Source organism: Diadema antillarum, unplaced genomic scaffold (genome assembly GCF_040938485.1).
Source record: "Diadema antillarum isolate AM-2024a unplaced genomic scaffold, OU_Dant_1.0 scf00000014, whole genome shotgun sequence".
Lineage (NCBI taxonomy): Eukaryota > Metazoa > Echinodermata > Echinoidea > Diadematoida > Diadematidae > Diadema > Diadema antillarum.
The window spans coordinates 2,045,186-2,167,802 of NW_027270903.1; the positions used below are offsets into that span (position 1 = coordinate 2,045,186).

General features: G+C 39.3%; 1 protein-coding gene across 1 annotated transcript; it reads right to left on the bottom strand.

Moving 5' to 3' along the window:
* Positions 1-10,505: 10,505 nt before the first annotated feature.
* LOC139723309 (uncharacterized) lies at positions 10,506-121,381 on the bottom strand. Its single transcript, XM_071634573.1, has 16 exons — positions 121,232-121,381; positions 116,236-116,337; positions 80,526-80,664; positions 51,142-51,210; positions 46,760-46,935; positions 43,392-43,554; positions 40,921-42,277; positions 39,306-39,604; positions 25,706-25,903; positions 20,942-21,014; positions 20,197-20,347; positions 18,595-18,724; positions 17,290-17,442; positions 15,712-15,869; positions 14,585-14,843; positions 10,506-11,899 (listed from the first exon to the last, which is right to left on the bottom strand). Exons 1-16 carry the CDS (start codon positions 121,240-121,242, stop codon positions 11,705-11,707), a joined length of 3,633 nt encoding a protein of 1,210 aa, XP_071490674.1. The 5' UTR covers positions 121,243-121,381; the 3' UTR covers positions 10,506-11,704.
* Positions 121,382-122,617: the final 1,236 nt, after the last annotated feature.

Here is a 122,617-nt window from a genome sequence, read left to right on the forward strand (position 1 = left end):
GTTATTGCACAATTTGCATCTGCAGTTCCTACACAACCACTTTAAAGCATACAATTATGTCAAATTGTTCCGTCTCGTAAATTTCTATTTCAGATTTTTTTTTTTTTTTTTTTGGAAAAACCTCTCCCGTTTTGCTCGTGTGATTTTACCGAAAAGGTATGTTTGAATAAAAGTGAACATGCAAAACATTTTGTAAAACATGTTGTATGACGTATTGTATAACCTTTGCAGGTAGAACACGTTTTATAATACTGCTGTAGAGCTTATGTAGAACGTCTTGTAGAACGTGTTGTAGGATGTAATGTAGAACTTCTCGACGGGAAGAAGAAAAAACACCACACAGACACATATGATATTTCATCTGTACAATATCTTGATGTAATTACTCTAAACATTGTCAGTCATGTCATCATTCATAACACTCTTTGAACATTTATTTCCATGTCACTTTTCAGTCGCTTTTTTCATCTTCATAAGTTTCAATATACAAAGCAGGTAAGTATTGTACAGCAGTAATACTAAAAAATAATATATATAGTTTACTCCACATAAAAAGTACATGCATGACTTTATCATTGTTCATATTTAGAAATATTCTACACGTTGCTTTTACTATGAAACAAAATTACATCAATTGGATGACAATATCCTATAACATGTAGCAGGGAAATGGCACTGGGTTTACAATCTACTATGATAAGCTTCAATTTAATACACACTGTATATGGCATCCTTAACGAGTCACACGTTCCATAATTATTACTTCACTAACTCCACCAGTCAAGCGGATATGATATCAAAACCAATATACACGAGGTTCCAATGACGTCACTAAACCGCGGTTCAACTTCCTGAGGCGCAATAAATGCGTATGAGGGGCGCGCACAAGCGTTATATCCCGCGTCCCATTATCGCGTGGGATTTTATAAGGCCAGTCAGGCAGACTGGTATGCGGTACGCGTATTGCGCGCCAGAGCTACGCGCTTTAATGGCGCGTGATTTCTTTTTGTCCCTCAGGCAACGCGTTTTTGACGTCACGGAACCACGTCTATTAGACAAAGTCTGTATAAATAAATTACATTTTTACTTGTTCAAACAAGCGAAAATAGCTTGAAAGATATACGAGAGAGTAGACAACATATTTGTCGGTTATTTCATTTTCCTGACAAGGGAAAGAAAATCAAGTCAAAAAAAAAATCTTCAAAATATTAATTTTAAACTGTGAGAGTCCAATACAGAAAATGTTGTCATGGTTTTCAATCAACGAATCCAAGCACAGCGTTCAAGAAGCAATCCACATCGAGCAGTACCAATAAGTGCGGAATTCCTCGCAGATTTTGGTGTTCTCTTTTTTAATCTGTTTTTGTGTGAGTGTGTGCCTGTTAAGATGTTTATTTTTCTTTTCCTCGCTGAGTTTCATGATTGCCCTTTCTTTAATCCCAAAGGCAGTAGAGTGTGACCATAACATAACATAACGTAACACAACATAACATCACATATTTTTCTTTTCTTTTCCACATTCATTTTTCATTTCCCTTTTCTGCTGCATGATAATCCAACGACATTTTTTTTCGGTCACATGATAAGAATCACTATATCAACTTTATCTGATAGGATTTACTTTAAGCTGGCACCTCTCGCAATTCAGATACAATATTTGCATTTTCAGTCTTGATTGTTCGTACTTCAGCCCATATTTTGTTAACCGACTCAATTCATTCCACTGTGTCACAGGGATTTACACACATACAAAGCTCGCATATTAGTAATCTCTGTGATCTTTAAAGATTCAAGTAGCGTAGTTTTATACTCCCAAGTAATCGAGAGAATATGGCATTTTTCAGAGAATATTTCTATACTTGAGTACAGAAAAGTGTCAGGCTATATCCTAAGTTGCAAAGATAAAAGTAATGATGATGTTTACAGGAGCAACCATTGTCAATACGGAATACACAGGCATGTCGTAAGTAGATGTTTAGCAAATAAGCGATTTGGAAAACAAAAGTTTTCACAAAGCGTAATAAGTAACAAAATAGTAAACATATGTGAAAGAAATACTTTTTTTTGGTCACACAAAGCATTATATGGTTGAAGTTTCACACAAATACTAAAATGCCTTTATATTTTCCTTAAAGATGATCTGGCCATGAACACTTTACACTTTACACCTTTCAAGAGAAACGGTGTAAATAATAGCTACACGGTGAATACAATCAGACCATATTGTAAGGGACACAGTGTCGATACACACAAAGACATTACAATGTGTTCTACAAAACAGATGATAGAATTCCTTTAGGGTTTATGATATACAATTTCATTCTTTTTCATCTAAATGCAAGGATTCATTATTTTTGCATGAGCGAAGATAATCAAAACGGGTGTAAGCCTTAAATTTCTGAATTACTTTGTGCCCTTTTTCTATCAAAGTACATTGATCTTGTGAACAAAGCAGAGTAGTAACAGGTAACAAATGCTGGGTCACTGATGAATCTCTACAAAATGTTGAGGATTTGTCACCATATTACTGAGGGGGGGGGGGTATGCTCATTAGACTTTGACTACATATGGGCAAACTTTAAGTAAGCATAAGAAGTAGCAACTCCTCACAGAACATAAACTGTGACCTTTGATCCTCAGTATGTGGTACAACACGTATAAGTGTTCTCATACACAGTGGACTGCCATTATAATTATGAAGTCCTCAGGACCGACAGTTTTCTTGCATTTTACCAAAGGTTTGTTACAACCAAAATTGAAAATTGAAATAAGGAGAGGACAATGTTGCGGTTTGAATTTTGACTTCTTTGTAAGTAGAATTTCTTTACTTTACCGCGTTCGTTATAATGGTAGTGCACTGTATAGAGGTAATCAAGGCAGACACTCAAAACACAAAGAGATAGTATGGCAGAATTAGAACATTCTGGTATTGAGTTGTCTGGAAATATTCACTGGACATTAAAACCTGTTACTAGTTCATAGACTGTGTATGTTTTGTCTTTAATATGACAGAGGCCATTTACTATTTGCCTGCTGTTATAGCATATCATTTGATAATTTTCTATCAATTCCATCCCCACCCCCACCCCATCCTATTTGCCTGCTGTTATAGCATATCATTTAATAATTTTCTATCAATTCCATCCCCACCCCATCCCCAACCCTCCACACACAAAAGACATTTCCAAGACAATCTCAAATATTTTAACCACGTCTTCCTCGAGATTTGTCTGTTGCCAGCACTACTGATACATCCAAACTGTACTCTACTAACACAACAAACATGACATTTCTTCTAAAAGCAATGACTCCAGCCAGGAGTAACGATGGCAATCACAGACTCCCCACCCCCCCCCCCCACAAGCTGTGTCCATGGCAACCTAAGAGCAATTAACGATTTTCCTCCCATTTGTCTTTTGCAATAACTACCAATACACTTCATCCCTACTCAAACTACATGACAATTACATGATTCCTTTTAAAAAAATATATATATCTTCTGGTTATGCCTGACAATAGCAGATGGAGACAAAATAATCAATCAAGTGAGTGTACTGACCTCAGGGGGACCTTGCACATACCATAAGAGCAGGCAGCACAAACTGTGGTAAGTTGTTGCACTGAATTCATCCATAATTCAATACCATAGAATCAGTGCTTCTACGCATATTGTTCTTCTAGCAAACTGGAATACCGTTATCATGGGACACGCATGAGTGGAATGGTTTCATGCCAAATAAAATGAAAAGTCCATGACTGAATGTGTTTTTGTCTCTGCAATGCAAGGTCCAAATGTGCATCTGAATAATTCAGAAAGGTTTTGTGTTGTGCGGCGTGTGTGTGTTCTTCTTTTTTCTTCACACTCTGCCACACATGACAGACATATCCTTGAAAGCAAGTGGCTCCCAAGAGTGAGCTTAGCAGAAAGTGCATAATGACATCATTGGTTAAGAAAATAACATTTATGAATATTCAAGAATAATGCTTGTCGCACACAACTTGCTAGATATAGTTTTCACTTCGAATGAATTTCCTAAAAGCTGGTTAGAATCGTGCTCATAATCATATGCTCATGCAAAATTTTGATTGTAGAGAAACAAGAGACACAGCATATACACCAACCAACATTAATGTGTAATCATGCAGGCTATTGGGTACATTTTGAAAGCACCCCTATATATTTCAATAAATGTAATAGCATTTTAAAATTCATGGACAGCACTGAAGCCATCAATTTGACTGAATCTACATTTGAGCATTCAGTCCTCCAAAAGATATGTCATTGGTGTTAGCTACTCTACTCAGCTACAGAAAACTTTTCTTTTTCAAGCTTGCAATGCCAGCTGTTTGGTTTTGTACTTGGACACTAGTAGAATTTCTGATAACATTTCTTCTAAAAAACATTATTGCATTTCCATTTTCATTTTTCAGCCAATACAATTCCAATCCCAATAACCATATTATGTGAATACAATATTCAGTGCCAGGAAGACAACTCCCAATACCTAAGACAGTTGAAAGAAGATGGAGAAGAAGAAGAAAAGACAAAAAATGAAAAAGTTCTCAGTGAAAATTATGATCCTTACACCTTGGCATGCAAAGACACTGTCAATAGGTACAGTATATGAAAGCATGAGCATAATCTACATTGTGGGACAATCTGCTGAAAGCAATTGACAAATGTGTATGGAAAGCCGCCTGTGTAATACATACCTACGTATATGGTAGACTGGCTCCATATTACTCTACACCACACAGCAGAAATTGTGCATACCAAGAACCTGTGCTTTATCAATATGTGCACTCTTTTACAGTTATACCATGGATTTACAAATGCTCACGGATAGTGTAGAAAGGGCCTTTACAACACAATTTCTTTTATTTGTGATAGTGAATGTGTTCTTCAGTTTTTAAACTAATGTCTGCCCCCTCCCCCCCCCAAAAAAAAATAAATAAATAAATAAAACGCTTTCAGTTCTGTGGTAAAACATCTGCAGCACAATGTACCTCCTTGAACAAAGTTGTAGGCAACACATGTAATACGATGGAAAAAATTACACTATTGAATACAATTCACATTCCTTGTCCTTTTTTTTCCCACTTTTTATACCAACATGTGATCTGTCGGACAATCATTAACCTGGAAACAGGATTAAAGTCTGCATACACAGCTGGTTTTTAGAATACACCATCACTACAATACATTGTCAATGCAATAAATTATAAGATAATAATACAAGAAAATAAATTATAAGATTACATCATATCAAAATATGGCACAAAGTGTAATCAGTTCTATTGCTATTTTCTATTCACAATCACTTTGGGGTTATAAATGGATGTACATGATATTGACTTTGAACAATACAGAAAATTCACAAATGTGGAGAAATTCAACAAAAGATTATGCATTAAATACTGGACTTTAAACCAATACAACACACTAGATTATCATCTGCTCATTTTCTCCTTTTTCTTTTTAAGGGGGGTGGTGGGGGGGGGGGGGGGTGGGGACCAAGTTTTCATCCAATCAAGATTTGAATATTCTGTACCACAGCAACTGGTTGCCACCAATAGTAAAATGAGGGTTTACTCACTAAAAACAAGAGAAGTCTACATAGAATTCGCATCTTGGCCAACTACACCCTATCACCGACAATACTCGTTGATTATGATTTAGAATATCACGAACACACAAGTCTTGTCGCTTGCACTACAAAATACACATTTGTTTTTATTACGACTGAATAACAAAATATTTACGTCGATGTACGGCAATATGTTAATCAGTTGCAAAACACACACTCGTAAGTACAGGACATTAATCTACTTCAGAATTGAATCTTGTATTATTCAGCAAACCAAAGGGTGGATCTTTGCGATGAACAGTGTGCGGAAGTAGTAAAGCACACTAATCTTTAAATGATGGTCAGTAAGTGGTCAAATACATTTACGGTCATCCATAATGAGTGCCATATCAAACTGCAGGTGCAAATTCAAAGAGTGAAACGCTTTTATGTCATGAGTGATATATGAAGCAGAGAGCTAGCATTCCGTGACTGGGGTGAAAAAAACATTCTATCTCAAATTTTGGTGAAAATAATTTTTTTTTTTTTTTTATTAACTGACAGATAAAATGAAGCCACCATGACATATCAAAAGAAAAAGCGATCCAATTTGCTAAAGTGCTTTGGCTATGCTACGTGTTTCGCTCTCCTGAATATTTCAAATTTTTTTTAGCCCCAAGGTTGCGTTTCCCACAACAGTGACTTGTGACACACACATGCTTCTTTGTAAATAATTTACAATCAAACCTCATAGACAACTATCATCTGAAACTGTAATACTATTAAATATGAAGACTGTGTGGTTAATTCAAAGGGTGCAGATTTCCATCTAATGGATTGAGTTGATATTAGGTTCACAAGAATACAATTCCTTTGAAGTCATCTCTTGGTATGCTATCAATCCGTTGAGGACGGACTGATTTTGCTACAACACGCATTTCTCGCATAGACCCATAGACACCTGCCCGAGTATACTCAGGACTTGTCCTCAATAGGTTAACATATGACATCAGATGTCTGTGAACTATATATGCTGCATAGAATAAATAACATCTCACTCATGTACAGGGGGAAAAAAAAATTCATTCATTGCCAGAAGCTTTCCATATCAAAGCATATAGCAGCAATGGCTCTTTCCATTGCAGAGAAAACCTTCTAACCATGTAGGACTCACTGTAAAACAAGGAATGTCCGTGTGCATCTTAATTTTGGAAATTTCACGAGAGCCAAGATTCAAGAAATTTAAATGCACAAAATAAAGTTCTTTTCTACACTATAAGCGTTGAATGCCAGTGGCAATTCCCAAAAATTTCATGCCACGGAAAAGGCCCCCCCCCCCTCGACGTTCTGCGCGATGTATCGCAATCGCAAAAAGCTATCGCCGCGACGTTTCATGACTTTTTTCTTTCGAGTCTCGCGCATCTTTTGACACCAAATTTGCGACGCCCGGGTTCGCGGTTCCGAAGTTACACATAAATATGTACATGCATGTCAGATCAAAAATTGCTCAAAAACGTGAATTCGTGTACAATTTCAATGCAAACTGTGCTTACAGGCAAATTTCATAAAAGCATGATTATTTTGGTGTTTTATTGATTAAAATCAATGAATAACATATTTTCATGTTCAGAGCGATGTCGCGGACAAATTTCATCGAAAAAACAATGAAAAACATAAAGTCGAAAAAACAGAGAAATACATAAGAAATTCAAAAAAACAATAAAAGACTTAAGAATTTTTTCTGATATCACAATTTTTTTTTATTACATTTGCTAAGGACACTAAAAAGAATATTTACACAAAAAAATGTGCCTGTTTTGAGCTTTATTTTGTGATTTATACCAAATAGTCTGATTTCATGCATCATTATGCATAACTTAGCATAATTCAGCATAAATGATAATTTTTTGAAAAATTAACTTCAAGATATTTTAGTTTACATCATAGGCAATGTGTGTGCCAATTTTCGTCGCGATCGCGCGGTCGACGGCCGAGATCTGGAGGGGGGGCCTGGGAGGCCCCCCCCCCCGGGCCCTATCAACTACCTACATAGCCCGGCCTAGTTAGGGTTAAGAGGAATTCAAAGTTTATTTGATGAAAATCAGGTGTGGAATGAATGAAACATCCAAAAACAAAGTAAAACAAAGCAATTGTAGTAAAGTGTGGGTCCCACACTTTATTACAATCGTCTTTTTTGGATATCTCAGCCATTTCAAAACCAATTTTCATCAAATAAACGTTGAATTCCTCATAGAATTACATGCTCTTTCATATTTCATAAAAGGTTTCTCTTTACCTCACCAAAAAATGTTAGAAACCTGAAATTAGGTCTCAACCAAAACTGTACGATCCCTTTAAAAGTTTGAATTACAGATTGGATATGCCTGAATCATTCATGCACATCGTAAAGTCTGTTCAGACCTACAGGAGGGCCTTTGTAACGCTCACGGAACAACAATGTTAACATGTTCTATACTGAATTCTCAACTGCCCATCAACTTTTTATAACACGCAAGTCACCAGGTTCCCATACAGAATGGATTAGAAATACTTCTGACATATGAAACAGCATTGCCGGTGACAGTGAGACATTTAAGACTCCGAATTATCTGATTCTATACATACATTGTACATATTCAACCAGGTTCTTGAACACAGTAGATTAGATACAATCAGCACTTCACTTTGAATACGCATATCATGTGTATATGGTGCAACAGTGCCCGTCCTGTTTTTGCTGTGTTTTCAACACAAAAGTAGTAATGCCTTTGCAAAGTAGAATATTTCATAAAACTGGCTTGTTCAAACATTGACATACAAATGCAGTAAGTATTCAAACGTGGATGTTGAATATTCGTCATTCATAAAGGTCTTGCAGCACAAAAAGCTCAAATGCAGCAGAAAACGGATAACATTATGACTGAGAGAAACTGTAATTTACCGTGCAGGACGTGACGTGACATACGACCTCTGAGGTGTCAGTGAGTCATATCTTTAAGTAGTCTCTTTCAAGAATACACATCAGTTTGCTAATGAATGCTGGTGCAGAGTTCTCAAACATCAATAATGAAATCAAGCTACACAGAAAGAAAGAGAGAGAGGAAAAAAAAAGGACATCATTTTCTGTATTCTATACCCAGAATGGCATTAGCAAGAAAATATAGACACTGTTTTCTGGGATTGTCAGAGGGTGACTGAAATCTTCATTCTATCACAGTCAAAAGGAATAAATTTGCATAAACAATATGGATGTGAAGAGAAATCATTGTTCATATAAATAATGAATACTGCTGTAATAGTGTGTGAAGATATTGTACAGTAAGACAGTGAAATCTCAGTGGTCAGAATAGCCTGTGCAAGCAGTGGGTGAACTATCTTATTTCAGCATAAAAACTACGTAAGCTTGTGAATACAAAACATGCAATTTGAAAAGTAACACCAATCTAGATGCACATGATCATAAATAACTTCTGCAAATTTTGAACAAAGCCATGATAATATGATAAATAATTGTCATCCTCTGGGTTTATCACAGGTAGTGCAGGTAGCGATATAATAAAGTACATTGTATACAATCTTTTCATTATCGTATTCTTGTGCTGTACATGACAGTGCCGATTTCTGGGAATACAACGCATAAGTGTGTGAGGTATGCCGTATAATCCAAATGTAAAAGTAATAGGCTCTCGGTGGACATTGAGAATGCATACAAAAAGTGATATCACTGCTCCACAAGCCTTGTTTCGATCTACCAAGCGTCTCCCAGTGCACACCGTATACGCGACGTATTTCGTGAGCGCATCTTTTGGCAAATTAAGACTGGATCGACAATGTCACCAGTTCGAATAAGCATGCAATTGAGAACTACAGCCATGACGTGGGGCATGTGTTACACTATATACCTTTTCAAAAGAAAAGTGAGCGCATCTCAGTCCTTTGACGTGGTATAGTTGGCATTTCTTGTACAGACGGCAATAATTTCACGACTTCGAGAATCACCAGTTAACTCGCCAAATTTAAGAAAATGTAAAAGACATAAAATATGTGGCATACAAAGTGATTCATCAACTCATATTATTGTTATATAACTTTAACAAAATCACTTCTAGTGTTGAAAGAAATACCGTGGAGTACCTTTTCTTCTCCACTGATTTTTGCTTGTCATCTCATAACAGTTAAGGCAATGTCTATCTCGATTTCACTCAAAGCAATTTTTTTTCTCGGGTCAACAATCAATTAAACAGGACCTCACGATACAATGTATCTACAGCAATCTTTTGGTACAATTCTGGTTATATGTGATGGATGGTGCACTTCCTTTGATGTCATTAAATTCTCTATTTTAAGACAAAACTGCACAAAAATCAATGATTTTACTTTCATATAAGATTGTCTACAAAATTTCAACAGCCATTTCAAAACTGTTATTAAACCCATTCCATACTGAATTTTGAAATCCCCACAGAGTTAATACACAGACCACCAGGTTGCCGTATGGAATGGGATAACAGAGAAAGCTCAGCTGACAGATAAAAGGGCACAGCTCAAAACATGAACTTCTTTTCCAAACTTTCTCTAAGTTATGGTCTCTGCTCTGTTGTCTAGCACATGGGACGAGAGGCGAGAGACTGAAACACTGAAACCTTTGATTAAACATTTAGAGTTGATACAATGTACCTCCATTCTGAACAACGAACCCCAAAGACCAAACATAGTGGAGCTCTGATACATGCGACTTGTACTTTACACTACAGTGCCCAGCATAGTTTCTATAGACATTCTCTACTGACACAAGTCTTTCAAAAGATATCCTAAAATTATACTTTTTGACAAATTCTCGGCACAAGTCGGCAAATTATGAGCTTGAGCAAACCAAGTAGAACCATCTTGTCACGAAAGTGTCAAAGAGTACCGAGCGATGTGAGCGGCAATAAATGAAGGAACTCAGCAGGATATGAAAGGAGGAATATTTGTTTCGTAGCCCACCACATGAGATCCATCTGATTCTACCAGCCCGTTATTCATTATATATGCAAAATGTTATTGCATGAAAATGAGTTTTTCAGCCCTTATAATTTGTATCTACTACATTTTTCCCCTTTATTGTTTTTTTTTTTTCATTTTTTTTTTTCTGGGGGTGGGGGGAAGAGAAAGAAGGGGATAAAGAAAGGAGGAGATAGTCAGAGTTGGTTGGTGGGGCGAGTGGAAAGCAGAATCTCATGTTTGTCTAATGTATGAAACTGAGAATTCCTTTTCCCGTAGGATCGAACTTGGCTTGACCAAAACTAACACACACAAAAGAAAACATGCTTTTTTGGAGGTGATGATAAAACGGTTTTCACGGAAACATAGAACGGAAGTGAGAAAGTATGATACCAGTGAGCTGTTTGGTGTTTTGGGAGCGGGCTGTAGTAAATGGTATCATGGTCTTGAGTAATTCATGACCCATGCTCGCTCGGGTATTCACATAGACACACTTGAACAAAGATGACTTAAGAAAGACAACTCTCTGAACGCTTAATATTTGGGATGTTCAGTGCAGATCTGTCCAACTCAATGATTTCGTTCCCTCACTGCATGACCATTTCAAAGCTAAGAATGAAGACCTTGCCAACTTCAGGGTCATTCTCATCCATAGTAGTTGCCAATAATGGCCTATCTAGATGGAATGCAACAGGTCCAACATCACTCCGGGGATTAGATTCTATGAGAATCCTGAAAACACATTGAATTTCTCCATTTTCACTTGTCCTTTTCTCTTCCCCATGACACATACATCCTTACTACCCAAATATTGAATGAAAGAATAAAGACATTCCTCGGTAACCTCTCCATAAGTTAACATCATCATGCCCTGTGACTTACTGAGCTGATGCAATTATTATCAAAATTGGAGGAGGCTACTTTTGGAAATAGGAAACGAAGCAAAAGAAAACCTCTTTGATTTTTAATGCGCTTTGTCTTCATCCCTCACTAGCATGTCCAAATTGTAGTACAAATCATGCATATTCCTCACACCGCTGCATTTCATTCGCTTTCTGCATTATAATGACTATGGTCGTGCTATAGACATGAATATAAAACGAAAGAGAAGAGAGAAATATATTCATAAATCGTGGTGAGGGGGGCGGTCGCTCCTATACGATGCCCTCGATGTACGACGTGTCGAGATACTGGATGAGGAGGCGGACGTACGACATCTCCTTCCGCGTGTTCTCGAAGATGACCTCAGGCTGGTCCGAGGCGCACCGTAGGCAGTTTGGCGCCATCACCATGGCCAGGTTGTTTACGTCCATCTTGGTCTTGGCTACGTTTTCTTCCTGACCAAATATCTGGACGAAAAACAAAGAAAACAATAAAATGGAATCGTCAGTGCTGTACACACTTGCCCGAATTAATTTTTCGAAACTCCAGTTTTGCAACGGGATGCAAAAACTGTTAATTCGTGTAAGTGAATACAAAAAATTGTTACTGTACAATCAAAATTTTCACATGTATGTTCATTTTGCAAATTTTGGAAGAGCCAATATTTAGTAAATTTAACCCTAACTGCACTGGGGGGGGGGGGGGGCCTCGGAGGCCCCCCCCCCCTCGACATTTCGCACGATTACTCTGCAACACGCAATGCTCTCGGCGCGATGCTCCATGACTTTTTTCTTTTGAGTTTCCCGCACATTTTGACACCAAATTTGTGACGCCCGGGGGTACGGTTCTGAAGTTACATGACTTTTTGTACATGCATGTGAGGCCAAAAATGGCTAAAAAATGTGATTTTGTGTACAAAGTCAATGCAAATTGAGTTTTTTCACATGGTTCATATAAATATGCTTATTTTTACTCTCAATGGCTAAAATTAGTTCGTTTTAGGAGTATTATGCTTCAAAAAGTGTCTGTGACAAATTTTGTTACAAAAAACAACAAAAACAAAAGGTCGAAAAAACAACAAAAACAAAAGGTCGAAAAAACAAGGAAATACATAAGAAATTCATGAAACAATAAAATAAATAAGAAATTAATTCTGATACCAAATTTTTTTTCAAGTACATTTGCTAAGAATGCCACAAAGAATAATTATACCAAAAATGAGCACTTTTGGAGCTTTATTTACTGATTTAGATGAAAGATTCTGATTTCTCGCATAAATTATCATAATTAATCAAAATAAAATAAAAGAAGACTATTTTCTAAAATTTAAAAACACGATCTTGTAGATTACATCGCACACTACCATTGTGCAAAGTTCTGCGGCGATCGCGCGATCCACGGCCGAGATCTTGGGGGGGGGGCCTTTGAGGCCCCCCCCCCCCCCCCAGTCTTTCGAGCTACCAAAATAGCCCAGTCTTTTTAGGGTTAAATGCACCAAAGTTCTTGTCTACACTATACGCATTGAATAACAGTAGTGTGGCAACTTGCAAAAATTTCCTGCTATGAAAAAAACCATCTGCCCAAATTCACACAAATTTCACAACGTGAACATTTCTTGCTTCACAGTAGTTATTTCAATTTCATGTGCGATGCAAAATCAATCCTGCTTGTTCTTGTGCTTTTTGTGTGTGAACAGTACACAAAGGAAAACTCAAGCTTTTCAATTCCACAATGCAACTTATTCCAGGAGGTTCACACACTCAGATACTCAGGGTCACGCTCCAATCACTGTTAATTTTTGTTTTGAGACATAGCAATGTGTCCTGCGCAGCATATGTTCCTGTTACCAAGAGTGTTGAGAAATGAACTCGACACTGTGTGTGTCTGTGGCTACCTACTGTGACTCCTTTCGCCAATCTGAAAACACATCCTGTCTACGCAAATGAATTCTATAATCCTCTAAATCTCACTATCCTAATCCTAATGAATCCCTAATCTCCTACATCCTACTGTATCACATCGGTCTATGGTCTACACCATAGGGCTGCAGCTGGGATCCACCTGAGCACGCTGCCATTAAATCCCCATTCCAGGCAAGCCTACGGTGGGATTGGCAAATGGTTGACAGGTATAAAGCTTCAGAATCTAGGTGTCTCTTTGCATATGGGCAGCTAGATGAAGTCTATTCATTAATGGATTGCAATTCTCCGAGTCAAGTCACTGAATTTTAACTAGAAAAGCACTCGGAGAGTACAGATCTCTGCCAAGTCAGTAACTCATTTCAACCCTCACATGCATGCAATTTCCCATAAAAGCATTCTGTTTACGCCATTGCAAGGCACCTTGCTCGAGCAAAGAATGCGCCTTAGTGTGCGTTAGGTAAGCCTCCAGTATGTACAGCTTGAACCCCAAAAATCAAAATCAAAGAAAGTATGTCTGCCAGCAGATGTACATGACATTACTTTGTACACAGCAGGGCCTGAACTTTGATACAGTACTACCCTGGGCCGGAATTCAGGCTTACGCTTGAAAATTAGCTTCCCTGACCTGTAACAAGGACACTGACATGTACAGTAATTCACGCAGAGTATACAAAACACACATCCACACATATCTAACTTTTACACAAAACGTACAAACAAACAAGCACACACACAAACATAGACAAACACACACACACACACACATACACACACATACGCGTCTATGGTGAAGACTGAGGACCTGTTTTACCCATAAGAATTTTACCACATAATCGAGGACCTGTGCGTTAGTGGGACTCTTGTCAACTGAGGACTCATTCGTATATTACCATCCAAGCGAGGACTTATTACAATAATGCTAATCAAGGACGTACAAACATGTACCCCTACATGCAAAAGTATGCAAAAGCATGCAAAAGCAGACCGTTTGGAATGGTCTGCATATACACAGAGGACGTCCTCAGTTCTCTGCGTGTCCCCGGTATAAACGTAAAGTTTGAGTGTGTGTCCTCGTTTTACACCATGGGTAAGTGCACACACACACACACACACACACACACACACACACACACACACACACACACAAAGTGATGTAAGAAAAAAATGCAGAGGATACGTCGTGGAGATCCCATCCAGACCCCGACCCCGACCCTGACCCCAAAGACTCACCTGCAGGAAGCGGATGAAATGGGTGAGCACCAGGCGGTTGAGGTCCGGCAGCTCATCGACGACCTTCAGGGCGTTGACCCGGTCGTTGCAGAAGATGATGCAGCGGTCGTAGAACTCGTTGGGGATGAGCGGGAGGTAGAGGTCGCGGTACCACTGCTTGAGGAGGGAGGCGGGCACGTGGGGGTCGGAGCACTCTGGGTGTACCCACTGGTCACACTTGAGCTTCAGAGAATTGACCTCATCGATGTCACCGGGTACCCTGGGGTAGAGATAGGCAGAAGAGTGATGTTAAAGCTGCTATTTACCATTTGCAGATGAAAAAAACCCAGCTTTACTGCTTCATATGAGTTCTAAAATGTGAGTTACAGATAGAAACAACCAAATATAAAAATGTTTATTACTATAATCAATCTACTATTGTTAGATATACAAAATGTGAACAACGGCTTTATTCATATACTTTCTAGAATAAACTGTCTAGTTATGGTTTATTGACAAAATTATTGATATCTCCTTATAATTGTAGCTTCGCTGTGAAATTTTAATAAGGTAGAATGTTTTGTGATCAAATTGACCTATACATATATGCATCAAATGGATACAGATGAGATCAAATTGAAGAAAATGTTAAAAATATCTGGTTTTCCTTATCCTTCCCATCATAAAATTGACTCTGTACGTTCTCCTCAATGAATTGTAGCAAACCACACAAGAGACAAATGACAGATAGAGAGGAGAAAGGAGAAAGGTAGGGGTAAATATAAAGAGAAAGGTGGAGGAAAGAGAAATATGGCCAAGTAAAAGATAGAAAAGATAGACAGAAATACAAAGTGTAAAAAGAAAGAAAACAAAGACGGCAAAGAGAAGAGAAAGAAAAATATAGAAAAGAGAGAAAAAGATGAATCGAGAAGAGAAAACAGAAAGAAAATTATCTACTAATCTAGTCATCTGTATGCAACACTGAGCGATATCAGCTGTCTCACAGACCTCCGCACACTGTACGCCATCTGGCAACCTTCTGCGATGTGACATCATATCGCAAGAAATCGCACAGTGTGAGGCGGGTTTTAAGACAAGGTTGGAATGACCACACGTACAGCCCAGTGACAGCGAGGGCGCCCTCTCACCTAAAGATGCCTTCACACTGTTGACCGTTCAGCCTCAGGACCTCCTCCGACAGCACCACCACGATCCAGGGCAGTTGGTTGTCAGGGAAACGGTCCTTCTGTAGTTCCATGGCCTCCTCCAGCGTGTTACCAAACATGGACGGCTGGAAGATGGAATTCTACAGCATACACAGAAATAAAGTTTTTCAAGTCATTTGTACAATAGTCATGCATTTGATATACTGTATACAGCGATTACTTCGCAAGGTTTTTATTTTCGCGAATTTCTCGAGTCAGGTGCTATTCACGAAATCAAAGACACACAAAAATGTTGATTCTGATCCCGATGTGAATGTGAGGTATGCGTGAACACTTTTCCGTTCAGGACAGGACTCCACCATGATTAAGAATTTAACCACTCGCGAACTCGCGATTCCTTCAACATACATACAAATGGATATTGCTTGTTGTTTGTCTTTGATATAAACACATTGCAGGTTCAGCACGTTGCTAAATATAAACAGCTGCAAGATGGAATTCTACAACATACACAGAAACAAATTTGTTTCTTTACTTGCCTTTTATATAAAACAATTGTCATAGAATACACACATTGTCAAACATGGATAGCTAGTACTGTAGACGCATTTCTAAAATGCACACATATACGGGTGTTTCTTGTAATTTGTTTCTAATGACATTTAGTCAATTACTCATAATGTAAATATTACCATCAACTACCTTTATTACGCGAACTCACTAAAAAGTACCTAAAAACTATCAATGTGAACTCTAAAATCAGGATTCTTTGATGCAGTTGTAACTAAAAGTAAATATCTAGCCTGTTAATACTTCAAAGATAATAATTAAAAAAAAAATTAACAGCAAAGGACATCAAAGTGCATAATGATAATGAAGATTATTATGTACCCAAGTTCTGATGCATCATAAAACATAAATGCATTTCATACATTCTCTCTCTGCCAGGACAAGCATACACAATAAGACAGTGTCATCTTAATACCCATTAGATATTTATTACAGCTTTAGAAACTATTTCCTGGGTAATAAAATGCTAATTGCTACAAATTTGTGGTTTCCAAGTCCTGCTTAACTACTTGGTAACTGTAGACTTTGTAATTAACCGTTATCCAGTGGTTTCGATAACATTTTTGATGCTCCTTAGCGTTCGTAGTTGCAAGAATAAATAACACCATTATTAACTGCTTGATGACTGACGACAATTTTCATGCTATTAAACCTAAAGTCCTATTACAGGTAGATTTACAAAGAGTTTCCGAACTGAGCGATTACACCAACATGAAGATCAAGCACTACTCCAATTTTATTTTCTTTTTTAATAATTTGTGAAATATTATGTGAGCAAAATATCTCGCACATAGAAGTAAAATTGATAGTCAATATGTTTTTACAAATTACATGCGCCATTGCTGTATCTGTGTGTGTACAAAGATGTAGAACACACATTACGAAAGGTATCAAGTCTTCTGACAACCAACGAAAGTAAAAAAAAAAATGGAATCTTTCTTTGTTTGAGATCCAAAAACAGAAACAGAACGCAACGTTCAAAGTCCTCACCTTCGCGATCCCAATCTCGTCCGACGTGATCTTGCGGTTCCCCTTCCTGGCGCCGAACATGGTCACCCTGTCCAGCCGCTTCATGCACTGCAATGCATAGTCCTTGACCGTCACCTGTGGTATAGGGTACACGTACAGACGGTCAGCGTGACCCTCTATTATTGTGTAGGTTATACAGTCAGACCTGTTTGACTTTTTAATCGAACAGGCACTTGTAAAAGAGTAACATCCCAAGTTCTTTACATCACCATTTACTAGACCATTTAAACTTCACCCTATAGTAAGCAAATAATCAATGTTGGTGAAGGTGATGGGACAAACTATCACTTCCGAGGCGATCTGGATGTAGCTATCTTTCAGAAGCGTAGCTGAGGAATGATAGCGTACACATTCAGATCGCCGAGGAAGTGATAGTTTGTCTCATTGCCTGAAACTAAAAGTTGATTATTTGCTTTATATTCCACATCAAGGGTCCTAGAAATTCCCATTTTATTCCACATCTGAAACCGTTTTAGCTGTCTTTAGGTATCCTTAGGGCTTAGGCTACGTGTGCGAGTAGATGACAAAACAATGAATTTGCTACGCGCACCGCTCGGCACTGTGTACTATTAAGTGACCTAGTTAAATGATAGTCCACAGTGCAACGCACTTTTATTTCGTGCGTACTCATCTCGCGTTAAGACTGTATGGACTGCCAGAGATCAGCAAAACAAACAGCTGTCTTTATAGATGACAAAACAATGAATTTGCTGCGCGCATCGCGCGACACTGAAGGGAAAGTGCGTTGCACTGTGTACTATCAAGTGACCTAGTTCTTCTCAGGTGATGTGATGGGCAAAACTACGCTTTATCACGTGATCAGCTCTTGACCAATCCTATAGCAAGATTCTTAGTATGTGGAATATAATAAAATCTAAATAGCAAGCTGACTCAGGTATAGCAATCTCTGCTTTCAGTCCTCAGCAATTTACTCAAAGGTAGGGCTGCACATTAACCATTTTTTCTACGGGGCCGAACTGTCCCTATTTGACCAAACGATATCCAGTTTTTCCTTTCTTACAGGTGCACACCTATAATTTGCTGGTGCTGTCCTTCTGTTGTTGTTGTTGTTGTTGATTTGTTTTTTTTCAAGTAAATGTTCTTTTTCATTTATTTATTTATTTATTTATTTACTTACTTACTTACTTACTTACTTACTTACTTACTTACTTACTTACTTATTTATTTATTTATCTATTTATCTATCTATCTATCTATCTATCTATCTTTTACTGACACACTCAGAAACACATCAATGGCTCTTACCTTTCTCGTGTCAAAGTCCCCCGTGAGGTGCTTGGACACATAGCTCTCCAGGTAGGGATGGAAGGAGACAGAGGGAGGAAAGAAGTAGAGTAGAATGGCCATCAGCTCCCAGCCAGACCTCAGGCTCTCACTGCATTGTGGGTAAAAAGGTCAAAGGTGACATCAGAGAAGTAATACTTACAAGATTTAACCCGTTGAGGACAGACTGATTTTGCTACAACACGCATTTCCCATAGACACCTGCCCGAGTATGTATACTCGGGACTCATCCTCAACGGGTTAAGTGCAGTTCTCCAATCTCTACTGGGTCTTGTCTGACTGAAGCTATGCCCTCCCACATCCCACTCTTCCCCCCCCCCCAAAAAAAAGAAGAAATAATGCAAAAAAACACTATTGTAAAAGCTTCTATATTAGAGAGGGTTTCATTTTCATGAATTTTGCAAGTCACCACTGGGCTGCAAATTTAACAGCACACGAAAATATCGTGAATGGACAGGCATTAGTGCACTATCTTACAATAGCCTCAAAGTAAAAATCATGAAAACAGCATCTCGAGAAAATGTCTGTGACCTCCTCATTTGTGAAAATATCTGCACACGAAAATAACAGCTTTTACAATATCCTCTTTCTAGGGTCTTTTTTCTCCAAACAACAGTCCTTTCAAGGACCACAGACACATGGTGTTACTGCAAACCTCACCTCCTCGCGAAAAAAAAAAAAAAAAATCCTTTTTGCTTCAGTCACTCTCATGCTTTCTTCGTAGTTGTGGCTCTTTGCAAATGAAGCAATGGCAAGAAGAGGTCTCACGTTTCTGCAACCGGAGTGTCACTGTGTGACAGAAGACATGGCGCATCATAATATTCCATCATTATTACCTCCACCAAGGGGGGAGGTTATGTTTTCGTTACCGTTGGTTTGTTAGTTAGTTAGTTAGTTTGTCCGTGTGCAAAATAACTCAAAAAGTAGTGAACGGATTTAGATGAGACTTGCAAGAAAGGTTGAGAATGACACAAGTAACAAACGATTAACTATTGGTAGTGATCCAGGAATTTGGGGGGAATTGATGATGGATTTTTGATATTTTGGCAGGTAGGGTCAATGAACTTGGGAGTTCAGGCTACGTGTATTGGAGGTTTGCATACGTGCACTAAAGTGCGTGCTCTAGTTTCTGCTGGGGTGAGGCGCGCCATGCAGCTGAGGGTTTATGACGTAACAAAGGCTTCTCGTATATTGGGAAATCCGGCGACTTTCAGCACACAGTGCTATAAGTGTACGTATGGGTGGAAATCACTGATATCTCTATGGAAGAACAAGATCAGTGGTGGAAGTGAGCTGCATGCTTGGCGGAGGTCTGCGCTCTCAGAGTGCTTCTCTAGTTATGATTATCAATTTAGGTTGCTTTTTTTTGTCACAGATTGTAAAAGACATTTACAAAGTGAAAGAAAATATTGAATGCCATCAAAAATTTAGAGGAACACAAACTGAAGTGACAGAGACAGAGAAATACAGAGAGACAAAAACAGACAGACAGACAGATAGACAGACTGACAGACAGCGAGATTGAAACACAGAAATAGAGCACGCAAGTTTATAACAACTTACTCTTGGTAGTTATCTGACGTTTGTCTGCAGAGCTGGATGTACACCTCATCCCTCAGGGGGACCACTGACCATCCCTTAGTGACCAGGTCAAGCAGAGCGGAATCCCTGCTCAGGCCCTTGACCACACGGTCACCCATGTACACCTGGATCAGTGCAGACCACTGGTCAAGGAAAGCCAATAAATAATGATCATGGTAATCTGAATTCCATCCACTACCTGAAAACACGGTTTACATTATGTACAGGCAAGTAAGCCACAGTATTTGGCTGAAGTACGTAAAGAGCATTGTGACTTCAAAATATTTTGAGCTTAGCTACTTTTTCTAGAGTAGAAAATTCATACATTTTTCAACTCCCCACTCCCGACTCAATTCCTCCTTCTTTTCGGCTTCAGATCTGCTTCAACATGTGTGCAAATAGTGCACTAACTGCCAGCTAAATGTAAATACAGGGCAACATTGTTGAATTGAGGACCTAAAATTCACAATGTAACTATTACCTTGTTGTATCAGGTTTCCCACTATATCAGGGTAGAAAGAAAAGAAATCTAATGAGATGGGACCTGTAAGCTCACCTTGTCATAGAGAGGAATTTTATTGTATCTAAACCTCTTTTGAATAAACATAACACAGTTTCACTGTATTATTACAAATTGCATATCTTCATTAGAAGCGGTCACTCCAAGGAGCCAGCCATATATTTTGCTATTAGCCGGGGCCATAGTACTACATGTAGTAAAGGATATGTTTGAAGACCTCCGGGGCGTCACGCTTCACTGCCTTGTCTTCCGTCATCAACATGGACTTCCTGATGGGCTCCTGAGGGCAGCAGACAGAAAAAGAAAAGGAATTACATATTTATAAAATGAGTACATGGTGTATATGACAGAAATATGATCTGCATCAAGTCTATGAACAATGACAGAGCATAAAATGAGAGAATAAATGGGGAGAGAAGACTTAAGACTGGAATAGTAGACTAATAGTGAGTGGAGGAGGAGGAGGAGAAGGAATATTGGGAGCAGAAGAATCTGAAATTGTTTTCTTCCATAAAGGCAATCATACAGAACATGCCCAATCATGGGTCACAGGGTCATAGGGCAGGGGTCAGAAGTCAAGTGAAAATGCTCAAATTTCCAAACAACTGCTCTCAGAAATGATTTTGCCATCCAATGAAATGTGATTCATGGAATGTATTAGTAACAACTCAACATATTTTTGGGTTGAGCTATCAAACTTTCAAATTTGTCATTTCAGTTTCTTGGCAATCATGTGAAACTATTGCCTCACATTGTCAAGATGTACTGTAGACCTATTAGGGGGATCATTCAAAATAGCGAAGGCATGTCAGTTGCCATAGCAAAATTTCTAGTGGAATTATATGTTATAACATCTATTTTGACAGTCATGGAAACTAGTAACTGTGATATGATTTGTCTTTGTACCATTACCGTAAAAATGTCATTGATGGAATTGCAGTTTCTATGTCCTATTATCTATAAATAAAGATGAATCTGAATTCAGTTCAAATTTGACAGCGAGACAAAGATTGAATGCTCAATGTTAAATATGTAGAGGTAGATACTGTACTGACAGTCTGCTGCATATCACTGGTGTATCTTCAAAAGAGCGCCCTCTATTTCAGAAGGCTGTACACGTTGTTCAGTGTATGTTCATCTGGTGTGTATCAAAATCATGTGAGAGTTTTTCATTCATATCATCCTTGTTTTTCATGTTGATCTCAATTTTGTTTTCAACAACGCCGATAAATTTGGTCACGCATCACACTTCTATTAATACTGCACTTCTGGAGTTGCAGACGGTGACCAGGGGGGCATTTCATGAAGCATTTTTGTCCGACAACTTGTCGGACAAATTTGCTCTCAACCAATCAGATGCAAGGATTTCAGTAGCTTTTAACATTTTGTCAGACGAAATATCTGACAAAACGCTTCATGAAATGCCCCCCTGGGGGGCATTTCATGAAAGAACTTGTCGGATAAAATATCTGACAAGTCAGTTATATCCGACAAGTTTTGAGAAATTCTTTAGTCAGGGGGGCATTTCATGAAGCGTTTTGTCAGATATTTCGTCTGACAAAATGTTAAAAGCTACGGAAATCCTTGCACCTGATTGGCTGAGAGCAAATTTGTCCGACAAGTTGTCGGACAAAAGTGCTTCATGAAATGCCCCCCCCCCCCCCCCGATTTCTCTGAACTTGTCGGATATAACTGACTTGTCGGATATAACTGACTTGTCGGATATAACTGACTTGTCAGATATTTTATCCGACAAGTTCCTTCATGAAATGCCCCCCAGATCAAACCGGCAAGATATGGTAAAGGACAAATAGGTGAGAAGGGGTGAGGGAAACAGCTGCTCCGCGATAACACGGCAAGATGCATTCAATATGCATGAGTCAATGAATTGTGGGCTGCCATATTCTGTGTGCTACCACCACAAGATAGGGTGATCTATCACTTGGTCTGCTCCCACTTTGTCTAATAACCATTTAGTCTCAACCCACATGGTCTAATCCTGTTCTGTCTACAACCAGTTGGTCTAACGACCATTTAGTCCAATTGCAACTTTAAACCTCATTACCAGTTGGTCTACTTCCATATGAGCTATGCTCACTTCGTTTACATAATACCCCCAGTTTATCAGACAAAATGGAAAAAAGACCACGGAGACAAAACTGTAATTAGACCATCTGGCCATTAGAAGAAATGATAAGTGGCCAAACTGGGCAGTAGACCAAGTGAAAAGTAGACTAAATGGGCATTACATGAAATTGATAGTAGACCAAGTGAGTTTAGCTGTAGTGGTTGGTGTTAGATGATCTGGGAAGTAGACCACCTGATAGTAGACCAAGTGGCAGTAAACCAATCAAGATAGCACATCATGCCTCTATAGATGTGATCTACCCCCACATTCCCGCACCGCCCGCACAGCTGCTTGCCCCCTCCGCAGCAGCCACAAGTGACGTCAATGCAGTAGACCCTTAACATTGTGGCTTGCGGTAACTTCATAAACAGACAGTCCAGACTGATTTGTTTTTCTGTTTTCTTCCCACACCCACAATGACACAATAAAGCCTGCCATTTCATGATCAGAGTATGTTTCTGACAGCAGATTATTTCTTCCTAGATATCACGAGAAACTTATGATCTCTCCCCCCACCCTCGGAACCCCTTTGGAAATTAGACACGCAGGGACATGACAATTGTACCAAAACATTGTCAGAGTTCCCAGCATTTCAAGAACAAAAAATCCCTGATTTTTCCCTGATGAAGTATCAATTTCCATGATAATCATTTCAATTCATTTCCAGTTTCGTATCCAGTTTCATCCAATGGATGTTGCTTTGATATGCAACAAATTATAATAGAGTCTTACTGACTACTTCACAATTTTTGGGCCAATCAAAATTCCCTGACTTTTCCCTGATTTAACACATTTTTATCAAATTCCCTCACTTTTCCCTGACTGGAAAAAGGTAAAACAATTTTCCCCGATGGGCTGAGAAACCTAATAGTCATTCTATCAATTTATCAAATTGTTAATCTATCTATCTCTCTGTCCATCCATACATACATCCATTTATTAATTAAGCAATCAATTAATCAATCAATCCATCAGCCAATTAATCAATCAAATAATCAAAGACGTGTATAAAAACACATTGATACATTGTACTTATCAATAGAACGCAAGCACTGAGTTACTACCAAAGCCATACATGTACCTTCTGCCACCATTATATCTCAAACCCCTTCTCCCCCCCCCCCCATCTCCCATCCACCCCCCCCCCCCCCCCCCCCACCCGTCCCACCACAAATATTTGGCACAAAGATAAGATTTAGGTAGTGGTGTCTTCCATCCTAATGTAATGGTGCAAAGATGAAATCACTTGAATAGGCCCCTCTGTACCATGGAATGCATTATATCCCCCACCCCTTTCTCTCTTTTTGATTTGACTAAACAATCATTTGTATGAGAGCCAAATTGCAAATGGAGGAATATCAACATATTTTTTTTTTAGGAGTAATTGTTTACGAATGCCGAGCAATTGTTTATGAATGCAGTCCCCCCGAAAAGGTGCATGACAGCGAGGGCAGCATACAAAAACGGCTGAGCTAAAAATAACCCTCCAAGGTTCTCCCGCGCTTCTTGCAGCCAAAACTGACTCATCAGCTGTTCCCCCCAAAGTGCTCCAGAAAAAAACTATTTTCCTGGGACAATGCCAAAGTATCAAATCACAAAGAAAAGTGTGTACTACGTGACCATTGTATTTTGCAGAGCTGTATTGTTATGCACACACTTGACATTGGAATGTTGGTTATGGTTATCAGCGGAAAAAAAAAGAAGAAGTTAGAGTGTAACCGTAAATAGCGTATTTACCTGACACTGTGTGTATATTGCTGAGATAGTTATGTATATTGATACAAACACACTTAATGTTGGAATTTTGATTATGGTTTGGAAAACAAAAAAAGTGGAGCGGACATACAACCTACGGCCCACACAATTTGTACATATTGTATTCCCTCTTTTCACTACGTATTTTTGTAATCATCAGTTGAGAATGAGAAGGGCGCTATTCAAAGTTGGCTCGAACACTACAGGTTTAGTGGCAACTTATCTAAATGCCCTTATCATTCTCACGCGACGTAATGTAGTTGTACTAAATGAGAAAAACACAACTACACAAACAAAAACACAGCTGGTTTAAATTTGTTCATAAGTGATAAGAAATCACAATAAACACATACAGTTGTACCACATGATATCACAGAAATATGGCTAATCGGATTCAATGGTTTAAAGATTAAATGTCTTACAAAACTGAAGACAATATCCTGCTCACACACACCTAAAATTGGATGTGCTTGAAAATGGATATTTGAAATGTGATCCGAAAACTGTTCATCTTTGGGTGTGAATGGCACGCAAGGAAACCACTGATTTGTTTTAATACAAGCCCATGATGCAAGTGGCCACCATACAGTAGGCTCAAAACAATCAGTTGACCATCATCAGGATCTGGGCCCCGTTTCATAAAAGATGTTAGGATGGCAACTCTTGCTGGAATGGCAACTTCCCATAGCAACAGCCAATCAAGAAACTGGATTCTTGTCATTACCATGACTACAATTGTCATTCCAGCAAGAGTTGTTATCATATCAACCTTTTATGAAATGGGGCCCTGGTCGTTGTTTAGGCATGCACAGTTTGGAGATTCAAGCCACTTCATTTCTTTTTTTTTTTTTTTTTTAATTGTTATTGTTGTTGTTGTTGTTGTTGTTGTTGTTGTTGTTGTTGTTGTTTTGTTTTTTTGTTTGTTTTTTTGTTTGTTTTTTGGGGGGGGGTTGTTTTTGGTATGTGTGAACTGTGGCAAATCTGAAATCAGTCACCAGGACACAAAAAATGATTACTCCTGTGTGTGTGTGTGTGTGTGAATACAGCTAATGACCACCAGGACCAGGGTGCGGCCGAATCGTCCTTACCTTCGTCCAGGACAGCATGTTTGACAGCGAGACCTTCTTCCTAAAGATGCCCTTCTTGTGTCGGTTCAGATTCTCGGGGGCGACGTTCTCCAGGTCGTTCTCCCCCGTGGGCAGGGGTTTCCCCTTGGACCCCCCACGGGTGATGGCTACCAGGGAGGGACTGTTCTTGAGACCGTGGGGAGCAGTCCCCATCTTTTGCTGTTGGTGGAGATTTAAAAAAGATCGATAGGTAAATCTTGACATCTCTTTTCATATATCATTTGACCAAGAAACAATCCAGTACATCAGTACACATACATTTTCACATGGAAAAGACACAGGACAATAAAGAAAGGAAAATGCTACAAGTAGATCTGGTCTAGGCTGGCAAAATATATTTACAATGTACTGCTCTTGCTCAGATGCATACCAGTCCAACATACTCATTTGGAAATGCACCAAATTGTATCATATTTATCAAAGACAAATTTGTCAATTGACACACGTATGTAGCGAATAGATGATATTCACAGTACAATTATTGTGGCATTAAATACCACACTTACTTGTTGCCAGCGTTCTCATTGGGGCATCAAGTTTGAAATTCAAGGAGCATTTCCGGGGCAAGAGCTCTGACCTTAATTGCAGTCTTATATCATCTGACATAAAACTACCCTGTAATCAATGAAAAGTCAAGATCTAGAAGGCATCGCTTTTGCACCCTTGCCCCTCACTGTGCTTTGCTCTCGATTGGCTCGTTCCTTGAGTGTATTCTTTAATCCTCTTCATGCCTGATTAATCTCCTGTCCATAGGTTTGTATGTGAAATTTGTGCACATATGACTCATTGGCATTAAAAGGGTTAATAGCCGATTGGCACAGATATATAACATGGAAACCTAACTGCCAATGATTAGAGATTAGCTAATCCCTCTAATCCCCATTGTGTTACCATAGCCTTTCTTGTTGGACTGTGGTACACTGCTACACCTGAGGCCAGGGCTATCAAAGTAACTTTTACAACTATGTTTCCAGGTTGGACAGATTACAGAAAGCTAAAATGAAAACGCTCGGCAAATTCTGCGTGCCGAGATGGTGATAAAGGGTTTGTCGCCAAATCATGATAATTAGGAGAACAAGCTCAAATTGGCACAATCTGCTAATCTGCTACCCTGGCACCATTTGTATACTGTGTATGTCCACAGCAGGTGAAGGTATGAATTGGCGGCAAACATGAAACGGAGACAGCTTTTGCTCAGCGGTAGTATCACAGGAAGTGAGAAGAAATCTAAGCCCCACACTGTGCAGCCGTCGGCAACAACAAACGCATCAGTGGCAGTTAAAGGGAAGGTAAACCCAAAGAGCAATGTGGATTGAGTGAAAGCAGCAACATTAGTAGAACACATAAATGAAAGTTTGAGGAAAATCGGACAATCGATGCAAAAGTTATGAATTTTTAAAGCTTTGGTGTTGGAACCGCTGGATGAGGAGACTACTAGAGGATATGACGTATGAGTGGACAACAATACAAAGAAAATATAAAGGAAATTCAAAAAAAAATCACTTTTCTAGAATTATGAAAGAGCAGTGGACCAACCGCTTTCAGAAAGCAGGGGGAATAATTGTTACCCTTAACATAAAAAATGTCAATATCAAATTGATGGAATTTGTACTTTTCATGAAAACTGGATTTTTGTAGTATTTTCTTTATATTTTCTTGGTATTGTTGTCCACTCATACGTCATAACCTCTAGTAGTCTCCTCATCCAGCGGTTCCAACACCGAAACTTTAAAAATTCATAACATTTGCATCGATTGTCCGATTTTCTTCAAACTTTCACTGATGTGTTCTACTAATGTTGCTGCTTTCACTCAATCCACATTGTTCTTGGGGTTTATCTTCCCTTTAAGGTAAAGTGGTGTTTGGGAGGCAGAATTTGCAGTAATAAGCCCATTTTCTTTTTCTTCTTCCCTTTTTGCAAGAGATCATAATTTAACATCTTTGCCCTGTGTGAGACTCTGCACAATTGGTGGCAACTAATGGCTCTGTTTCTTTCCTTAATTTCACACAGGAAAACACTGACACGCACAGAGCAAAATGCAACCATATGAAGCCATTTCATTTGCTTCCACACTCAAAAACAACACTCATATGCAGTCTCATGTCCTAATGTAATCATATTTATCATGGGGGCCAATAAAGACCCATTAGGCTTGGTGGCAAAAGGGCCCCAAAGTAAATACAGAACTAAAAACATATATATCCCAACTTATAACGGAGGTTATATATATATATATCTGGTACATGATAATAAGAATAAGAACAAAAGAGGGAGAGAAGGAAATAGGATGAATTTCTGGCAGAGTATGTATGACTCGGTTGCTATTTACAGGGAGCGTATCTAAAGTTACTTCTATTTGGCTGCAAGGACTTGGCATTCTTCAGCTCATTCAGAAAATTATTCCATTTCTAACGATGAGACCTTGATAGAAAACTTTTTGATTTTTCTTCATTCAGTTTGAAGAAAGTTGTGTAGACTTCTTACGGTTATCCTACTGAGGATGAGCTGAATTTGCAATTTTATTTCCCCACAGACAGCTGCTCCAGTATACTCCGGGTTAGTCTTCAATGGGTTAAGGTGTGAATTGCTATAGAGGTGAACAATTTTTTGCATAAAGACTCTTAATTCACCACTGTACTTTCTTAATACAGTGTGCAAGGATGTTACAGAACATGCAATCTAAATATTACAAGTTTTTTCTTTACATTCAAAATGGCCAAGAATTAGGAAATAATCCAGATTGTTAGTTGTATTGTACAATATGCACTACATTTTTCTTGTATAATCTGAATCACAATTGTATATAAATGACAATCTCCCATCTCCATGGACATACTTTTCAAGGTTTCCTCTGTAGTTTTCTCAATCAAAGTTTGAAATTTCTAAAAAAATAAAAAATAATCACATTCACACAAACACCAAAACAAAACACAAACAAAACAAAACAAAACAAAACAATGAGTGCTGAATTGCAACTGAATCTGCTCGAGTACGTATGTATGCGCATGATTTCTTTTATCATGGCTACTTCTAAAACACCAATCAATTTAGTGTTTATTTATGTCGATGTATGGCAATCGTTAAACAGCTGCACTACAAACATCTTGACGGAAGAACTTCATGAATTTGAATGAGTGTTGAATTGAGGCAAAAAATTACTTTCTTACAAAGTATGCACAGTATAAAAAGTAGAGTAACTTTACTGATGGAATAGGCTAATTGAGCCTCTACTGACTTGACTGCTAGTTGGGGTCATGGTATCCAAGCAGAAATGTAGCAGTTTTAGAGGACACAATAAAGCAATTTAAGGAAGATTTGACCACTTTTGATGATGGTAAATGGCTAAAATGCTACAAAATGTCATTATCATATCATTTGAACAACGAAGAAAGAAAGCATGCCAGAGGGATCTGCCCCTTTAATCTTAACAGTCCTACATTTTTTTTTTTTCTGCAGACATTTTATTGTATTTACCATTCGCACATATTCACTGTAGTACACTGAGGTATCGAAACAAGACTAGGATAAATTGCATGTTCTTGAAGAAAGTTGTCTACTTTTTATCACTCCGCAAACACACAAAAAGAGAGAAAAAAAATGAGCGGACAGATGATAGAGCCAGGAAAAGGGCATGGCGGTGGTGGCGGTGAGGCGAGCGTCCTTGAATATTACATGTGTCTTTTCTGGTGGATGCCCCCAAGACGCCCCTCCTCCCCGAACAAACCCAGAGCACTTGTATACATGTACTAATAACTCCCCGAGCGCTACTCTACCACTAGCGCTGGCGAGGCGAGCTAGCCCCCAGAACCTGACTACCAGGTTAATCTTTCTAGCAATAAATATCCCTCCCTTGCTACGGGCCATGGCGTGATTTGTCTCTCTCAGCAATGTAACCAGCCATAGCCTGGTTCAAGACTGATTAAAACACTTTTTTTCTTCCCTTCTTTAGGAGGGTGCACAGAGGGAGGAGCAGTTAGAATAACCCATTCTGAAAACAATATTTATTAAAAATGCGTAAACGTAAAAGAATACAAAAATGCAAGAAAAAAATATCTAGCTTACGTGTACATCTGTAGCAAGACTTGGTAAAGTATTTAACCAAATGAGAGATGATTGTGACAAGAGAAACATGAATTTGAAATGGTTAAATGCATACTTACCATAAGATATGAAGGTTAAGAACACATAAATTAAAGGTTGGAGATATATCTGAAATATGGTTCAGAAAATACATTCTCTTCAGATATATGTCTGTTTTAATGTGTTCCCTTTTACACTTTCTTAATTACAGATTAGAAATACAAGGATGGAGACATCAATAAATGTTTTAAAAGCTGGCTTTGATAACATACGATTACATTGAGCATGAAGTTTGAGCACATTTTCCAATATAAAAGGTAATTCCCTGCAGAAATAGAATATAATGTAAATGAATAAATGAGAAAGTCAGCCTGATGGAAGGCTAAGCTCAATATGGCTAAGCCTCACATATCCAGCTGTCTGCTATAGCTATCAAATCCCAATATCCCCACGCCACACGTGCTGTTTGCGTTACGCTGACAAGTGCAGGAAGTCGTTGAGGGATGGCCGGTTGCCGCCGACAACGTAATTTGTCTATATTGGAATCCGACTTTGATTGCCGTAGCTCCAACTTAGTATACACACTGTACTACGTGTGGAGGCCCTCTAATTTGGTTGTTTGGGTTTTTATTTCTCTCTTTAAACCACTTTACTTGATAGGGATGTATCGTTCTGCGCTCTGTGCTGAAAATGATAACTGAACACTTTCTAATATATCGGCATGAAGGGCTCGCTTTCTGTGCCATGGACTTGAGACAGTGTGTACAATCCTATGGGTCTTGTTGTTGCTGTTGACGTTGATGTTGCTGTTGTTGTTTTTGCTGTTGATGTTGTTGTTGCTGTTGCTGTTCTTGTTGCTATTGATGTTGTTGCTGTCGATATTGCTGTTGTTATTGCTATTGTTGCTGTTGATGTTGTTGTTACTGTTGTTGTTTTTGCTGTTGATGTTGTTGCTGTTGATATTGCTGTTGTTGTTGTTGCTATTGTTGCTGTTGATGTTGTTGTTGACGTTGCTGTTGCTGTTGTTGTTGCTGTTGATGTTGTTACTGTTGACGTTGCTGATGTCGTTGTTATTGTTGCTGTTGTTGATATTGTTGTTTTAAGTGGCAATCAAATCACATAAAGGGTAAAGACACAGCTCTACTAAGTGCTCCATAGCGGATACAAACAGTGAGAGTACACACGATAGATTGGTGTGGAGGGGCAGGTAGACAAGTGAATTTGATGCACTTTACCTCAGTCAGCTGTATCTGGAAAGTAACCACACATATGGCATTTCCTAATGAAAATCAATAAACTGTGCTTGATTTCAAAGCAAAGTCACAAGGTATGCATTGAGATCTAGAGAGGATTGAAATTTACAGACTTAACTCTCGGAATTCTTTTCAGCTGATTACACACTCCATCCAACAAAATAGAGGGGTCAGGATAATCAATTTATTGAAGATAGTAAGGTGAGCTTTGTCATGAAACCGACTCAATTCTCCCAACAATCTTTCTGACGCAGGAAAATCTCTCACAGGGTGTTCAGACGCAAAAATTTTACACTAGAACTGTATAGCTATAATACCAAAACGGTATAGCTATAGCTATACGATGAATTCAAAAGTCTGAACGCTGACTAATGAAACGACGTATAACGAAAGGACGTATAGCGAAACGACGGTCAGAGCATCGTTTCGAACTAGAACACGATGAGCCTTTCAGGAATCAGCATTATATCATGTCCATTGTGCGTCTGAACATATGGCGACCAAAGAACTGTTTAACTGGGAGGGGCTTAATGGGAGCGCGCACAATAGATGACCCTATACCTGTCACTCATGACCATAACAACATGCGCAGTGAGAAACCTCACATCTTTATATACGATGTTTTCCAGAACGGTCGAGATTAACGTCTAAACAGTCTGTCTGTTGCACGATGATTCTTTATACGTCGTTTCTTTATCAAGTTTTGGTATAAACTAGCTTGCGTCTGAACAGGGGGTTAAAAAGCAAAGGGAGAGAGAGAAAAAAAAGGGTCGCTCAGAAAGCCCCAACTTGTCAAGTTTCAAGGGCAAGTATGGGTCTGCTTTAGTAATATCAGATTTACCAGTTTCCCAGTATCCTGTGTTTTGCACCTTGACGAGAATCCCAAATGGACAAAAACGACAATGTAGACACCAAGTAGGGCTGTCAGATTCTCCTGAATCTTAAAAGAGGGTAGGAAAAAAAAAAAACTATATACAAACAGAAAGAGAACCTTGTACAAGCAGGGGGAGTGACCCGGAGATCTGGGTAGAAATCACAATTTGTTGTGTTTCAAGGCTGGCACTGGTAGAACATATGCAACCAGAAGTGATGAATTTGCCAGTTTGAGAGCAGACATCTCCCAAAATTATTTCATACGATACTTTCTCGATGGCATGCGGTGTTGAGAAATAGAGAACAAGGAAATTATGTACATACAGTAACTGCATGCATAAAAGACTTTCTTCAGGTAAATTGTAGAATTCATACTAAATAAACTGTAACTGTCAATAGTTTACATACAAGATTGTACCTAAAGCAATGTTGAGATGATCGTTTATTTCAATTAAAGAACACACCATGTACTCTTGATTCTTCACTCAGCCTTCAACATTGTACTGTATATGCCGAATATTTCGCTAGGTTTTTATTTTCACGAATTTCGTGAGTCAGGTGCTATTCGCAAAATCAAAGACAAGCAAAAATAATGACTATGATCCCGATATGAACGTGACGCGCATATATTCTCTGTTTAGTATACAGTACTATACAATCATGAATTTAATCACTTGCGAAATCGTCGGGAAGTCCCGATTTGCGACAATTTAGACTCGCTAAATATATGGTGTATGTACAGTATCGTATGTTGAACAACTGGCTAGAACCATGCGAGTATGAAGCATCCAATCACAACCATTCTCACCGCTCTTCTCAAACCCTCGACTGGCACGGGTCAATAATCTAAATCTAATCAGAAGCGATATTTTCCCCCCCTACCCCACGACTAATACTGGTCCCTCTTGTAGTCACATTAAAGGTCCTGTTTACCTTTGGGAACAGGGATTAAAAAAATTTTCAAGATATGACATTTAATGCATATGTGTAGGTCTGTTGTACCACAAAACATTCTACCATACACTATCAGGGTTCGAAATTGGCGATGGTCCGCTGGCCATTGGCCACCCAAAAATCATGTCGGACTAGCTAAAAATCATAAAATTCTGAAGTTACTAGTCCGTCCGGCTAGCCAAAATATTGCTTCAGTGTCAAAATTGATTCTAAGTAGTCCGTTTGGCTACTTTAAAAAAAAGTTAAGTGCAACCCCTGCACTATTGTATAAAATTTTCACGATAAAGCGTCAAATATAAGGAGATATCTGTATTTTTCTCAATAAACAGTGACTGTAGATGGTTTAGTCTAGAAACATCCTATACATGTACCTATATTGTTTACATTTTGTATATTTAACAATACTTAAAAGCGATTTTAACACTTCAAATTTACAGTGGTTGTTTCCATCCCAAACTCACCTTTTACAACTCTTTTGAAGCACGTATGCTGGGTTTTTGTTTCATCTGCAAATGGTAAATTATGCCTTTAATGTTGCCCCGTTCCCTTACAAACAATGCTGTGAGCTCCTCTTGTGAACATTGCATGTGAAATGAGAGTCACACCACAGGGTCCTCTGGGGCTACGTTTAATATAAACTCGTTTTAAAAAAAGAAACAAAAAAAGAGACAGACAAGTTAGATAGGAGTGTGTGGTTTGTAAATTAGAATTGAGTTTCATAGCAGGCCAGTCGGTTGGGGATGGAGGAGGGAGGGAGGTTGGTTTATTGCCACTTGGTCTACTATCAGATGGTCTATTTCCCAATCCACCTAATATCACTGCGGCTAAACTCATTTGGTCTACTATCAATTTTGTCTAATGCCCGTTTGGTCTAATCCCTACTTGGTCTAAATGCCCAGTTTGGCTAATTATCATTTTGTCTAAAATGATCAGATGGTCTAATGGTAATCTTGTCTCCTTGGCTTTATCCTACTTTGTCTAATAGAATGTGGGTATTAGACGAAATGGGCATAGCCCATCTGGAAGTAGACCAACTGGTAATGAGGCTAAGTGGCAATTGGACTAAATGGTCAATAGACAAACTGGTTGTAAACGAAATGGGATTAGACCATGTGGGTTGAGACTGAATGGCTATTAGACGAAGTGGGAGTAGACCAAGTGATAGATCACCGGGAGGTCGAGGGGGTGGGGGAAGGGGAGAGGAAGGGGAGAGGGAGGGGAGAGTGAGGGGGAGAGGGAGGGGGGCAGGGGTACCCTCCTGTCTGAGATTCTGAGAAGAGGGCGTGTACTTGGGGACCCCAGACTTCCAGCTCTGCATGGCAGAAATGATAGATCACCGGGAGGTCGAGGGGGTGGGGGAAGGGGAGAGGGAGGGGAGAGTGAGGGGGAGAGGGAGGGGGGCAGGGGTACCCTCCTGTCTGAGATTCTGAGAAGAGGGCGTGTACTTGGGGATCCCAGACTTCCAGCTCTGCATGGCAGACAGAAGAAAGATGAACCTGCCATGCCACATTGTAATGGCTGCATACATGTACCTTGACCTTGGCTCTCTTTTCAAGGACAAGTCCACCTTTTTATGCATAAGGGTTGAGAGAATGCAGCAATATCAGCAGCATACATCAGTAAAAGTTTGAGGAAAATTGGACATTCTGTTCAAAAGTTATGACATTTTTGAAGATTCAGTAATGCCATCGCTAGATGAAAAGACTACTACAGCTTGTGATGTCATATGCGTAGAATGATATAAGGAAAATACAAAGAAAATTCAACATACTTTCACTTTTTTGCATAATAATAGAGCACTTGATTTGCCTTTTCCAGAAGGCAGGGGGAATAACATTACCCTTAATAGCATATGTCAGTAGTTGAGTCAAGGGAATATATACCTACATTTTTCAAAAAACGAAATTTTGTGTTATTCTCTTTTTATTTTCCTGATTATCATTCTATGCATGTATCATCATACACTGGTCTTCTCATCCAGCAGTGACTGTGCAGAAACTTTACAAATTCATAACTTTTGAATGGATTGCCTCATTTTCCACAAACTTTCACTGATGTATTCTACAAATTGTACATGTATTGCTGCATTCTCTCAACCCTCATGTATATAAAGGTGAACCTGTCATCTAACCCTCTGCATGCTGCAATGATTTCTTGTTAATAGGTGTACGTGTAAAATTTGGGCACATTAGACTGGAATTGACCATTACTGACGAGTGTACGCTTAGATGCACATATTCACTGACAGGTGCTATTTATGGTTTCGAACACTTGGAGAGTTTGTTCGCAAAAACCGATAACTCCATATTTGCCAAATGGAGATATTTGCGATTAAAGGTCAAGAAAAATAAGGAGAATAATAAGAAAATTTTTGCTTCTTTTGACCATAACTTCAAAAATGGATCTTTACAGGTAGTGACCAATATATCATTTAAAAGGTATTATTTTGTACTTTATGACGGAGACCGTACTTCAAACTCTTCAAAAATGGACTTATCGTTTTTTGCAAACAAACTCTTCACTTACAGACAGACTTATCGACTAATGCCTTATCCAGCATTAACTACATACATTATTATCTTGGGCAAGGTGCAATTCCCTCGCACGTTGGCTGCCTGGAGCAGACAAAACCTAACTATACGGCCTGCCCAGTGGGGAGACTGATCTAAATATCATACGCCACGTGCCATCCTGCACACACACACACACGTACACGGCTGCACGTCCGTATGTTATTGCAGTTGGCACTGATGCGCCGCTGCTCCCTCGCACAATTATGAAAACAATGGAGCGTGGCCCCGGACGGACGCAGGCTCACGTCACAGAGGCAGACGCAGAAACGCCTCGGTGAACACATTCCCCCTGCGGGGGTCCCGCTTCATTTGTAAACCTAAACATTTGTCTCACGTCACCATGGACCTAAGAATCTGTATGCAAACTGTTTTTCCCTTTTCACAAATTTCCAGGATCGATTTCCTTGAGAGAGAGAGAAAAAAAAAATGAAGCTCTTTGATTTTACCTCAGCCACACATGCTGTATACTAAACTGGGACTTATACTTCTTTCCACAAAGGAATGTGCATTCCTACGCATGAATACTGAATGCATTTCAATCAAATTTTTCAAAATCGTTATCAACCTAGTGCACACTAAGCAATGGTCAGCAATGACTTCTGAACTACAGACTTTTAAAAACATGGATTAACCTTTTCATGAGAAAGTCTGCTTACAACAGGCAAGCATAAAGTGGTAATTTACACATAATTGTACAATGCTGCATCAAAGGCTTCTGTGTATATTTGGTAGAAAAGAATTCACATACATCTGTGCACTACAATGTTCACATTTTACATACAAATTATCTTGTGGTTTTGGTTTGTTTTGTTGTATTTTTGGTTTGTTTTCGAACGGGTAGCATTGATAAAAAGTGTTTTAACACATCAATTCTAATAATATGCAGTATACTAGCGTGTTTGGCTCATTCACTGAAGTGCACTACAATGTGTGTGTTATAGATTGTTCTTGTGCATCCCTACACAGGGAAATAATTTCCAATTCAGAGTCATAAAAAGATTTTTTTTTTTTTTTTTTTTTTTGGGGGGGGGGGGATTATCTGTTCTTTAATTGGAATACAGCACAAGAAATGTGGTCACCACAACAATGTTCAGGTGGCAGGAGGTTGCCAAGTTTAGTGAATTTGCTGACATTCATACAGCTTAGTCTTTTTTAAATATTCTTTTTTATTATTTTGCTCAAATTCAGTGAGGTGGTACATGACTTTTTTAACACTGCTTCAATACACAACATTTTTTTTTCTTTGTTTTAATGGGGAACCTATTCTAAAGGCTGAAACATTAGCCATGGTATGTGTTTGCAACGGAAACAGATGCTGGACAAAATTGCTCACGAATGAGAGAGATAGAAAAGAAAGAAAGAAAAACAAGAGACCCGCGGGTCTAGCGCTCACCTGAGTATCTCAAGTTCACCTTTCACGCAGTCACTAATCTAAATTATTCACAGCTCTACCAAAATTTGACGAGGCATTCTCAAGTGGAAGATGAAAATGTACAATAAGGGCCCAATTTTTTCAAGATTCCTTAATTTGGGGGAATTGGGGCCCCCTGGGGCCCTCTGGGTGGGGCATGGTGCCCAGTTTGATAAATTGAGATCCTGACCACCTAGGGATGCTACCTGCCAAGTTTGACAAAAATCCATCATGAGGTTTTCAGGAAGAAGATGAAAATGTACAATTCAGGCCCCCATTTGGACCCTTCCAACCACCCCCCCCCCCCCCCACCCCCAAGAGGGGCACCCCTGGATCTCCTATGAACAAACTTGAAACTACAGTCATTAATGTACTCACTCATAGTATCATCTCAGCTCTATAACTTCTAATTCTAGAGAAGATTTTTAAAGATTCCTTCATTTGGGGGGTTTGGGCCCCCTGGGGGCCCCCTGGGCGGGGCATGGTGCCCATTTTAACAAATTGAGATCCTAACCCCCTAGGGATGCTACCTGCCAAGTTTGGTGAAAATGGGTCATGGGGTTCTCAAGAAGAAGATAAAAATGTACAATTTAGGCCCCATTAGGACCCCTCCTCACCCCCCCCCCCCCCCCCCCCTGGGTCCCAAGGGGGGCACCCCTGATTCTGCCATGAACAAACTTGAAACTACAGTCATCAATGTGCTAACTCATAGTATTAACCTAGCTCTATCACTTCTGGTTCTAGAGAAGAAGATTTTTGCGGATTCCTTAATTTTGGGGGGTTTGGGCCCCCTGGGGGCCCCCTGGGTGGGTCATGGTGCCCATTTTAACAAATGGAGTTCCTAACCCCCTAGGGATGCTACCTGCCAAGTTTGGTGAAAATGGGTCATGGAGTTCTCAAGAAGAAGATGAAAATGTACAATTTAGGCCCCATTAGAACCCTTCCCCACCCCCCTCCCCTGGGTCCCAAGGGGGGCACCCCTGAGTCTGCCATGAACAAACTTGAAACTACAGTCATCAATGTACTAACTCATAGTATTAACTTAGCTCTATCACTTCTGGTTCTAGAGAAGAAGATTTTTACAGATTCCTTAATTTTGGGGGTTTGGGCCCCCCTGGGGGCCCCCTGGGTGGGGCATGGTGCCCATTTTAACAAATTGAGTTCCTAACCCCCTAGGGATGCTACCTGCCAAGTTTGATGAAAATCGGTCATGGGGTTTTCTAGAAGAAGATGAAAATGTAAAAAGTTTACGCACGACGCACGACGGACGACGCACGACGCACGACGGACGACGGACGAAGGGCGATCGCAATAGCTCACTTGAGCCTTTGGCTCAGGTGAGCTAAAAAAAGAAAGAAAGGAAGAGAGGGAGAGGGAGAGAGAGAGAGAGAGAGAGAGAGAGAGAGAGAGAGAGGGAGCGAGCAAGTGGCTATGTTTTAACAGCCTGAAGGCGAGAGGAAAAAAAAAATGTCCATGATGGCAGAGCAATCGATGAAAAGCCCTGAGCACAAATGAAACGCAAAAGGTCAGGAGCATTTATGCATTTGTGCGACGGCAGTCTCGTAAAGACCAAGACTGAAATTGCGAAAAGAGCCCCGGGAAAACTTCCAGGGCAAAATGGATCGTAATTCACTTTGATTTCATCATGAACGGCAAGCACGCACTTCTGTCTCCAGACATGATACACATGATTTATGAGATTGTCTGAACAGGTTACACAGAGATGAACGAAAAAGGGGTACAACACATAAATCACGCAGCAACAACGAGACAACACAAGTATGGAGTGGAGAGGGATCAGGTGGGTGGCTTACCACAGTGTTGCTGCAACAAGCCTTGCCATCTTATTTCCACATTTGTTACCCTAATGCTTTCCTTTTAGGGTGCAGTTTTTTCTGACAAATTTCTGCTTTCTGTTTGGATGAAAGAGCAGTTAGCCGGGAACTTTTTTTTCTTTTTTAATAATGTTCATGAGTGCAAAGCGAATCCAAAAAACATAGAAAAAAATTTTTTTGCTGATTTGATGAAGTGGTTAGCTTTGGAAGCCAATGACAATTTGATGATTGCTGTTAGCTTTTGGTGATGCTGTGGCGGAACACGAGTTTCTTATTGTACCAAAGGCGGATTCTGATAACAATTTGCTGGTTGAATTTGTTTCAGAAAAGTGCTGAATTAAACAGGGGGTTGGCACATAACATTTTAAAATGAATGAAGTTCATTATAGATGAAGAAATAGAAGTTGAATATAAAGTGCACACTACATTCAGCAAGTATGAATACTATAGAGATTGCTAGAAGAGCAGAATGAGGTCCAAGTGGAGATAAAAGTATTGAGGAATCGCATCAATTAGGGTGGGGCAAGAAAAGGCTGCTGCAGAGGAACACACTGGGCGTGGCAAGGGCGCACTCCACCCACCTTAACCTCTTCCGGAACAATGGAGGGCATGTCGTCTGGCATTACCAGGGAGATGGGGCGCTGGTCCTGCACCGAGATGCTCCGCTCGAAGGCGTTGTTCTGGAGGAGGGTGATGCCGCCGGTGCCTGAGCCGGCGCTGCTCCGATGGACCCCCCGCTGGAGGGAGGCGTGCACGGTCTCCAACGCCGGGCTCTCCATGTGGTGGTGAGGGGCGTCGTGGGGCGTCGGCGAGGGGGGCGAGCCGGGCGTGTTCATGGGGCTGCTCTCCAGGGTGACGGAGGCGTCGCGGGATGAGCTCTCTGCAGCAAAACAACGAAGACAACTCGCAAGACTGAACCCCTACAAATCAACTTTGCTGAAAACATCATTGAGCCCTCTACTCCCTAGCAATTCCAAGCAATGCCAGAATCTACTCCCCAAAAGAAGAGGTCTATTTTGCAAAAAAATTAGCATGGGTTTAGGCAAACTTACGTTTATTCTTCTTGGTGATTTAAGAGTTTAGTAAAGTTGATGGAAGAGCCCTATAAACAGTGCAAAAAGAACACTGTCACATACTGCATCCTACACGCACATATAAATATATATGCAAGCACACAACTAAAAGGGTTCTGAGCTGCTCAGTGATTTTGTAGAGGGTAGCAATCAAAGTCATTCACAGGCTAAAGGGTTAAGACTGGTCTTTGGAAGATCAGGCTGTATGTTATCTTTGATTTCAAACATCCAAGCCAACTACAGTGTACATAATTATATTATCATGCTGTTATCCATGTTCATTGAGTTTGTTATCATCTACATATCTGGAAGTTTTTATGATGTCTAGTGATCTTACATGTATGTCATACGTGTAGCTCACTCACAACCCCCAAATCTACATGTGTCTAACCATTTTTGTATTTTCAAAACCCTCAGCCGAACTAGAATACTTCAAGCCTCACATACTCAAGACTCTCTCATAACGTCTCCGCACATGAAGTAAACTCATATAGGAAAGAGTTGAACAACCAGTGACTTAGATGCAATCGAGCCATAGACAGCAAATTACTACATTGCATGCATATCATTTACATTTTGACAATGATCCTCAAAGCACACTTTGATGAATCAAGAAAGAAGATGTAAGTGTTACTGAACAAACACAAAAATTTAAAAAAAAAAATGAGCACATTGAGATTGACATCTCATGACAAGTTGCTCAATAAACACATTAATCAAAATGACTATGAAATGAAGAATAATGAGTTACAACTGTCTATTTTTGTTTGTTTTTTTGTTTGTTTGTTTTGTAACGCATTTAACCTGAACACCCTAATCTCACATATAGACAGGTTGTGCTCTATTATTTTCCCTTGAATCTTCCTGCAAACCAAAGAGATGTCAAAGACAAACAAAAAGCGAGGCTGCATGCTGCACTGGTCCAACGGTCCTGACCAATGAAAATCACTGTCGGATGAAAAACTTTTTTCTGGAATGGACCAGTAAAAAATGGGGAAAAAAACAAACAAACAAACTGGGTACCTACTGGACCAATAGGGACAGATTGGACCAGTAGGGAAAAATGAGTTAGTGTGCAGCCCTGCTAAAGGCACAGATGGTCTATATCCCTTTACATACGTACCCTCTGAGTCGAAGCTCTTGTTGAGTCTGATGCCTGCCTTGGCCAGCTGCTCGTGCTGGTCAAGTGCCTCCAGGCTGTAGCTCCTGTTCTCCTGCTCCCCGTTGATGCGGCTGATGGGCGACCCCGAGTGGAGGTTCCGGTGCAGCTTGATCTCGATGTCCTGGGTGCCGCTCAATCGGTCCATCTCCCTCAGCACGTGTCTCTGTTCCTCCTCCTTCTCCCGCTGCGCGATAAACTCCAGATTGGCGTAGATGGGGTCGCCTGGCAGAATCTCGTCCATGTCTGTCGAGAGCTGAGGCGGGAGGTTGTTGTTCGGCGGATGCATCGCCATGACGGCGGGCGAGTGCCGGTGCGACATGGCCTGTTCCTCCTGCGATGGGGGGCCGACGTGGACGTAGGTCGGTCCGTTGAGGTCCTCGGACGACTGGGACCGCTGCGAGTCGGAGGTGACCGGTCGGTTGGATGAGTCCGAGTGGTGGGAGGAGATGGAGGTTTGGGAGTTCTGTGACAGCTGGCTGTCTGAATGTTTATGCACAATGTGGTCACCGCGCTGGTCCCCGTAACCTCCCGGGCCGTAGCCCGGCACTAGGTGCCGCTCCTTGGTGCCGGGATACTGCGAAGAGGAGTCCAGACTAGATGATGAGTCGGGCGTGGCGGTGCGGTTGAAGTTGGAGCCTGGCGGGGAGAAGGAGGAGTCCATGGGGCTAACCAGGCGGGGACTGTCCATGTCCCGACCGTGGTAGTTGTGGCCGAACCCAGGCAGGTTGGGCGGCTGCGTTTGGATCTGAGGGGGCAGTTGAGATCGTGGCTGGCCAAAGAAGTGCAGACGCTCCCCGGATTGCGAATGGGGGAGGTTTGCGTTCGGACTCTGCGGTCCGGAAATAGTTCTCTGCATCGCCGCGGTAACGCCCATCTTGGGCATCTGCTTCTTCTTCTTGCTGCGGGGTGAGGGCGCCGTCCTATGCCGCTCCTCGCCCTGGCTAGCAGTGGAGATCTGACTGTCGGAGCGTTCATGGTGGTGCGGGACGCTGCACTGCATCTCGAGGGACCGCCGCCTCTGTGGGGCATAGCCCTCCGTGGACTGGTGCGAGGATTGCGACGCCCGGCTGTCCGGGCGGTGGCGCTCTTGCGAGTGGTCCGAGCCCTGCGAGAGGTTCCCGCCCGACCCGTCCTTCTGCATCATCTCGTGGATGGCGTGCCCTGCCGAGCGTCCGATGGAGCTCGCATCGTAGCGCTCCCGCCCGTGGGACTGGTAGCGGCCAAAGTTGGCCGGGTGCCCCTGCAAGTCGCCGCGCACTTTTGAGATGTCCATGGGCTCGCTGTCAGACCGCATCCTGCCTTGGTGAGCATACGGTACCTGCAGGAGACAGAAGAAAAATGCAATGGCCCTAACAAATTGGACACAATATTTGCAGTACTCTTGCAAATGGGCAAAAAACGGTTGGAGAGTAGTCTTGCTTGACTGGACATACTAACAAGAAACTCGTCATGGTAGTCTGATGAGGCTTGTCTTATCTCGTGACTGTCTCCCTCGCTTGGCTTTCACGCTCCACTAAATCTCATCAACACTGCCTGAGTAATGTGTACTCTTGGCAATGCTAAATTGCAAAGCCACATGTTTTACCCTTCTACTAATAACAACGTAAGTACAGTGCACACACGTACACACGTACATTAATAAATGGCATTCTTTAAAAGGATAACTGTACTAGTACGACATACAGTAACCTGAGCATAATGAATGTTATCCTTGTTTCCTAACGTGGTATGGTCTCATTCCTGCCTTGAATGTGTACGTTTGGGTGTACACTCATAGGAACTGGAAGTTTGACTCTGTGCTTGTGAGTGAGTTTGAAAGTATCAGATTATTTTCTCTTAACCCATCCAAGCCAAAGGTCCACATTTTTGTGGACTTTATGTATTTCTTACCATAACTCATAAATTAGGAGTAGAAAAATAAAGAAAAATAGCTCAAAAGAAAGAAAAAATTCCCCCTTCAATATGAGCCTATATTCATCATGGTCAAATGCACGAGTCGACCATAAGATTTTTTCAAATGAAATATGATCAAGAAATCCTCAAATTGGCAACGATTTTAATGATCAAATACCCACTATTTCTCATGCAAATTGGCAAAGTTTAACCAAATGATTATATAAAAGTGTTGTTTTCTTTATTTGTAATGCATTATACCATTTTTGTAAGTGCCATTAAAAGAAATTAAGAAAATATGCTGCCAATTTGAAGATGAAATAGGGATTTATTCCTTCTGATGAAAAAACCCCTGGCGCCGATGGGTTAACCCACATATCACCACAGGTTCAATATGATGATGATGATGATGATCCACAGCATTTGTATGGCGCCATACAAAATGTATATCTGTCACAGAAACATTCAAAGTATGCCTTTGACATTCAATCAAACTGATGTCCATTGATACTGTCGGGGTTAATTCAGCATGGCCGTACCTGCGGCAGCGGCTGCTGCATGCCGGGTGGAAGGGGCATCCCCGACACATCATGGATGTATCTCTGCTGGTGCTGCGACCTCTGACCCCGGGGTGACCCGTGCATAACCCCCTGGTGGTGGTAGCCCATACTGTGGGCAGTGGCAAGTTCATTGAATCGAGATCTGAAGTGAGGAGACAAACAAAAATACATTGTATGTTCACCAATTAGGATTTAACCCCCGTTGAGGACGAGCTGATTTTGCTCCAAAACGCATAATATCCCGTAGACACTTGCCCGAATATACTCAGGACTTGTCCTCAGCAAGTTAAGGTAGAAGACAGGGAGAACAGTACATTGTAATATTACAAATCACTCTAACCATATATCATTGTACATGCCCGGTACACATCTTGTAGACCAGTAACACATCTACACGTATGATATAATACTTGTATGTAATATTTTTTTTTTATTTTTACATTCAATGCATGAAGGTTGAAATACAGTTGAACCTCTCATATCCGGACAAGTCGGGACCGGGGCTCATCCGGATAAGGGATTTGGCTGGATACGGGAGACTCAACGCTTTATACATGTACATATACATACACATGTACTGATGTAGCCCATTGTAGTACCACATGTAGTAATGTGTATACTGCAACCTTGTCATTGTTACACTCAGTAACAGACCCCAAAATAGAGGTTCGTGTTTGCAAGAATGAAATCATTTTCTTTTATAAATTCTTGGGATGATTTACCTAAATGATTATTAAGAAATGTATCAAGTATATGTAATTCATGTGTGTTTGTGTTGGAGTTCTCAAGGAGTTGGGAATCCCCCTTTCCTCCCGTAATTATTTTTTTTTTAAAATCACGGCGAGATTGCGTCCGTATAATAGAGAGATCCGGATAAAGGGAGGCCGGATAAGAGAGGTTCAACTGTAATGACATTTTTGTCACCTCCAGTTCTTTTTTCAGAAGCCATTTGAACACACAAAATTGGCAGCAGGGCTTTCAGAAGAAATCAGGATGGACTGATTTCTACATCCCACTGCAGATCATATGTGACCGTGCACCTCAAAACGAACATAAAGTCGCACACACTGATTTTGCGTGAGGACTGAAAATAAATGAAATGGGTCAACCTAGTCGAACTTGACTTTTTCATATTTTCTGAAAGAGCGGGTCTTCTTTTACATTATGTAAAATTTGGTATCATAAAACGGGCAGGAAAGTGTGTTTTTTCAGCAGTTTATCTCGAACATTTTTGGTAGAATAGTGTGATTAGGTGTGTCTTTAGAATCCCTTTTTCATTTCTGAAAAACCTTGTCCACACTCTTCACTTTTGACACTAATAACTTTTGAAAGGATAGTGCTACTGCTTTGAAAGTTGGCATTAATTATGGACAGAATGTGTTAATGAGGCATGCTTAATTTCAGTGTAATTTGATAATCCCTTCATTGTTGTTACTCTGGTGGTTTACTTCGTGTTTTTTTGTCCCATTCATCGCACAGCCAGCACGGTTTGGTAAAGCGCTTGAATAGACACTGTACTTCAGAGCCTCTTTTCTCAGTTCACACTTTTCCTGAGTTTGTGCTTTCTTTCCAATATTTAGATAGGTTAGAAGAGTCCATTTGATTTGAGTTATACATCATTTTAAAGCTTAAAGTCTGCTCTTTCAGAATATGGTCTTAACTAAAAATTCATGTCTGGCGACTTTTTTGTGTGTTTTGAGGTGCAGGGTCACATATGGTGCGGGTGATCACTTTCATTTTTGTGTGCGTCCATCAACATACAAAGATTTTGACATACTGTATACGCTATAATTTTCGCGTACATAAATTTTCGCGAATTGGCGCTGTCACACATTTTCGCGAGTGGTTAAATTCGCGATTGGGGGACCAGAGAAAATATGAAGTAGCAAAGAAAGTGTGAATTTTCAACTTACCAGCAAATAAGAATGATACTAATTATACACTGCATGGAAAAGACTTGCCAAACTCTGCGAACTAGTAAGTTAGAATTCAACATTTTTGAAGTGGTTAAGTCCATCGCGCTAGATTTCTGACGAGTGGTCCCCTAGATTTCTGACGAGTGGTCCCCTTCCGATAATGGATTGGCTCTCTAAATACAGTATTCGTAAGTAGACGTGGACGTGCGTAAACAAGCTTAGCCAGTATGGTCTGTTCGGTAAGCCGTGACATGGTATACTAGTACTGAAATGTTAGTATCATCAAGGCAAGGGATTCATTTTGGAAGGTAATATTTTCGCGTGTTGTGAATTTCGTGAATAGCTCCTGACTCGCGAAATTCGCGAAAATAAAACCCCCGCGAAATATATAGCGTATACAGTATATTCTAATTTCAGATTTGCAAGAACAAGACTCTACACACACAGCCCACTGAAACTCAGACATGTACACTGTAAGTAACCTGTTTGCTGTAGTTCTTGCCTCAGTGAATCTTGGAAATGGGAAGGATGTACCCAAAGCATTTCCTCCTCATTTCCAACATTCCAGCACACGTCTTCAAGTTCTTTTTTTTCTATGTGGCACAATGCATCTGGATGATACCACTTGCAAACTTTTGCTAGTCACCTGGGGTGAACCATGAGGGGTCCGCATCATTTGACCGTGTTCTTTACAATTTATACCACTTCACCGAGTTTGCACCCTGCTGTTTGCGAGAAAATGAAGAGGAATCTTTTACTTGCATGTGTTGAGTCACAAGTCCCTCACACACAGGATCTCCATTTTTAATGTCATATCCACGGGATAGTCCAGCATAGGTGACATCGAGGCCCTGTTTCACTAACATGGGGACTACTTTGATGATAGGAGTACAAATAATTGTTTGTCTCGCGAAGAAAATCGTAGGTGAGGTGGACAACATTTCACTCGCTACTGCTGCGCTTTGTCAGGTACAATGAAACACAACAGTGCATCCACGCAGGTTATAGTTAACCTGAGTTATCAACCTGACGAAGCTCAGTCATAGCGGGCGAAACTTTGTACACCCCACCAACGATTTTCTTCGCGAGACAAATGATTATTTGTACCTCTATCGTCATAGAACTCACCGCGATGGTCACCATCTTCTCAAGCATTGCACAGGAACTACTGTACAATTGGGCCAAACGGTGAATTCAAAGTTGGGAAAGATTCAGTTCAGATCAAGGATACCTAGACATTCAAAATATATATTCTAAAATGTGGCAAGGTGGGTGCAAGATACATGTATCGTTCTCAAATGGCTTAATAGTGAAATATTTCTGGACTTCTTAGGACTGATCCCGAAATTGTTCCTGAGATCAGTTGAATCAAACTTAGGATTGATTTTTTTTGGCATAACAGTGAAACAGCCCCACAGTTTTATGTCTCACCTCTCCACCTGTTCTGACGCCCGACGCTGCCTCACCGGCTGGGGCACCACGTCGGCCTGCCCATCGCCCTCCTTCCGCTCGATGTCATGCTGCTGCCGGTGGTGATGATGGTGGTGGTGGTGGTGGTGATGACGAGGGTGTCGATTGTCCTCGCGATGACGGTGGCGATGTCGCTGCTGCAGGACAACAACAGACATCACTGATTTGATTTGTATTCATGGGGCACACAAAATTAAAAATCTTGAAAAATTAGCACCCATTACAACTAGTACACTTTATTCAAAAGATGTTAAACTTCACATCATTCACTATTCACACATTTAAGGGGTATGCGCAATTGATATCAAAGTACACTATGTAGAGTTCACATTAAAGAAATATGTGTTTTCATGGGATGCAAAAATTGGTGCCCTACCGAATGACTACAGAGTCATCTACTGCTTGTAAAAGGTATTCATACACAAATAGCATCTGAGAATAAAATTTATTGTAAGCAAAGACTCTTTAGTTTTTGTTTTGCGACAGTAGGTCAATATAAATTTTTACAGCAATTCACACTAATATGTTATACAAACTGTACTGTAAGTACAATGTATACCATACAAACTGTACCGGTATCTCTATAATAGGGAGCTTTAGATTTTGACGCGTGGACGTTTGAGCCGACGCTTGCGCTAGATGTTCTCCTCTCCCTGCGTCGTGTGGAAAAGTAGCTTTAGATTACGCTGGGACGCAACGTTTAAAAAATAAAATCGCGCCCCCATATGATCAGTGCATGAAGAAGCTCTCTGCGTCGCAAACTGTGCGGACGTGAAAATAGCCCACTACGTGTAGTAAACAACTCAGGCGACGCAAGCTAAAAATAGATTGACTTTACGCGCGCTACTGCGCAAGCTCAGATCATGTTTTTTTCCTTTGAACGTCCGCGCGTCTAAAATCTAAAGCTCCCTAATAACAAGGCAAAAACATTGTAATGAAATCATCACTAAACTTTCATTTGTTGATACTCAAAGGTAATAACAATAATTGTACATGACAGCGTCATCTGTTTTCCCATCACAGTTTGTTCGCTTGCTTACAGCCGTATGTACAAACTGTAATTTGAACAACAGAACATGACCTATGACATACAAATTTGTGTCTCATGTTATTTCAGATGGGTACCCTATCTTGCTTCTGGCTGAAATGCAGTGCTGTGTACTGATTCACTGGGATCAATACTCTCAGCAGCCAATGCTCTACACAAGAAACATGGCACCACTCTCCCATCTCTAGCGGCGAGAATACAGTGTACACATGAGCTCGCGGCACAATCTCATGGACCATTAAGCCCCTCTCAGTCAAAGAAGTAGACTGGGTGCATTGCTAAGTAGACGGCCCAGCTGCCATCTCCATTGGCTAGGAAGGGGGTGGGGGGGGGGAACAGGCAGGGACAATATTGTCTAGACGTTTTGAAAGTGTAGCTCTTTACTTTCTCACACATGTCCATGTTGTTTATTAAGTCTCTCGCTACAGTCAACAATTTGTTTGAGTGCAATGTCAAGGAAAGTTTGGGTTAAAATTAATATTTGAGTACTTAATATCCTGCAATAGCTTTAAATCCTTTGCGACACAGAGCAAAACAAAAACCAGTAAAATACATAAAAGATTTAATGCCTGCCATTTCTATATCTTTTTCTAACTAAACCAATTCATTTCAATCAATTCATTTTAATGGATTTTTTTTTTTTTTTTTGGGGGGGGGTTTATAATGGCAGAAGAATCATCTATATCCTTGTTATTGTTATCAAAATATCATTATGAGAAGTAGTAGTGTAGCATGTTCATTATTATCAATATGATTCATATCATTATTGAATATGTACAGACATTCAATACGCTTTCTAAATATACACCAAAGAAACTCCAATATATCCTTCTAAAATATATTTGAAGCATGTGCTGTCTTCAGCCAGAGTCATAGCAGACATTTTACAGAGAAAAGGTCTGAAATTATCTTGGTTGCACCGTGGAAGTCTATGATTTTTTTTTCTTCTTTTTTTTTTTTGTTGTTGTCTGAACATTCTTTCCAATGAATACTACATTTGAAACACAAATAAAACTTTGAGCTTCAAGTCTAAGGTTTCCCTCCTCACACGAGGGTCATTCTCCTGACGAATCCACCGTGATTCATCACGAGCATCCGTTCCAAGAAGCTCGCCCTCTGGCACCGAGTGAAATTCAAACAGTGCGTTTTGCCCAGAGGCACCTGAAAAGAGCGAGCAGATGCTCGCGATTCACGTTTTCCACTTCGCGGGTTTCAGTCGAGATCCATTTGTTCTGAATGGCAGGTGATGAAACCCATCAGTGATCAGCAAATTTTTCTGCGTCGGGTATCAAACTGTGACTTGCAACATGTATACCAAAAGGTAATGGGTATTCAATGATTAAATTCAACATGGAGCAAGCAGTTCATTATGTTGGTCACAAGATTTGTTTGTTTGTTGTTTTCTTTCTTTCTTTTTACTGAGTTTCACTACTTTCTGTTCTGAATGCTAAGTGAATTGTGGGTAATGAAGGTCAAAAGTTCACTCTTGAAGTAAACTGAATTCAACTGATATAAAACCAACTTGTTAAGTTAGTCAGGAAAGGTTTCTGATTGAGACCCATTGATTTTGTTCTTGATGGTAACTGATAAAATCTATCCATGATACACAAAATTTCTGTGTTCGATATCAAACTGCGAGTTCAGCAGGTACGAAATCTACAGCTTTAAGTCAGTCAAACATGTCCATTTAAACATCTAAAATGAAATGTCATGTCTTTAGTTCTGACAGGTACAATGTAGAATGTACTAGATGATGAATTTGTATAATGTTTTTCAAGTCTTCCTGTTTGATATCAAACTGTGAGTTTTGAACACATTTTGAGCCGACAGATAAAGTCATTCTGACAGTGTGGCTTTTTTCATTTTTTTTCAGATAATGGTGATTCACTCTCTTCTGTTGTGATGGTACATGTATGTAAACAATTTGTAATATATTTTCCCTGTCCAAGCAAGCTGCGCTTTCACCATGTATTAAACCAACAGCTGAATAGGTCAGTCTGATTTTTTTTTTCTTTTAATCAAGATTCACTCCATTTTGTTCTGTATGGTAGCCGAAGAAATCCACTGAGGGAGTATGTGCCTCTTTATAGTGTATGCTCATCAGTAACACAGGGCTGCACCCTTCTCTACTGGTCCGACCTTTCTGTCGGGCCAGTAGGTATCCAGTTTTTCCATTTTTTACTGGTCCATACCCGAAAAAGTTACTGGTCCGACAGTGATTTTTCCTGGTAAGGGACTGTCGGACCAGTGCCAGTGTGCAGCATTGGGTAACATTTGACTCCGGTCAAGATTCTTTGACTGTGTGTGTATTTACATAGACATCAGCAATTCAGCTGTACACAGTAAGCTACAGGGGTTCTGACTATATCCCAAGTCAGGCCAGCCTCCCACTCCGTGGCATTCCCAAGCTCAAATTCTTAAAATTTTGGTATGAAATGGGCAGGAGATCACACTGACAACAGAGATGTAGCGATGTACTAGTACTCACCGAGTGCTGCTGTTTGTGTTTGTGGGGTTAACAGGTTAACATTTTGGTATGAAAGGGGCAGGAGATCACACTGACAACAGTGATGTAGCGATGTACTAGTACTCACCGAGTGCTGCTGTTTGTGTTTGTGGGGTTAACGGGTTAACATTTTGGTATGAAAGGGGCAGGAGATCACACTGACAACAGTGATGTAGCGATGTACTCACTGAGTGCTGCTGTTTGTGTTTGTGGGGTTAACGGGTTAACATTTTGGTATGAAATGGGCAGGAGATCACACTGAAAACAGTGATGTAGCGATGTACTCACCGAGTGCTGCTGTTTGTGTTTGTGGGGTTAACGGGTTAACATTTTGGTATGAAAGGGGCAGGAGATCACACTGACAACAGTGATGTAGCAATGTACTCACCGAGTGCTGCTGTTTGTGTTTGTGGGGTTAACGGGTTAACATTTTGGTATGAAATGGGCAGGAGATCACACTGAAAACAATGATGTAGCGATGTACTCACCGAGTGCTGCTGTTTGTGTTTGTGGGGTTAACGGGTTAACATTTTGGTATGAAAGGGGCAGGAGATCACACTGACAACAATGATGTAGCGATGTACTCACCGAGTGCTGCTGTTTGTGTTTGTGGGGTTAACGGGTTAACATTTTGGTATGAAAGGGGGCAGGAGATCACACTGACTACAGTGATGTAGCGATGTACTCACCGAGTGCTGCTGTTTGTGTTTGTGGGGTTAACGGGTTAACATTTTGGTATGAAATGGGCAGGAGATCACACTGAAAACAGTGATGTAGCGATGTACTCACCGAGTGCTGCTGTTTGTGTTTGTGGGGCTCCACCTCGTCCTGCCTCGCCTCCGTGTTCAGCTTCAGGGTCTGTGGGTGAAGAGAAGGAGAAGGGAGATGGAGAAAAAAGTGATGTAAAGTGACGAGGCTCTCAATTCACACATCGTTGCCATGGCAACAGGGATGCACTTAATGGCACAGGTGGTAGGGTGTTTTGGTTCAGACTCCGAGAAGACGATCCTTGACTCAAATCCTAGACATGGTTGGTTTCTGATGCCAGCTTGAGCAATGCAGTGTTCCCTGCACAAAATTGTATGCAGAACTCAGTCATGACATTTTGCTTACTTTTTTATATCTCATGTGAAGATGTCCCTCGTTTAAAACTCACTGTGAAATTGTGTGCAGAACCCAGCCAAAAAACTTTGCTTGAATCATGTATAGAAGTCCCTTGTATACGCCTAGATGTTGGACAGGCACAATCCAACATGCACATAAGCTGCATCATAATTGTACATTTTTATGCACTGATGACTATTGATTTATCAAAATTATTCATTTAGGTATTCATACATGTATTCTAATCTTTTTATTTAGCAATCATGCTATACTGTACTTGAGTTGAGGTCTAGTCCATACAGTCTCGCCGATTTCAGTTTGGTTTGTTTTTCATTTATTAACAAAAAATTTACGGATTGTATGCTCCTCATCAATACAGCACCTTTAAAATCATGAGAAAATATGATCTGTGCATATCAGTATGTGTATAAAATGTTCACATTCTGCAGATGGATATTTGGTATTTGAGGACTGTGCTTCTATTGAGCTGTGAGGTATATTGGTATGTGTTTAATAGTGCACACACATTATAGCAGAGGGAGAGGGGGTTGTGAATTGTGTGTTGTATCAGCCGCCACTTAGTTTCATGCACTGAGGAGCATGGAATGAAGTAGCCTCATTCAAGGCATTTGTAACATGCTGTTGGTAGGATCGACAATCACTGGGGAAGGTAGTCAAAGCCGACTGCCAAGAGAGCCTTTATAATTATGAGCAAATATTATTATTCATGAGGTAGTACAAAACCCAACCAGTGATCACTCCTTGTGAATTATTTTCGGTTAGCCACTTCAATCAGTGGAATTGCCAGATGAGCTGATCGGTGCAAAACGTACAGTACTTGCATACTGTAAAACATGGTGTTTTCGCAGCGTGAAATTTTGCGAACTGGAGCTGACCGCCTTTTTCACGGAATGAACTTTTTGCGAAGTGCCTCTGGCATTCAATGCATGATCGATAGTGTAGACAAGAACTTTTGCTTGCATTTTGATTTTGCAAATCTTGGCTCCTATGGCAAAATGTGCAAAATTAAAATGCACATGAACATTCCTCATTTCACAGTAAGGTTCTTTAAACTGAGCTCTACTACAGTGTACATGAAAATGTCTGAGGCGGTCTACCAAATGCCAAAATTCAGCGAGTCAAAGGCACCAAGTTTAATATATTGAGAAATTCAGATAAGTCTCCAGAGGTCAACTCATCTTGATAGGGCTTGATTCTAGCTGGTGGCCTAACTCCCACTGGTCCCAGCAGGAGTCACAATCCTCTACTCACCTGGCTTCCTAAATTAATACAGGGAGAGGGCCTGTGACAAAGGCTAGCTACACAAAGTAACATTGATCCACTGCCCTGCACCACAGCAGCACTCAGTTCGTGAACTTTACTTTGCAAGGCCCTGCTGTTTAATGTCACAACATCAAAAGTAAAAAGAAAATGAAATCTACTGCCGGAAATAAGAACAGTCTCACCTGATTTAAAGGGGCAGTTTCTTCCCATCGGCAACAAAGGGGCAGTTCACCTCACATAACATTACAATTTACATGGATTTAGTCAACGAAAAAAAAAAGATCTAATTGCAAAACACTTCGTGAAAAGACTGAGAACAATTGGACCAGTATCCATCTGATAGAAAATTTTCAGTTTCTTGATATTTACTGTTATAGCTGATAGAACTCTATGTAATTTTCTTACAGTGTACAAAATATGTGCATGGCCCAGACTTACCTGGATTATTGGAGCATTGTATTAACAGAGCTCAAAACCAAAAGGAAAGAACCATAAATCTTCAAAGAAACTGCCATTGAGGTGGCACAGTGCAGCAGTTTAACAGGGAAGCCATCACCATATTAAAAAATGGCAGCGTATTCAATTGCATTCTAATTCTTAATTATCCAAGTTAGTTTCAGAATGTTACAGTGCTAATCACTGGGAAAATCACAGTGAGGACTTTATACAATGATGACAGCCCTCATTGCTAGGCCAATTCACTCTCTGCCAAAACAAAGCATTTGGTATACCAGTGACAGAGAAGAAGACATTACACTCTTATTAAACTTGTATGATAAAGTGCACTGTAAAAGTGGATATTTTCACGTGAGTCATTTTTCACGCTCAGCCGCGTAAGATGAATTTTGCGAGTTTTTAATTCCGCAGACTCAAGACTTAACACGGCACATTTGGTACATATGATATGCAAAAATATTCAAGAGCTCTTATTTTCGCGCTAGTTTCTGGTCACGCAAAATGCACAAAAATTTTTACATTAAAAACTACACATAATTGTATGAAAGTATTCTTTAAGGAGAATCATATCACTGTTGCTTAATTACAAATACTTCAAGCACCTTCTGGTGGCCTCGGGACAACAAGTTTCAGTTGCAAAGCTATTGTTACATCTTGGCAAAGTAACTGAAACATTTTGTCAGATGTTGGGTTTTGCAAGGTCAATTTCATTTGAGTTCATGACGCACCTGCTGGTTTTCACACCCCAGCATAATTTAGATTTAAGCACTGTGTCTTGAGAAACACTATCAATATTGTCGACGAGTAAACAAGACTTCAACAAATTCTCTCAAATTGTGGGCAATATATGAAAACACGGGGATAGACTACATGGAAATATTAAGGTGTTGCAGAGAATTCGGATTGTACAGAGTTAACTATTCTTCTTCCGCCATCTACCTTTTAAATGTTCCTCATTACTATCATTTTCACTGTTGTCATTTTATGATCAGCATCACTATTGGCATATTCACCATGGTTACCACAGTGTATGTCCTCATCAATATTATTGTCAGCAGTATCATTGTTCTTTTCATCATCTCCTTTATTGTTATCCTCACTGTCGCTTCAATCATGATTGTCATCATTATCATCAATACCGTCCAAAGTATCCTTAAACATTTATAATCACTATCACCTTTGTCATCCTCCTCTTCTTCCTTCTCTTTCTCACCTTCCTGTTCTTCATCAGCATGATCACTAGTGTCCTTATAATATTCATCACCATTATCCTCCTCCTCCTTCTTCATTCCCTCCTCCTCTTCCTCCTCCTCCATCTCATCCCCTTCATCAGAATGATCATCAGTTTCTTTATCACAATCACCACCATCCTTCCTATTCCTCATCCTCCTCCTCCTCATCCTCATCATCACCATCATCACTGTCATAATCATCATCATCATCATCATCATCATCATCATCATCATCTCTATCCTTACTGCTACTGTCCTCATTTCCATCATCATCAGTACCACCATCATCATCACCATCATCATCACCATCCTTACTTCTAGTGTCTTCATATCCATCATCATCAGCACAAGTACCATCATTATCATCATCATCATTATCATCTTCTTCATCATCATCATCACCATCATCATCCCCATAATCACCATGATCATCATCATCATTATCACCATTATCCTTACTGCCACTGTCTTCATTTCCATGATCATCATCATCACCGCCCTTACTACTTCTGTATTCATTTCCATCATCAGTACCACCACCACCACCACCATCATCATCATCATCATTATCATTATCCTTACTGCCATTGTCCTCATTTTCATCATCATCACCATCATCACCACCATCCTTACTGGTAGTGTCCTCATTTCCATCATCATCAGTACCACCATCATCATCACCATCATCACCAACATCCTTACTGCTAGTGCCCTCATTTTCATCATCACCAGCACCAGTACCATCATCATCATCATCATCATCATCATCATCATCATTATCCTTACTACTACTGTCCTCATTTCCATCATCATCATCACCATCCTCACTGTTAGTGTCCTCATTTTCATCATCATCATCACCAGTACCATCATCATCATCATCATCATCATTATCCTTACTGCCACTGTCTTCATTTTCATCATCATCATCATCACCACCCTTACTGCAACTGTATTTACTTTCATCATCATCAGTACCATTATCATCATCATCACCACCCTTACTGCTAGTGTATTCATTTCCATCACCTTCAGCATCAGCATCAGTACCATCATCATTATTATCCTTATTGCCACTGTCTTCATTTTCATCATCATCATCACCACCCTCACTGGCAGTGTCCTCATTTCCATCATCATCATCAGCAGCATTAGTACCATCATCATCATTATCATTACTGCCATTGTCTTCATTTTTTTTTTATCATCATCATCATCATCATCATCATCATCATCATCATCATCGTCATCACTACCCCTTACTGCTACTGTATTCATTTCCATTATTATCATCATCAGTACCATCATCATTATCATTATCCTTACTGCCACTGTCCTAATTTTATAATGATCAGTACCATCAGCATGTCATCCATATTGTCACTGAGCATCATCACCACCACCCCACCACCATCTGAAATGCCATCTCATCATTATCCCCATTATATCAATACCACTATTTTCATTCTCCTCACGTCATTGAGAGCACACTTGTACATCTTTTAAAATAGCCTACTGCCAAATACATTAAAGTTATCAAGAATAGCCAAAGACGCAAGTAAAATCTTCAACACACTTCCAGCAAACAGCACTCCAAAATGTTTTGTTGACATGGCAACAAGGTATGTGCAATTTGGATGAATAGCAATTTAGTTCTAATATGAATCAAAAACTTTTCAAAGTTTAGACACTGATAATTTAGTTGAAAGTGTTTTAACTTCTATGCAATAGATTTGCCAATAACAATCATTCATCAGAAAATATTGTATGTCTCCTATCTCAAGGCATAGACACTGCAACCCACGATTTGTACTCATAGATAATGCATAAAGATTACAGGATACATATGGAGAGTTAACAGGCTGCAATTTTGCTGCAGATCTGATGCTATGACATCTTGTGTTTGAAGAAAGACAGCAAAAAAAAAAGAAGATACACAGACTGCCGTCCACTGGACAACATCATCCACTTCAGTGTCCTGGGATTTTTGGATGATGGATGCACAAGCGAAGCTCATGAATTCTTGAATGCGGCTCTTAAGCGTCCATAATAAAACGCTGCACGTTTTCTGGCTGATGCGCGAGTGCCATCAAGACTTCCTGGACCTTCTGAGTACTAGTCTTAGGCTCACAGACCCGCTGTTATCAAGATATTTGGAAAATCATTATTCCTAGGTACAAGGGGTATGTTGTAAATGCAGTTGTAAGGCAAAGTTGATGTGTTTCTCTCACATTGGTTAACTTATAATTGTCCAATTCGTTCTTATTTTGTGTACATTTAAAGCATCGTAATTGTATGCAAGGCCATGTTAGTCTGCAGACTTACTGTTCTAAATGTTTCTTTCTATGTGCAATGAAAGTGAAATCGGACTGAACTGAATTGAATTTCAATCTAATTTCTGTCCAATACAAAATACAGGCCTGTGTACACGTTAATATTTAAAGGAACTTTTACTGAATGACAAGATGATGATTTCTGTGAGTGTAAATTCCTCTAAGGATTTGTTTGGTCAAAGGTTACTACAAAAGTGGAAATTTTTGTGTATTTCGCATGACCAGACACCAGCGCTAGAAAAAAAAAAAAAATGTGACTTTTTTTTTTTTCATATGTTCCATAAATGTCTGGATTCCACAGTATTCAGAACAAATAAAATTACACTTACCTGGCTATAAAGGCAAAAAATTACTCATGCAAAAATAACCGCTTTTTACAGCACCCTGTTAGGTCTAGAAGACAGGGGTCTGAATGTAAAAGACTATCTGGTTGGTAGGGCACTACTACAATGTAGGTTACCACCAGTAGCGATCAAAATTGGATGACATTGGAGTGGTCTTTTCGGGAGCAATTTGCTTTCTTTTCCCTGAAGACAGTAAAGCAATGAAGGCTTAATCACTCAGCAATTAGCCCTCCTGTGGAGCGGGGGAACAGAGGGTCATTCTCTGGCAGAAAAAAGGGGGCCATACACCATACATGGAGGGCAGGGAGTTGGCTTATGCAATTCCTTTATACCACATTCAAGAAGATGTTATATTAGAGTTAGATCGGATGGAATAGCATGTCAAAAATGTCATCAAAATTGAACATAGTATTCACCTGTACATCAAACAAAACTTTTGAAATTTGAGGACTAATTAGTCTAAACTTGCATAAGATAATTATTATATTCCTGGTAGTAGGGACAGTACATCACAGTGAATAGACTTTCAATTGAACTTAGAGTTTGAATCCCCCCCCCCCCCCCATCCCCGAACAAATATCCTCGGACCAGAGGGTTTTACCCCCCCCCCCCCCCCCACCTAATTAATGTCCCCCTCAACTAGAATATGTCTAACGAATGGGTACCTGGTAATGCTACAGTACAACCGCTGACAGGGTCCCGTGGTAGAGCAGTCGCAATACTGAAGAGGCTACCCTTGATAAAAAATGAAATAAAATAAAATACTGATAGCAAGATATAGCCATTATATAATATCACACTTACCAATATCAGTTCATTGAGGCAGCACAAGAATTCCATCTTGCTGGAGGAGTATTACTAATGTCCAATAGAAAATAATAATCCAGCGCCTGGCAGAACTATCGACATTGACTGAGATCCTCAAAATTCGGGAGAAAAGAGTTGAGTTTCTCATTCGTTGTCTGCCATCAAATGTACAGATTCACACCATCTCAGATTGCTACTTCTGGCCTATTACACTGTGATGGAGTATATGATGCAATGATATAGACTTGTGTAGAAAAAAAAATGTAGAAAAAAAATAAACAGCAATTTACTCGCTTTAAGATACAGAAATCAACTGCTTAGAGACGAAGAATAATTTCCCGTAGTCCAGTGGTTTGATGTAGAGGACCGAAGTTGGAAGGTCAGTGGTTCAAGCCTACAATCATGTATGCACTGAAAGAAATCAAGATCCATGTACACTCAGAGTGGTGAACGGCCCACTGAATTTCTAAAGGTCAGTGTTCCTCTCCAGGTAAATTCTTCTGAGAATATGCACACAAAATCAATGTCGATGGACCAAAGGAATACATTATTTCTCCTTGAGAAGTTTAATAAACAAGTGTCTTCAAGATAAAGAGTCATGGTGTCATTACCAATTCACCTCACAGGTCAAGAGAAATGATAAACATCTCTATCATCTCGTGAATAGAGCTGTAATAATTGATATTCTTGTTTGCGCTTGTCAAAGACATTCTGCTGTCGGAATACATAATACGGGACGAACAGCTGAAAATCTGAAGAGGTTCCAGCTGACCGCAACCTGTAAGTGCCTGCTCATATCCTGCTATTCATTTTAAAGGTCCAAAAAGAAAAACTAAAACAAAACACATGCACAGGTCCAACAAGCCTCTTGTATGCCGATGTCAATCAAACACTCGAAACTTATTACGTGTCCGGTCACAGTCTCCTTAATTGGGTCAAGTCGATTCAGCATCTTGTGCGATGAATCCCATTCACCCTGCCAAAAATGCTTCCAGCACGGATATCATATCAGTAGCGATCTCCATTCGCCTTCACCAAGGTATTCAAAGTTCCAAGGTATCGGCGCATCACCGGAAAAATCTTCAGATCGAATGCGAGTAACACAATTCCTCCGTTGCACCAAACAAAACACGTTCTCTGCGGCTAGACAGCGATCGCGGCAACAGGGTCAGAATCTGGTGTCTCAAGGCTTCGAGATGCAAATTGGCAACGTCTCAGTAGCAAAAGTCGTGACATTGACACCAAGAAGCAGGTAAGCAGAGCGCTAGAAAACAACAAGCAGGTGACACAAATTCCTCCCAAAGGGAGGGAAAAAAGAGGAAAAGAAATAAAGCTGAAGTCAAGACACAGGTCGCACCTTCTCAACGACTAATCGCACAATAAGCCTTGACAACTATTAATGGGCAATTACAATGATTTACACGTAGGTTGCCTGTCCCCGCTCATCCCAAGATATGTCGGAATCGTCTTGGTAACACGATACGCTGATTCCCACACTCATCATCCTCCTCCTGTGAGTGAACCCAACAAAATTCCACTTGCAAATTGTCTTGTCTCTCAAGCTGCCCCCCTCAAGGTGCATCTGAAGTGGAGTAGGGAAGTTTGAGTCATCGGTGTGGGCCAACCACTCTTCTTCTGCGGGCACTCCAATTTGTCAAAGATCCCAATCGCTAATCCACTTTGTCTCCTCTGCTCTCCCTCCCGGTGTCCCGGTCCATAGATCTCTGCTTTGCTTCCAGAATGGGGAGGACGGGGAGAGATGGATACAATCTTGAAAATCAGCTGCTTTGAGTGGATATGTGTGACAGGACTGCTACTATCAATCACAAACACCGCTCCCAAAACCTGTTTTTTCCCTCCCTCCCTGCAGTCAATCAAGTCCCTTTGCTTCCCCCAATACAGGTGATTTCCCTCTCAAAATGAATGTTGAATTTGCCCCATAAATCTCGGCAAGAATCGCTGCGCTCCACGGAGGCGATGGAAGAGAGATGACGGAAGGGCTGCATGACATTCCCAGCACCTTCGTTCCCGAATTTAATGACGCTGCCGCAAAGTGGGTAGACACATTATTTAGGACTTCCAGCCAGCTACGTGACACTTAACTCTTCACCAGCCTAGCTACCATCTTTTGTTGATCAGAGGCAGGCAAAGTTTGTAGCATTCACTCAGAGCCAACATTAGAAAAACGGAACATGATAAACCATACAAATCAAGGACACACAAGAGTTATTTTAACAACGTGTATACATCACGTGCATTGGCAATTCAGAACCTTAGGCTTGGAGCTTGTGGCGCACAGCGTTATTGAACAATTAGAGTCAAATATGGTGAAATCCTGAGCAATCAATGATTTGCTCTATCCAAAAATTGCAAAGGAAATCCTCACGCTAATGAGGCAGTCAATGACTTTTCTCTGTAAAAATCCAGTTTAACTCTCTCAGTATCATAGGTGACAAGCTTGTATATCATGTCAATAGCATTAAAGAACAGTGGACTCAAACGGATTAAATGCGCTCCTGGCGTTTGCCAGCATCCACGCAAGAACCTGCGGAGAAGTTCCAAGGATTTCCTGATGCTACCACTGGGAGGAGTCCACCAGTTGACAGGTCATGTCTGAGTAGTGTACCTCACAACTGATGATGTCAGATCCCAAGCTGTCAGTAGCCCATCCTGACCAGTCATTATATTGTTGAAGAGTGTGACATCAATTAAACCCACTGCCTGCAAGGAATGGATGGACCCTGTGAAAAAATCTGTGAAGATTTCAGAGACCCAGTAAGGAATGGGTTAAAGACACAAGTTTATTTCTGCCCAGGGTGCTGGTGTGCTGACTGAAGAAGGCCTATGTAGTACTGGTCATCCAACCGGGATAGTCTGTTTGCATCATCCTGTCCTTCCTCTGGGGAGCTGAGTAGCAGCAACACCTTGAAGCAAAGAATGTTCAAGTTCTGGAGGACATGGTGGAGTATTTCTGAATAGAGGCTAATGCCCTCAAGGCTGCAGGGTGACACAGTATTAAAGTGGACACCTCACAGGGATCAAGGTTTTGGGGTGGCCCTGCAGCAATTTCCAAAGGAATGTTCTTCCTTCTTCTTGTAAAATCATATCATAGCAGGTCCTTTCTTTAATTTTTCTTCATCCTCACGAGAATTATCTTGTCATTGTGAGAGAAAAGGTCCACAAATAGAACTTAAGTCCATGAAAAGGGATTCAAGAGTTGACTGGTTCTCCAACTGCCACCTCTGTTCAAGGAGAAAAGTTTTTAAAGTTCCTGAGAGTTTGCTTCCTGGAGACAGAAAAATAGTGTTCCCTCTTCAAGACCACCTGCTGGGATATTTGATTCACAACATGACGAGTAGGGAGGCAGGTGAACATGAATGCTTCTGTCCCATTGGCTGAATTTGATGTAAGTCTTTGCCCTCACTGCCTCAAGCCCACTGGTCCTGCTTCAGTCTAAAGGAGAAAGTTTTCTTTCCGCTATTTTCCCAGGTGTGCTTTCATTCTGAGAAAAGGGTCTCTGAGGAAAGGAGTGCTGCATTGAGCCTGGACAACCTGAAACACTACTTCCGCATTGTTCAGTCCCAGACAAGCAATTATGCGTAAGCGGGCCTGACACTGACACAAAGACTTTCCCACCGTGCTCAGACGGAGGGGATAACAAGCCGCGGGGCAAGCCAACACCGGCTTTTCTCAGCTCTGCTCCCATGTAAGCAGACACCGATCTCAGCATTGCAAAGAGAACCTTATCTCCAGCATTTTTTCTTTAACTTTTTTTCCAATTTTTACAGAGTTCATTGGTTCCATAATCACTCATTTTGTGCACATAACCACTGGGAGAGTTTGGGCACCAAGCTCAAATTTCAAGTCAAGCGAAAGTTTTGGAACCTCGCCCCCAGCACCTTCCAGAATGTTCTATGACAAAATACCAAGAGGAATAGCCAAGTTTCTTCCTCTTTCACAAACACAGGAAATAAAGACATCTAGAGAGAAAACTTCATGGACAATTAGAAGAAACATCACAGACAGTTAGAGAAAACTTTATGGACAACAACGTTTAACACTGTGTGCTTTGATTGCTGCTAGGCACAGAAAACTCATACTAGCATCATGCACAGTGTCCAAAGCCCCTGGCACACAAAAGGGTTGAAGAAGCTTGCAAGAAGACTACATTCAAGTACTACACTGATATGAAAGCTTCCCCTAAAGAGTAGCACTCTTGACAAGGTGTGCATCATACCCACATGGGACTATGAATGTACAAACTGTATGTTGGTCTTTGTCAGTAGAAAATGGCATCCCTCAAATGAATCTGTCCTCCTGCTCTAGCACCAAGGACAATACGCAGTGGAAATTCTAGAAGACATAAAAATTAATATGATGTGCAACATTATGAACAATCTACAGACTCTGCAGTATGTTGTTGTTGTTGTTGTTTGGTTGTTGTTTTTTTGAGCCCCTCTCGCTCCCACCATATCTTTCTCTATCACTCTCTCTCTTCTATCATCTCAAAGAGCACAGATTAATCCAAGAACTGTGCATTATGAATGCAAATAATCATCCGATGCTATAGATTAAACATACTGCAACGTAAAATTTTGCTTTGTTCTCCTTTGTCTTTCTCACTCTATCTCTTTGTCTCTCCCTCTCTCTGTGTTACTTTGATAGATAACTGATTGCAAGTGGATTTTCTTTTAAGTGCAACTATGGGAAGGTACCATTAGAGATGAATATCAAGGCAACCATAACAAAATGCAGAGTTTGGTCCTTTTTTTTTTCTTGAAAGAAACTAATCAATTTTGAAATATTAACTGAAACATATACCATAACCCTAAATTCCACTATGAATAAAGAAAAATGGTATCCGGTAACATGAGCTTAGTATCTCAATGCAGAATAAATACATAACAAAAGAATAAATTTATCCACTACAGCCTAAAACACACACACACACAAACACACACACACACACAAGACCCCCCTCCCCCACCCCATTTTCTGAGCTGGACATCCCCCCCCCCCCCTCACTTTAGCTCTCTCTTGCTTTGCCCCCTTCCATGCCTAAACAGCTGCCCCCATTGTTCATTTATGAACAGGTTCTGAATTATGCATGAGGTGCTTTGTTGTTTCTACCACTGGGCATAGCATCATGTATGCATGGTGAGGTCCCCAACATCAACCGTTTTCCCCAACACACAGATGTATCCATATTAGCAGTGGAAAAGCATGGCTCTTGTGCTATGAGGCAGTTGCCTCAGTCCGCAATCTGCAGTTCACTATGATGATACCGGTACTATAACAAATCTATTTGATTGGTCTTACTCTACACTCCTTGTCGAGAAACGGCATCAGATTTTTTTTTAATCTCTAAAGGTCTTTCTTATAAACATCTCAATTCATTTTAATAGATTTCCCTTTTTGACGAAAAAGTTTATCGCTTAGATTAGAGGTGGGCTATAGAGGGTCAATTTTAGGTCATATTTTCAGAACATGCTCATCACACCTTAGTTTGATGACTTTTTGCCTACTGACACCATTTTTGAAAAAAAGAACGAAAAAAATGCAAAATCCGGGGTGCCCCGGCCGAAATCGTAAAAAATCCAAGATGGCCGCCGTTTTGGCTTGAAAAAGACATTTTTGGCCATAACTCGGCTATTTTTTGGTCCATTGTGATGGTTTTGGTATCTAACCCCATGTTTTAGGGGTCAAGGAAATGGATTATCATGATAATTTTAGTGGAAAACCTAAGCTTCTACATGAAACTAACCTTTTCCCCGTATTTAGGGTTAAATTTCCTTCTCCTTTACCCCTACCCCAGCCGCCATTTTTTTCACTTTTTTCTGTATATTTTTCAAGTCATGTTAACTACCATACTCTAAATAACAAGTTCTAGCAATCTGGTCTTTTTTTTTACTACCGACAATACAGCAAGAAATATACAAAATAACTTACAGTATACATGTGTCATGCCAATACTGGTATGTGGCTGGTGCATTCAGAATGCATGGTAACTGTGGAACCAGTATTGTACTGTATCTGCTTTATAGTGTCCATTAACATTTTGGTCCTAAGACCTTTAACAATATAAATAAATAAACATAATAATAAATAATAACAAATAACTTACATTATACATGGTTTACCATGCACATATCGGTATAGTGTGGCTTGTGCATTCAGGATGTATGGTACATTGTAACAGAAGCCAGGAGTGCTTATACTGTATCTGCTTTGTAGTGCTGATAAACATTTGGTATTCAGATCTGTAGTGCATGACACATATGTAAACCATGTACATGTATAATGTAAGTTATTTGTATATTTCTTGCTGTATTGTTGCAAGAAAACACCACACTGATAGCTAAAACTTGTTATTAAAAGTATGGTACAATGTAGTTAATATGACTTGAAAAAAATACGGAAAAAAGTGCAAAAATTAGCGGTTGGGGTAGGGGTAAAGTAGAAGGAATATTTATTATATATTTATATTGTTAAAGGTCTTAGGACCAAAATGTTAATGGACACTATAAAGCAAATACAGTACAATACTGGTTCCACAGTTACCATGCATTCTGAATGCACCAGCCACATACCAGTATTGGCATGACACATGTATACCGTAAGTTATTTTGTATATTTCTTGCTGTATTGTCGGTAGTAAAAAAAAAGACCAGATTGCTAGAACTTGTTATTTAGAGTATGGTAGTTAACATGACTTGAAAAATATACAGAAAAAAGTGAAAAAAATGGCGGCTGGGGTAGGGGTAAAGGAGAAGGAAATTTAACCCTAAATACGGGGAAAAGGTTAGTTTCATGTAGAAGCTTAGGTTTTACACTAAAATTATCATGATAATCCATTTCCTTGACCCCTAAAACATGGGGTTAGACACCAAAATCATCACAATAGACCAAAAGATAGCCGAGTTATGGCTAAAAATATCTTTTTAAAGCCGAAACGGCGGCCATCTTGGATTTTTTACGATTTCGGCCGGGGCACCCCGGATTTTGCATTTTTTTCGCTCTTTTTTTCAAAAATGGTGTCAGTAGGCAAAAAGTCATCAAACTAAGGTGTGATGAGCATGTTCTGAAAATGTCACCCTCTATAGCCCACCTCTACTTAGATATCATGTTTTATTACCAAGAATTGCTATTGGTGGTTTTGGATTTCACTTCACGTAAACTCCACACAAAGAAATGGGAATCGAAGGTAGATTTGAAATATCAGTATGTCTTCATGTTTTTTTCTCAAATGTTGGAGTCACGTTCCTGTGTAATGAACACAATATAACACACACATGAAAATGTGCAACAAAATCTCTACAACTTCCATAACCATAACTGAATTTCACGCAGACTAGATTGAATCTTCTCATTGATTTGCCATCCTCTCCCTGAATCCACAGTGCTTTATGTAATCTTGAGTTTGCTTTCTGGATGCATTTCGCTCATATCCCTTCCTCTGAGAAGGTTATTTCTGGCTCTCTCCGATTGGCTGGATCATAACTCACAGGTACATTTGTACTTCCTGTCCTCAATATTGTCTTTTTCCCCTTTTCATCTCTACCTAAAAAGACCGTTTTCACACCGTTCGAGAAACATACTTGCAATATCGATGCTGAATTACATTGACGACTACAATTACGATTAGAATTATCATCCATACACATGACTGAGGAAGGCTTCCCATACTACATGCAGTTTTCAATTGTAGAGTGAGGAAAGGAGGAAGGGCTTCTTTCTGAATTCCCATCAATCACTTGAGTGGTATAAGTAGTGACTGCAGTGTGAGAATTTGAGGAGCGTGTTTTTTGTGCGGAAGTGGTTGAAATGCCACAGTAAGTTCCACCCCCAAATATGCAATTTGCTGTTTAATCCACTCATCTATTCAAGGCTGTTTCATTCCATAATTCTGGTAAATCATGATTGGAAACCACCTCCGAACCATCATTTGAATCGCAATTGGAATAATATTGCATTGTTCAAATCACACTCTGATTCCTGTTTGCATACACATGGCCAAGATGCATCATTTGAATCATTCGAATTTTTTTAGTGGATCACTATTTTCCATAATCGAATTTATTTTCCGCTCGCCCACGAAGTATCTATACATTGTTCCTCCTAATTATTGTATATATATGTTGTTCTGAAATTTATCTTGTATACTACATGAATCTTTTGCAAATGTTTTAACAATATTATTTCATGACATATATACTTTGTACTATGTTTTTGATTTTTGTTGATTGGAAATAAACTATGCTTGAATTGAATTGAATTGAATTAAATCATGATTCTAGTCATGCATCACAGAATCATGATTCAAATTACGTGTTCTCGGTACGTGTGAAAGCAGCCCATGTTCTTGCCACGCCCTCTCCCACACTCCATCTTACTTTGTCAATCATTCACCTTTATCTCCCTCATATATTCATCTCTCTCTCTTGCCATCGTATGTTTTTTCTTAATCTCACGTTTTATTTTCCTTTTCCTTCTATATACCAGTATACAGTCTCTTCTCTCCCTGTTCTGCTGTAACCCATCTTTGCACTTTATTTCTTGGATTTCACAAACCATTGTCGCCTTCCTGTGTTATTAACTTGCATTCCTTGACATTTACATGTACTTCACTTGATATCAGCTCTCCACTTCTATCATATATTTCTCTCTCCCTCTCTTTCTCCATCTATCTATCTACTATATATTTCTCTCCCTTTCTCTTTCTCTATCTACTACATATTTCTCTCTCTTACTTTCTCCCTCTCTCATCTCTCTCTCCACTCTTTCTTCTATATATTTCTCTCCCTCTCTCTCAATCTGCTCCCTCTCTATGTATTTCTCTCCCCTTCATTCCATACTATTTCTCTACCTACACATATATTTCTCTCTCCCCCTCCCTCTCTATATATCAATATCTTTCTCTCTCTCCTTCATTCTCTATATATCAATATATTTCTCTCTCTCCCTCTCTTTTCCTTTCTTTCTGTGAGATGACATACTTTATACTCACTTAATTTGCCATATTGATACAGAAATCAGCACCAATAAGCCCTAGGTCTGCCTCGCTCAGAAGAGTAAATATCACTCTCTGGTAAAATGAGGCCCAAAACGTGCCTGACATTGGAAAGCTACATCTTTTTTCTTTTTTCTTTTTTTTTTTTGGGGGGGGGGGGGATCTTTAGCTACTGTTTGTTTCTTTGCAAACTGCTGAAGGTTACACACTCCATATCAGGCACTTTTTTCCTGCACAGGGCTTTTTCACACTGCTAGTGACTAGCTGTGACATGGTTCGAGTATACAAAAATGTATGAAAGTTGCAAGACAGATGATGGTGTCCACTTCTACCTGAGAATGTTGCCCAGAAAAAACAAGAAAATGCAGACTATTGCAAGTTTTCAAATTTAGAAAGAGGTATCCCATGACCTTCATACTCTAAAGCAAGAAATAATTGCAGTAAGAAATAATTGCAGCAAGAAATAATTGCAGAAAGAAGTACATGTAATTGCAACAAGAAATCTTCTCAGCATGAAATTTTCACAAATTGGAGCTGACGGCCTTTTTTCGTGGCATGAAATTTCATTTAATAGCCACTGGCACCCAATGTATTGCAGTGTAATAAATAACTTTCGTGTGCATTTTGATTTCACGAACCTTGGCTCTCATGAAATATACAAAATTAAAATGTACAAGAAAATGTATGATTTTAATGACTGCAATGGAAATGCTCACAGCAACAACAACAACAACAACAACAACAACAACAACAACAACGTGATATTTGTCTCGTAGCTTCCATCTGTTTTAAATCTCTTTCCCATGACCGCGCAAGAAAGCAAACATGCAGCTGACCGCCCACTGCTACTGCTGAGTTTATTGCACGACAGCATCACAGTGGTAAAACTCACAATATCTTGACAATATTTTGTTGTGGTGCTATCAAAGGGTATGGTCAAACATTACTATTCTTTAAATTTTGAGATTTTTCGACAGTAAGACTATGCCACATGAGATCTACTTCAACAATGATATGATGTACTGATTGGTAAAGATCGACACTTTTTACATCCGACTTCACAGACATTCCCAATATCAACCAAGAATACTCACATCAAAGGTACTGTAAAACATGATATATTCGCGGCATGAAATTTTCGCGAATTGGAGCCGACAGCCTTTTTCGTGGCATGAAATTTTCGCGAATTGCTACTGGCATTCAATGCATATAGTGTAGACAAAAGCTTTCGCTTGCATTTTAATTTCGCGAATTTTGGCGCTCGCGAAATACGCGAAATTAAAATGCACGCGAAAATTCCTCGTTTTACAGTATTGAAATTTCAAAACAATTGCTGAATTTTACTGATATGGTATTTTGGCTCAGAAAGTGATCAGAAACATTGATGAACAATAGACACCATACAAATTTGTAGAATTCTATTTTACGACTTTCTATATTTCTAGTTTGTTTGTTTTTTCTACTTCCCTCTCTTTTTTTTTTCGTTTTAATTTGTGTAGACTTCACTACCCTTCTACTTTGATTCCAAAGCCAACAAATTAAAAGTCCACTTGAACGCATTTTCAACAATCAGAACACAAACACCGCTCCATCAAATTAATGTTTGTTTGAAATTCAAATGTACATCGTACTGCTCTCTGTGAATGCAATATTTTCCCCTCACAAGCATTTCCGCATTTCACATCAAAATTGCCACAAAAATTGGCTGGTTTCTGGAACTCATTATTATTGAACTCAGACTCTGTGCGACATTTGCAAGTGAATCTATTATGCACAAACAACGTACCGCTTTATGCGCCTGGAAATTGATGCTGGACTTTCATGCAACGGATATGAAGGGCATTGACCTTTTGAGATGCTTTGAGTGAATACCAACTGTCTGCGGGGGAGGAACGCAAATCACATTTTATTTTCTTCCTCAGGTGAAACGTACATCACAGAGACATTGATCTTTTTAAGTTGAACAGGCTCAGAGAATGACTACAGTGCGGTTTTCTAGCTTTGATTGATTTTCTCATAAGTTCTGATACAATGTGGCTGCAACTGCCTTTTGTTGTTTGCTTGAGTAATAACAAAACACACTGTATGCACACACACACTCTATCTGGGAGAATGTTGAAGCTATTTATTATCATTTATACAGCACTCACCAACATCTCGATTCTTTTTTTTTTTCAATAAGCAACAGCAAATTCAAACAGCATCTCAGAGCTGAGAAATAGTCAGCTTCAAGCCTGCTGAAACGTCATAGTCGCCAATTATGACTACTCTCTCCCTTTAAGAGCAAGGTGGATGAAAATTGGCTAATGGACTTTCTCTCTTGGTACTTCACCCCCTGTTGAGGCAAGCAGGACAGCCCTTTTGGCCCCAAGGTGTTTCTGCCTGTATGAATGGGGGAGTGCCGTGTAAGGTGATACGTGGGGAGTGTATGGCGCTTATGCCCGCCATATGCCCCGCTATAAACGAACACCTGAATAATCGCAGACCCCTCGCACGCAAGCGGACGTCAGTTCACGCGTCCGGCCTGCTGGAAGAGGGGCGGACGATTGAATTGCGGGGGCAGTGAGATGCTTTGTTGCAAAAGTGGGGAGGTCGTTAACCTGGCTTCTTGCAAGCACTGTTTGCACACCTTTCCTCTCAATATCTAGCCTCCATCCCCACCCCAGCCAACCCCCCCCCCCCCCTTTAACTGGTCATATCCCTATACATATTGTCTCCTTGTACACCTTCCCTTACAATGACCATAGCCCATTCTAACCACATCCACTGACCAATCCAACCCCACCCCCAAACACACACACACACACACACACACACACACACACAAACAAGCTGCAGAAACCTTCACTGTCTCTTCTTTTCATTCTGTTGTGAAATAAAAGCAAAAGTGTTGCTACTTAATAGATTTTCAAGTGGCTATTCATAAAATCTGCACTTTACACAACAGAATGATGGTACATCATGTAGGCTACGTGCGACGTGTCATGAAATCATACAGCAATTTAAGTTTTCCAAGCTTCTTTTTGAGAAGACTTCATAGACTGTTTCTGAAACATATTCTAATTCTATGCATGTTTTGTTCACGAAAGCTGGCCTCACCAATCACAGAGCTGGCTGGCGGCTTGCCCTATATACCTACCAACAACCGTAAAAAGCAAGTTAATTTTAGGCTAAGAAATTCAGGTGGTAAGAGCAGGTAGATGAAATATTTTGTTACTAGGACATAGAAAAATGTACACCATGAATTTTAATACATTACAGAAATGATCTATTAAACATTACATGAAGGTGAGTTGCGATCCTCTTTGAGACATTCACCCTCTGTATGCCATAGGGACTTTTAGACAGTGGTGTGCAGAATGCTATGGGGTGGTGTGTAGAATGCTATGGGGTTTTCTGTGTTAATCAGCACTCAAAGAACACTTAAAGGCCCGAATTCACGAAGGTGGTACAAATGAAACCATGGTTTAAACCATGGACAAAAACCATGGAGCGCCAAGTGTCGCACGGAATATTTCATTACGAAATTGGTCATTTCCTTGACAAAATGATCGTTTCGTTAACGAAATTATCATTTTGTGCACGAAATGTTCATTTCGTTAGAAAATAATCATTTCATCGACGAAATTACTGATTTCGTAACGAAATATTCCGTGCGACACTTGGCGCTCCATGGTTTTTGTCCATGGTTTAAACCATGGTTTCATTTGTACCACCTTTGTGAATTTGGGCCAATGGGGTTAATTTGAGGACAAAGAGACAAACAGCCGGTCTGATGCACTTCACTAACTTCCACAGTTTGACAAAGATCATGTAATATTCATTAACCCACCCACCCAACCATCAATATCTCCAGAGCCCTGTGCAAAGATTGAATTGAAATATCAGAATATTGCAGGGAAATGATTTGTTTCAATTAGTTTCAATACATTTATATAATACAAAGGATCATTTTCCTCTGCAAAGTCAGACAGCAATTATAGTTGATGGGCAAATATTTGGAATAAAAAGTCTATAATTTTATGCAATAAGATTGCTGCAGAAATGACATTTCTTCTAGCAATCATATCCAAAATGTAAACCAAATTGCCATGCAATACCAGGAAAAATATTTCTTGTATCACAACATTTAGAAGTATCTCTTGATCTTTACTGATGCTAGCATATACAAAGTACCCTGGACATTGTATGCAACCATGTAAATAATGCTAATGAAGATCTCCCAGTTAAAAAGAACCATCACATGTTGAAATGAAAAGAATTCTGAACTCCCTCCATTCAGAAATATTGACAAGAGACCACTATCTTTAGCCCATCATCCTAAAATGTAATTTAATTGTATGCACAGTAGTTAACCCGTTGAGGACGAGTCTCGAGTATTCTTGGGCAGGTGTTTATGGAAAATGCGTGTTGTAGCAAAATCAAACCGTCCTCAACGGGTTAAGAGAGGCACGTTAAGGTTAAATTGTATGACAGCTGATTACGTCAAACTCAGAGATGCCATGCAATTTGGTCTGAAATGCTGCCCTCTAGTGGCCCTCCCTGTAGCATCATTTTGTTCAGTTTGTCATCACATTGTTCAGTAACCATATCTGCCCACTGGTCTTTGGCAAAGTTTTATGTGCCAAACTAGACACCACTCTAAAATCAATCTGTACAGAGGATTATAAATCTGCATTAAACATTCTATTGAAAATACACACATAGACCAACTACCGTAATTCTAGAAACAGCCCTCCTTAAACAAAGAGGATGGCTAGTAACTGATCAGTGGGAATCAGTGGGAATGCTGAGGGATGATTGTTCCAATCCTTGTGGGATTCATTTAAGAGTACATTATATATCTATTCTTGTGTGAAAATTATTTGCTTCAGAATGGTCTCATATTCAAGTAATGTGCAGTTTAATGTTTCCAGGTAAGCGTCCCTGGTCAGTGACGGGGCATTAATCTGCACATTACTTGAATATGAGACCGTTCTGAAGCAAATAATTTTCACACAACAGTAGATATATAATGTACTCTTAAATGAATCCCACAAGGATTGGAACAATCATCCCTCAGCATTCCCACTGATTCCCACTGATCGGTTACTAGCCATCCCCTTCAACCCGTTGATGGGTTGATTTTGCTACAACATGCATTCCCCATAGACACTTGCCCGAATATACTCGGGACTCATCCTCAACAGGTTAATAGCAACATTTTGAAGATTTTGTTAAACAAGAAATAATAATAATGATGATGGTACTGATGAAATGAAAAAGCACCATATCAATAACCATATTCAACCATCATAACAAATAGATAGATACATATGAACAAATGAATACATTCTTTAAAGATCTGATATACAGGAACAACGAAGAAGACAAAGAAAAGGTAAATTATTGAATTTGGATAGTACGGGTAATTCTTCAACTAAAAGGAAATTATACCATCTTGGAAGCAAAGGGGTAAGTTGGAGGGCATTTTGCCCTGTTTTTGAGGGAGGGAGGGGGCTGAGGAAACTTAACCTCCTTCTCTCCCGTGATTTATGCTGTTGGCTCCAATTCTCTTCTTCAGCGCAAGAAGGTTGGGAGGAGGTAAAATATGTCTGGGACAAGAGATGTCATGATCATATTTCAATCTCCTTGGTGAGCATTGATTAAAATGCTTGTCACACATCATTAATTACTCCACCAAGGGACGCCACGGCCAGCCAATGTAAGTTACGGGGCGGGAGCTACTACGGGGGACACCCGGATCTGGATGACTGATGCGGGGCGGTGGGGGGGAGGGAACGTGATCCCATGGCAACGGACAGGCTTGAAATCGTAGATGGGATTTCTAGGCCGTGTCTGAAACGGGGGAAACAAGGGGGGCAACGTAGCGAGTGCCCCCAATACCAATAGAAAAGGGAGCGAAGGATGTGGGGGGGGGGTGGGGGAGGGGGCATTGGAAGTATACAGGGGAGAGTGGAGACTCCAGCAATGACGTGAGGGAGGGCATGGAGACTGACTTAATTATTTGTGGCTGAAACAGAGAAGCCCACAGAGCATCCGATTCAGATGAATTATGTTTGCTGGAGGAAGAAAGGGAATCTGCTCTCAGAAGCTGCCCTACACCCTAGAGGTGGCTACAGGATGTCCATCAAATGCAAAAATAAAAAATAAAAAATAGAAAATAAAAATGAATTAACACAAGAAAGTGAGAGAGACGGGGAGAAAGAGAGCGAAAAAGATATGAAGATTTTGACTGTAAAAATGACATGTATTCATCAGGTGACATGCTCATAGAACGATGACGATGATGATGATGATGATGATGATGATGATGATGATGATGATGATGATTGTGCTTGCTAGCAGATATTTTTGTGAGCAATTTCTGTCATATTTTTTAGTATTTACTACAAAACAGAAGTGCTTGCGAGGTATTCTTTTTCTCTAAAGGAATAATTCCACACTATTATAATGCTTTGACAGTGTGTAACAGAGAAAGATTATGACTGGTCCTATATAAATTGCATACAGCCTACAGCTCCAATTCTTTATTCAGACTGGCTCTTCAAACTTAACCCCCTCCCCCATGGATAAACTGTAAAAACTGTTTTGTTTGGGAGGGGGTTTATTGGTGGGGAAACATTTTTGAAGACTCTTCTCGCTTTGTTCCAGATCATTTCGTTGTGCCTTCCAGAAAGCTTTCATCAAGATATGTTGTTTTTGTTGTTTTTTTGTGCAGTTACTTTTATTCATATTTGAGTATACCCAGTATTTTTTGTAGTATTGTATGTAAAATGTGCAAATCAATAAAAATTTCAACAAAAACCAGGAAGATAATGAATAGGTGTTATGACATAAAGAATACAACATACAAAATAAATGAGCAAAATATATTCAACAAATGATGGCATAGTCGGTGCATTACGGCAAGAATCAACTTGAATGACAAGCTTTCTACTTTAAAGACAGGGTGATGGACAGTCATCAATCTCTCAAATTGCACTGAAGACATAAATAAAGAGTTATCATAGGGGGACGGGTTGGGGTAAAAGAGAGAGAGTGAAAAAAAAAAAGTTGCTACTTTTGAAACGCTGCTGACTACAATGGCTGTTAGATGACAGCTGTTGGGAAATGTAGCCTAGCAGGGAGAGGTCAGTTAAGGTCAAGGCACCAAGTCAGTAAAGACAGAGCTTAGGTGTGTTCTCAATGCTGAGCTGCAGTATTAGATTTCGCGTCTAACAAGCTGGCATTTTCGCTCATTTTTTTCTTTTTCTTTTTTTTTTTTAGGTTAAAGGGATGGTATAGTATTGGTGGAGATGAGGATTGGGCTTTTAACTTCTTGCTATAACTATCAAGAAATTACTCATGGAATAGTACAGGGCATATCATTCTATGAGGAAATCAAAGTTTATTTGATGAAAATCGGTTTTGGAATGGCTGGGACATCCAAAAACAAAAATAAAACAAAGAGACTGTAATAGGCCTAAATAGTGGGTCCCACCTTTTATCACTATCATTATTTTTTGGATATATCTCAGCCATTTCCAAACCAATTTTCATCAAATAAATGGTGAATTCCTCTTGGAATCACATGCTCTTTCATATATTTCAAAAGAGGTTTCTTGTTATCTCACCAAAGAATGTTAGAAACCTGACATGAGGTCTCAACCAAAACTATACGATCCCTTTAAAAACAAAAACGAAATACAAAAAAATGTGATCTCTACAGTATCCCGCTCATGATGTGGAGTATACATGAAAGGTGATCTCCCAAGACATAGTTTTGTGCCCATGATGTTTCTTTAGAGGAACTGTAAGCCAAGGGGGGATGGGGGGGGGGGGGGGGTAGGAGGGATCGGAAGAAAGGTGGCAAGTACAAAGTCTCCTAAACTGCATCATGTATTGCCTACTTAGTGGCCCCTGTGAGGAGTCGATAATCTGGTTACGGGCGAAGCTTACCCCGCATCAAGACACGTTTCACTTTCAGCTAATCGAATCTCGCCTCACTTTCAGGTAACATAGACTCACACTACAGGAACATGAAGGTGCCTACACCGTGCACGCTTGAAAGAGGTTTTAAGACGGAAAGAGAAAGAAGCGCAATTAACACTTTCTGTGCCAGTGACTCTGGACAGTGTGTACAATGCTATGGGGTTTTCTGTGCCAATCAGCACTCAAAACACACTGAGGGTTAACATGCTGATCCTCACCATTTCATTTCATTTTCATTTCATTTCAACATCCCATGGATAGTCTGATGGTAATGCCTCTTCATGAGATTGGTTCAAGCAAACACAAGGATTAAAGGCACTCTTGAACCGTGTCTTCAACTTGATCAATCTACCTCTGAGAGGCATGGTCCCACAAACTACCAGAATCTCTGATATCGTGCATTCTGTGTAACTTTTTTTTTTAAAGAAAAACATACTCTAGAACCAGAAATTTTCGCAAGAATGAAACTTTTGTGAGGGGCCAAGATTCGTGAAATTAAAATGCATATGGAAGTTCTTGTCCACACTATGCATTGAATGACATTGGCAATTCATGAAATTTTCATGCCACAAAAAAGGCCTTTGGCTCCAATTCCTGAACATTTCATGCTGCAAATATTTCTGGTTTTACAGTGATAGGGACTCTGATTTTGGAGCAAAGGAAGGACAAGTAAACCATCTGGAGCTTAAGTTATGTCCGATGAAAGCACTGGCAAATAAAATTCTTATATTCAGGCTGAAGATACAGTTGACCTCATCTTCAAAATTCTTGGCTACACCAGGAAAGCTATTTAACGTCTATGACAAAACTCTTTCATAACAATGCAGCAGGACCCTACAAAAGTTTATCGTGTTGCATATAAAGTGAGGATCACAATTTTGATATAATCCATATTGCTATTTTAAATACATTTTTAACACGGATCATACTAACATTGCTAAGGACCTACTGACAGTCTAGCTGGCTGCCAACACCATAACTATAGAATTCAATGGATCACAATGCCATTAAACCAGTATCAATTGTTTTATCACATTTTTCTCACGCATGACACTTTCGCCTCAGGATATTGCATACATTCTTGGCAGACCCTTTATTATCGCGCTGTGGAGCGGTGAAAATTCTCATAAAGGCAAGGCGCAAGAAAAGAACGAAACTAACGCAAAGTACTTGGAATGAACTGTATCATGATACTTGAGTGTATTCTAACACTCAGATAATTGTCCCTCAAGAGGTATAAGATGATATTTCAAAGCTATGAAAACTTTCTTTAAATCATGCGGTCTACTCTTGTTACCTAGCTACTAAACATGAATGTCGATAATGTAGCAACTAGAATCTCTCCCTGCTAAGCATCACTGCTGCATGGATCATGCAACACAACAAAAATTTTGCAGCACAGGAATCCAGATTTTCTCCTGCTTTATTCTACGTATAGACAATGGAAATTTGGTGAATATTTGTATGTGGGTCACAACAAGATGAGTGATAACATGATATCGTTGTTTCATCTGATTTGCAGGAAATTTCTCATTGCCAAGTGCTGATATCAACTATATTGTGAATTCAATCTATTTTATAAGAAACTCTGATTTATGATAAGACACATTGGTAGTCAAACTCAAGCAAATTTTCATACTACAAAAGTACTATTAATACTAATGCAAACAATTTAAAAAAAAAAGACTTTAAAAAAGATTCACACACCAAACATTACAAATTGTACAAAAATATTATCATTTTATACACTTGAAAACAAGTGTTAAAGTTTTCTGAAATTGGCCCATGATAAAAACTTACAATGTAATAGCACATATGTTTTCACTCTCATTACATCCTAACTATACCACCCTATCAAGATTGTCATATTGATACACAGGTCTAACACTAAAATATTCACATAATATGGCTGTGAAGATGATCATTACAACATACAGTGTATGTGCCTTGTGTTCATTCTCCACAATGCACATATGAATACTGTTTCTATCCAATTTATAATCAATTAGAGGATCTGCTAAAAGCATTTAGCAAAATCACATTAAGAATTGCATGTACTCTACCTTAAATAGAATGCATCCCAACCCCACCCCCCCCCCCCCCCACCCCCATCCCCGCCCTATGCAATTTTCACCTTTGATAGAACCAAGCCACTGGGGCTTTGGGGGCGATAATGAAAATGAAGTTGGGCGCGATGCCACCACACATACTCCCAATCCAATTAGCCAGCAAATGTTGTGCTTGCCTTTGACAAATAATACAACAAATAGGGGCCAATACTGGCATGGTGCATGGGATCCTAACAATGAATTATTAACAAAAGAAGTCTGCTGCCCTCTGTGTTAAGTATGTGCTTGCACAATTTGTATGTGTGCATGAATGTGTGTATAAATTTGGGTGCACGCCTGTGTGTGAATACGTGTCTTATGCATTCCCCTTTTACTTCAAAGAGTACCCTCTACTGGAGGAAGATGGGGGAAGGCCGTTATTATGGACTGAAGGTGTGAACTCGAGGGTTCTACAGTGGTCCCTGTATTTGATTAGCTCGCTAATTGAATTTGGAACAATCACCTAATGGGTCAACAGTTGGTCTAGTGACTGAACACACTCACACACATACACACACACACACACATACATACACACACACACACACACACACACACCAAAAACATGCATACATCCACCCTAGCAATGCATTAACATCTACTCTGACCCAGTTTCAAACCCAAATACTTCTCATAGAATTATATTGTCTTTTGTTTAGTCTACACAGCACAGACCTTATTATGGCCATTTCTCCTCTTTGTAAACCCTTCACTATTGACAACTTGTTTGTCAATGACTTAAATATAAAATAGAGATTCAGAAAACATGGACAAAGATAGTTCATCTGTGAATGTTTCCAGGATTGGAACTTATTAATCCTAAATCTCTCTCCACCTTCCAGTCCCTTAATAATGACTCATATCAGACGTACATCAGGGAGGTGGGAAGAGAAAACATTAAAACAAACACTTAGAATACAGTGACTGCCTCATAATGAGACGGTCGCTGTCAAATCCAAACAAGGATATTTTCCAGGAAATGGTTCAGCTTTTGATCATGACCCTGTCAAAGAGGGCAACGAACAGGGCAGCTAACAGGACATGAGTGCTTTGGTAGGGTCTGAGAAGGAAGACTATCACGGATGACAGGAAATGGGGTTATATTGCCCATGTGTGCCATAGTGCGGGAGCACCCTAAAAAATGACTCACTGCATAATTCACATTCAACAAGTATATTTGAATGTTTCATATCTGGACTTTGACACCAGGATTGTGATCATAATGATCCCATCTTGTTCTGTGCCCAACCCTTGTTATATCAACTGCCAAGTATAATGACAGAAATATCACCTTTGGAACACCCTCACCAAAACATTATTGCACTGAACTATTTGTTTATCATTATAGTGATTACGCACCCACATGTACACACACACACAAACACACAAGGCATATTGTTGCTTTCGTTAATGGGTTCTTGTTTTTTTTCTTTAGTGTCAAGGACGTTTCTTTGCTTTTTCCTTCTTCAAATTAGTCATCACAGATAAGATTGCTCATGCACTGCAATGTAATGGCTTGCTCATAGCAAGAATCATTCAAGAGGCCCACAATAAATTCATCAATTTCTGCCGGCATTAAACTTACCACAAGAGTTTGAAAATGAGAGGCAATACCATTGTCAATAAAATTGAACTGAAATGTGGACTGACAAACCATTCCACAAACACCATACTGCTGACACAGAAATTCAGGCAGCAGCTACATTGTATGAAATTTAAAAGATATGATGCAAAGTATGATATTGAAACTGCAAGTTTTCATTCAATAGACATTCACTCTTTGGGAAATCAAGTATAAGGGAGATTCCAATTTTGTTTCATACATTTGTACATGTAGATTTGCATTGCAATAATCTCCTAAAATGTTGTGATTCTTTGTGTGTGTATCTATAGACATAACTGTCTATAAACTGGTACTAACAGTGATGAACATTGTGAGTAAGCAGCATGCGGTTTATACTAATTTATAAAAGCATCTATGAAGATTTAAACTTGCAGAACTTTCTTACTATGAGCCCGAGTTCTGAGAAACCTTTTACTGAATTTTCATTTGTCTAATTCTAAATACTCAATTCTGTAGAGACAATTCAAAAATAGTGAGGAATTGTTAAATTAGACATCTGTCCACTAGCAAAGATGTGTTCCGGTTCTTGGGCCCCATTCAAAATTGCAACACATCTATTCCGATCTATTTCTATTACTTCATCACAGCCGATTTCTGAATGACTGTGCGCGGATGATACAGATGCAATTTTCGTTTTTATTTCCTGATGAACTTTAGCAAGCATGAGGGGCTTTCGACCGAAGGAGCTGCTGCTATTCAAGTGGTCAATTAGTTTCCTCATAAGAACATTCTGAACAAAAGCTGCCCAATCTCCACTTTTGATTTAAATCAGGTGGATTTCCTCCAAACTCCTTTTCCTGGTTGGCGTGCACTATTGACTGAATGCCGAGTTCTCTAAACAAATCACCAAAAATCGCCTTCTTCAACAGTGCTTTCTTTCTAACCTCTGCTCTTCGTTGAGTAAGGCTGCCGAAAAAGTGCATTGGGGTTACTCCACATATCTGTACTTTTGTGCATAATATTTATATTGCAGAGTCTTACTTTACGAACTGTTTTGCATCATGTTGAAAGTTTAGGTTAATTTTTAAAAACAGTAAATTTATGGTGTCTGTAGAGAGGGACTACTAAAAGCATTATGAACATCAGATCACTGGGCCATCTTCAAAGAGGTTGATACATGATCAAGAGAGCTGATTATGCAGAATGTCTGTGATCACAGGGAAACCTAACCATGCCCATCTTGGTAATGGCGGACTTCGTTCGGCACACAAGCGCTCCACGTGCTTACCAAACAATTGTGCTGAGCACATTGTGAGTCCGCACCCCTTGGCTGCTAGCAAGGAGCACTGTCCGCCATTACAGTTGAACCTCTCTTATCCGGCCTCCCTTTATCCAAATCTCTCTATTATACGGACGCAATCTCGCCGTGATTTTTTTTTTTTTAATAATTACGGGAGGAAAGGGGGATTCCCAACTCAATCTAACAATGGCGACCTACAGTCAACTTTGCTGATTACGGTTTATTTTCAAGATCTACTTGACACATTTCTTAATAATTATTTAGGTAAATATCCCAAGAATCTATAAAAGAAAATGATTTCATTCCTGCAAACACGAACCTCTATTTTGGGGTCTGTTACTGAGTGTAACAATGAAAAGGTTGCAGTATACACATTACTACTTCATGTAGTACTACAATGGGCTACATCAGTACATGTGTATGTATCCAAAGCATTGAGTCTCCCGTATCCGGCCAAATCCCTTATCCGGATGAGCCCCGGTCCCGACTTGTCCGGATACGCGAGGTTCAACTGTATCAAAAGGAACAAAATCACTCTTGTGCCTCTCTTAGTACTGGCAGACCTCGCTCCGTGCCCTCACAGAGCAAATCGTACAGGTCGCATTGTGAGGTAGCACTCTAGTTCAAATGATAACCTCTATGGTACAGCCGCCTTACCTGGAGTTTGGCCAGGGGGATGATGTCACAATTGGTGGGGCGGTGCCACACTGTCTTCTGGAGCATCTCATTGTAGTAGTAGAAGCGGGATGTCTTGGGATCAAAGAGTTCCCACCATTGGTTGTTATCTCTCTTTTTCCTGTAGAACAAAAAAAAACCCCAACAAAACAACCACAATATGAAGTCACATCGATTAATGGCATTAATCAGGTATACTATACAAATATAATGCAGATATCTGGTCTTGCTTAACAAGGGCAAAAAAGCTACCAGGAATTGCTTATGGAGATCACAAGCCTATAACACTCACACTGATTTCATGAACTAATATTGCAGTGGTTCAGTTTACAAATATCAGTAAAATAGAGAACGGGGAAAAAAACAAGATAAAACAAACATTCTAAAATATTCCACTTATACAATATACTGCTATACATGTTAGAAAGGAAAAGAAGATTGTCTTTAATAATAGATGTCGTACCAAGGACCCATGCTGCAGAGAGCTGCGGTCAAATAGCACACTTACACTGTGTGCATCAAAATCTTATACTGACTGTGAGTGGATTGCTAGTGCTGTATCAATCAGAACGACACTCAACGTTCGACTCTTTGTTTTTGTTATTAACAGTCCCAAGCATTTGTTATATAATATAAACATTGTACAAGCACACTGATGACACTGGGCATAAAAAAAGAGAATGAAATAATGCACTTGTTAGTATGAAACAATGCCCTTGCACTTGTGATCAAGAGGATCGAAAGACGATTTAAAACCCACTGGCAAGCAACGATGATGCGAATGTAAACATACATTGTATGCACCTACACTGTACACACCATCAACAACTGTATGCCGACAGGTGCATCATGTACTGTACAATACAATATTTCGTGGCATGAAATTTTCACGAATTGGAGCCGACGGCCTTTTTCGCAGCATGAAGTTTTCGCGAGGTGCCTACAACATTCAATGCGTATAACTAGTGTAGACAAGAACTATCGCGTGCATTTTAATTTCAGGAATCTTGGCTCTCGCCAAAGTCGCGAAATTAAATGCACACGAACATTCCTCGTTTTACAGTATAGTTTAAAACCTGTTGAGGATGGACCAATTTTGGTACAACACCCATTTCCCATAGACACCTGAACGAGTATTCTCAGGACTTGTCTTGAAAGAATTGTACACATGCATGCTGTGTACTCCAGACAAGACATACAATTGTACATTAAACGTCACTATCCATATTTTGTTTTGGATAGGTGACAAGAAATACCTTCAAAATCACTGACCATTAAAAATGAAAGGAGAAATAAATAGATGGAATCTTACAAAAGAGCCTATATCACAAGAAAGATAAAAAGTTTGGTTGTCTTAAAAACAGTAAATTTTAAGTAGTTTTCTGGTCAAAATCCACTCGCCCATTATTTTGTCAGAACCTTCCGTGCAATGGCTAACTTATGCACGTGCAGAGTTTAGTGCAGTTTTTCTTATTTCCTCTATGGAAGTTGAAACATTGAGCCTCTTCCAATGAGATCGGTCTCACTTGAGACATAGCAGCCTAGATGGGAGTCTATTATCTTGTCTCATTTTAATACAAAAATGTTCCTGAGAAATCCGACACCTTGATGCCCTTAGGGGAAATGATCGAAGCCTCCATCATCATAACACATTATATCATGAGATCGAATCTCCCATGGTCAGCTGGGCTGCGCAATAGATATTGTACACATACATAATACTGACATAAATGTCTGGGAGTGGGACTACCAATAAAGGAGCCCTTTTCCGTTATAGATGACCCATGACTGAAATCACTATCTAAAACATATTCAATACGATAACTAAAGAATACGGTAGGTACATAGTATCACTATCAGGCAAGGTTACACTATTAATTCTTTTTAAAAAAATATCTCTCCTTTTGTCTTACATAGGAAACAGAAGTTCTTTGCACAAAATTAGCAGAAAGCAGGCGGATTTTAGGTGAAAAGAAATGAGACAAAAACAAACCCATATTCATACACAAGATTCAAGACTCATATTCAAGATTCCAAGGGAAGAAAAGTATAAGAAAACTAGAGAAGCTCTCTGAGAGCGCAGACCTCCGCCAAGCATGCAGCTCATTTCCACCACTGATCTTGTTCTTCCACAGAGATCAGTGATTTCCCCCAAAGATAGTAGCAAGCGTCTTTGATTTCCACCCATACGTACTGCACTGTGTGCTGAAAGCCGCCCACTTTCCCAATATAGCAGCCTTTGTTACGTCATTTAGAAACCCTCAGCTGCACCGCGCGCCTCGCCCTGGCAGAAACTAGAGCACGCACTAGTGCGCGCATGCAAACCTCAAATACACGCAGCCTGAACTCCCTAGTTCATTGACCCTACCTGCAAAAATATCACAAATCCTTCATAAATTCCGCAAAAATTCTCGGATCACTACCAAAAGTTAATCATGTGTTACTTGTGTCATTCTAAATCTTTCCTGCAAGTTTCATCCCAATCCGTTGACTACTTTTTGAGTTATTTTGCACACAGACAAACGAACGAACGAACCAACCAACCAACCAACTACAGTGTAACTAACAAACAAACCAATGGTAACGAAAACATAACCTCCCCCCTTGGCGGAGGTAAAAAAAATAGGGGAAAGGGAATAGAAAGATAAGTATATTGCCAGTAAGAGTACCCACTTGCTAACCATAATGGGCAGCAGGTTTGTTTGCTTATTTGTTTGCAGTACTACACTGTATGTTTTTGTTTTCGTTCTAATTTGTTTTTGTTTTATTTTGTTTGTTTTATTTTGTTTTTAAGGAGAAGTGTGTTTAGTGTCATACATACAGCATGTACCATACAAGATTTCTCATTGCCCCTGAACCTGTATGCTGATGACCCTTAACCCGTTGAGGATGGTTTGATTTTGCTAGTATGCATGTCCTATAGACGCTTGCCCGAGTATACTCGGGACTCGTCCTCAACGGGTTAAATGAAGACAAAGGAAAAACAAAATGAAGACAAAATAAAATGTACATGCAGACCTGCTGTCATCACAAGGAAGCTCATTGTAACAAGACTATGAGAAAACAAGGAAAAGTAGAAATTACGCGGTGCGTAATATATGTCCCCGCCGGAAGTAGCATTTTGTAACAAAATGTGCAATATAGGTAAAAAATCAAGGTCAAAGGTCAAAATTCTGTGTAGAAGTTTTGAAGCCCTCACCTAGTGCCATCACATAAAACAAATGGAATCGAAATTGGGTTAGAAATGGCGAAGGAGTAGCATTTTGTAGCCAATGTACAATATAGGTCAAAAATCAAGGTCAAAGGTCAAAGAAGACAAAGGACAAAATTCTGTGTAGAAGTTTTGAAGCCCTCACCTAGTGCTATCACATAAAGCAAACGGAATCGAAATCGGGTTAGAAATGGCGAAGGAGTAGCATTTTGTAGCAAAATGCACAATATAGGTCAAAAATCAAGGTCAAAGGTCAAAGAAGTCAAAGGACAAAATTCTGTGTAGAAGTTTTGAAGCCCTCAACTAGTGCCATCATATAAAGCAAACGGAATCGAAATCGGGTTAGAAATGGCGAAGGAGTAGCATTTTGTAGCAAAATGTACAACATAGGTCAAAAATCAAGGTCAAAGGTCAAAGAAGTCAAAGGTCAAAATTCTGTGTAGAAGTTTTGAAGCCCTCACCTAGTGCCATCACATAAAGCAAACGGAATCGAAATCGGGTTAGAAATGGCGAAGGAGTAGCATTTTGTAGCAAAATGTACAATATAGGTCAAAGGTCAAGGTCAAAGGTCACGACTGAAATTCTGTGTAGAAGTTTCAAAGCTCCCATGTAGTGCTATCATATAAAGCAAACAGAATCAAAATTGGCTCATAAATGACAGAGAAGTAGCAAATTGAAGATTTTGATCACACACGGACGCACACACGGACGCACACACGGACACACGGACGGACGGACGGACGGACGGACGGACGGATGGACGGACGGACGGACACACGGACACACGGACACACGGACACACACACGTACGGAGCCCGTTTCATAGTCCCCTGCTCGAACTCGTTCGGCGGGGACAAATATCTCAAAATCTGTTTAGATAATCATGAATGCATTTATAATCTTTACCCACGAGTTTCCCATAGAAATATTTCATTGATACTTTTTAAATGTTTTTATTGAACAGTATTAAAACAAACTATACAAGTGCATCATATACAAATGAGAAGATATAAACATACAGTCCTCATTGATGTTGTTTTCTGGGGCGATATCTTTCAAACCTTGGCCACTATATATCCACACCTTCTCAAGCCAAAAACAGATGCACATAACATCCAATCTCCTGATGATAAATACAAGACCCTATTGACAATTACAGCAAGAATGTCAATAAGATTCTATGTCCAAATAAGGTCGGCAAAGGGGGGCTCTTACGGTGTGTATTAGCTCCGGCTAAACTTCTTTTGACCGTGATGAGTTTTAATTTGGGAGAAATTTTTGCAGCGACACATCTAATCTTGTCTGAGATGCTGTCCCACACACAGGCGAGCCCTGGAGTCCTGGACGGGTCGATTGCCAATGGCAGGGGAACGGGGGCTATGTACATCGCATGAATGCACGGAATGCGCCTGTTTACTGGGAGTTGTTCCCTCCCAAAGAAGGGTCCGATGTCACGCTAACTTCTGCCCATTTCATCTGATCTGAGGATGCCCCGCAAACAGACACTGCCCTTGTGTGTACTCCAAACAACAGTCATCACCATTAGTGCCTCATCATCCGAGATTATAGCACAGGCTTGTGTGACACTTTACTCCTAGATTAAAGGAACACTTTACTCCAAGATTGTTTCTAAAAATCAGGGTACCATCAGAAACAGACAGAATAGAAGGTGCACTGAGAGCTAACAAACTGACAGTTAGTGCATTTTAAGAATTGACAACTATTGAGTTTTCATAACAAACAAACAGAGGTTGCTATCAAACAAAATGTGATAATGAGCTTTATCACTGTGTGCCATGTAACAAGAAATTTGTATGCAAATTATATGCAAAATAGATCAAGTTCTTGATATCATCACCTCTTTATAACTCTTTTACTTTTAAAACATTGAACTTTTTCAATATGCAAATCTTAACAGCAGGGATTACATTTCCCTCATCATCAAATCGTTTACAGCCCCATCAATAATGCATCCATGGGTAGCATTGATTCTTTGATTATTATGAATTTAGTAAAAATTTGAATGTGGATGTAGAATATTGATTTTTCTTTTTTTAGGGTAATCGGAACTTGTGTGGTTAACACCAACCTCATCTACATCGTAATTTGCATAAATTCATAATTGTACTAATCATCACTGCTTGATGAAGATTGGTATAAAAGTATGAAACTTTAATAAAGACATCTGAGAACGTTCTCAATGCTGTGCCTCAAGTTTTACTGAAACTTCCATTCTGTGTGTTTGACTTGATTCTATGTGACATTTCACTCTCCAACCAATATTGGTGGTTCATTTGATGTAGTGTTCGTATCCTCAAAATCAGGAATATATTTCCATTGCTGGAGCACCATATGAACACCATGCTAGAATTTTTTACAACCAACTTTAATAATTTTTTTTTTTCACTATGGCATGAGGTATGAAAGCATCAGGGAATAATTCTAATCCAGATTATGCTAGTCCCATCCATGTATAGATATTTTGGAAGAAAAAAAAAACAGAACAAGGTTTTTATCAAAAGGATGGTAAAGTTTTGGTTGAGCTGGGGAGTCAGTTTTTTACTTTTAACATTTTGCAAGATAATCAGAAAACACTTATGGAATATTAAAGACCATACAATTCTATTTAGAAGAATTCAAAGTTTATTGGATGAAAATTGGTTTTGAAATGGCCAAGATATCTAAAATACAAAGTAAAACAAAGTGATCCGGATAAAAGAATGGGTCCCACTTTTTATTAGGACCTCTTTTGTTTTGGATTTCTCAGCCATGTCCTAACTAATTTTCATCAAATTAACTTTGAACTTCTCTTGGAATTGCAGGTTCTTTCATATTTCATGAAAGGTTTCTCATCATCTCATAAGAAAACTTGGAAAACTGAAGCCACATTTCAACCAGAAATATTCATCCCTTTAAAGGGATCATATAGTTTTGGTTGAGACCTAATTTCAGGTTTCTAACATTTTTTGGTGAGATAATGAGAAACCTCTTATGAAATATGAAAGAGCATGTAATTCATGAGGAATTCAACGTTTATTTGATGAAAAATGGTTTCAAAATGGCTGAGATATCCAAAACAGAGCGATTCTAATAAAGTGTGGGACCCACACTTTTTTACAATCTCTTTGTTTCACTTTGTTTTTTGATGTTTCAGTCATTCTAAACCCTATTTTCATCAAATAAACTTTGAATTCCTCTTAAAATGGGATGCTCTGTACTATATCATAAGTGTTTTCTTGGTATCTCGCAAAAAGTTAATATAAGCCCAATTCTCATCTCCACCAAAACTGTACTATCCTTTAAAATTCTTCTTGGCTTTCCTTATTTAGGAATGTGGAAACTAAGCAGTGTCAACGACCACAGCCTTCCCTGGGAGGAAGCTCATTTGCGACGATCCTCGGCAAACTCATTAACGGCGTAAAGAGGATCTTCGTAGAGCGAGACACTACCCCTCCCGGTGACCTGCCGAGTGCCTGAGAAACAGCACAGCGAGCTCCTGCATAATGACTTGGGGGGTGGGGAGGGGGTGTTAAGACTTACAGGAAAACTTGTTTGTAATACTGTATAATGTTTCTGAATTGGGTCCTCAAACATGTTCCAAATTCATACAGAAATGACTCTCCACATACAGTGTAAATTCTCATTGCCATGTAATGAGGACGAGCTACTGTAAAACAAGATGCATTCGTGGCACAAAATGTTCACGATTTGGGAGCCGACGGCCTTTTTCAGCAGCATAAAATACTGGCACTCGATGTATCGTAAAGGTAGACAGAACTTCTACCTACATTTCATCCACTGAGAATGAGAAGGGTGCTATTAAGGTGCCTCAAGCACATGAAAATGAAAAATATGAACATGAAAATTTCTGGTTTCACAGTAATTTTCTTACAACATACATTTCACATAGCAATGCTGGGGTGACACAACACCTCACATCTTTACAAATGTCAAATGTTCAGGACAGTAAAACCAATTTGTCAGCCAAAACACTATATCAAATGGGATAATGTTTCCTTTGACATGCTGTGGTGGCTTCACTTTTTTGGAATAAGAGAGCTTGGATTTGGACAAAACAGCACTTAACTGATCATTAATTCAAGAAAGTCATTTTCACCAAAATTTGATTATACAAGGTCTAGTCACCCAAGCGACGATAAACGCCTGCTTGAGTATACTGGGGACAAGTCTTCAACAGGCTAGCCTTTCATACTACTCTTGATGTACCCAAATATACATTATAACATTATTGTATGACTATAGTACATCTATCCATACAATGTAGGTGGAAGTGAACCTATCACCAAGCTCCATCTCCTTCAGGTTGGGGAGGTCATCATGCCAAGATTCCATAATGGTCACAGAATGCACTAGTTTAACCCATTGAGGACGGACTGATTTTGCTACAACACGCATTTCCCATAGATACCTGCCCGAGTATACTTGGGACTCATCCTCAATGGGTTAATTAATCGAGCACAACATGAATGTTGCATTTGGGTATTCTTATTGAAATGCACTGCTTGTGTACTAGTGGGTGGAATAGTAGTGTTGCTACACTACATTGTATGTCCTTTAGAGAAAAAGTGGCCATAACTTTGAATAACAGGTCAGGCAACTGGCCTTTTACACAACTTGTAATAGTGTATGCTAATGATATGCATGATATCATGCATTATATAATGTATGCATGAAGGTTGTTATTTCATTGACAGCAACTGACTCATACAGGGAACATCACCTCACTTGTCAAAAAATCTGTCATTGCAGGCCACACACACACACATCATACCAGCATACACATTACATATTATGAATATACACACAAAAACACAAACAAACACATGCTCAAACACACTCACACACTCACACTTGGATACAAAAAAAACCAAAAAAACACAGGCACCATTAAATTATCAATCTAGAATCCAATCAGCTGCAAAAGTGGGATTACCAAAACGCTTGCTCATCCATCTTCATCAAAGGCGCCTGTAAAAAAAATCAATTGTCTTTTAGCTGTGATGTTGAGCCGGTTCATATATTCTCAATCAAAAACTGTCCTTGCCATCGCACCGTTATTACTACCGATTACCGGAGCAAATTAAATAACAGGAGAGACTGCACAAAGCGCTTTCAATTGACGTGGAAATTAATCCCGATTCTGCTGCAACGGGGAGGCTCTGTCAGCAAAGACGAATACTGACAATGGAATCTGCTCTTGAGCGAAAAGAATGATCACGCAGCGCCAAGATTCTTGATTCGGTGTCAAAAATGTCACCAAGAATTGTGAACCATTACTTGGGGGGTGATATGGTGTACAGTTATCCCCCACTACAGACAAACCCCTAAAGGCCTGTATTACTCACTCGGCATTATGATGTATCTATTTCATCCGATACCAAGTCCATGGAAGTGAGTATCGATGCTTGTAAATCGAAGCCAGCCATGACAGGGTACTAAAAACTTTAGCGCCAATAGTGTACATCAGGCTCTCATGACGGTAAAAATCCTTAAATTTCTTACAAATCATCAGCATTTTGTGTGATGGCAGTGGTAGCATTTCTGTTTTCACAAATTAACCCCAAACCTGTCATGCATACCAACTTTCATGTCTAGTTTATCAGCGTACATACAAAAAACACTCATGCCTCCACAGATCCGTGACGTTCTATCATTGAGTGTGCGTGTTGAGATCAACATGCAAAGGTGTACTTCAGAACTGGGCATACTTGCATGCATGCATGCATGCAAGTCCCATCGCTGCATTCAGTAAAAGTGCCCAGATGTGGCATTACTGTACAATCACAATTAAATGATCTATTGATAAAGAGTATCTCATAAAATAGGTTTGAACCACACACAGTTTGCATGTAGGGCCTACATTTGTACCTACACTGCTTTGATTGGATGAAGAAATTGCTGGAGGTACTTCATAAGAAATACATCGACAAATTTCTCTAATTAATGATGATAATGATGATGATGATGATGATAACAATAATAATAATAATAATTACAATAATGATAACAAAACAATTATCATTATTTACTAAATCATTACCATTATAACAATCACCTATTATCATCATTATCATATTATTATTGATACTAAATTATGATTATATCTAAAATAATATCAATCATCATCATCATCATCATCATCAATTTGATAAACAAATCAATTTCACAGCCTGAAAATTTAGACTAGTTAGAACCAATTGTGGGTACACATCAAAAATCACCCCATTCATAATGTGCATATTATATGTATTACAGGTGTAGCAGCAGTTAGGGAGAGAAAATGAAGTAGTCGAGTGCGCGTTATCCGTGAAATATTGTGATTACATGCGCCATATGGCACGGGTATTTAACCAGAGAAGAAAAAAAAAAGACAAAATGCCGATCCTCGGTGACCATCTGACATGCGGCAGGGTAGAATATTCCATTACATTGTACTGTACAGCCTACATCCCTCTTCCCCCACTCTGCCTCCTCATCACAATGCAACAGGCAACACACACAGTCACATACCTACGTGTACACTGTGTAGGTTCCAAATGCATCTTTTTAGGAGTGTGTGGATCATATAAAGCGTGCATTACGTTCAGCATTCCATTTGCACTGGCTTTTGCCATGGTGCTTGTAATCTAATTCAGCTGTAGCCACTATTGTCTCAGATTGATTGATTATGTAATTACATTTCAAGCCATCTTTCATCATTCATTATCTATTCATAATGTTACATATAAATTAATCATCTGTCTACCTACATGTGTATCTACCAATAGAAAATTTTATTTTGTCTTCATTTCATTTTCAACATGTAGGCCTACTCATCAATCCATCTTTGGTATCATAATCTAAAAATATATGTTTGCCTAGTTTTGTGAGTGAATCCATACATTATGGGGGTAAAAGAAGTCCTGTTTAACATCACCTTTAATAAAGTCACGGAATGAAATATATTCCAGGCTTTCTAAACAAACTAAATGCATTTTAAAAAGGAAATATGTAGAGCCTTCTTTTTTAACATATTTATGATCATTCATCCACAAATTAGGGAATTATATTCAAATAGTCATGCACAACAGAGAGATTACAATGTTCTTGTTGGGTTTCTTATCTGTAATGACATGACTTGCATAATTGTGTGTGTGTGTGTGTGTGTGTGTGTGTGTGTGTGTGTGTGTGCGTGTGTGTGTGTGTGTGTGGATGGATGTCTGTGTAACAAGCTTAGCTTTCATAGCTTGATCGTTAGGCTACGAGGAATTCAATGGGCATTGCGAGAAGTGCTTTTTAGGGGAATGTGGGAGCAACTTTTGTCTCAAGGTACAACAGGGACAGCAAGACAAAGTTTATATTGAAAGGATTAAACACACTGTACTTGCCCCATAGTTTTTATTGCCACAGCAGGCCTATAACCAGGTTAATAATGACAAAACTATGACACAGACTTAGGAAGACACAAAACAAAACAAAACAAAGCCCAATGTTGATTTAAGGGTATCAGCATTTTTATGTCAGGTGCATTGCTGCTGCTTCTGTATCATTTGCTTAGATCGTTTGACACACAAAAATTGCCTCCCAGACTACATATTGTATATTGACCTCTAGCAAACATCCTGTATATTGACCTCTACCCTTTGTTGGTGTACAGGAGTGTGCAAAGATGCATTGCTCTTCATATTGGAAAAGGCATGACAACTTGGTCTTGGATAAGGTTCTGTTCGGACGACACATCTACGAACCAAGCCAATTACCATTTCATGAAGTCGCTAGACTGTGAAAGAAAAGTATTTGGTGCTGTGTGGCACTTTGTAAAGCATCAAGCCCAGAGCCACGTCACTACAGACAGTCAGGGTGTAAGGGTACCCAGGGAACTCTGATAACCAAACATGAATATGTATGCCTGGGACTAAAGCATTTCCTCACACTAGAGCTCCGTGCCCACGGGATCTCGCCGCGAGCGAGACCGCTTTTTAGTTGTCATCCGGGCGTGCAACTTTCAATTACGTGTTACCCAAAACTCATTACCGACGACTACTGGCGGCTTGAGTGAGAGATATATCCGTGGACGGATAATGGAAAATGTCACTTGAGGAATTCTTAGGATACCTCGAGCCACACCGATATGGCCCATCTTCATTGACTATGGACTTCACCGTCCTCGGATGACGAGCAGAGCTGAGTACATCCTTGATAGCAATACTCTGACAGAGACTTTCAACTTTCAACTTCTTCTTTTTTCTCTCACTCTCTCCCTCTCTTTCCTTCATCATCTCTTCTTCTCTCCTTCATCATCTCTTCTTCTCTCTCTCCCTCTCTCCATCTCTTTCCCACTTTCTCTTCAATGTTAAAACTCTTCATTTTTGAAGAGCCACGAGCACTGAAAAGTGGACCTAAGCATTATACAAGTAGCCACTATTATTATTATCATCATCATTATTATTATCATTATTATTATTATTATTATCATTATCATTATTAGTATTATCATTATTAGTATTATCATTATTATTATTATTATTATCATTATTATTATTATTATTGTTATTATTATCATTATTATTATTATTATTATTATTATTATTACTATTATTATCATTATTATTATCATTATTATTATATCTATGGACTTCTTTCTGCAGACTTACAGTATCATGCAGATCATTTTCTAGCATTTATTTGTGATAACAAATAGGATTTTATTTGCAAGGGCAGAAAAGTAAAATAGAAGAGAGAATGAACAAATGTTATTGCTGTTCCAGACAGGTGCTCAAGGGACAAATACTATAAAGGATTGCATATTGTAGTTCTCATTTTGTCACCAATTGACATTGCTGCTCTGAATACATGATTTATGATTTTATCTGTAAACATGTATAAAAACAATAGTGTACTGTTAAACCAGAAATTTTACTGTCGCCAATTTCCAAAGAGCCAAGATTGGCGAAATTAAAATGCACATATGTATGAAAGTTCTTGTCTATGCTAGATAGGGCCTACAAAATTTTGTATATTGAATGCCATTGGCAATTCACAAAAATTTCATGCTGCGAAAAAGGCCATCAGCTCCAATTCGCAAAAATGTCATGCTGCAAAAAAAGTCTTGCTTTACAGCAGCTTGGGACTGTAAAGAAGGCTGCCAACATTCACCCATCAAAATGACATTCTTTTTTTTTTCTCACTCTCTTCTCGAATACTAATAGCCTTGATTTTTTTTTTTTTTTGTCATGACACATTACGATGTTCGCATTAGGCTGCGTTTTTTTCCCATAACTTTATTTGCAGTAGTATGAAATTGATTTAAATATCTGTGTATGACTGCATTCATTTTTAGTTGCTGTTTTTTTTACTCCAATATTTATCTATCAATATGATAACATTTAAAGTTTTTTAACGTGTGAATTATATATAATGAATTTTATCATAGGTACATTGTATGTGAGGGTGTGTGCAATTTCTCTTCAGTTGATGCCTTATCTTTGTTGTTATTATCGGTGCTATCAATTTTTATGATAGTGTGAGTATAGTTTGTCTTTTTTTTTTCAGGGGGTGTCCATATGAATCAGTTGTGTAAAATGTCAGTTTGTTTTATTTCTTTTCTTTATGTCTCCCTGTTGTAAAGCTGAAAAGTTTGATGTAATCAAATATGGTTAGTCTTCGGACTTTTATTTGGTGTTTTTTAATAAAACCGAAATTGAAATTGAAATTGAAATTGAAATTGAATCAAAGAGATATCAGGGACTTGTGTGTTACATGTATCTCTGAGGTAAAAATGAAACATATTTAAATCAGGCATACTTTATATTGTTTTATGAGCATGAAGAGATATTTGTTTTAAGGAATTTTCCTACAGAATCGGGGAGACCTGGTAGATCTGCAGTTTACTATTTCATACTGCTCCATGGCATTTGCTCGTATGACAATTGCTCCCATGAAATGTTCTGCAAGCTATTATAAGCCAAACATAAATTCTACCGTGGGGCTAAACAACCGGTCGTACCGTAGCTCCATGATTCTACCAACAAACATAACCCTAACCCTAATCCTAATCCTAATCCTCACATCAAACTAAACCTAAAACCCTCAGATCACAACCCTAACCCCAGCCATAAAGTCCTTGGAGAAAATTATAAAGACCAGAGCAATTGTCAGAGAAGCAAACACATGTGTGTCACCGTTTTCATCCAGGATGCGATGGTAAATGATGGGAGAGTCTTGAGAGGAGACTAGCCCATGATGACCTGGGAATCTGATGCCAAATGACCTTTCGCTCCTTTACTCACTCACTATGTGCAATGAAATGAAGCTCCCTGGTACTGTCTGGATATGTTTGGGTGACAGGTTCCACCTCTCCTGTTTGTACAAGGCTATGAGGGTTGGATCTGTGAATCTACAGACACTCTCTCATAATGAAACACACTTTGGATTTTGCCCATACAAAACAAGCTGAACAAGCATAAAAGTGCTCATAAACACATCCCACCCACCCCCAGCACACTAGTATACAACGTAAATATGCAATATACTTTATAATAAATGTTTATTATAAATAAAGACACCCCTAGGCCTAAAGTGTTTTGCAGAATATGAATCCACTGCAGGAAAGAAGCATAACGATAGATCAAAAGGAGTAGGCCTACTGGTAAGGTTATACTTCCACTGAAATCAAATTCATAAAGAGGTTTTATACATTTATCTCATTATTGCATTAAATCTAATAAACTGTAGCAAAAAAAAAAAAAAAAAGCTGCTGAAAACTGTTCATCCAGTAGTGGTTAAAGCCAATGGAGTAGGCCTATATAATAAAAATTAATTCAAATTAAACTGGTTTATAAAACATTATTCATACAATGTTGGATGGGGTGAATGGGGGTGAGGGAGGGAAGGTGAGTGACTTTTTGACTGTGCTACCGGAGAAAATACTTTTATGTATCAATTACATGCCTGTATTAATTGATTAACTAAATGCCTTTTTCATGGCATGAAATTTTTGCAAAGTGCCACTGGCATTCAATGCATAGGGCCTATAGTGTAGATGGGAACATTTGGGTGCATCAACGCAATGTCGCTTATCTTGGCTGTTGCAAATTCATCAAATCAAAATACACATGAAAAATTTTTGATTTACAGTATGTGCAAGGCAATGCATGTAGGCCTACATAATACCTGATACCCAGTTTTGATGGCTGGGTTTAAAGTAGGGGTGGGGGGGGGGTGAAGGTGTTACCCTCCCTCCAGTGACTTTTCACAGCCATCCAGGCAGCGAGGTGCTGATCCCAAACCCTCTTCCACCTCCCAAGGCACGTCAACTATTCCTAGAGGGGAGCAACTTGGGAGCAACATTCACTTTGGGGTCAGCTTACGATGGGGGCGATTTTTCGAGTTGATACTCCCCCAGTCAGACATTTTGACATTGGGCCCTATCCACCGTACATGTCCCAGCATGTTGGAACACTGTGCATTCAAAACAAAGGAGGCCGAGCTGTTTTTGCATTATAAGCCCAGTGCAACTGGATCTGCCATCAACAGCCACACCTGGGTGCGTGCCTGGTTGTTTTAGTTTCGACTCAACAACCTCGTCCTGGAGATAGGCTGCCTCCAATAATAATTAGCCTACAACAGCCACATTTTAAACCGATGTCGGGCAATGATGTGCTCGTGGGAAGAACAAACTAAAGGAATAATTAGAGCAATATTACCCTCTTCTTGGAGGTAAAATAAACGATCCAGCTTTAAAGATGGTGTATCTTTTTCTGAGGGGTGGTGGGAGCAGAATAGGAAAGAGTTAATTTGTAATAGTTTTTCCACTACCCCACCCCACTTTCCCACCCCGCTACCCCACCCCAAGAGAATATCTTATAAAGTTATGAACATCATACCCAGCTGAGGTACTTCATTTATTCTTATCCAATTTTGATCAAAGTTTTACTGTTGTCTTCATAGAATCTTACTCTTTCTTTATATCAGTCTAGTCTGGAATTCCACTTAAAGGCCAATCCAGTTTACAGGATCAGCTCATTCATACTACGGCAATATAGATGCATTTTTTTTCTACAACTGTCTGAAGAATTTGAGTAACCATGAACTTGGGTGACCAACCATCTCAAGTACACGGTTGACCTTAGCCCCCTCCAAGGGTTAAGCTGGGGACATCGAAGGCTAAGAATCAATGCAGGACTACAACCCAGAGAGAGGCATTGGTAGAATTCCAAGTGATAAGCCGCACGGATGCCTGCCTCTTTACCAAGATAGAAATATTGATATCTGCACGAGAGATGCTCCGTGACAAAATTGTGAAAGCAGGGACATCTGATTGTTTGTTTGTGTTTTTGCTGGTTGTTTGTGCGCTTGTCTGTTTGTTTGGCGTTGATTAACTTTTGTATTCATGGGGGATGGTCATGAGTTACAAACAGGAGAGTTGACCTACAAAACAAACAAACAAACATGTAAACCTCCTTCTTGAAATATCTTTAAACTTCAGTCAACCTCTTGGGCATGTACAGCAATCCGTAGCACTGATTAAAAAAAGAATCGCTTAATCATTATAGTTTCCACTAGCAATAGCTTTATAGTCATTCTAACTCATCTCTCATTCATTTTTCTTCCAATGAATGTAGGAATCTCGACACACCGTTAAAAAAAAAATACATGAAGACAAATCATAAATTTATCATAAAACTGTGGAGTTATGGATCGCCCAAATACCACTCAAGGAGAGTTCATACAAGCTTCTCAAAATAAATTTGCTGAAACATAGCCAAACACAACTGTTCCATCATTCCAATTTTTACTTCAGCTATACAGAGTCTGAAAAGAGCCTAGCCGAGCATACCATAGCAACGAGAATCTGGACAGTAGTCGCATCAATCAATGAATGAGAAATCAGAATGTAATTTGCTGCAGCGCTGCGATGATGGTAGTAGGCGTTGATGACTAAGCAGAGACAAGGGGGACCTTACAATGCCTTCACACAATTCGGACAGCTTTCCAAGGACAGTTCACAGGTTAACTGCATTAAATATCAAATAGAATTCAAAATCTGGCAGAGCCTGTTCATTCCCTTTAAAGACTCTATTGTGGAGTTCAATCCAAAATTGAAGAAAGAGAAAAAGGAAAGCATTTACCTTTGTCGTCTGAATTACGCATTTAATGGATGTGCATCCAAAAAAAAAAAAAATCAAGCATCAACATTCTTCATTTTATAGTAAACTATGTTACTATTGCAACATATTCTACATGAACAAGTAGGACCTCTACAGAATGGTTCATAAATTCTTACACTGCCATCTATAGGGGAAATGGGTGAATGTGATCACTCATAAAAAGAGATGACTCTTACTCTGAAAAAGAAGGAAAGCTGTATTATAAAAAGCAAATTTTGAATTCAACAGTAAATGACAAAATATAACACAATAATGAGGAACACCTAGATATGAAATCAGATCACAAAAACATTTATGTTGTAGGCCTATTTGCTACAAAAAAAAAAATATTAAAAGTCTACACAGTAGGAGATGTTTGAAATTTAAAACCAACACTCCAAAATGCACACTGTATTTTACACGCACACAGGTTCAAAAAAAAACAACAAAAGAAACTGTGCCTGTAGGGCATGTATATTTCACAGGCTATCTCTGTGCTTTTTGAAATGAACAAAAATGACCTCACTCCGTGACCGCTTACATGGAGATAGCATTGAGCTGCACAACGTGGGATGTATGCGAGAAATGGACAATGGCAGTAGTAGCCAATCGCCAGCTACCGATTTTTACGGAGGCAGTGGAGACTGTTGAGTGGGGAGAGTGTTGGGGGGGGGAGGGGGGGGGTAAGGGGAGGGGTCAGCTTCTCTTGGTCGTATAAATTGTATTTGTACAATTACTGTGTCATTTGTATGTGTGTAGAACCATTATGTGCTTGTGTGTGTGTGTGTGTGTGTGTGTGTGTGTGTGTGTGTGTATTTTATGTGTGTGTGATAAGGAAATGTCCTAGAACCTGCACTGTACAAGTACAACTTGCAATTGTACAAAGAGCTGGAATGGTGTACATACATCCAACAGTCACCAATGTGAATGACGAACTCACACTAATCAATCATCCAATAAAAATCTAAATGAATTAATTACACATGCGAAGGGATGAGTAATATGTGAAGGGATTAAAAATCCACAGCATAATCTTAAATTGCAATGGACTTGATGGTAAGCAGCACTGCCTATGGACTGTGTACAGACGTATAATGGAGAGTAGGAAGAATGAGTGCGTCCCGCGAGATTTGGTTCGTAATGTGTCACGTGGAATGGAGCGAGTGGCTCCCTCGCTTCTCGTTCCTCATTACCCCTCCCCCCCCCCTTTCTTTCTCCCTGCGTCAGTCCATGGGGAGCAGTCCAGTAAATGAACACGGCTCTACATCCCCAGAGTGTGTGCAGCAGCATTCAATGGGGAGATTCTGGGCTAATTATGGCAATGGGCTATGGCTTTGGAATAACAGCAACAGCGGGTCGAGAGAAACAGAGAAAAAAGGCATTTCTAGGGATAGACAGACAACGGAAGAGAAATAGGGAAAATGAGAGAGAAAGAAAGGCAATAGAAGACAAATAGAGGGAGAGAGGAAGGCAGGTAAATATAAGAGAAACAAAAACATCAAGAAGAGAGAAATATATTTAAAGAAGAGAGAAATATATTCAAAGAAGAGAGAAATATATTCAAAGAAGAGAGAAATATATTCAAAGAAGAGAGAAATATATTTAAAGAAGAGAGAAATATATTCAAAGAAGAAAGAAATATGTCTAAAGATGAGAGAAATATATCTAAAGAAGAGAGAAATATACTCAAAGAAGAGAGAAATGTATACAAAGAAGAGAGAAATATATTTTAAAGAAGAGAGAAATGTATCTAAAGAAGAGAGAAATATATTCAAAGAAGAGAGAAATAAATTTAAAGATGAGAGAAATATATTGAAAGAAGAGAGAAATGTATTTAAAGAAGAGAGAAATATATTCAAAGAAGAGAGGAAGAGAAACAGAAGAGTAAGAAAAGAGGAAAGTAGGACCAGCAGAGAGAAATGGAAAACTGGAAGCAGAGATTAAAAAGAAGACAAAGATATACAGAGACAGCCAAGAAGTGCACATTAAGTAATAAAATTCTTGAACCAGAGAGAAAGAGAAAGGGGGGTGGAAAGTGAATAGAAGAATAGAAGATATTAAACATCTAATACAGATGAGATAGAACATTGGAGCAAAGCTGAGAAAATTTTAAAGGGATGGCATAGTTTTGTTTGAGATGGTGGATTCAGATTTCAACTTTTTGTGCAAAAATTAGAAACCACTTATGAAATATTAAGGAGCATACAATCCTACTAAAGAGGAAATCAAACTTTATTTGAAGAAAATCAGTTTTCAGAAAACATGATAAAACAAAGTGGTTGTAAGGAAAGCTGGGTGCCACCTTCTATTAGGTCCTCCTTGTTTTTGGATATCTCAGCCATTTCAAAATCCAACTTTTATCAATTAAACTTTTGAATCCTCTTACAAATGTACGCTATTTATTATCTCACGAGAGGTTGTTATTATCTCACATAAAAGTTGCAAACCTGAAGGCCCATCTCAACCAAATCTATACCATTCCTGAAGAAAGTGAGAGAAATAGAGACAGGGAAAACAAAGATCCCCCCCTCCAAAAAAAAAAAAAAAAAAAAAAAAAATGAATAAATAAAGTGAAATAAAATAAAATAAAATAAAAAATAAAAAATAAAAAATAAACAAACAAACAAACAAACAAAACATAATAAGCAAAATAATGGAAAAAATACAAAACAGACAAGAGACAAAATATATGAAGTGCTTGGAATAGAATAAGGAAATACAAGGAATTCAGAGAAAGGATGGAAACAAAGAAAATAGCAAGATACAAGTGTAAGGAGGAATATAAATATATATTTCACAAAATACAGAAAGACAGATAGACACACACCTAGGGTCAGTGACCAACACATCTCAGTTTTCTGATTGCAGATCGAGCTGTGAAACACAGACCCGAAGCATTCACCCTGAAAAAAGGTCTTGTAATATTGAAAATCGTTGATCATCAATACGGAGCAAGGATACTTTGCTTCACTGGAAACACAGGCAGACAAGAACTCCCGAGTACTCACATCTCTTGTTTATGAATAGCAAGACAAGTTTTGCCCCAGTTCTGGCCCAACAGAAAGTGGCATTCTGCAACTATGAGTTATAAATGTCTTGAGTATATGGGGCTTCCAAAGACCCTATTTAAAAAATGTTCCACTGTACAACGCATTTTAAATACAAAGGTACAGTATAGTATTGGTGGAGGTGAGGAATGGGCTATTAACTTTTTGCTAGTTACCAAGAAACCACTTTCATGAAATAATACAGAGCATACCATTCTGAGAGGAGTTCAAAGTTTATTAAGTGAAAATTGGCTTTGGAATAGCTGAAACATTTAATGACAAAGTAAAACACAGCGATCCTAATAAAAGGTGGGTCCAACCTTTTATTTGGATGGCTCTGTTGTGGTTATCTCAGCTTTCTCAAAAACAATTTTTATCAAATAAGCATTGAATCCCTCGAGGAACTACATGCTTTTTCATATTTCAGAAAAAAAATTATCATTATCTCACTTAAAAAAAAAAAAAATGTTAGAAACCTGAAGTTAGGTCTCAACCAAAACTATACAATCTCTTTAACACAAAGGCAAAAGTGAAAAATTACATAAACTTACAGGAAAACACTGACATACACACACAATATGAACAATTTACATATTCACCATCATTTTTTTCAGATGGCAACAGCTCTGCTCTATAATGCACTGTGAGATATAAAGACTGACAGGGAAACTCTATCATGACTTCTGCGCCTGTGTGCTCATAATACTATATTATGAGTGCTCATCTTGTAAAGCCTTCACGAGACCCTGGCAATGCAGCAATGTGTAGACGCAGACAGAGAAAGAGTGAAAGAAGAAGCAGGAGGAAAAAAAAAAGCGAAGAGATGCGACAGAGATGATGACTTAAAGTCATCGTCATCGAGCCTGCTGCTGATTGCCGCTAAATGTGCTCGGAATCAATAATGTGTCTCTGCGGCTTGAGAATGTCATCTGCCGCAAGCTTCCAGTCCCCGTAATCTAAAGTGGATAATCGACGGCGGCTGGCACGTCGCTATCATGCATACCGCATCGGCGAGGGACGCGATCCCGTGTCAACGAGCAAGGGGGCACCCGCTGCAGTGTGCGAGCGCGGGGGCTGCTACAGACCGAAGGTTCTCGACATTCTATAAGACTACAATGGTAACAGTACTATAGTAGGGATACACATCAGTTCATGAACTAGACGTCTTCCATATTCTCTTTTCCCACCCATTCTCCAAGAAGTAGGGTTGGGGACAGGGGTAATAGGTCGCACACACACACTCAAGTATTTCACCCACACATACATGTAGTGAACAGGAGGGCAGCTGCAGCAGCATTGGTACTTTCCATGGGAAAAAAAAAGCTTTAGTGACTACACATTTCAAGACTTCCCTTTAGTAAAAATCCACTCATGTCGACTTCAATCTAAAGCTACAGATATGACTTTGAAATGGAAATTGGCCATTGGACAAGATATTGTTATAAATTTCATACATCGTTTGATGAATTTCTGATTCTGATTGGTCGAAAGTCGGGGGCATAAAGTCAACAATTGCTCAGTCATGCGCAACCTCATCATACCCAAACTGCCTTTATAGTGTGAAACGGCCCTCATCATAGCATTAAACTGCTCTCTTTGCAGTACCAACATCGTATTTGTCCATGTACATGAATTGCAAATGTTCAGCTTCCATAGTGCAATTGAGGGACCTGTCACTCTTCTATACCTCTATACCTATCCCCCCACCCCCCCATCCCCCTCCTCCCACAACATTGTACCCCTCCCCCCATCCCACTAAACAAACAAAACCAACAGATACAGGGAAGCAGGCATTCTACGAAAGGCATTGCTGTAGGTTGACAATTATATTCGTATCATATTTCTCTTTGAAACATACTTCTTCTTTTTTGTTTGAATTCTTGCAGCATCTTTCAGATGCTTGAAGTATAAATGAGCTTTCACATCAGAAATCCTGTGTACCCCTGTTGTAATCACAAACTTACACATGAAATGACTGGTCATGGCAAGATTCTCATTTGGGGAGCAATTCCTACCAAGTTTGCTCTTTATTTAAAAGTATTAATTGCATCATAATACACGACATACTCAAGTACAGCATCTGATGTAAAAGAAAATAGCATCATACTATAAATTGAAGGTGGCTGGTACAAGACTAGTGAAACAAAGCAAAATTAACCTTTTGGGTCCTGTTGGCAATGTGTTCACATACACAGTCAATAGAAATTGGGCTGTAGTGTTCTTTACCCATTGAGGATGAGTCCCAAGTATAACCAAGAAATACAATGAACTCAGGCAGGTGTCTATGGGAAATGCGTGTTGTAGCAAAATCAGTCCGTCCTCAATGGGTTAAAGGAGGGAGCGAAAAATGGCAGAAAGAAGTCTGTATCAAGACTACAATGTATTTCTAAAGAAGCACAGAGGGCTGAAACACTGACTTGCTGCAGGCTAATCTGCAATTAAGCTGCCTGAGCTGCCTCAGTGAAGGGAGGTGGTGAGCGAGCGCTATGAGGGCTTTTACACCGCAAACAGAACTCGTTTGTGATCAGATGTACCACAAATCTGAAACACTTTTCTAAACATGCTATACTGAACATTCAAAATACATTTAACCCCTGAATGCTTTGTAATTGGAGACAGTACTAATCTGAAACGCCTAATCTATTATTGTATAAACACTGAATGTTCAAATACAGAAATAAATCTGTATTGCAAACTACAAGTTGTACTAGCTGCACATGATATTTCATTCAAAAGCATGAACAGTATGTTGCACATAATTATATGCCATAAACTGTCAATCAATCAATTATAAAATATGAAACACTTTGAACAATGTACATTTACAGATCTGCACAGGCACATGCCTTTTATAATACAAGCACAATCTTGGAAGGTGAACACAGGGTCAAACTGCTGAAGGCTCCACCTCCTCAATCGTGTGTTAGAGATTGAACAATAATAGTCCACATGTGCACAAAGAACACAGCAAAATGCAATTAGAAAATGTTTAACCAGACCACAATAAGCACCAGCTAAAACTAATTTACGGAATGCATGTCGGTGAATTTCATTCATTGCAAATTTTGCATCCCGACTATAAAATTGCACTCACACGCTCACACACACACACACACACACACACACACATGGTACACAAATAATCACTTGATTGGCATTTAGCGTGATGAGAAGATATTCACAAACGAGCTCGTTGTATTAGTATGAAAGCCCTCGATGAAAAGGGCAGTTGTGAGGATGGAGTCACTATGAAGCTTCCCCTCACAAACAGAGCCTCAGTCAATGCTTCTTGTGGAATAAACCCAATTGTATTCACTATTCAATCTACTGCAGCATGCTACACAAAGTAAAATACTGTAAAACGAGAAATGTTCGCGTGCATTTTAATTTCGCGAATTTCGCGAGCGCCAAGATTCGCGAAATTAACATGCACGCGAAATTTCTTATCTACACTATATGCATTGAACACAAGAGGCAATTCGCGAAAATTTCTTGCCGCGAAAAAGGCCGTCGGCTCCAATTCGCGAAAATTTCATGCCGCGAATATATCATGTTTTACAGTATGTATGATGGTTCACAGAGAGCCTATGAAAGTGAGACAAAATGTGCCAAACAGAGAAAATTAATTAATCTGAATGTGGGTACAGTGCATTACTACTACTACTACTACTGCTATCACTTTTTCAACTTCATTTGTATGGCACAATATGCCTGGTTGACACTGTTTGCTGACTTTTGCTACACGTAGTCACCTGAGGCGAACAACAAGGGCTCAGCCCACTACAACTCATTATCAATGATTTACAGCTGAGATAAGGGCGATACAGTAGTGCTATAATATTCAATTTTGTTATATCACAAGATATAACAAATTTGACATTTGTTTGTTCTTTAAATTTTGTTCATTCACAGAAATCTACAATATCATAATCAATTTTGTAAGAATCATGTTTTCCTGAAGGTTGTAAACCAGATCAACCCCCCTCCTTGTCAAAAAATGACTATCTGAATTTATTTGATGTTGGGGCTTTTTTTTTTCCTCTCGTCTTTTTAGGTCCAGAATTGGACATCTCCATTTTCTTTAAAAACTTTTCTGATAGCTCACGGAATATAAAGATTACCATATTCTCCGGCGATAAGGCCGCACTATTTTTAATAAAAATATAGAAGTAACATCAGGGTGCGGCCTATACGCTAGCACAAGCAATAATCATTCTTTGCCACTCAAGAAGCACCTAACCAACACACATTTATAATCATATGGGACTGTGCAATGTGCCAACGAGCAACACGATATCAACCACTGTCTACTTCAGGTTGGAAAGTTTACTATGGAATATTGCATAATGATATAGCAGAGTGCTGCCCCTTTAATGTAATTTGGATAGGCTATCCCTCTCAATCCCTCTCTCTCTCCCCTCTTTCTCTCTCTCTCCTTCTCTGTCGCTCTTTCTCCCCTCCCCCCCCCCCCCTTATATTTCTCTGTCCCTATTCCCTCTTCTTTCCTTTTAGCACACTGACTTACGAGATTTTGTGCATGTGGGACTGGGATTAAATCTAGGAAGACACTAATTAGTCTGGGCAATGAACGCCATGGCAACGCGCTACCACTGGGGAGATCTCCCTCCCCGTTTTGATTTGCGCGTCCCACCGATTTTCTCCAATCATGCCCCATTTCCACCTAAAAATAGCGCCTCCTTCCCACTATCTCTGTAAAATCCCTCCTCCCCTTCGACAGGTGCCAGACGCGGGGCAAGCCGCGAAATCGGGTGACGGATTGCGCCGTGATCCCCGTGCCCCCGATACGATGCGGCAGACAAAAATAAAAAAACAAACACACAAAGAACAAAAAAAACAGAGGGAGCTATTAACATCACCTTGAAAATAACGCTAATTAACTCGTGCTGTTTAAACAGTTGCTCCATTGTCCGCCCAATGACAGCATTCATATTATGGGACAACACGCATTCATAGTAGCTTGTTGTGATATTTTTAGTGGGAACATTCAGGCAGTAGTTTATTTATGGTTCACACACATACTATGTACAGCACTCTTCCTCTTTTCTCTTCTCAATCTCACACACACACACACACACACACACACACTTGTATTGGCCAATGAGAAACATTTCATGAACGTAAAGGGTGGTAAATCAGCTCAGGTTGGTATTTTAAACAGGTCTGCTTCCAAATCCAAAGGTACCAGGTTTGATTCCCCAAGTCTCACTGAGGAATACTGAGTGCAATCATACCGTCCCCTTAAAGGCATAATTTACCATTTGCAGATGAAACAAAAACCCTGCATCAGTACTTGAAAATGGTTCTAAAATGTGAGTTAGGGATAGAAACAACCAATGTAAAAATTTGAATCGGTAAGATTGATGTTAAGTTTTGTTAAATATACACAATGTGAACAATAGTTATAATGAAAATGTTTCCGGACTAAACCGTCTACAGTTACGGTTTATTGAGAAAAATACAGATGTCTCCTTATATTTTAGACTTTATCGCGAAAATTTTATATGATATGATGTTTTGTGGTACAACAGACCTACACATATGCATCAAATATCACATCTTGAAAATTTTGGAAATCACTGTTCCCAAAGGTAAACAGAACCTTTAAGTATGAAGAGATAGTCTTGTAAAACATGTAGTGCCTAGTATAGGACATGAAATGGAGGTGTGTGAGAGAATTCTCGTCACAACTCATAGTATAGCATGTAAAACATCCCGCTTCATTCATTCTTCCAGGAGAGCAGGGTGCTAACCCAGTGAAGTGGCCAACAGGGGAACACCTACCGACACAAAAACAGTGCATTTACTGTCAAACGAGGAATGTTCGCGTGCATTTTAATTTCGCGAATTTCACAAGCGGCAACATGCGCGAAGAAGTTCTCGCCTACACACTATGCATTGGGTGCCAGTGGCAAGTTGCCAAAATTTCATGCTGCGAGAAAGGCCGTCAGCTCCAATATTCGCAAAATTTTCATGCCGCAAATACATCGTGTTTTACAGTATCTTCAAGCATGAAGCCTGCACAATAAGGGAAGAAAAAGAAGACTACATTATTCATTTCACCCTATTAAAGATCGGTGTTTCCACCATCACTACCATTATAAGTAAACATGCCAATGTGTGTCTTCTATATCTCTCATTCTTTATCTGTCATTCCCTCCATCATTTCTTGAGCATTTTAGGGGCCATCAACCCTTGTGAGATGGAAATTAATTATCAAAACATATTATTTGGAGAAATAATCAGATGTGAAAAAAAAAACTAAACTCTTCTTTGGAATAATGATGATAATAACAACAACAACAACAGTAATAATAATAATGATAATAACAATGATACTAATAATATCTTTCACCACGCATGAATGAAAGCATAAATGTGTAAGTGGCATCAGTTGTCTTAAAATAATTACTGACTTTAAAAATGCTAAAACTAGCCAATAATAGTTTTGTACGTCCATCAATTCAATGTGTTTTAATATAAATAGGTTGAAAATATAAAAGGAATCGACACAGCACATGACATACTGTACATGTTCATTGAGCTTGCGCTACATATGTACATCAAAATACAGTTAAATACATGCCTGTAGCATGTTTCTCTGAACTAATTGTTTGTATTTAAAACTTTGTTGCCAAAAATATCCAACAGTTATGAGAGTTAATCACATTACTCAAGGTTACATTCATTACAATGGGCTTGATACAACTGTATGTTAACAACTGCCTCTAGCTGGGATCTTGCCAGCTTAAGTGAAGATAAATCTACCACAATAAATACTTGATATTAGGGGGGATGGAGAAAATCCTTGATTTCGTTTGAATTTAGTCATCCTCAAAGTCTTAAAATAGAGCAGCTTAGACCACACAATCTGTAGGAAATGAAACATGAAATTATGAAAACGAGTTCATGAACTTAAATATTTCTGTGGTCCTGGGTGGAAATACATGTAGATTTCTTTATTTTTCCCTAGCACTAAGGCGTGCATGTTGTTTCTATCAAACCTGGACATGACTTACATTGTACATGTATTGCATCGTCTCACTCCTAAAATGACCAGTTTAAAATCAAAAAAAAAAGGAGAAGAAGAAGAAGAAGATAAAATGATACATTGTACTATCGCAACAATTTTATTTTCCCTTCAAACACTGGAAACCTAATACCACTTTTGAAGCCCTGCATTACACAGAAGCTACACATTAACCATTTTGAACATAGAACGAATGTGTGGTTATCTAGTACAATTATGTTCACAGTACCTGTATGCATTATAAAATAGTGCACCTTGTACACTGTAGCGGTGGTTACAAAAGTTCTTTTCAAGACAAACAATAAATAAGCAGATCATGAAATACAGATTAGAAGAAAGGAAAGAACAGGTCGACACTGTAGATTCCAGAATTTCGTAATCAGTCTCCCCTCAATAGGTTGTACAAGTGTATGTTCTACAATGCACAACTGACAATTCATCAGACAAATTAATGATATGCTTTGCAGTACACTCTAAACTGAATATAAAATTCATGGAAATTTAAAATATTTATAAACATGATTTATGTCAAGTTTCCAGATAATATCCACCCACATTGAATACACAGACTCTAGCTAGGCACACAGACAGTGCAGACAAGAAGTATCCTTCATGTAGGGACTTGACTGATTAAAAAGTTTGTGAAGCCTCGGACAATGGCACGGCCACTCCACAATGGGCCACAACGGACTTTGTGTCGGCCGAGCGGGTCGGAAGAAAGGGCAACCTGCCAGGTCTATTGTCCACCACCAGACGGAGAGTGACAGAGCTGCTCTGGAATGCAGGTAACCCATGCACGCTTCCTCATTCTGCCTTTAAACATCACCTACTGGTCTGCAGTCTCAAGAATACAACATAGACCTCTACATCGCCTTGGGCCACAGGTGGGGTCGTCTGGGGTTCTGTCATCATGGCAGCGAGTCATTTTCCTTGCAAAAGTCATTTGTGTCATCACAAGCAAAACAAACATTTCTCACGAATTTTCTGCCATCATGTTCTCTTTTTTTTTTTCTTCTTTTTTTTGTCTTCTTTTTTTTTTGTGATACTCTTTATAACTTTCCTTCAGGATTCCATGCCTTCTGCATTGATGTTGAAGTAATGAGTCATTTACAGTATAATCGCTGGTTTTGATAGCGGCCAAACTTGTCATCCAACTCACAAGTGCCATCCGGATGCGATAATAAACTGCTCTCGTTCACACGGCCATCAGCATTTAATCAACACTTTGGAAACTTGTACAAAACACACTCAAGATAGAGTTGATTATACAGTTTCTTTTGATAAGCGTATAATGTTGCTTTTAATTACCTGTTTTACAGTTTGTGCCACATTTACTGATCAATGCACAGAGCTAATTATATATATGTATTTTACCATCAGCTTGTTGCTTTAAAGGGCATCTCCATACAAAATGTACCATTTTCAAGGTGCTGACAAGAATAATAAAAGTTGTACCAAAAGCCAGACACAAGTGACATCGAGTATAATACAGGTAATAATTGTAAAAAGAAAGGTAAGTAGAACTTTGAACTTCCAGGCATTTTCGCCGGACACATGATGAAAGTCTGAAATGGCAATGATGTCATAATCGACAACTCATCTATTGGTTCATACTATACAATTGTACCAAGTACACAAATACAGTATCATAGATGAGCTCATGAATGTGTTTGGTTGATGAGTTTGATATTGAAAATCTCTGACCTCTTTCCTCCTATTTAAAAGTCATGGCTGCTACGTAACATTGTACTAGTATGTAGTTTATTTATGAATGAATACAATTTCCTGCAAAGGTTCAAACGGTTCCATGGATCAATCAGGAAGATATGAAGAGTTTGTTTGCAAAAACTGATAAGTCCATATTTGTCAAATGGAGATATTTGCGATTAAAGGTAAAGAAAAATAAAGAGAATAATAAGAATTTTTTTGCTTCTTTTGACGATAACTTCAAAAATATACCATTTTGTGTAGTGACCAATTGATACATCATTTAAAAGGTATTATTTTCTACTTTATGACAGATACCGTACTTCAAAATCTTCAAAAATGGACTTATCGGTTTTTGCAAACAAACTCTCCATATCTTCATCGTGGCCAACAATGATTCCCAAATCAGGGTCAATTTTCCACATGTGTACACGTAGTACACATGTACACATACAACCCTTGTACATGTACATGTCATACAAATGTATTTCACTAGGTTTGTTATAGAGAGTATACACTGTAGTCTTGAAGTTTTCTGAGAGTCTCCTAACAAGGAAGACTTGGCAGCTCTGATGTATCCTCATCAAACAACTATTGTGATCAACCCTACCTACCTCCATTACTGAGTCATCCAAACCACAAGGCTCTCTATGGTGGCACTACAAGTACAACTCTACAGGTTGTCGACAATGTTTATCACACTCTGTACAAGTACATGTAAAATGCACAATGCGGAAGGACTACTACATGAATTAAACCCAAAGAGAATTATTGAAATAGTTGTACTAGCTTTTAATAAACTGCTTTCAAGAGCTGTGGCTGCTACACTATAAGTAATTTTATATAGACAGTTGTATCGTCACAGTTTTAAAGTTTAGAATCCCCCCCCCCCCCCCCCCAATTATCTGGATTTACCCGTTCCATACGGGAACCTGGTGGCCTGTGTATTAAACCTATCTATGGGGATTTCAGAATTTAGTATGGAACGGGTTAAGAAACAGCTTCTGACAATGCTTGAATTTAACCCTGTGTAATTTGTTTTAAACCTACGGTAGAATGTACTCTTTTTGCGTTATTTTTCTTTGTAATATATTATGCAATCATGATACAAGAACATACTGAACTCTGAGTGGTGTTATGCACTTGTCAATGTAATGACGCACCCCACTACCCCCGGACATGGGTGCGTCATGGTCATTTTTTGACTGACCACACGGGGTTTTTGACGCACCCCCACAGTCACTTTTTGACGGACCACACGGGGTTTTTGACGAACACCACAGTCACTTTTTTGACGGACAACACGGGGTTTTTGACGAACACCTAGGTCACTTTCTTGACGGACATCCTCGGTACATTTGACGCACCCCGTAAATACTGAAAGGATTTTTGCATACGCTTTATTCACGCAATTTCATTTTCTTTCGGTTCGTAAACACAATTTGTCAAAGTTTCGGCAAGTTTCCCTTACCGTGGCCCTGTAAGCACCGTACTGTCATTCACCGTACATCACTCTGCTGCTACGATATTCCGAATGTATGTGCATGCAATCCATAGTCACCTGGCCATGACTTGTCTGCAGATGCGCTGTATGTGCGCGGCCATTTCTAGTCCGGTTGAATGCAACACATGGACGATGTACGTTCGATGAGGAATAACGAGCACGCTGCTCACTTGCGAATTGCACAGCCATGACAGCGTTAGAGCGAGCGAGTCGCGCACCACTAACACTCGACTTGCCTGCTACTATACTGCAGGTACGCGCAGTACGCACCACGCAACGGTATACCAAAGATCGTATACGGAATTCCGTAAACGATCTTTGATTTTACTATTTAGTACTGTGAGGTTGAAATCGTTATATCGCTAAACAGTCCGTCTGGCTTGAGATTGAGTATGCGTGATTTCATGAGTTTGTTGGAAAGAAAATGTGAGGAGAAAGGGTGGCTTTTAAATCATTTGCTTGCCAGATTCGGGCAAGCATTTTTCCCTCTTAGGCCTACTCCAAAACGCTTCCCGACTTTGATTTTCACTTGCCGCGAAGCGCTCACTGTAAATTCACTCGCGGTACGTACGTGTATCCGGTACTGGTAGCGTGCAAAAATGCGTGCAGTTTTCCATAGCCAAGTGCATACCATGACGCACCCCTCGGTTCAGAATAATGCGTGTTATTTTCCATAGCCAAGTGACGTACCATGACGCACCCCTCGGTCAAAAATTTGACGACAATGATGGGATTTTGACGCACCTCTCGGTCAAAAATTTGACGGACATAGCTGGTAAAATGACGCACACCTGGGTCACAAATTTGACGGACCAAACGAGGAAATGACGCACCCATGTCCGGGGGTAGTGGGGTGAGTCATTACATTGACAAGTGCATTACATCACAGCATGCAGACCGGACCTATCGTGTGGACAATGCTCGCGCAACAAACTACACGTGTACACTGTACATAGTGTCATTGAACACATCTCCAACTGTGTGAATGTACATGTATATGCAGCTTCATTTCAAGCCACCATTCTTGTTTTTGTATTTAAAGGGGAAGGCTAGTAAACTGATCAGTGGGAATCAGTGGAAATGCTGGGAGATGATTGTTCCAATCCTTATGGGATTCATTCAAGAGTTCATTGTATATCTACTGTTGTGTGAAAATGATTTGCTTCAGAATGGTCTCATATTCAAGTAATGTGCAGTTCAATGCTTCCAGGTTAGCGTCCCTGGTCAGTGACGGAGCATCAATCTGCACATTACTTGAATATGAGACCATTCTGAAGCAAATCATTTTCACACAACAGTAGATACAAAATTGAATATAATGTACTCTTGAATGAATCCCATAAGGATTGGAACAATCATCTCCCAGCATTTCCACTGATTCCCACTGATCAGTTACTAGCCTTCCCCTTTAAACCCGATCTGTGAAAAATGCACTGGAAATTCAATTCAAAGAAGACAAGGTAGAAACGGGCAATTTTTGCACGGATGGCTGATCACACTATTCATGCTACTACTGCATGAAGAATTCTGCCATCACAAAACGCTACATTGTACAATTACAGTACTTTTTAACACACATGTCAATTATGCAGTCAGCTCAGTATCAACCTCATAGAGAACTTGGAACGCATTCTCAAAACCAAGGATACAGTTTAAAGGACAAGTTCACCTTCATAAACATAAGGATTGAGAGAATGCAACAATGTTTAAGTAGAACACATCAGTGAAAGTTTGAGGAAAATTGGACAATCGATGCAAAAGTTATGAATTTTTAAAATTTTTGTGTTGGAACCGCTGGATGAGGAGACTACTACAGCTTGTGAGTCATATGCGTACAACAGTATAAAGAAAATGTAAAAGAAAATCAACATATTTTCACTTTTTTCGCATAATAAAAGAGCTCTTGACTTGCCTCTTTCTAAAGGCAGGGGGAATAATATTGCCCATAACATTTGTCGGTAACGAGTCAGGGGAATGTGTACTTTTTTCAAAAGATGGAATTTTGTGAAATTCTCTTTATATTTTCCTTATATTGTTGTACGCAAGTTATTCATACACTGCAGTAGTCTTCTCATCCAGCGGTTGCTGCACAAAAATTTTAAAAATTCATAACTTTTGAACGGATTGTCTGATTTTCCTCAAACTTTCAATGATGTGTTCTACTAATATTGCTACATTCTCTCAATCCTTATGTTTATAAAGGTGAACTTGTCCTTTAAACGGACACTTGGCAGAACACTATGAGCTCATTCACCACAGAAACACACTGTAGTCAAAAGTACACCCCCCCCCCAAAAAAAAAAAAAAATGCAAATAATTATCAAAACAAAGAAGAAATATTATAAAGATACTTTTGTTCTCTTACCACCAAAATGGAGCACAGCCATTTTTTGTTCAGATTGCATTCTCTTTTTTTTCCATTTCCCAGTATAAACAGGATTAAAGTTTTAAATAATCTGTGCAATTTCACGCTTCACTTCTACTGAACACACCTCACTGTACTGTATAGCCCAGTTCAGACAAACACACAGGGTGTTTCATACGTTATACAGTAACCTCCTGAAGAGGTATACAACGTAGTACACAATGCACTAAATAAAGGAACAGTTACCAGGTAATTGTGCCAGGTTTAAATATGAAACGAACAGCATACTATCAGTTATGATGTGGTCTACAACCACTGGGTACAGTGTATTTCATACAAAATACGGATATTAAAAAGCACTTGTTGGTTTAATAGCAAAATTCATGCATTTTGTAACATATTTTGAAATTTCATGTCAATTTTGGCTTCTGCCTCAGAAAATGCACTTTGGAAGACCAGAACCACTAATTTCCAAACTTTCATTCTATTTCTTTTTTTTTTTCTTTTTTTTTGTTATTCAATGGTTTACCTGTTACCAAAATTACTAGAGAGAAGCAATTTTAACAGAACAATCTGAATCACAAATCATTGAATATTACTACCGTACATACACTGTATATTCAAAAATGTACTCTACACACAAAAAAGTCACATTGGGAACATTTAAATGCCACGTGAACCTGCAGGCTACCGATATCATACTGTGTGTATCCACAACTTCTTGGGTGGTAAAATACCCTATCGAGGAGCCATCGTGACAGAAAGAAAAATGAATACTTGACCAATTCATTTTACAAGAAGCAGTGGGTGTATCTACAAATGTACTGTACGGATAAAACATTTCAGCCACTTGTAAATTTCACTATAACTCGTCAACTGGTTAAATTTGCTGAAATAACTGATTGAATGTCTTATAATTGTCCACAATGGAAATTCATAGTAATTTTATACATTGCATCACAGCAAATTATACACATTTAATACACATTATGCTAGTACACACAACGATATACAGTACAATGCAACACAAACTTAGACTGAAAGTGAAACATATTGACATACAGTACAATATGTATAATGTAGGCCTACACCATAGATCACAATGTAATACACTATTAAAACCAACATTAACCATGAAGTCTAGCAAGGACTATCACTAATATCAGCACGTGTGACCACTGTACAATTATCAAGCCTATTGCCGTATCCACCTATTAAATTTACATTACTGTAAAAGTGGAAATTTTCGCGGTGTTGAAATTTTCGCGCATTTCGCGCAACCAGAAGCTAGCGCGAAAATAAAAGCCCGCGAATATTTTTGCTTGCCATATGTTCCTGTGCGTGCCGTCTTGATTCCGCGGAATTAAAAACACGCGAAACTCTTCTGACCCGGCCAATCGCGAAAAATTAGTCGCGCGAAAATATCCACTTTTACAGTATTTTCTGAGATATGAACAATGTGTGCTTGAAAGTACACAGTGTGATGCACAGTCCCTGCTTTTTGACAATGTAATATTTAACGCTATATAATATCATGATGATTGAGTGCATATCATGTAGCTCTGTCTGTTCTATAAATTGGAAGAGATTCAAAATACAGATTCTGCATCCTCTCTTTAAAGGACAAGTTCACCTTCATAAACATAAGGATTGAGAGAATGAAGCAATATTAGTAGAACACATCATTGAAAGTTTGAGGAAAATCGGACAATCCATTCAAAAGTTATGAATTTTTGAAGTTTTTGTGCAGTAACCGCTGGATGAGAAGACTACTGCAGTGTATGAAAAACTTAGATGTCACATGCGTACAACAATATAAGGAAAATATAAAGAGAATTTCACAAAATTCCATCTTTTGAAAAAAGTACATATTCCCCTGACTCGTTACCGACAAATGTTATGGGTAATATTATTCCCCCTGCCTTAGAAAAGAGGCAAGTCAAGAGCTCTTTTATTATGCGAAAAAAGTGAAAATATGTTGAATTTTCTTTTACATTTTCTTTATACTGTTGTACGCATTATGACTCACAAGCTGTAGTAGTCTCCTCATCCAGCGGTTCCAACACCAAAATTTTAAAAATTCATAACTTTTGCATCGATTGTCCAATTTTCCTCAAACTTTCACTGATATGTTCTACTAATATTGTTGCATTCTCTCAATCCTTATGTTTATGAAGGTGAACTTGTCCTTTAAGTAAAGTTTAAAATGAAAACAAATGCATCGCCACAGCGGCCAATATTCAAGTACGGTCTGTAATTAGGTGTAACTGCACAGAGGTACAGATGTACTCTCGTGAAACGGGGGTAGGAGGGTCATTCTAAAGGCAGGGTACAAAATAATCAGGCACGCACCACTAATTGCCAGGGATTATAAAATGAGGAGAAATTCAATTCTTATTTGCCCACTGAACTGAAGAGAAATATACAATGTACACAAACAATCTACACTGGGCACAACAAGCAATCCATACCAGTCAGAACAATGAATAAAACAGGTTGAGCTTTTGGCCTTGAATTCTATTGTACACACCTGCATTCCACAGCTTTTTATGTACATTAGAATGAATGCCACATATGGCTAGCAACAAGAACACCTCCATCTCGATATACACACTGTACTGTATGTGATTACCACCAGGATTCAAGAGGGCATTTGTGTGTGTGTGTGTGTGTGTATCTGTGTGTGTGTGTGTGTGTGTGTGTATACCTCTTGTCCATAGGGAATGACCTTCTATGGCATTAAATGCACTGGACTGCTCAAGAACCTCATACAATAAAATGCGCACATTTATCCTTCTTCAAATGTAAAAATGCATACAAAGCAGTGAAGAGTTTGGACACTGCCAGTATACAATGCAAAACCCCGAGTTCAGCGTACTGTGGTCCAAATGATTCAATGCATGCTAAATGTTTGCACTGTGTACTCATGTACAACTGTGGTGTAGGCCTACATTGTACTTCTACTCCAGTATAGTACATCAAAATAATATTTGCACAAAAACTCATTGTTCCATGGGCACAGCTTGCAAACTAACCAGTCTGCACAATGATTTAATTATTCACCAGTTGTTTTTCTCTTTGCTTTGTATCTGCACTTACTGTGTACTGTATCCGTAGTCCACCCATTATCAATTATTCAACATTTATTTTCTCCACATATTTCTCCTGTGCCTCTGAATTCCTCAATAAATCAATGAAGAAACACACACAAACACAAACAGATAGGTTCGAACTGGGTCTAGTTATACTATGAACTGGAATGGAATAAGAGTAAGACAAAAAACTACTTGTTTTTCAATAACTGGGACTACATTAGGTTGAGCGTGTATCTAGACTTGATACATATTAAAGGCAAAACAGAGGGCTCTAGGCTCTGTATGTCTAGACAGTCCAATATATGTCATCATAAAATAGACCCCAAAAAAAATATTTTTATAAAAATAGTTTTTCCATGTTACACAAGAAGAGTTCATAGCCATTCTCAGGAGGAAAAAGAAAGGGTTATGAGGTGTGTCTGAGTTCAGACATTTATCCCCTGCGGACACACTGATTTTACTTTTTTAAACACGCATTTGATTTTCCCCACAGATACCCACCCGCATGATACACTCAGGACTAGTCCTCAATGGGTTATTAAGAAGAAGAAATCAATCGTCACTCACACTTTGGCAGTCGGCGGAGGTTCCCATGCCAGTTCTCCGGTGCGTAGGTTGCCGTACATCGGCCGCTGCGTCTTGGGTTCGATGATCTCCACCCATTCTATCCTGTTGAGGGCACAATCAGAAAAATCAAGAAGGATACGTACAATGTATACACTGTAAATATTTAGAATGACTCGCAGTATTATACAGTCAGCAGGGCTCAAAAGTAATTCTTTTAATCTGGTGGCCTGTTCGGGCTAATATAACTTTTAAATCTAACATTTTGATGCCCCCCCCCCCCCCCCCCCAAAAAAAAAAAAAAAAAATGTATTGGCCAGAAATGAGAGGAATCTTATCAATTCATTTGGCACCAAGGTTGCCCACAGGACATGGGCTACCAACAGCCCTTTTGGAAAGTTGGCGGTCCAAGATAACTTTCTAGTGGCCTCAGGCCAGTGTTAATGCTGAGCCCTGGTTAGGAAAAGCAGCCAGTTATTTTCCCGGGGGAGGGGGAAGGGGAGAAAAGGAAAAGGAATTTCCATCACCCATGTGTATGGTTGTCATTGCAGGTGTGTCTACAGTCACCTGGATTACAGTGCACAAACATTACAAATTGTAAATCTGACCTACATTTCAGCAAAGGGGCAGGGCTGTAAAAGAGTTACACATCAATATCACTATCAGGAAGGTTCTACGGTGAAGGCCTACAACATGTTGACAACAACCACAGAGACTCTCGTGTGTGAAATTAACCCGTTGAGGACACTTTGATTTTGCTACAGCACGCATTTCCCATAGACACCTGCCCGAGTATACTCGGGACTCGTCCTCAACAGGTTAAAAGGTGAAAATGATTCTCAAATCATCAATGCTTTAATTTTCTCTTGCCATAAAAAACAAACAAAAAAACAAAAAATAATGAATCTACTGATTATTTCTAATTCTACAGAATCACTCGAGACATGCAAAAGTACAAAAATTACGAATATTAAATGTTTTCTGTAGACTGTCCATCAAAGTACAGTATTCAACAAAATAAAAAAGATATGAACACTTTGTATGTGATACATGTAAATTATCCACAGTTGTTAAAAGTCTGACACTTTATAGCAGACATGTTTGTTGATATTAAGTCACAGACACTATTAAGCAGGCATCAAGCCATTATTCCCTGTATAATGTTTATAATGTTGGATCTATTTTTTTTTTTTTTTTTGGGGGGGGGGGTGGCAGGAAAATCATATCAACCAAGCTGAAACAGTTTTCATTAAAAAGTACATTATGAGTCTGCATATTTATCATTATGAATGCAGATTTATAATCATAAATTTGATTCAGCCCATGCCAAGGCAATTCATTTTCAGACTGGTCATGTATTGATGAATTGGTAAGCCAGAATGTCACTGTGCACATGACTGTAAATAGTGCCCCCCTCAATCGATGTTTGATGTATAGAAAAATTCCTTAGATTATTAAAAACAAACAAACAAACAAACAAAAGGCACAAGCAGCCTGATAATTCTTTATGTGCCATGTTCACACGTACTGTATTCCACTCGGTGGACGGCGTGCCAAGTTCGCATGATATTCTGCTCAAATACACAAACCCGCCCAAACCTATCGATAAAACGCCAAATGCCACAATACATTGTACAATGGAAGTGTTTTCTCAAGATTCCATTGACTGTCGCACTGAGCTTTAGTTTTATGTGGTGATTTACTATCAAGCAGGGTTCCCACCCGGGTTTGGAAGTAAATTCTAAGATTGTCTCATTGTTTTGTGTGCTAAAAAAGCCACATGTCTACAATAATGTAGCTACAGTATACTGGTCATTTGAAAGAAAAACAATCAGATTTGTCATACAATTTGCACTATTAAAAGCAAATCTTTGCATTTTCTCTACAAGTTTGCTCAAGTACAATTGTACATAGTGTATGTCCAGGGTGACATGAATTTATAAAGTTACACAGATTTCAAAAACAGAATGTTTTCCCATAGCATGTGACAATGTCTCACAATAATGTGGCACACAGGGGTTTACGCCATGGCACATAAAGAGAGTAATAGCCAAAGCATGCAAATCACGCAATGACTTCTGGGCCCCATTTCATGAAAGATGTTAGGATGACAACTCTTGATGGAATGACAACTTTCCAAAGCAAACAGCCAATCAGGAAGCTGGATTCTTGTCGTTACCATGACAATAGTCATTACAGCAAAGAGTTGTCATCAAATAAACTCTTTATGAAATGGGGCCCTGATGTTTCTACTCTGGAAGCAGATTGACGAACATCACTCAGCAATTCAGCTTCAAAGTTCAGAGGAGAGTCTAGTATCTAAATCTTCACTCTCAAAACCAGGTTTGGATTTCTTTAAAGGACAGGAACAGGTCTAGACACTAGGTATACGGCCCTATGTACACAGCCATCTGTGCACACAGTGTACAACATGTCAGCATTCAAGATTCCCACGCTTGATGGCATAGGGTGTACACACGAATATTAACCATTCACATCCTATTATAATGGTAAAGAATTTTCTGAATGCATAGTATCATGTAGCTTACAGAATCTAATGACTGTACACATGCTAGAAATTGAATATTATGCAACAAGCCCATAGTACCCATCCATAATAGGATACAAATGTACCCACTACACTCTCTCATACACCGGAACTTTAATACACTCGAAGGTTCTCTGTTCACTGTTCATGAAATATAAGATCAGCCATACATTCTCTGAAGTGCTGGAATCATGCTAGTCTCATGATAATCTTTTTTGACAGACTACCTGCAAGGTAACATGAACTCTCTTCTTCATTGGTCCAGCCATGAGTACATTTGTAAAACACACGTTTTTGATAGCAGTGCAAGGTCAGGTCAAGGCAATTTCATGTAGTACTTCTCTCCCTAATTTACCTATTTTTATAATATATACTGTACATGGGTAAAAAAAAAAAAAAATCATTTTTAGACATAATGTTCCTTTAAAGATTTATAAAGTGGGCTCTCAAAGAGAACCCTTGATACTGGTGTAGGCCCTACATGTGTTGTTCATCTGTGTATTATCAGTGTGGACACCATCCACAATTACAGGTGTATACTACTTCATGTAGATCTTCATTTATACAGACATATTATTTCCTTTTTAAGAGAAAACAAAAGTTATCACGTTTCACCTTGGTGACAATATAAAATTGATGCATTATATCATGTGAGCCAATATTTTCCTGGCTGTAAATTTTGTGAATATTTGTAAACTCATGAAGTTCTTTAACAATCAATTTATAAACAAGTGTCATGTAATGCACTGCACATAGTTTTATGGTTTGCTTTTAAACTTTCAAGCAGTCATATCATTTCAAAAGATAACAACTCATTAGATCGCATTTCATTCCAGGAAATTATCAATGGGTGAATTGTACATTATCAGTATATCAACAATTCAAATAATAAAGAAAGAAAAAAAGAAGAAATCACCAATGAAGACAGAAAGAACCGTCACACAGTAGGATACTGAACAATGGTGAATTACACGGTAGATCGACTGTAACTGTTGTTTAGTACGATCCTACTGTAATTTACAGTCAACTGTAATGTACCTTCTGTTTTGAAACTATTACTGATAAATTGAAAGTGAAGGTCAAAAGTGAAACCACTCATGCACAGTGACAGTGAAAGACCAGACCGAGATTCTTCAACACTAAACACTGCCTCCACCAAGCACCGCCCCCCCCCCCCCACACACACACACAAAATACAAACAAAACACACTTGTTTAAAAGCAAGCTAATCCAAAGTCTATGCCTTTTATACTCTAGTATGAGATAGACCTCATTCCTAATAACTTTCTTACCCTCAATTAACAATTAGTGCCTACATACTGTAAAAGTGGATATTTTCGCGCGACTAATTTTTCGCGCACAGTGGGGTAAGAAGAATTTCACGTGTTTTTTATTCCGCGGAATCAAGACCTTCAACTACTGGAACATATAGCAGGCAAAAACATTTGTGTGCTTTTATTTTCGTGCTAGTTTCTGGTTGCGCGAAATGCACGAAAATTTCAACACCGCAAAAAATTTCCACTTTTACAGTAGGTGGTCTAATTGGAGGGTAGATGGAAATATTATTTCTAGCCATGTATAGAGATAGTGAGAGGAGGGAGTATGTACACCATTGCCAGGAATTTGCACAATGTACATCTTTAGATCTTTCTTTGCTAGCTTGTTTTTTTTTAAGCAATATCCTGCTCATAATTTTAACAACTCCAGGGTGCGTGAGTGATGGGCTATTAAATATGAGATTATCAAGTAGCGTTACCTAGACCTAGTAGCTATCAATGGGTAAACTTAGCCTAGCAGGTAAACTTCACCCTTAGTGCCCTCATTATTAGTTATTAACACTAGAAATCTACAGTTCAAGTGACTTGCTTCACGGAATCCCTAATTAGTATCAAAATAATAAAGTTAACCATCACAGTTACAAAATGTCATAAACTCATATAAAACTCCTCCGAACAGACAGATTTTTCTGTCTATTTTAGGTCAGGTGCTGCTAAACTACGTTAGGTGGTATGAATTTCTCACATGATGTGAGGGAGATTGATGGAGATTCACCTCTAACGTTACCTTAACGTTAATAGATTCTATTTTGCTTGTTCTACACACAAAATGAAAGAGAAAACGTTACCAGGCCCTACTTGTATAGACATGCACAAAATACACAAAGTCAGGACTTACATGAAAACTGACATTATTTCCAATCTGCTACCTCTAAATTACGATCAAAACAATTCATCCGACACGTTCAAATCATTAACATTTTTTGTCGAAAGAAAGAGTCACACTGCACGTTGACGGTGGTGTCTGTCTGTCTGCCGGGATAGGAGTGCAAGTGAAGCCAACACTCACACAGAAGCAGGGGAAGTATCGGGTCACTGTCGCCTCCTCGGCTTACGAATGGTCTGACGCTAAAATCAGAGCGAAAATCACACAATTCATAAAGGCAATACGTACCTATCGGTCATGACTCCTACACGTCAGTATAATATCCAATTATGTATCCGTTTTCCACGATTTATTCGTCCACAATTAGTTCGAGAAAGAGATCATTTTGGCCACTGCTCGGAGCTTCTCTTCCGCCATGTTATTATGGAGATTGACAATAATTAAACTGTTTAAACCGCAGATGGCGCTATACCATTTGTTGAATGACTAGATGGATAACGTATTTGTGATAACACGCCCATTTCAGATATTTCTCCACGATGTATTTTACTGTTTGTTATTTCGCTGATCTGAGATTAAAGACAGAAAACGCAAATTGACAGTAAAATCACCAGAAAGACTAACACATAGATAAAGACATTTACATTGATGTCATACACGGAAATTTCTTACAACTTCACTTAAAACTACGAACGGTAAACAAAACCAAAAAAAAATCATGTATATGTAGCGAGAAATTGAAACCTAAGTGTGTACTGAAAGAAACCGTATAGGCATGGTAGGCCTACGCGGAGATAAAAAAAAAAAAAAAAAAAAAACAATACGATAAACTATTATATATTATATATATATATATATATATATATATATGAAGAGTTTGTTCGCAAAAACCGATATGGATCACAAGAATAATCATCGCTGCATCACAGATACTTATCTCAGTGAATTTACAAACCAAAATGCCTTTTGGTACCTTTGCACAATGACCCTTTTCTGCCCATGCGCAAAGTGGAATTACGAACTCCACTGACCTGACCTTTAGTCCTATCATGTGTTAATTCTTCCGCACCCCCCCCCCCCTCTCAAAATAGTTGTTCAAATGCTATGGATGAATGTATGCCCAATTATGTAAGCCCTTTGGTCCCAACCTTTTAAGTTAATTTTTTTTTTCAAAAATGGTATTGCATCAGGCATCGATGAGAGCACCGAGCTTATTCTTTATTTAAACATGCCGCAAAAAGTTGCAGGATGGGATCGTATAGATTTGGTTGAGACCTGGCTTCAAGATTTTAACTTTTTTTGGTGCGATAATGAGAAACATCTTCTAATATGAAATATGAAAGAATATGTAATTCCACGAGGAATTCACTGTTTATTTGATGAATAATTCAGCTTTGAAATGGCTGAGATATACAAAACAAAGCGATCCTAATTGCTAATAGGTGGGACCCACCTTTTATTAGGATCGCTTTGTTTCACTTTGTTTTTTGATACCTCACCCATTTCACATTAAATAAACTTTGATTTCCTTTTGGAATAGTATGCTCTGTAACATTTCATGAGCGATTTCTTAATAATTATCTCACAAAAAAGTTGAAAGCTCAATCCTCATCCCCACCAATGCTATACCATCCCTTAACAGCAAATCATGTATGCACAAAGTCTATTGGAGTG

Bases quoted from the DNA above. Each gene is read 5' to 3' on its own strand.
- LOC139723309 (XM_071634573.1), bottom strand. The intron at 39,605-40,920 runs GTACGTATGTAA...GTTTTGCTGCAG, and splicing joins CAAGAGCTTCGACTCAGAGG to AGAGCTCATCCCGCGACGCC. The intron at 21,015-25,705 runs GTAAGGACGATT...TGCTGCCCTCAG, and splicing joins ACATGCTGTCCTGGACGAAG to GAGCCCATCAGGAAGTCCAT.